At 51.3% G+C, this 124,844-nt stretch overlaps 5 protein-coding genes across 22 annotated transcripts in view; 4 read left to right on the top strand and 1 right to left on the bottom strand.

Annotated features, from left to right (window-relative positions):
• The first annotated feature begins 10,213 nt into the window (after positions 1–10,213).
• GRAMD1A (GRAM domain containing 1A) lies at positions 10,214–32,254 on the top strand. Of its 13 annotated transcripts, none has more exons than XM_036441163.2 (20): positions 10,214–10,497; positions 18,628–18,838; positions 18,926–18,946; positions 19,404–19,488; positions 19,628–19,731; positions 19,809–19,904; positions 20,768–20,848; positions 23,970–24,082; positions 24,195–24,345; positions 24,904–25,102; positions 26,142–26,285; positions 27,416–27,534; positions 27,608–27,750; positions 28,260–28,363; positions 28,448–28,621; positions 28,708–28,795; positions 29,651–29,662; positions 29,906–30,013; positions 30,096–30,216; positions 31,802–32,254. In XM_036441163.2, exons 1-20 carry the CDS (start codon positions 10,229–10,231, stop codon positions 31,892–31,894), a joined length of 2,436 nt encoding a protein of 811 aa, XP_036297056.1. In that variant the 5' UTR covers positions 10,214–10,228; the 3' UTR covers positions 31,895–32,254. The 13 variants fall into 13 exon arrangements, with proteins under 13 accessions (XP_036297056.1, XP_045438515.1, XP_036297053.1 ...); XM_045582559.1 differs by having other exon boundaries at positions 30,078–30,216; XM_036441160.2 differs by having other exon boundaries at positions 24,814–25,102; positions 26,145–26,285.
• Positions 32,255–34,865: 2,611 nt separating this feature from the next.
• On the top strand, positions 34,866–46,558 carry SCN1B (sodium voltage-gated channel beta subunit 1). 3 transcript variants are annotated; one of them, XM_045582557.1, is made up of 6 exons: positions 34,866–35,251; positions 36,864–37,030; positions 37,758–37,998; positions 43,240–43,381; positions 43,873–43,944; positions 44,032–44,631. In XM_045582557.1, the coding sequence occupies exons 1-5, from the start codon at positions 35,212–35,214 to the stop codon at positions 43,937–43,939; spliced, it is 657 nt and encodes a 218-aa protein (XP_045438513.1). In that variant the 5' UTR covers positions 34,866–35,211; the 3' UTR covers positions 43,940–43,944; positions 44,032–44,631. The 3 variants fall into 3 exon arrangements, with proteins under 3 accessions (XP_045438513.1, XP_045438512.1, XP_045438511.1); XM_045582556.1 differs by lacking the exons at positions 34,866–35,251; positions 44,032–44,631 and adding exons at positions 36,635–36,719; positions 46,436–46,558; XM_045582555.1 differs by lacking the exon at positions 34,866–35,251 and adding an exon at positions 36,635–36,719.
• On the top strand, positions 46,442–63,909 carry HPN (hepsin). 3 transcript variants are annotated; one of them, XM_036441176.2, is made up of 13 exons: positions 46,442–46,582; positions 47,116–47,185; positions 52,366–52,467; positions 52,549–52,590; positions 59,239–59,368; positions 59,439–59,561; positions 59,702–59,742; positions 59,983–60,148; positions 60,244–60,434; positions 62,608–62,703; positions 62,893–63,035; positions 63,194–63,358; positions 63,569–63,909. In XM_036441176.2, exons 2-13 carry the CDS (start codon positions 47,170–47,172, stop codon positions 63,605–63,607), a joined length of 1,254 nt encoding a protein of 417 aa, XP_036297069.1. In that variant the 5' UTR covers positions 46,442–46,582; positions 47,116–47,169; the 3' UTR covers positions 63,608–63,909. The 3 variants fall into 3 exon arrangements, with proteins under 3 accessions (XP_036297069.1, XP_045438510.1, XP_045438509.1); XM_045582554.1 differs by lacking the exon at positions 46,442–46,582 and having other exon boundaries at positions 47,098–47,185; positions 60,418–60,434; XM_045582553.1 differs by lacking the exons at positions 46,442–46,582; positions 59,439–59,561 and having other exon boundaries at positions 47,098–47,185.
• Positions 63,910–112,872: 48,963 nt separating this feature from the next.
• Positions 112,873–118,437, top strand: FXYD3 (FXYD domain containing ion transport regulator 3). The gene is made up of 9 exons (XM_036441201.2): positions 112,873–112,945; positions 115,155–115,299; positions 115,413–115,464; positions 116,517–116,549; positions 116,660–116,683; positions 117,529–117,603; positions 117,677–117,713; positions 118,021–118,058; positions 118,229–118,437. The coding sequence occupies exons 2-9, from the start codon at positions 115,273–115,275 to the stop codon at positions 118,246–118,248; spliced, it is 306 nt and encodes a 101-aa protein (XP_036297094.1). The 5' UTR covers positions 112,873–112,945; positions 115,155–115,272; the 3' UTR covers positions 118,249–118,437.
• Positions 118,438–119,157: 720 nt separating this feature from the next.
• LGI4 (leucine rich repeat LGI family member 4) overlaps positions 119,158–124,844 on the bottom strand; it is an 8,787-nt gene continuing 3,100 nt past the window's right edge. Inside the window, exons 4-9 of one of the 2 annotated variants that reach the window (XM_036441172.2) lie at positions 124,565–124,636; positions 124,367–124,438; positions 124,021–124,190; positions 121,540–121,782; positions 120,927–121,432; positions 119,158–120,067 (exon numbers count right to left, since the gene is read on the bottom strand). In XM_036441172.2, coding sequence (XP_036297065.1) covers positions 119,753–120,067; positions 120,927–121,432; positions 121,540–121,782; positions 124,021–124,190; positions 124,367–124,438; positions 124,565–124,636 — 1,378 coding nt within the window. In that variant the 3' untranslated portion in view covers positions 119,158–119,752. The remainder of the gene's footprint in view (positions 120,068–120,926; positions 121,433–121,539; positions 121,783–124,020; positions 124,191–124,366; positions 124,439–124,564; positions 124,637–124,844) is intronic. The other variant, XM_036441173.2, reaches the window with a different exon arrangement.

Genomic DNA, 124,844 nt, shown 5'->3' with positions numbered 1-124,844 from the left:
GAACTGTGACTGAAAGACACAGAGGAAATGCAGGGATTCCTCTTAAAGGGTTCATACACAAACTTACATGGGCCTGCTTCTTCGTGCTCTAGTTCTGGGGAGGACCCAGACACATACGGGGAGGAACCGGATTGTCTGGCATTGGGGCAGGAATTCTGGGCAGCTTTCTTCAAGACAGAGGTGCTCACAAGGGTCATTGTTCCTGTGCTGGAACCTCCTTTGTTACAGAGTTGACTGGCAGCCATATATGAGTCTCCATAAGCCGGGAGCACACTATTTGCTTCACCCAGAGTATTTCCCGAGACCCTGTCCATCTAATTTGCAGCCCCACCCAAGTTGTATGCAGCAACTTTTCCATATGAATGTTCTGTTCCGACTCAGACTTTAGACTTTGATAAAATATCTCAAACAAGCTGCAGCTGGTGTTAGCATGCCCCAAACCTATCAATAAAAGTTCCTAATTCCAGAAATAGCTCCAGTCTGCCTTGCTTCATAGCTACGCATTGCCTCTTGCACAGCAGCTCTCCCACTATAGTTGCAACTGGTCCTCACAGCCAATGGGCTTGGAGGTCAACTCCTCCAGGAGACATCAAGAGCAGTCAAGGCTCAACTATAAGATCATGCTCACAGCCCACACAGGGTCACATATAGAGTGCCTAGCTCAGGTGACTGGAGAGGCTAGGCTATTGGTCCCTACTGGACACCTACTACACAAGGCCACTATACCAATTCCAGGAGACATAGCAGCTCTACCTAATTCAGAGAAACAAACACAGGGGAGAAGCCAAAATTCAGAGACAAAGAAACATGTCACAAATTAAAGAAATGGAAGAAAGAGAACTACAGGATACATTGAGTTCAAAACCATGGTTATAAGGTTTCTCAAAAATCTTCATGAAACTTTCAAGGATCTTAGTGAGAATGTCAAAGACATGAAAAAGGACCAGTCAGAAATTAAGCATACACTAACTGAAATAAAAAAAACAATTTACAACAGTAGAGTAGAGGATTCTTAGAATCAATCAACAGTAGAGTAGAGGATTCTGAAAATCAAATCAACAATTTGGAATATGAGGAAGAAGAGCAAAAAGAAAAAATAATCCAAAAATATGAAGATAGTGTAAGGAGCCTCTGGGAAAACTTCAAGTGTACCAACATTCACATTATGAGGGTGCTAGAAGGGGAAGATAGAGAGTAAGATATTGAAAATCTGTTTGAAGAAAGAACGACAGAAAACTTCCACTACCTGGTGAAAGAAATAGACTTAGAAGTCCACGAAGCACAGAGAGTCCCAAACAAGACGAACCCAAAGAGGCCCACACCAAGACACATCATAATTAAAATGTCAAAGACTAAAGACAAAGAGAGAATCTTAAAATGAGCAAGAGAAAAGCAGTCAGTTACCTACAGGGGGGTGCTCATATGACTATCAGCTGATTTCTAAATAGAAACTTTGTAGGGAGTGGCAAAAATATTAAAAGTGATGAATAGTAAGGACCTATAACTAAGATTACCCAGAAAACCTCTCATTTAGAATTGAGGGTCAGATAAAGAACTTCACAAACAAGAAAAAGCTAAAGGAGCTCATCACCACCAAACCAGTTGATATAAAATGTTGAAGGGTTTTCGAATAAGAAGTAAAAAAATCTATAATAATAATAGAGGAATATGCAAATTGTCCAGAATGCTGTCACAGTAACAATAACAACCAAACAGCAGGCTGCATGGGGCAACAAGGCCAGCAGGTGGGTTGGTGAGAGATGACCAAACAACTGAACAGAAGGCTAAGTGGGTGACCAGGGTGTTAGAGGGGGAAGTTGGGGGCAACGAAGCTGGCAGAGGGGCAGTTGGGGGTGACCAGCCCAGCAGGAGGGGGGTGACCAAGCTGGCAGGGGGGCAGTAAGGGGTTGGTAGGCAGGCAGGAAGGTGAGCAGTTAGGAGCCAGCAGTCTCAGATTGTGAGAGGGTGCAGGTTGGGCTGAAGAGACACCCCCCTGCACAAATTTTGTGTACAGGGTCTCTAGTATGAACAATAATATGGAAACTAATACATATATAATAATAATTGGATATAAAAATCAAAATAAACAAACAAGAAATCTAATGAACAAAATAAACTGGTGAATAAAATAGAATCAGCGGCATGGAGGCACGAAACAGACTGACAATCTCAGAGGGAAGGGGGATTAGGGCTCCAGAAGAGATTGGGGAAGGCCTGGGGTGGGTGGGAACGGAGTGGAGGAGGACAATGGGGGGTTAAAGAGGGACACCTGTAATACTCTCAATAATAACGATTAAAAAGAAAAGAATTTGCTTAGTAAGTGGTGTGTAAAAACACCCAGAGCTAAACCAAACCAACATGGGGACATGACAAGCATTCCAGAATTTTCATGTTTGTCCTAGCTCTATTTTTCCAGCATCTAATTGCCACCATCTTGTACAGTGTGGTTGTTGAAATCATGATCCATGTATACTTATTTAAACACTCTTCCCTGGCCCCTAGAACATGTAATAGCTAAAACAGTAATTGGGCACTCACCGTGCGCCCAAGCCCAGCCTAAGATTTTTACTTCTATTATTGTATCTCAGTAGAGCCTCTCAAAAGCCCTTAAGGTGAGTAATAACATTTTCCACACTTCAAAGATGAGGGCTGTGACTGGGTCCATCTGTCCATGGCTTACCTCCCATTTTCTAGAAGAGCAGCCTACAAGGTGTGTCAGAGGGAGGGGAGACAACCTAGAAAATCACTGCAGTGTCTCAAAAGGCTCTCCACCACCATTGCTGAAATGAAGCCTCCAATATTTTCCTTGACGAGTTCTCAGTCTGGGCAGAATACTTATTGGATGGAAGTTCTCATTGTAAATGCCTCCAAAACAGTTATTTTCTACAGAAAATATTGTATTTGTTTCTGACATCCTTGCAGGAAAAAAAAAAAATGTGATTCTTGAAGTTTTGAAAAGTTGAACAGGCCAGCCTTTCTTAGACTGTGCCCCTCCATGCAGTTTTTAGGGTCAGAATAAAATATATAAAATGAGAAGGCAGCTGAAACCAGTTTGGCTCAGTGGGATAGAGCGTTAGCCTGCAGACCGAAGGGTCCCAGGTTCGATTCTGGTCAAGGGCATGTACACTGATTGCGGGCACATCCCCGGTGGGGGGTGTGCAGGAGGCAGCTGGTCGATGTATCTCTCTCATCGATGTTTCTGGCTCTCTATCTCTCTCCCTTCCTCTCTGTGAAAAATCAATAAAATATATATTTTTAAAAATGAGAAGGCAAAATAGAAAACTAGGTGCTGGGACAAAAGCTGGGGAGAAGGAAAAAACCCTTGGAAGGCCTAGTCTTTAACCCTCTGGTTGGGCAATGCAAATATATCCATCTTTATTTCTCCTGCTCTTGTCAAGGTGCTGAGTCCTTGGGAACTCAAGGTACATGAAAAGTCCTTCCCAGATAGCCCCAGTTTTTAGGAAATGGTCTTGGACAGGATTTCTGCTCTGAGAGCAGCAGCACTAACACTTGGATCCAAGGTGCTGGAGAGGCAAAGCAGAAGAAACAGGCTCCAGCAATACTGTCTGGGTGGGCAAGGCAGAAGGTGACTGAGAGGAAACAGCCAGTTAGTACCTAGAGAGGCATCAGTTATGTAGAAAGGAAGCGAGTCTAGACCAGAGGAAAGATTTTCAGATTGTGTAAACAAGGAACTGAATGGGAGGACTTCAGAACATTTGGGACTTTCCAAAGGTGGAGAGTGTGGGAGGGGATTTGTTAAAATCAGACATACTTGAGTAAGAAACCGTACTTAGAGTGTGGGTGAGATTTGGTAAGAAGTTACCAAACCCACGGGGATACAGAGAAAAAAGCCAGAAGTCACAGTTCAATGGAAACAGATACTACTAGATACAGTCATGACACCATGAAATATCTGGGAAATGCAAATATCACCTTATTGCTTATTACTTGTCATAAGCCTGTACTCTCCTGAGTACCCACGGAGGAGTGGAAAGTGGAAGTTACCATTGACTTTCTACATCAACTCTTCATGGGGAGAATGCTTAGAAATAGTATAAAATCTGGACCCCTCAACCCACTGTGCCAGCTCCGCTGGGAGGAGACTTCAGTGGGCAGTCTCATGCTGCTGCTACTCCCGAATGTGGGGAAGGCAGGAATAATGAAGCAGGAGGGTTTCAGCCCACAGAGCTTTTAGGATAGGAAACATAGGGACCTTCACGTGGAGTTCTTAGTAACCTTGTTCTGTTTTGAGATTTAATTTCCACACTATAGCCCTTCCCCTGTTTCCAAGGACCTTAGTTTCTAATAAGTTTCCTTCTCTCCACAGCCCTAATGTATACTATCACTTTTACTCTAAAATCTGTCTGGAAGGCAGAGATCAGAAAAAGTCAAGCCCTGGTCAGTGGTTAGAGCCTCAGCCCACATACCGAAGGATCTTACATTCGATTCCAGGTCAAGGGCATGTACCTAGGTTGCAGGTTCAATCCCTGGCCCCAGCTGGGGCCAGCAAGAGCCAAGTTTCCTCCTCCTCCTCTTCTTTCTCCTTTATCCCTTTCTTCTACTCTCTTTAAAAAGAGGGGAAAATATATACTCAGGTGAGGAGTAACCAAAAACAACCCACACACAAAAGAAAAAAGAAAAGGTCAAGAAAATACTGACTGCAAGGCCAGGTGCCCATATAACTCAGCCCTTAGAAAGAATCTTGCATTAACCTTGTTTCTGAAAAACACTAATCTTGTTCAGGGAGAGAAGGGTGGGATCTGGGGAAAGATATGTCCTGTGAGGTGAGAGAAATCCTGACAGCTAGACATCTCATTGTCATGCTAAGGATTCCCAGGATCAGCCCTGTTCTGTTTGGCCAGCTGCCTGTTGAACTTCTCCATCTGGAGGTTCCACATGCATCTCCAAGTTTTCCTAAATAGAACTTTTGATGTTTTTCTGCAAAACTTTTCTTATTTCAGTCTTCCACTGCCTCCTCCATTGGTAAACCAAAGGCTGAGCCTCATGCTGGGCCACACTCCTAAATATAAGCTGATAGGCAAGAATCATGCACATATATAGATATATCATAATTAGGTCTACTTAATTAGGACAGTATGCCTTTTGCACAGGAAAAGATGAATGAATGGATGGATACTTGATGTGACAGAGAAACACAAGGAGACATGTAAATGAATAGCAGCACTATTTGTAACATTACAAATTGGGAAGCCTTTGAATGTCCATTAACATAATCAATAAGTATATAGTAGTATTTATCTACAATTTATTTCATAAGTGGAATATTATACAATACTAGTAGCCTTGCACACAAATCTGTGTGCCAGTAGCTCTCTGCAGGGTCTGGCCACTCCGTGCCTGCTGTCCAGAGGTTCTCCACAGCCCAGATGCCCATCAGTGGTCAGGCATGGAACGCTTGCTTCATCGCCAGGGTGATAATGCAAGCATTCTGCATCCTGGACTGGCCAGAGGCCCATTCACAGCCAGGTGCAGAACGCTTGCCTCATCACCTTGGCAACAAAGCAAGCATTCTGCCATGCTGCTCACACTGCCCGCTCTTAGCGGCTGCCCCCTCCACCCTGGGACTGGAGTACTCCGGTGGGGCTAAGAAGACTGGGCACCATCTTGTGGCTATGGGCGCTGCCATCTTCGTGACGGAGTGTCAGTTAATTTACATATTACTTTTATTATATAGGACTAGAGGCCCGGTGCACAAAATTCATGCACTGGGTGGGGGGTGTCCCTCGGCCCAGCCTGTACCCTCTCCAATCTGGGACCCTGTAGGATTGGGCCTAAACTGGCAGTCGGACATCCCTCTTATAATCTGGGACTACTGGCTCCTAACCACTCGCCTGCCTGCCTGTCTGATTGCCCCTAATTGCTTCTTCCTGCCAGCCTGATCACCTCCTAACTGCTCCCCTGCCAGCCTGATTGACACCTAACTGCTCCCCTGCTGGCCCGATGGCCTCCAACTGTCGTCCCCTGCTGACCTGGTCATCCCCAACTGCCCTCCCCTGCTGGCTTAGTGGCCCCCAACTGCCCTCCTCTGCTGTCCTGGTCAACCCCAACTACCCTCCCCTGCAGGCCTGGTTGCCCCCTCTCCTGCTGGCCTGGTTGCCCCTAACTGCCCTCCCCTGCCAGCCATCTTGTGGTAGCCATCTTATGGCAGTCATTTTGTGACAACGTGGGGGCAGCCATCTTGTAACAACATGGGACAGCCATCTTGTGATGACATGAGGGAGTGAGGGCCACTTAGGTTTTTATTATTATAGATTAAAACGAACAGTGTCACCTGTACACATGATTCATAAGCCTAAAGATAAATGGGAAAAGCCAATATAAAAGAAGTAAAAATGTGTTATTCTATTGATATGAAGTTCAGAAATAGGTAAAATTAAACTAGGGTGTTGGGGAACATGCATTCAAGTAGTAAAACTCTAAAGAAAATCAAAGGAAGGGATTATTACAGAAGTCAGGATGTTATCTGGAGGGCTTGTTTGGAAAGGACTTGTGGCATCCAGGGCTGAGGGCAACATGCTGTTTTTAACCAGGATGTTTCCTTTATATTTATAAAGTGAATGGCATTTATACTTTATGTTCTTTCCTGTGTGTATTAGCTATCACAAAAAGGTTTTTTTTTTAAAACAAAATACCAAATGAAAAAAAAAACTAACAAGTTATAAAATAACTTTTCAAGAAACTTTATTTTTAAAAAGTACCTACACATATGATAATGATGGTTGCACAACAATGAGAAAGTGGCTAACACTTCTAAATTATAACCTAAAAATGGTCACAATGGTAACTTTTATGTTGCATTTTATCACAAATTTTAAAAATATCTAAACACACAGAAGTGACATTAAAACATACCTGACTAGCCTAAGTGGTTTAGTGGTTAAAAGTCAACCTATGAACCAAGAGTTCATGGTTCAATTCCTGTCAGGGCACATGCCAGGGTTGCAGGCTCAATCCCCAGTAGGGGGCGTGCAGGAGGCAGCAGATCAATGATATCTCTCTCCCTCTCCCTTTCATTCTGACAATAAAAACACATTTAAAAATGTGAGTGGGGTGGTGGTAGAAGGAACAAAAATAAAATAAAATAAAAAACAACAATAATCCTATGTAATAAAAAGATAATATGCAAATTGACCATCATGCCCTTGCACAAGATGGCCGCCCCCATGTGGTCGTAAGATGGCTACCAAAGATGACCAGCAGGGGAGGGCAGTTGTGAGCAACCAGGCCAGCAGGGGAGGGCAGTTGTGGGCGATCAAACTAGAAGGGAAGGGCAGTTGGGGGTGACCAGGCCATCAGGAGAGGGCAGTTAAGGGTGACCAGGTTGGCAGGGGAGGGCAGTTGGGGGTGATTGGGCCAGCAGGGGAGCAGTTAGGAATTGATCAGGCTGGCAGAGGAGTAGTTAGGAGTGATCAGGTTGGCAGGCAGAAGCGGTTAGGGGCAATCAGGGGCAAGTCAGGTGAGCGGTTGGGAGCCAGCAGTCTTGGATTATTAGAGAGATCCCAGATTGTAGAAGGTGCAAACTGGGCTGAGGAAACCCTCCCCCCTCAGTGCACGAATTTCATGCAGTGGGCCTCTAGTAAATAAATAAAAACAAAATAATGTGGGTGGATGATAGCTGATAAATGAGGACTTCTGGAGGGAGGCAGGGGAGGGGCACACTTCAAGGTGTGCTTGTTTCTCAAATTGGGTGGGTGGGAGTTATGAAGTTCATTTTGCTGTTACACTTTGTAACTCACATCTATGGTACAGACATACGCTAGTATATGGTGATTATATATATAAAAGCCTAAGCAACTGTTGCAACCAAAACAACCAAATGGATGACCGAACAGGCTGTGTAGATGACCAGACTGGCAGGGGGTTTAGTGACGACCAAACAAATGACTGAGCAGAGGGCAGTGAGGGGTGACCAGGTCAGCAGGGGGACAGTGAGGGGTGACCAGGTCAGCAGGGGGACAGTGAGGGGTGACCAGGTCAGCAGGGGCAGGCAGTGAGGGGCAACCAGGCCTGCAGAGGGGGGCAGTTAGGGGCAATCAGGCAGCAGGCAGGTGAACAGTTAGGAGGCAGTGGTCCCGGATTGTGAGAGGGATGTCCTAGTGCTGGTTTAGGCCCAATCCCGATCGGACCTAAACTGGCAGTTGGACATCCCCCACAAGAGGTCCTGGATTGGAGAGGGTGCAGGCCAGGCTGAGGGGACCTCCTGTGCACGAATTTCATACACCAGGCCTCTAGTTATGTAATAAAATGAAAAGTCAGAGAGAAGTGCCCGGGCTTAAACCCTGGGAATAAAAGTGAGATTGGAGGAGAGCCAGGCCCTGTGGCATTTTGGAGGTTTCTGGTAGAACGGTCTCCCAGGTTCTGGCTTCTGAGAGCAGGGCAGGAAGATGAGAAGTGGAAAATGTGTGAGATTTGGATTTGGCCACCTGGGGGGTCTCTAGGTTGGAGGAGCAGTTCTGGGAGAGCAGTGGGGTGAGAAGCTAGGTTGAGGCTGGCTGCTGGCAACAGAAGGACATGTGGAGAAAGGGGCTACAGGCAAACCTGACAAGCTCAGGGAAGGCCTGGATGGTGGTCTTGCAACCTCAAAGACCTAAAGTACCCACAAAGGATGGGGTCTGAAATTAAACTAAAAGCAGTTATAGCGGGTAGTCACCTCCTAGGCCAGTATCTTCACTGACAAGGTCAACCTTCACCTTAACTGTCTTTTTGCACCTATGTTAACATATCCTTGAAATGACTGGGTAACTTGTAACTTCCCTTTTTCTGGACCCCTTGGGCATAACCTAATGTGCCTGGGCACCAAGACAGATACCACAAATTCCTTCATTATCATGTTAATTGTTCCTATACCCATCTCCAACATTTTACTTTTTATCCAATCCCAGGAGTTCATCTCCTCCCTCCCCATTTGTTTTCTCCCACCTCTCTAGTCTATCACCAATGGATTTCATGTAACCCACCTAAGTCCTTTCCCTTTGATTGCAATGTATAAATACAGATGGAACCCGCCATTCTCCAGAGCATTATCAAAATCCATTAAGGTTCTGCTTCCTGACAATTGTTGACAGTTTGGTTCAAATAAATTCACAAAAATTATTTACAGGCTTGAATGCTTTTATGTTAACAGATGGATTAGTAGAGGCCTAGGATGAAGACAGCCCCTTCCTCAGCAGGACAGTCAAGAGGTAAGGGCACTACCTTCAGCCTCTTCTATGGAATGAACTCCCCACCCCCACTTTGTCATTTCTCCTGCTGGCCAGAGGGGAACATGACTCCAGTGGACATGCTATTCCAATTGGCAAGGTCACAACTCTCTGGCTCAGCCAGGACTCCCGGGGAAGGGAAGGGCTGTTCTTTGCCCTTATCCTGGAAGTCCAAACCCCGTGAAGACAGAAGGTAGAAGCCATAAGGTAGGGGTATTGGGGTGCCTGCAAAGGACCCTGGGGTCCAGGCCTGGCCTGTAAGAGTCTTCTGTGAACCAGGGGAACCCTCTCTGGGTCCCACAGTCCTCCTTCCCTATTGCCGGGCAGCTGGGTGCCAAGAAGCCCTTATTGTAAGGACAGACAGACTGATCTGACCTCCCCGGACCCAGGTAGCCTCCAATATCAGAGCAAAACCGCAGGAACTGGCCAGGTTTCCTCTCCTCTGAGGCCGCAGCCCAGCCACCCTCCATTGTTAGTCTTGGGAGGGGCAATTGCTGAGCAAACAGGGAGGGGAAATCCTGGATTCTGCCTCTGGATCAGCCCGTTACCCAGGCCTGAGGCCTCTGGGGCCCTTCAGGCCTGGCTCCTTCCTGGCTCTGTGTGCAGGGGAGCTGGGTGGTGGTTACAGAAAACCCAGGGCTTGGCCTTGGTGAATACTCAAAAAACAAACAAACAGAAACTCCCTGGCCCTGAACAGGTTTTATGAACATTCACTTACTGTGTGCTGGGTCCTCGGCTAGGCCCTCCATATGTAAGAACTTTCTGACACTGCTCAGCCACCCTAGGACCTTCAGTTTCCGGAAGAGGAAATGGAGGCTTGAGGTCATGAAGGGAGGATACCGGCAGAGGTGGGAATCCCACCCAAACCTCTGTGGTCCCCATAGAGTGCTCTGCACCTTTTAGGGAGGAGCAGAGCTTGGACAGGACTTGTCCCCTTTACCTCTTTTTCTCCCCCAGAGACCACACCTGCCGTCCAAGGCCCCAACAAAGCAGACAACACCCTTCCCATGGCTGAGCTCTTGCCCCTGCTCCCTGGGGCGTCCCTGCTGATCCAGGGTGGAGCCCAGGACTCACTTGGCCCCCCAGCCGAGTGGCAGAGCCAGCAGCCACAGGATGGCAGGGCTGAGGACCTGGCCTCAGAGCCCTGGGGACTCCTGGAGGTGCCCTCCATTCAGATAACACCATCCAGTGATGGGGAGTCACCCGACTGCACCCAGGCACCCCAGCGCCTGCAGCTGCTAAGGACCCCCGACCTGGAGAGTATACCCCTGGACAGGTGAGACCTGGGGGGGGGAGGGGGCAGGAAAGGGCTTTTCTCTTTCTGGGGACTCATGCTCAAGAGGGGGTTTGCTGTGGCTGTCTGCCTGCTCATTAGAATTCGGCCTTAGCCTGACTGGAAGGTGTTAAGTAGATGGACAAACAAAAACAGGAAATTGGGAGTACACCTTGGGACAAGCAAATCTGGGCTTAGCTGAGCGCCCAGTGTATTTCAAACTATGGATCATGACCCATTCAAAGACCACGAAACTGATGCTGTGCATGGCAATTGGCACTCCCCTCCGCCCCAATGGAATTAGGATAGAATTGGAAATAACACAGCATATGAGGCAATAGTGAGTAAGTATGGTCCTTACAACTTTTGTGAATTTACATATGTTTCTAAGTGTGTAGGGAAGCCAACATAAAGGTATTGCCTGCTGCAGCTCACAGGAAAAAAAAAAAGTTTAAACAAAATTTTTGCAAAAGAACACTAGTTCTGGCACAAGGAGGCAGGAACTGGGAGGTTCAAGGCTACAGGGGAAAAGAGGAAAGAGCTACCCTGGCCCTGAAGAGAAATATGCACAGTGGTTTCTTCCTACTCATAAGATTAAAGTTTATGAAGTAGAGCTCTGTGTGCCAATGTGGACAAATCCCAGAAACTGATGACGGAGAAAACAGGTTGTAAAATCATACAGTAGGAGCCTAATTGTGTATCTTTTTATAATATGTACAATAGTACATATTACATTGCTGGTAGGTGCATCCCTGTGTGGAAGAAGGATGGAAAGTGCACAGCTCCAGGGTAGTATGTACCTTGAGGGCAGAGGCAGAGAAATAGGGTGGGATCTGGGCCTTTGGCTGTGACTATAATCATTTATTTCTTTAAAAAACAAGAAAGGGTCTAAAGCAAAAATGGCAAAATGTCCACACCGATTATATATGGGTGGTGTGGACACAGATGACTGTTAAATTTTTTCTTGTTTGAAATAAACAGTCCCTAATTAAAAATGTTAAAGTATTTCAAAACAAGGAACAGGCTAAGAGAGAAATGAGACAGAGGGAGACGATGGGGGGCGGGGGTGTCTCTCTGAGATCTGAGGGTGAGAGGGGAGAACTGGGCGGAAGAGCTTCCAAGCACAGGAAACTGCAAGTGCAAAGGCTTGGGGGAGGGAGTGCACGAACCTGTCTGCTGAGTTAGAGGAACAGCAGGGAGGCTGGGGCTACACGGAGTGAGCAGGGGAGACAGGTAACGTCACAGTGGTGTCTTGGGCATCCAGGTGAGGGCTTTGCCTTTAGCTGGAATGAGATGGAGCCCCAGGAGAGCTCAGAGACTGGCAGGGTTCACAGACTGCCTGTGGGGTGGAACAGGAGCAGAGGCTGCAATCTCCCTGAGGGAGGGCGTGAAGGCTGGGCCAGAGTGGGAGGTGGAGGGGAGGAGTTTAGATTCTGGGTAGATTGTGTAGGTGGAGCCCGCAGTTTGCTGAGAGATTGGAGAGCGAGTGAAAAAAAGAGGAGTCAGGAAAGACTGCAGTTTGGAGGCCGCCATCCACCAAAATGGAGATGTGGAGTTGGGCTGTTGGAGGCTGGGAGAGGGATGGGAATGGAGTGTTTCAAGAGGAAGGACAGCCTGTGCTGTAGAGGGGTGGGGAGGAGGACTCCGCGGGGTGTCTCTGGCCAGAGCTGTGGGGGGACCCCCATTTCGTCCGCCCAGGAGTGCAGGGCCGCGGAGGCGCGGGCCATGGCGCAGCGCGGGGCTGGGCCCACCGCGGCCGCGGGCTGGCGTCCTGGCCGCCACTCCGCCTCTGAGGCCGGGCTCCCCCATCTGTGAAAGGCGCTGCTGCTCTCCCCACAGAGCAGGGGGTCCCCGGGACTGGGCCGGCCACTTAAGGTCACGGCTCAGGCCCGCCGGGGAGGCTGGGGTCTGACCTCGGCTGAGCCGCCGGGACGGACAGGGTCCCCACGCCCGGCGCCGCGGTTTCCGGAGGGCGACCTTCCCGCAGCCCCAGGGCCCGCCGCCCCAACTCCGCGGCTCCCCACCTCCTCCCTCCACCCGCAGCTCCGCCCTCCTCTCAGGTTCCTCCCGGGGGAGTGAGGGGGGCCGGCCCGGGGCGCCCGGGGGGCTGAGGACCCCTTTCCGGACGGAGGGAGCACAGCCTGTGCCCAGGCAGCTGCCATGGCGGCGTCCGTTCCAACCACGTCAGCCGCCGCGGTCCCTGCTCCCCGGAGGTTCTTGCTCTCCGTCTCCTTCCTCTCCGGCTTCGGACCTCCGGCGTCCCAGCCGCCCCGCCATTGCTCGGCCTCACTCCTCCTCCCCTGCTGTGCCCCATCCCCGCTCCCAAATCCCTCGGTTTCTGCTTCGCCCTGCGGCCCCAGGCGGCCCGCCGCCCCTCCGCGGCCGGAACCGAACCCCCAGAGTCTCCCGCCCCCCAGCTCTCCGCCTCCTCCTCCGCTCCCGGCCCCCCTCCCTGCCCCCGCGGCCTGATCCCCAGGCCCCGCCCCCGCGGCCCGATCCCCCCCCAGGCCCCACCCCCTGCGGCCTGATCTCCAGGCCCCGCCCCGCCAGGGCCAGCCCCGCCCTCCGGCCCGCGGGCGGGGGGCGGCGCCTTGACGCGAGGCCGGTGGGGGGGGGAGAGGGGGGTGCGTGACGCGGCGGCGGCGGCGGCGGCGGCTGCGGCTGCGGAGCCCTTTTGTGCGGGCGGCGGGCGGCGGCCTCGGAAGGCGCGGCGGCTGTGCTGCCGGGACGCCCAGCTCGGCCCAGCCCGCTCAGCCGCCCGCCCTGCCCGGCCCTGCCCCGCGGCTGGGCGCGCCCGCCCCGCATCCATGTTCGAGTAAGGACCGGCGGGCGGGGGCCGGGCGGGGGCCGGGCGGGGGCGCGGCCGGAGCCCAGGTCCGCAGCCCTGGCCGGGGCGGCCTGGGTGGGGAGGGGCTCGTGGTCCTCGGTGCGCACGGACTGAGCGCCGGCGGCGGGCGCTCCAGCCCGGCTGCCGGCTGCCGGAGCGATGAGCCGGGTTGGCGGGGCCGTGGCTGCGGGGCCGGCTGATTCCGCGGGAGCGCGGCCTGCGGGGGGGCCCGGCCCGGCTCGCTCCGGCCGGGGTGGCGAGGGGGGCGACGCTCGCCCAGGCCTTTGGACGGGGCCGGAGGCGGGGCTGAGCCTCCTCCCACCGTCCTGTCGGGTCTCGTCCGGGTTGGGGGAGGGGGGCGGGTAGGGAGTTCCAGGTAGCGGGTCGACCGCGTGCCTGGCCCCGCGGCGTCCTGCGCACTGGCTGGGCCGGTGTTTCCGAATAATCGTAGGTGTTTGGGAAGCTTGTGTATGGGTGTCAGTGTCCTAGTGTGTAGGCCGCTGTGATCCCCTTTGGCCGTGTGTGTGTGTGTGATTTACCCCGAATTCCGTGTGTTACTGTAAGTTTCCTGCGTGTGTCTGATTGTGACTCTTAGTGTGTCTGGGCCCCAGGTTGTGTGGCTACTGCCTTCGGTGGTTGTATGATGTGTCTCATCCCCTCAAACCTCCGCTGTCAGATTGGACTTGAGAGTATGTGTACCCGTGTCTAGGTTCCTCGGTGCAGACAGCTGTGACCCTCCCTGGCTGTGTGTGTGTGTGTAATTTACATCTGATTCCATCTTTCAAGTGTCACTATAAGTTGACTGTGTGTTACTGTAATGTGTGACCATATGTATATGTGTCTGAGACTCTGTGCTCACTCCTATGACCAACCATATGCTCTGAATGTGCCTATAATTTACCTCTGACCGTATTCACTCTGTGCAAAGTTAGTTATCTGGGTGTCCAAGCATGGCCACATATGTATGACTGAGACTCTGGGGTTGTGCCTATAATGTACCTCAGATTCCATCTTTGTGGGATAGCTCCTGTGTGTGTCCGTTTGTGATTGCTTTATGTGTATGCCTGGCCTGCCATGTGTGCAGCTGGGACCCTTTGGGGCTTTGTGTGTGTGAAGAGCAAGAGAAAGACCCCTTGTGACTTAGTGGGCCTGGGGCCCTCCCTCCTCAGACCTTGCGGGTACCCTTGACTCTTTGGAACAATAATCATAACTGCCGTTGTTCCTGTTACAGTTTGTAAAGCATGTCCCAGGCATTGTATCAAACCTGGCCTCTGTGTTGTTGAGATGGAGCCACACCCCGGGGGCCCTGTTATTCTGGGTCCTTGGCTTCTGTGCGAGGGGCAGGGTTCTCTGTCAGCAACAGCAGCCGACACCTCCATCCCTTGCCTTTGCTTTGTCTTCCCACCACGTGGTGAGCACCCTGGGAGCCGAGCTGACCCTGTGACTTAATTTCCCCAGGCTGTGCATGTGCTAGCTGGGCCCTCTGTGACTGCTCTTTCACTGCATGACTTTCACTGGGAATGTTGTTTGCTTTCAACTCTTCTCTGAGATGTTCTCATGGCTATATGTGTGAATGTGATTTATCTGGGACTTTTTATGGTTTTCTGTAACTCTGCAGCCGTGTGTGTGTGTGTGTGTGCACATGTGTATGTGTGTGTAGCTTCTGGGACTTTGTGGCTGTAGCATACTTTAATGCTGTGCGTAATTATGCTGGGACTCGGGCTCTGTGTGTGACTGTAACATACCTGTGGTGCTATTGCTGGGTGGGGTGTGGGGAAGACTTCTTGCAGCTGTGGAGAACTGCAGTTTGCCTGGAGCTCTGGGCCTGTTTCGCCCCAGGAAGCTGGAGGTTAGGTGTCTTCTGTGGCAAAAACCCATTTTCTTCTTAGTCCCCGCCCCCATAACGGTACTCCAGCCACTTGGGGCTCCTCCCTTCTGTCTGCTGCAGGCTGCTGGTTGGGCAGCCTCAGGGCTGTGTCTGCCCTTGAGCACTTCCTGTTCCTCCTGCTGAGGAGCAACAGCAACGTCTGGGAGCACAGGCCCTGCCCTGTTCTGCCTGTCTGTGTTAGACCTGTCCTCAGGCGCCCTCCCTGACCTGTTTGTGTGAGAGATTGGCAGGTTGAGGAGGGGTTTGCATTCATACCGGAGGGGAGAGGATGAGGTAGGGAGGAATGGTCACCTTTCCTTCAGAGCCAGCCATAGCTCACAAGTGCCCATAGGTTGAAATTCAAACTCCTGCCCAGAGCCCACAGCACCCCTGGGTGGGCCTATGCCTTCCTGTCCTCCTTCCCCACCCCACTGGCCACCTCACTCGTAAGACCTGCTGAGCTCACTGTTCCTGCTCCCTAAACAGTCTTCTCCGTCTCTTTGCTGGATCTCTCTTTATCCTGCGGGCTCAGCCTAAGTGTGCCCTGCACCCCACCCACCCACTTAGCCCTCTTATCACTGTGGTCCTCCAACTTGAACATGCACCAGCCTCCTGGGCCCCATCCCATCTCTGATTCAGTAGGTCCGTAGTGGGTCCCAGAATCTGCATTTCTCAGTTTCCAGGTGTTGCTGGTGCTGTTGGTGTGACCAGTGTCAGTGAGGTTATCACCCTCGTTTACATGTGTCCTGATTGATTGTTCCCCAAACTGAATGTCCAGTCGTGCAGGCAGGGTTTATATCTCGTTTGTTCACTGTGTACAGTGCCTGGTGTGTGGCAGGTGGTCAGTGTGTAGTTAGTGAATGACCACAATTTGGGGTCAGTTGGGCTTGCCATACCTGTCGCAGTCAGCATAGCATCTTCAACACGAGTGGGGCAGTGGCAGTGGCCATGTGCTCCATTTCAGGCTAACAGTCCTTAATGATCAAATCTGAGTGCTTCCATGTGGTGGGCTGTCTGTCTGTCTGTCCTGCAGACAGCCCTGTGAGGTCGATTCTGTTATATTCCCATTTTATGCAAGAAGAAACAGGCACACAAAAATCGTTCAGAAAGCTTTAGACACTTATCCAAGGGCACCCCGGGGAGTGGCCAAACAGATCAGGTTTGGCCTCAGCCCTCAGAGGATTGGGCAAGCCAAGTACCTGGTTGAATCCAAGTTCCGGCAGGATGGGGGAGACGAAGAGGCGGAAAGGAAGGGGGGTTGGGAGGTAGGAAGTGGGTTTTAAATAGAGGGAAGGAAGGTGTCTTGGAGACATGTCCATTGAGCTGAAGGAGACATGTCCATTGAGCCTCGCCTCCTGCAGACTCGGAGAAAGGGCGTCTGAGGGACGAGTGAAGGCAGGAGCTGGGAAGAGTGAGCGAGAGGAGAGGTGATGAGAGCAACCAGCCCTGGGCTTCTAGCTGGAGCGAGGTGCAGCAGGGGAGGGCTTATGAGGAGGGCCCGACCTGCCTGTGGTTCATAGGCTCCCTCTCACTGCATATGGGGGGAGAGGGGTGGACCAGGGAGACCTAGGGAGAAGGTGGCTTTGAAAGCTTAAGAGGAGTGGTGGTAGCTTAGGCACCATCTATTTTATTCATTTATTTATTTCCACAAATCCATTTCACAAGTATAGGGGACATGACTGCCTACCCTGGTCCCTGTCTTGAGCAATCCCAGGGACAGAGCCGTAACCAAGACAACAGGGAGCTTACAGATCTGTAGGGGAAACGGAGTTGTCATTACACATGGAGTGGTCAGGGCTAGGATGAGAGAAGCATGGCAGAGTGGTTAGAGCTGGGGTAGAAGCGATGAGGGCAGTGTCCAGGAGGGAGGAGGTGTGGAGCAAGAGTCCTGAAGGATGCATAAGAATTTGCTAGGCCAAGAAGAGAAAGGAGAGTCTGAACAGGAAAAGAGCATGTGCTCAACCTTGGAGACAGAAGTTTGAGGAGCCCTGGGTGGTTGAGGAACTCCTGCCTCCTTCCCAGAGAGATGGAGTCCCCCATGTTGGAATCCTGCTCTGAATTAAATGGACAAGTGGTTTGCTGCTTTGGGCCTCAGTTTCTTCCTCTGTGAAAAGGGTACGTGTGTGATTAATCGTATCAAATGCACAGCATGCTGTGGGAAGAGTACATTCATCATATGGAGAGCTGGCCATGATATTGGGTCCTGACGAGTCCCTTTACAGTTCCCCAGCTGACCCCACCACCCTTGGCCGGTTGTGTTTATTCTGTCCTGTGAGCATTCTTCTTGTTCTGGGCTGTCTCCCAGCAGCAGTCCAGTCCTCCCAGCTCTAGTGGTATCTGCTGCTCCCAGCTCTAGGCATGTTGGGATTATTCATGTAGTCACCAGTGTGTACTGAGAGTTCACTAGATGCCAGGTTCAGTTTTGGGTGCTGGAGGAGACGATGGACAAACTGAATAAGTGACTAGGAGGAGTTCAGATAGTGTGGGTGGGGCTGGGTCACTTCAGGGGGCCACCAGGGGAAGAGCATTAAGTGGAATAAGACAGCTGTGTATGCTGGGCCTATGGAAGGACATTCAGGCACAGGGAATAGAAGTGCAGAGGCTGGAATGGGGGCTGACAGGGACAATACTAGACCTTGGGTGCCATGGTAAGGACTGCTTTCAGCTGAATTGAGCTGCAGCCTGTGAGAACTCAACCAGAAGGGTCCTGTCCTGACCTGACTCATAGGCCCCCTCTAGCTGGGGGGGAGTAGATTATAGGGACTACTGGTGTGCTGGAGGCAGAGCAGGCGCTGGAGGCAGGGAAGAGGGGTATATAACAGAAATGCCATATTTTCCGGCGTATAAGATGACCCCCTAATTTTACAGCTAAAACATAGGTTTAGGCCTATATTCGCTGTATAAGACTACCCCCCACTTCCGAGGCAACACCAGTTCTTTTTTTAATAGACAGCCTCTCTGACTCTGGCCAATCTGAGCAGGCTTTTTTTCGTTTCAAACGTCGTCTTATACGTCGGAAAATACGGGTAATGGAAATAGATTTTGGAGGCTGGACTTGCTAACAGATTAGAAATGAGGGGGAGCAAGAAAGAAAATGCTCAGGTTTTTAGCTCAAACAACTGAGCGGAAAGTGGCTGCTCAGTCAGTACTGTACGGATGACTAATAAGTTACTTAAAAAATAGCAGCTGTGTGCCAGGCTGTATTAGAAGCACTGTGCGTGTATTGATTCGTTTAATCCTCCAGACAACTAGATGAGAATATGTATTTCTCACCCTTGGGTCACGATGAAGTAACCGAGGTACCGAGAGTTAGGGAGGCTGCTCTGGGCCATGCCGCTGGGAAGTGGAGTAGAATAGATGATGAGGATCAATGGACTGGTGGGCAGGTCTCCATGCCCCGGCTTGTTGTACTCCATAACCCCTTCTTTCCCTTCCCCAGCACCACCCCGCACTCTGGCCGGAGCACGCCAAGCAGCTCCCCGTCTCTCCGAAAGCGGCTGCAGCTCTTGCCCCCCAGCCGACCCCCGCCTGAGGCAGAACCAGGCGCCATGGTGGAGAAGGGCTCAGACAGCTCCTCAGAGAAGGGTGGGGTGCCTGGGACACCCAGCACCCAGAGCCTGGGCAGCCGGAACTTCATTCGCAATAGCAAGGTTGGTGCAGGCCCAGGCCGGGAGGGGAGAGGGGTGGGAGTTGGGGAATTTAGGGGCTCATTCTGATTCCACTCTTTTCTCTTGCAGAAGATGCAGAGCTGGTACAGTGTAAGTGTTGGGCAGAGGGACTTACTGGAGGGGAGGGAGGGAGGAAGGAAAGGAGGGAAGGAGGGTGGGTGGGGATAGTAAGCAGGAAGTGAGTGTTGGAGTCAGTAGACCTCGGGTCATATCTCTGTTGCTACTTATGTGCTGTGTGATCTTGAATGAGTTGCTTAACCTCTCTGGGCCTCTCTCCTTGTGAAACAGTCCCTATCTGAAGGCCAGTATGGGTCAGTGTTGGTGGTGGGTATGTGACATAGAGCCTGGCTTATGTAGAAATCAGTAGATGGGGGCTCTCATCATGGTTACTCTCATGTTACTGGCAGTGGAAGTCAGAATGAGCTAGACTTGAAGCCTCAAAGAGCCTGTCTGGGACAGAGGAGACTGAGGGGCTTCTGGGAGCATAGTGGGGTAGAATTAAGGGTATGAACCCCGTCTGGATTCACACCTCTCAAACTTTCTCCAGATGCTGAGCCCCACGTACAAACAGCGGAATGAGGACTTCCGGAAACTGTTTAGCAAACTCCCTGAAGCTGAACGCCTCATTGTAGGTGAGTCTGATGCCCACCTAGTCTTGGACCTGACCCTGAGCTCCCAGCTCTGCCCTTCTGACCCTCCCTGCCTGGGTGCTAGCCAGGCCAGCCGTGTGACTCGGGTGTCTGTCCGCCCATCTCTCCCTGGCCGCCTCAGATTACTCCTGTGCCTTGCAGCGTGAGATCCTCCTCCAGGGCCGCCTCTATCTTTCCGAGAACTGGATCTGTTTCTACAGCAACATCTTCCGCTGGGAGACCACAGTAAGCCAACGCAGGGATGGGAAGTGGCCTCAGGGCAGGGAGGGCTCTGGCCCCTTCTGACCCACCTGTCCCTCTAGATTTCCATCCAGTTGAAGGAAGTCACTTGTCTGAAGAAGGAAAAGACAGCCAAGCTGATCCCCAATGCCATCCAGATCTGCACAGAGAGCGAGAAGGTGAGTGAGAGGACCTGTTGGTAAGGCCCTGTGGTCACTGATCTTAGCCGGCTCCTCCCTTCTGCCACCACCAAAGCCCTGTATTTTTTGCTCCCTGATCTGTGCTCAGTCTGTGGCTTTCTCTTTATTCTTCCTGCCCCTGCCCTGGCTAAGGCTCCCATCATCTCTGAACTGGATCTCTGCATCAGCTCGTACTTCCTTAGTCCCTGCAGTCTCTCCTTTCCCCCCCGCACACACAGCTGCTGAGACTGGATTAACAGTAAAATTCTTCCCCCCTCGTATCTACAACTCAGATGTCCCCCTCTCCTTGGAAGCCTTCCCTGACACTCCATTCTGTCCTCACAATCTTGCCTCAAGGTCCCAAGATGGCTGCCTCACACCCACGGCCCAGACAGGAAAGGAAAAAGAAATGTGGCTGGGAAACACACACACACACACACACACACACACACACACACACGCACGCACGCACCCCACTTCACAGCAGAATTCCCTTTGTGTTTTATTGGCCAAAAAAGAATCACCTGACCACCCCACTGGGCAAAGGAGGCTGGGAAAGTACCACGGGCTCCTCCCCCTCACAGCCCAGTCACTCTGGACTGATCCCATCTGGAGATGTGCCTGCCTCCTGCCCTGGACTGAGCTCTGGGGGCGGGGGCGGGGTCCGGCTCAGGGTCCATCTCCTCATCATAGTGACTCCAGCGTCCATTGCCGAGTTGGGCACAGGATACACATTCTGTGGCATGAAGGAAGGAATGGTGGGTGGATGTACATCAGGATGGAGATCAGGAACAGAGCTGGATGGGGATGGAGCTTCCCTCCATCCTTTGGTGACTTTCCCACACCCCATCTCTCTCCTGCAGCATTTCTTCACCTCATTCGGGGCCCGGGACCGCTGCTTCCTGCTCATTTTCCGCCTCTGGCAGAATGCACTGCTTGAAAAGGTGGGCCTGGATGAGGCCAGGGTGGGGGGTGGGGGTGCTTACGGGTGGGCCAGGGGACCACAGAGCCAGGGGTGCAAAACTGCAGGACCACTCAGTTCTTCTCTATGAGTATCTGGTCCACGGATCGGCAGCTTCCTCCATAGGCACCATGAGGGGTCACCATGGGCTCGAGCACCAGACCCTGCCCACTAGAAATATGTATCCATGACCCCTTATTCACCATAACAATTTTATATATGTGGCATCACAATCTGATCTGGACTAATAATATGTTGATTATCTTGTGTGTCAGCACTGCATAATCGAACTTCCTGCTAGGATGGAAGTGGTCTCTGTCTGTGCTGTCCAATAGAGTGGCCTCTGGCCAAGAGTCTGTGAACTCTTGAAAAGCAGCTGGTGAGGATCTGCACTTTAATTTCAATTAATTTAAACGTAAATGGTCAAGCATGCCTATTGCCTAGCATAGGTCTAAATCTCACTGTTCATGTGTTTCAGGACAAAAAGTTATTAATGTGCATGACTGGAGTAAAGCTTAGATGTGATCAACATAAAGTTATAGTATCCAATATAGAATATACCATTGATTCTCAAACTTTATAATTTCAGAACCCTTTATACTTGTTAAAATAATTGTAGACTCCAAGAACATTTGTGTAATACCTAGTGATATTTACTATATTAGAAATTGAAACTGGGACATTTTTATTATTATTTATTTTAAAAATATATATTTTATTGATTTTTTTACAGAGAGGAAGGGAGAGGGATAGAGAGTTAGAAACATCGATGAGAGAGAAACATCGACCAGCTGCCTCCTGCACACTAACCACTGGGTATATGCCCGCAACCAAGATACATGCTTTTGACTGGAATCGACCCTGGGACCCTTGAGTTCACAGGCTGACACACTAGCCACTGAGCCAAACCAGTTAGGGTGAAACTGGGACATTTTTAAACACAAGAATACACAAGCTCCACTTGCATTAGCCACTAGAAAAATGACAGGATGGCCTGTTACAGCCTCTGGAAAAGTCCCTTGTATACTCATGTGAAAATAAAAATGAAAAGATCAGTAACATCTTATACTATTAGTAATATTTATTATACTTGTGAAATAATTTTGACCTCATGGACCCCCTGAAAGGGTCCAGGGGACCCCCAGAAATCTTTGGGCCACACTTTGAGAACCTCTGACTTACTATACACCTCACGGATATTAAGTATAGTAGTTATTATCATTGGCAATGTACTATCATTCTTAAATCCCAAATTTTAATTTTGAATCATATCTTTCCCCAAAGGTTAGGGATTTTAGATTTTTACTTACTACAATCTGATGACCCACTGAGTGCTAGCTGAGCCGGCTCTCCTAGAATGTCCGCTGTAGTTGCATAGGTTTACCTAGGATGCATTTGGCTGCAAGAGACTGAAATGCCAACCAAACAATGGCTTAAGAAGCAGATACTGAATTATTTCATAAGGTAATAATAGCTAACACTTCTGGTGCTACTAAAGTGCAAGGCACTGATCTGAGCATTACATGAATTAACTCATTTAACCTTCATAACTACCCTACGAGGCAGTATGGGTTATATTTACCTCACCTGTGGGGCATGGAGGGATAGACTTGCCCCTGGTCACATGAGCTTCTATGTGGCATTCAGGTTCTGAAGTCCACTCATCCATTGCATCACACTGATGCTCATGTAGCAACAGGTCTGGAGGCAGGTGGTCCAGGGTGGGTTTGAAGGCTTCCCTATGTTGTCAAGATCCCAATCTCCTGTCCATTTTTCCAGACTCTCATCCTTTGCATATTAATGTTTTGTTCACATGCTTGTTGCCCATGGTTACAAGGTGGCTGCTACAGCTGCGGGCATCATGCCCTCATATAAGTGTCCCAAACATGAAGGAGAAAGGGGGTGAATAGAAAGTGGAATTTCCTTTATAGGGAGGAAAAGCCTCCTTTAGCAGATTTCTCTTTCTATTTGTTTAGCTAGAACTGGGTCACATGACTGCCTTCGGTTGCAAAGGAAGTTGGGTTTGTGGCAAAGGAAAGATGAATTGGCTGGAGAAGATTTTCACCCCAAACAAATCAGAGTTCTGCTGACAGGGAGGGAGGGTGGCTAGATGTCAGGTTGGCATGGCTCATGGTCTGCTGCTGCTGGCCTGTAGCCCCTCGAAGGCCCAGACCCGCTCCTCCAGCAGTTCCGCACTCACACTGGTCCTCTCGGGGGCAGGCCCAGCCACTAGCGGCAAGAGAGCTGGGGCAGGGGCCCAAACAGGACAGCACAATGTCAAAGTCTGTAAGAAGGGGAGGGCAGAGGATGGTTCCAGATTGTCAGGGTTGGAGTTCCAGCCCCATCACTGAGGAGCTGAGGGACCTGGATAAGTCACTGAACCCCCCATTGGTGAAAGGGATGCTGTCCCTCCTTCACAGCAGCCAGAGCTGGGCGCAGAGTAAGTGCTTGGCAGTGTCAGCTCTTATGGGGCAGGGTTGTTACGTGGTTAGCTCAGGATGCTAGACCAGCCCTGGGTTCACATCTCAGCACTGCCACTTGGGCACCTCTGTGCTTCAGTGGCATTGTCTTAAAACGATGATAAATGCACCAACTTCACAGAATTGTTTTAAAGACTCAGTAAGTTAACTCATCTGAAGGCACTGGAATGCCTGGCATAGGGTAACAGCTCAGTGAGTGTCTGCTCCTTGCTGCTATCAGTATCACTGTTAGTACTGTTTGTCATTGTCATTTACCCCTTCTGGCCGGACCCCTGAGGACGCTGGAGAAATGGGTGGGGGCAGACAGCATGGGGGGTTGGGCAGAGGTTCCAGAGGCTGGCTGGGTTTGAATTCCTGACCTCGTGTGCATGACTTCTCCCCCGGGCCTTGTATTCTCCTCTGTAAACTGGGACCATTGGCCTTAGTGTGTGAGTATTGTGAAAACCTGAGGGGAAAGTCCTGGGCATGCTGACTCCTCCCCGGGGCTGCCGAGGGGCTGAGATTTATTGGGAGACCATGCTGCCCCATGTGGGCACTGGGGGGACTGATGAGGCTGTGGGATGGGTGGGAAGGGCTCTGGCCTGGTGAGGTGGAGGCTAGCCCCCTTACGTCCTGCCTGCCCAGACGCTGAGTCCCCGCGAGCTCTGGCACCTGGTGCATCAGTGCTACGGCTCAGAGCTGGGCCTCACCAGCGAGGACGAGGACTATGTCTGCCCCTTGCAGCTGAATGGTCTGGGGTGAGTCAAAGGTTGACAACTGGTTCCGGGTTTGGGGGAGACAGGAGGGGCTGTGTGCAGAGCTTCTGGACTCAAGGACACGGTGACCTCACCCCCTTCCCTTTCATTGCAGGAGCCCCAAGGAAGTAGGAGATGTGATTGCCCTAAGTGACATCACCCCCTCCGGGGCAGCCGACCACAGCCAGGAGCCAAGCCCCGTGGGTTTGCGCCGTGGCCACATCACCCCCAACCTTTCCCGAGCCAGCAGTGATGCAGACCATGGGGTGAGCAGGAGGGTGAGAGAGAGAGGAGGGTGCTGAGGGGAAGAGACAGGCGAAGGCTAGAGGTGGTGTTGGGGAGAGGGACAGGTTAGGGGAAAAGGAGGGCATGGTCAGAGAGATGGGGAAGTGGATGGAGGGATAAGAGAGGGGGTAGATGGAAGGATAGGATGGGGCTTGGGAGTGGGCAAGGAAACTAGGGTCAGGCAAAGGAGAGACAGACAGATGGAAAGAGTGAGAGACAGCAGAAGCAAGAGAAGAATGGATGGATGAGTTAGGATATAGGCAAGGCATGGACAGGACAGACAGGTGTAAGAATACAGACAAGGATAGGACAGGTATAAGGAAGCTTATGGCCCAGGCATCCAAGATAAGCCTGGAAGGGGCTCTCAGCCCTCACCTCGGTGGCCCTAGGGCCTCTTGTAGCTCTGAATTGGTTTTCTGTAAGAAAACCAATTCCTGGTTTTCTTACAGTCTTCAATTCTAATGGTCGATGTGGGCACACAGGAGGCCCTCAGGCTGGGATGGAGGTGGGACAAGGCTGGATTAAGCCATTCTCTGCAGGCTGAGGAGGACAAAGAGGAGCAGACAGACAAACAGACAGACGCCTCTTCCAGCCAGCCAGTGTTTCCAGTGGCTGAACCCCTGAACGGAGAGCCCACCCCACCTGATGGGCCCACTTCCTTGGGCCCCTTGAAACTGCTGCCCAGTGAGGAGCTGTTGACAGACACGAGTAACTCCTCCTCATCTACCGGAGAGGAAGGTGAGGCAGGTGGTCTGAATCATTTCTTTCAGTCGCATGTGATAGCCTTACTCAGACTGGTATAAACAAGGATTTGCTAGCTCACTGGACTAAGAAATCCAGGGAGTGGGCAGGTAAGGCATTCAAATGGTGTTGTTAGACACCTGGTGTCTTTAGCTCTGCTCTAAAGGCAGTAGGGCAGGGTGGATAGGAGCACAGACGCTAAAGCAGATTGGTAGGGTTCAAATTCTGGCCACAGTGGTTCCTAGCTATGTAACCTGGGCAAATTATTTAACCTTTGTGAGCCTCATTTCCCCCATCTGAAAAGTACCAATAATATTCACTTCATAGGATTGTTATTAAAAGAATTAAATAAGGTAATACAAGTAAAGTTCTTGGGCCAGTTAGTATTACCTATTTTTCTCATCATCATCATCATTTCCATTTCTCTGTACCAACTTCATTTTCAGGCAGCTTCTCCTCTTGTGGGAGCAGAGGGAGCCCCTGCCCTGCTCCAGAGAAGCCAGGCAGAAGGAAAAGATGCTTCCCCAGAGGCTCTGCTAACAGCTTAGGGTTGGCTCTGAGAGGAGAGCGAGCCAGCTCCTGAGCTAATCACTGTGGCTGCCTGGGGTCACACACTCCCTCTGAAGCAGTCACTGTGGCTGTTTGCTCTGGTTGCACACACCCCTCTGAACCAGTCACTGGTGGCCTGGGATCACACACATCCCTGAGCCATCACTGGTCAAATGCCACAGGCCAGTGAGCCTGTGATGCTGGAAACGCAGTTGGCTGTGACTACGTGATTGCTTCACCTTGAACCAATCCTGGTGGCTCTGACTGTCTGGGCCTGGGGAACACGCCACCCTACAGCCACGCCTGGGGCCGAGGGGGCCGAGTAGTGTTCTGTGTCACAGGGTCCACTGCGGTCTAGGAGGATAGGCCTGCCCACCCTCTCCACAAGGCCAGGAGGGGGGAGTGGTCACCACAGGGAATTCTAGGAACCACTCTGAGGAAGGAGGAGCAGGGGGGGCCTCATTCGCTGCCCTTGTGTGTGGCCCAGCAGACCTGGCTGCCCTGCTTCCTGACCTCTCTGGCCGTCTCCTCATCAATTCCGTCTTCCACGTGGGTGCAGAGCGGCTCCAGCAGATGCTCTTCTCAGACTCGCCCTTCCTGCAGGGCTTCCTGGAGCAGTGCAAGTTCACAGGTCAGGAGCTGAGGCCCCCGACACAGGGAGGGGTGGGGAGGACGAGCCCGGGGAGACAGGCCTGGGTGTGGCAGGGTGCGGGGGTTAAAAACAGCATCCATGAGACCAGAGTGGGCTGCCTCTTACTAGCAGGGTTCCAGCCTGACTTGCCTCAGTTTCCTCCTATGCATGATAGAGGTATGATAATGGTTCCTGTCTTATTAGGGCCTCAGGAGAGTTAAGTAAGTTAATACTAAAAAAATGCCTAGAACAGTAACCAATAGTACAGATTTTGTAAATATGATCTAAATGGGCACATTTAGTGCCCATTCTGTGTAGAGACCAGGACAGATGTACCCAGAATCTAGTAAGAATGAGAGGAAATGGATTCTCACAGAGATAAGGGTGAGTGTCAGAGGGGTAGCTGAGATCTGAGAAGTATCAGGAAAGGCTGCTGGAAGGATGTGAAATTGAAACTAAGGCCTGAAGGAGAAACTTTTCCAGGGAAAGAGGAGGAGGCGGGGGAGAGGGACCCAGGAGGCCCTCAGTGTGCCTGCAGAGGCCCTGAGGCTAGAGGCAGGCACTGCGAGACACGCCTTGAGGCTGGGCCCCTGTGGCCTGGTGTGGCGAGGGGAGCCACAGCAGCAGGTAAAGTGCAAGGGTTGACCATGAGACCAGCAGAGGAGTTGAGGAGTCAGATGGGGCGGGAGTGTCCAGGCCCAGGGCTCTGGGGAGAGCTGGAACACAGCTGTACCTCCCCTGAGAGAGGGCTCCAGAGGACGGGCAGGCTTGAAGAGATGCTGAAGCCAATGTGGGGTCCAGGGGGAGAGAGGGGTCCAGGGAACTTTCAGGGGAAGGTGTTCAGGATGTCACAGGATCTTAGGTCTGAAGCTCAGGGGAGAAGCCAGGACTGGGACAGAGAGGGAAGCTGAGGCTGCAGGAGTGGATGAGATGGCCACAGGAGAGGTGAGAAGTGTAGGGAGAGGAAAGGTTCCAGCCATCATCAACATACAAGGTTTTAAATGTCTCAAGGAAGGTGGGGTAGGCACTAAGCTGGGGACGGGGAGAAAAAGCAGGTTTGGGGGCAAGCCTACAGCCTATGGACAAAGGGCTGGAGAGTAGTGTCCTCATTCTGCTCTTCCCTACCCCAGACGTGACCTTGAGCCCCTGGAGTGGGGACAGCAAGTGCCATCAACGCCGAGTGCTGACCTACACCATTCCCATCAGCAACCCGTTGGGTCCCAAAAGCGCCTCGGTGGTAGAGACACAGGTGAGCCGGACATGTGGCCAGCTGGGTTGGGTTGCAGGTGGGGCAGCCCTAACTCCTTCCCTTGTCCCTGCAGACCCTGTTCCGGCGCGGCCCGCAGGCGGGCGGGTGTGTGGTAGACTCGGAGGTGCTGACGCAGGGCATCCCTTACCAGGACTACTTTTACACTGCCCACCGCTACTGCATCCTGGGCCTTGCCCGGAACAAGGCCCGTCTCCGGTGAGCAGCTGCCTTACACCCCACTCTCCCAGCCAAAGTCAGCAGCAGAACGTTGGTTGCTGTCCTAAGAGGCCAGGGACATCCAGAGCTTCTAGAAGGATGGCGCTGCCATTGACCAGGATGGGGAAATGGGGAGAAGTAGGTGCTCGGTGGGGACGTGTTAAGCTAACTTAGACCCCCCATATAGAGGTGCATGCAGCAGCAAGATGGAAGGGGTTCAGGGCTGAAGAGGGTATTAAACCTCAGTTTGGGTGGGCAATGCTGAGGCAGCACTTACAGGAGGGAGACTTGCCAAGGTAGTGGGTATGGACAGAAGGGTTTATGACCTGCCTGGCCAGCACTTCTGGTGAGCGGGGACCAGAGGGAAGCCATGAGTGGGCGGGGGCAGGGTGTTTGATTTGTCTATGGGTGTACATGGCCTCTCTGAATGAGCGGGAAAACACCCCCAGAAATGGGGCAGCAAGGCTAGAGTAAGACCCTGACCCCTGACCTCATTCCTCCACCCCCAGAGTGTCCTCTGAGATCCGCTACCGGAAGCAGCCCTGGAGCCTCGTGAAGTCTCTTATTGAGAAGAACTCGTGGAGTGGCATTGAGGATTATTTCCACCACCTGGGTATGGCACAGAGCCGGACAGGACGGGGATGGAGGGGTGGGGGCCGGTCAGGCTCAGACCTGCAGAGTGCTCTTGTGTCCGCAGAGCGAGAGCTTGCCAAGACCGAGAAGCTATCCCTGGACGAAGGCGGGAAGGACGCCCGGGGGTTGCTGTCAGGCCTGCGGAGGCGGAAGCGGCCCCTGAGCTGGAGGGGTCACGGTGATGGGCCTCAGCACCCAGACCCAGACCCTTGCACCCGGGCTGGCATGCACACCTCGGGTGTGTCCCTCAGGCCTGGGCAGGGCAGGCTGAGGAGTGGGCCCTTGGGGTGGGCTAGTGAATCTGACTTGGAGTTGCTCCCACAGGCTCCCTCAGCTCCCGCTTCTCAGAACCATCCGTGGACCAGGGCCCCGGGACAGGCATCCCCAGTGCCCTGGTGCTCATCAGTGTTGTGTGAGTAGGAGGCTGGGCTTTGGCTCGGACAGCCTGGATCTGCATCTTGTCTGTGTGACCAGGGCCTCACTGGGCCTCAGCTTGAGTGGGAGTGTGTGCAAACCTCAGCAAGGATTGAAGGAGTGCTGTCTGGGATGTGCCTGGCGGAGCTCCGTGCACAGCGTGCTGCTCTGTTCATCGCAGAGAAGTCTTCCTGCTGGGAGAGGGGCGCCCGGGACTCTGGGAGGTTAGAGGGACCTGACCTCACCTGGGGGGCAGGGAGGGCTTTCTGGAGGAGCAGGAACCAAATGAGGTGAAATTAGGTGAGCCAGGAGAGATGCAAAAGAAGCAGTTATACTTGCACATAGTATTCATGTTTTCTGTGCCTAACCCTGAGCTGGTAGTGCTGGGGGCACAGTAGTTACCAACAGCTCTGGGGGGAGACAGTCCTGGCACCAGACCACAGGGATGGCGGAAACACAGGCAGAGGGACAGGGCTGGGATGGGAGAGCCTGGGGGGCCAATGGAGGCTTCCTCCCAGCGGGATCAGAGGGCGGTTAGAGAAGGCTTCCTGGGGCAGAAGACTCCTGAGCTGAGGCCCCAGAGGGTTAGGCAGGGAGACCCGCATGCAAAGGTCTGGAGATGTGGGGGGCAGGACACTGAGGAAATGGAGGTGCGATCCCATGGACAGGTACGCTTGGGGTGAGCGTCAGATGAGCCACGCACTCGCCTGTCTGGGCCAGCCTCAGGTTCCCAGCCGCAATCTAGTGAGAGGCTGTTTGGCATGCTCTGCTGGGACTGGGGTGAGGAGGGTGGGGGAGGGTAGGATGAGCTGGGCAATTCTCATCTCTTTGTCTCCCCTCACTGCCTCCTCAGGATCTGTGTGAGGTAGGGTCTGCCCCTCCCCTCCCCTCTCACCCCTGGCTCTAGGCCTCTCCCAGGGAGGTGATTCGGTGGACAGTTAAGGGTGTGGGTGTCAGACAGGATGAGAACCCTGACTTGGCTGCTTTGTAATGTGTGACCCTCGATATGTCTCCCCGTCTCTGAGCCTTAACTTCCTCCTCTGAAAGGGGGAGCTGTGGTGTCCTTTCAAGTTGTGCCCAGCTCCTGACCTCTGTCCCCTGCTCCCAGCCTCGTCGTCCTCATCGCCCTCAACATCCTCCTCTTCTACCGCCTCTGGTCCCTGGAGAGGACAGCCCACACCTTCGAGTCCTGGCACAGTCTGGCCCTGGCCAAGGAGTGAGTGGGTGTCCCGAGGGGGTTGGGAGTGTGGCAGGTGGGGGGAGGCCAAGACCCCACTCAGGTCCTGTACCCCCCACAGCAAGTTCCCCCAGACGGCGGCGGAGTGGGCGGAGGTGCTGGCTCTGCAGAAGCAGTTCCACAGCGTCGAGGTGCACAAGTGGCGGCAGATCCTGCGGGCCTCGGTGGAGCTCCTGGACGAGGTGCGCCCGGGCTGGGGGACCCTGCACTCACACCCACGAAGCGGCAGGTGCCTTTGGGCCTTCGTTTCCTCCTCCGTAAAACGAGGAGACCGCTCATAGCCCCCAGCTTCTAGAGTTGCCCAAAACAGCAGAATGGAAAAATAGAATGTCTGGCTCTCATCCTGGGCCCCGCCACTAAACGGCAGTAATAATTGGTCTCTGCTACCTTTTTTGACTGCCTCGCCCCCCAGGTTCGGCTTGGTTTGGGGCATCCTCTCCCCCAGCATGACCAGGCGGTGCCTGCAGCTCTAAGCTAACAAAGGAAAGTGCTCATTCTCACTGGCTGTGCCCACCCTGGTCATGTGCCCGCCCCAGAAGCAGCACAGCAGCCAGGGGCAGCCAGGCTTGGTCCCTGAGTCCCTCCCCCACTTGAAGTGACTAAGGGGGCACATAAGGGTGGGAGAAAAGTTCTCCAAAGCATACTGGGGCCTCACCTCTAGAAGGGGTTGCCCCCTATAGTTCAGGGGCAGCATCTATTCAGAAGGCCATGTTTAAATTCCAGTGTGTGACTTGGGGCCGTGGCTTCCTCTGTAAATGGGGTAGTAATTGACGTTGCCTCAAAGACTGTTATGAAGATGTAATGAGTTCAAATTGAAATAGTGCCCAGTTCATAGCGAACATTTTGTGTTTGCTGTTAGTAGTGCAACCCCAGTGCTAGGCACACAGTAGGTGCTCAATAAAGTGGTGGCTTAGCACAAATTCCAGGCACCTAGGGTAAGTGCCCATTGTGGGGAGTGAGTGTGGGAAGTTGGGGATCAGCTGGCATTGGCTGGGCACCCAAGGGTATCTGAGTGTAAGTTGGTGGGTAACAGTGAACATCGTGTCTGGTCACCATGGGCCATAATGCTGAGGCTTATCTAGGGGCCTCATTGCACCCTGGAATTATGCTTAAACAGGTACGCTCCCTCTGGGAAAGGCCATAGGACAGGGAAAAGGGTTTGAAGCTCAGAGAGGGAGGGCAGAGCCTCTCCATCCTCAGCTAAGTGCTTGTTCTTGTGCTCTCACATTGCTATGGGCTCAGAGTTGACTTTTCAAATGTATGCCAGCAGCAGACACTCATCAAGCTGGGCTGCTCTAAGCGTCAGAATGACCAACTGCTTTGCTTGTCATGGCCAGCCTCTGAGGGAGGCGCTCTTAGCCCCCATGTGATAGATAGGGATGCTGAGGCATGGAGCGATTGAACTTGCCCAAGGTTGCATAGCCGGGAATAAGAATGACATGTGTGCCAGGTCCTAGGTGGTCACTCATCAGGAACCTGAAATAACCTGGTGCAGCAGGTATGTATGACCCATCCTTGGCTGAGGCACCTGGGACGGGGAAGGGGCTTGCCCAAGGCTGTTCAGGAAGTAGCAGCGGCTGGGCGTGAGCCCAGGCCATCTGGGCCCCTTTCGTCTGCTGCCTGTAAGAAGTTAAACTGGGTACAGATGGCTCAGCTTGTGTGACACGGTGACCCTGGCAAGGGGATTTGGCCTCTCTGGACCTTCAGTTCCTCAGCTGCAGAGTGGGAAGTGATACCAGCCCTCTCAGCATTCACCTCTCCCCCCAGATGAAGTTCTCGCTGGAGAAGCTGCATCAAGGCATCACTGTGTCAGACCCTCCCTTCGACTCCCAGCCACAGCCCGACGACAGCTTCTCCTGAGGACGCCAGGCCACACAGCCATTCCCCCAGACGGACAGATGGACACAGAACCTCGGTGACCACTGCTGGCACGGTGTGAGCACCAGGAACCTCCTGCCCCGCCATCCCAGTGGCCCAGCTTGGGGCCACGCAGACATGGGGACCACAGAACCAAGATGCACTTTAGACCAGCGTGTGCGAGTCCAGCTGCCATTGCCTGCCCAGCCAGGGAGCTGGCCCGGCCTTCGGCAGGCCCCTGCTAACTTATTTTCCCTGCTGGAGTTGTGGGGGCACCTCCTGGGGTGCCCGATTCCCTCAGCTCTGGGTTTAATGTATTATATTTATTTGGGCTGACAGTCCCAATAAAGGGTTGGAAATGGCTGTGGCTGTGCCTAGGGAATGGGCGGGAGCCTCCTGTTGCACTCGTCCCAGGCGCCAGGGAAGGGGATCTGTCCATTACCTGGGGCGATAGTTCCCACTTGACCTGGAATTCCCTAGCGTCGCACACAAGCTCCGCCTCATCAGGGTCCAGTGTGGGGGCTCCTAGGACAGACTCTAATGTCTGGTGGCCTGGGTTCAGATCCCACCTCTGAATCTTAAGCAGGCGTGTAACCTGGAGCTGGTCAGTCAGGTTTAGTTTTGTCTTCTGTTCACTGGGCGTAAGAATAGCCTCAATGTGTCCCAGTGAGGCTGCAAAGTGAGTTGTTCTTGAACTTAAACTACCTCAGAATCTCCTGGAGGGCAGATTGCCAGACCGCTCGGCAAAGTGTGATTCAGCAGGTCCAGGTGGGCCAACAGCCTGTGCTGTCGGCAAGTTCCCAGGTGATGTTTGTCTGGGGATCCCACTTTGAGAACTGCTTTGTGAGGAGTTAATAAATGTGGCCACTCATGATAGGGTGGGGACTCACTAATGTTACTCATTGCAGAAAAGCTGCAGGGGGAAAAAGTGAGTACCTGTACATGGTCTGATATTCATTTAACACTGTGTGAGCACCAGGAACCTCCTGCCCACCCATCCCAGTGCCTGGCACTGGCTCTGTGAGATGGAGACAGATAGTTACCTGCCTGAGGCCCCTGGTGGCTGCACATTTAGATGCAAGGCCCTGACTTCTTCAGGACCCCACTACGGCCCATCCAGATGAGGCTGTCTGAACCCGTCTTACTGATGAGGAAATGGGCTTACTCAGCCTGGCGCTCAGTGAGGGGGCTGGAGGGAGACAGCGAGGCACTGTCAGTGACTCTCACCCCAGACTAAGGGAAACACAGGACCTTCAATGTGTCCCAGTGAGGCTGCAAGAACTTTTGTAATTGATGGTGTGGGGCAGAGGACCGGAGGAATGGGACAGAGGCAGGATGGACCACAGGCAGGGAAGAGCAGAGCCAGCCTCTTCTATCCTCTGGCTATGTGGTCATGGCAAGTTACCTACTCTGAGCCTCAGTTTCCCATACCTGTAAAGTGGGCACAATGGCAATACCCACCTTGTAGGAAACATTATATTAATTAATGTTAGGAAAGATGCATAGAGCAGCACCAAGCCCATAGCTGGTGCTCAGGGAACATCTGTCAGTAGGTGCCCATGTCCTCATTGTGCCTCTGCCTACCACCCCTGCCAGAGGGAAAGCAAGGTTATTTTCTGTAGGGGAATTTCACAACCCAGGAAGTAAGTGCTGGCACAGAGGTCCAGACCACAGGAGTGTCCGATGTCCCTGGCTTCCTGTCCCTCTGCCACAGGCCTGCCCCACGCCCTGGTTCCTCTTGTTCAGCAGGACTAGGCCAGGGAGTTTCTGGAACTCTTCCCTCCACTACCCCTGAACTGGTGGCCAGGACCTGAACTGGGGGCTAGTGACCCCCCTCCCCCCATCAGAAGTCTCACCCCCACCAGAGTCTGACAGCCTATGTTCTCCATTTGGCAGAACCCACTGACAAGACAGGCCACTTGCCATCACTGGGCAGGATTCCAGATCTACCTGAGGCCAGGGGCACAACTCTAGGTGAGGGAGTGGTCAGCCTCAGTTTCCTCTTTGTGAAATGGGGCTAATAATAGAACTTGCTGCACATGTTAGGAGTTAGAAGTTTATTTAGCATATCACAAGGACTCTGGCATTGGCATTTATTCACAACAAATATTTATCAGGCACCTACAATGTGCCTGGCACAGTTCAGGTCTGGAGACACAGGAGCACAGGACAGTGTCCTCAACCTGGGGGTGTATATTCCAGGATTGGAGGGACAAACGGTGAGCAGAAACTATATGAGGACTAGTACAATGTCTGGTGACAACTGCTGTGGAGGAAAATGTAACAAGTAAAGGAGGTCAAGTAAAGCCGGGGAGGCAGTTTCTCTGGAATGGACAGAACCTGACGAAGGTGACATTGAAGCCAAGAGCTGTAGGAGGAGCTGTGTGAGCCTTTTGGATACTTGGGCGAAGAGTGGTCCAGGCAGGCGGGAGGGCAAGGGCAAGGGCCCTGAGGTGGAATGAGCTTGGTGTGTTGGAAACAGCAGGGACCTGGGCAGCCAGCTTAGCAGTGGGAGCGAGGAATAGAAGATGATGTCAGAGACAAAGGAGGAGGCATCGTCCAGAAAGATAGCACCCCAACCCCCCCTCCCCCCCAGGGCGTCCTCTGGTTTGGATCCAGAGTGTCCTGTTTGGGAGGGGTCTGCATGCCCTGGCCTGCTGCCAGGGATCACTTGGTGGTCCAGCAAAACCCTCTTGATCCCATGAGGATGATCTCTGAAATTTCAATTCTTAAGCCCTGCCCAAAAACTGCCTTCTCAGTCCCCTTGTGATTCTGGGGGGGGTTCCTAGCCTCTGGAGGGGCCAGACACCCAGACCATGCGCCCTTGCCCAGAAGCCGTGATCCTGAGCCATCCGGAGAGGAGAGGCTGGTGGAGCGGGCGCCTCCGGGCCGCTGCGGCAAAGGCTTGGCAGCCGCGCCCTCCCCCCCCCCCCCCCCCGCGGTGATTCATCCCGCCCCCTCCCTCTCCCCCCTCCCTCGCGGGCCGCCGCGGCTGCAGTGCGCAGGAGAGCGGCCCGCACCCCAGCGCCCGAGCCAAGGGGCCTGGGTCCGGGCATCCGGACGCGCCGGGCTGTGCGCGCCAGCGCAGCAGCCTGACCAGCAGCAGCCGCCGCGCGGCGGGGATGCCCGGACGCCGGGCCCGGGGGCCGGGCCCCCGGCGGTAACCGGAGCGGGGGGGGCCGCGCCCCCCCTCCCCCATCTCGCTGGTTCCAGAGCCGCAGCTGCTGCGCCCGCGCGCTCCGGGGACATTCTGTCGGCCGCCGGGCCCGCCGCCTCTCGCCCGCTATTAATACCGGCGCCCGGGAGGGGCGAGCGCGGCCATGGGGACGCTGCTGGCTCTCGTGGTCGGCGCGGCGCTGAGTAAGTGAGCGGGGGGCGCGGCGAGGGCACAGCGGGCACGGCGGCGGCGGCGGCTCGGGCTCCGGACCGCGGAGGGGGCGCGGGGCCGCCCCGCCCCTCCCCCGCCCGGCCGAGTCCCGCAGAAGTTGTGCGCTGGGCGCGGGGCACGGGGCGCGGGGCCGGGTGGAGTTGCGGGTGGGCCAGAGGCGGCGGGGTCCCGCGGGCCCGGCTTCGCGGCTCCGGGCGCCCGGCTGGGGGCGAGGAAACGCGGAGTCAGCTGCTGCCGGAGCCCCGCAAGCTGCAATGTGACACCCACACCGCAGGGGAGGCTGGGGGTGGGGAGGAGGCGGCGCCCGGAGACAGACGGAGAGATGGAGAGGCTCAGAGATGGTGACAGGAGAGGGAGGGGGCGAAGGACGCCGAAGGACCGGCGTGCTCTGGAGCGCTCCACTGGGAGACTGGGGAGATGGAGGTAAACGGGCAGACAAGCGAGAGAGGCAGAGTTCGCCAGAGAAAGTGATTGAGGACAGTTCATCTGAGCTGCAGAGGGAACGAGTTAAAAGAGATGGAGATGGAGACAGGGTAGACACGGGGAGGAATGGAGCTTACAAGGGAAAGGTGGAGAGAGCGCGGGACAGCGTGTCTGAGCCCGGAAAGAGAACACAAAGTTCTTCAGGAAAACCCCCAGGAGAGAAAAAGAGGGGGGTCAGAGAAAGAGTTATTCAGGAAGGTGGAAAGGGACGGCGGAGTAAGGGGACAAGAATAATAGAGGAAGAGTCAAAAAGACCCAGAGCTGGAGCTGGAGGCACAGCATTAGTGACCTTGGGGGGAGGGGGAGGACCCTCTCCCCCCCCCCCCCCCCCCCAGGAAGGAGGCAGCAGGTAAGAATGTGGAGGAGGGACCGAAAGGTCTGGAATCCCATGGAAGTGCAAAGGCCCTGAGGCAGGAAAGAGCTTGGTGAGTTTGGAGAAGCCGATAGGAGGTGGGAGCCTGAGCACAGAGGCAGGAGAAGTTGGGAGCGGGGTCTGGGGGAAGGAGGGGATGACATAGGAACTTGTGGCACGGGGAGTAGGAATGGAGTGTGGGTGTTCCCTACTTCTAGGGCCTACCTCTCCCTTTGAGGCTTTCCCAACCTTCTCTGGAGCTGGTTTTAAAGAGCAATAATGGTGGAAATGACTGCCACCTTGAACTTCTAACACAGCTGGGATTTCAGACCCACCACTTAGATGCTGCAGTACCTCAGACAAGTGGCCTTCTGAAGAAGGGGCACTTGGGTAGCACATACTGCGAATTGCTGAGCACAGTAACAGCCCTATTGATTGGGGGCCTCCGGTGTGCCGGCCCCCTGCTGTGTGCCAGCCCCCCACCTTGGGGAGTTACCTAACTTATGGAATCTCTCTGCAAACTCCAAAAGCAGAGATGATTGCTTCCCTCACCACGCACAGAGGAAAACAGGCTGAGCAGATGGGTGACTTGCCAAGAGCACACAGAACCTGGCCGAGCCAGGCTGTGCCCGGCTCTGTCCACTCGTCTTCGTTACTGAGGGGAAACATGGCTTCCGAGGGGCCTGCAGGCCAACAACCTGCGAGCCGAGTATGGCGCAGGGTGCTAGGTGTCCCTGCTGTCCCCACAGTGTCCTCAGCCTGGGCGGGCTGCGTGGAGGTAGACTCGGAGACGGAGGCTGTGTACGGGGACACCTTCAAAATTCTGTGCATCTCGTGCAAGCGTCGCAGCGAGACCACCGCTGAGACCTTCACCGAGTGGACCTTCCGCCAGAAGGGCACTGAGGAGTTTGTCAAGGTGTGTGGGAGCCCGGCCTGGGGTGTGGGAGGGTGAGCGCAGGTGTCTGAGTGGGGGCAGGACTGAGGGGGCTGATTGTTTGCTCTCAATCATGTGCTATGCTTGATGACCTGAATTCAAGTTTCAGTTCCACCGCTGACCAGCTGGTGACCTTGGGGAAATCACTGAGCTGTCTGAGCCTCAGTTTTCTCCTCTGTGAAGACAGGGTGGTCGTGGGGCCCAGCTCACAGTCTGTGAGGAGTGACTGAGTCGGGGTACCTGGCCCGCGGTTGGCACGGTGGAGTAATGTTGTACCGGCAGAATGTCTGGGGCGGCTGTCACAGAGGAGAGCAGACGTTTTGGCCTCCTTTACACCGTGTGTGCTTTGGATGGCAGCCGAGGAGGCGCCACACACGTGCAGGGCCCGCTGGAGGGTTAGGGTCTACAGCAGCTGGATCAGGCTGCCTCTGTCCGAGAGTGAGGCGGAGGTCGGGAGACCAGGCAGGATTGTAGAGAACGAATAGGGGCTGGGGAGGGAGTGATGGGGGATGCGCGTGAGTGTGTGTCTCAGGATTAGGGGCACCGTCAAGGCCTGAGGCAGACCCAGGCATGACCCTATCCCCACTGTGCCCTCTCCCCTGAGCCCATGCGTGTATCCATATGTCCGTCTGTGTGTCAAGGCAAGGGACAGAATAGAGGTCTAGGTGGGGGAGTGGGCCCAGGCTGCGACCCCCACCGCTGCCTGCAGATCCTGCGCTACGAGAACGAGGTGCTGCAGCTGGAGGAGGACGAGCGCTTTGAGGGCCGGGTGGTGTGGAATGGCAGTCGGGGCACCAAGGACCTGCAGGACCTGTCCATCTTCATCACAAACGTCACCTACAACCACTCGGGTGACTATGAGTGCCATGTCTACCGCCTGCTCTTCTTCGAGAACTATGAGCACAACACCACTGTCGTCAAAAAGATCCACTTGGAGGTAGTGGACAAAGGTGAGTCAGGCCCTGCCGTCTCCCTCCCCTGGCAGATGGGGGGGACAGATGGCAGGTAGGGGACAGGCTGGCTGCATTCTGGGCCAGCCAACTGCCTAGGGCAGCGGGGGAACAGCACCTCTTTCCCCAACCCCACCTCGGGCCGCCATTTCCCTTCCATTCATGGAGATGCCATGGAAAGCCTCTCCCATGCAAGCTCTGGGTGTGAAACCTTTGCTGCCTGTGCTGTGTGACCTCTGGCAGGTGTTTTTCTGTCTCTGAGCTGAAGGGTTTGTCTTGTAGGAAACAGGATGGTAATGGTATCTACCTTTCAGGATGTTGTTTGAAACGTTCCTATGTTGCAGGGAGGCTGTGAGGACTGAGTGATATGCTGGGTGTCAGCTGCCGGCATGCGTGTATGTGGGCGATGGTGGCAGTTCGGCTTGTCAAGTAGCCTGAGCTGAGCTCCGTGTCACCGAGGGGGAGAGATATGAGTGCATCACCTAGGGTAGCGCTCCTCCAGTTCGGCACACAGCCCTCCTGGAATCTTGCCAATGTGTGGGTCTGGGCCCAGCAGACCTGGTGGGCACAGGGTCCATTTCTGAAAAGTGCTCAGGCGAGACTGGTGCTGCAGGTCTGGGGCCACCCTGAGGAGTTTTTGAACCATTTCGTCATTTTGGCTTCAGTTGCCTTGGACTCTTTCTCTGAACCGTATTCTGAAGGATGTGAACTGGAATTTTCCAGGGCCCTATGATGGGATCAGCTTAGAGAGTTGGGGAGATATCCCAGACCTTGGACCACCAAAAAGCTGTGGCAAGGATAGCCTTGGGGACCGTGGCACCCCCCCCCCCCCCCCCCATCATGGGCAATGGGATCGTCCTTCCTTTCCCCGAGACAGGTCTCAGCGCCTCATGTAGATGGAGACCCTCTGGGCTGGGACCCTTACAGGGTGGGGAAGCCCAGGCTCAGGAGGTAAGATTACGTGGCCAAGGTCATGAGGCCAGGACCTGAACTGAAAGCCAACCAAGATTGTGTGTGACTGCCATTTCTGCTTTGGCATGATTCACTGTCTTCAAAGTGATCCAGCAGCCGGGCTGATGTGGTTCAGTAACTGAGCGTCGGCCCATGAACCAGGAGGTCACGGTTTGATTTCTGGTCAGGGCACAGGCCTGGGTTTCAGGCCCAATCCCCCGGAGTGGGGAGCAGGAGGCAGCCAGTCGATGTTTCTGTCCCTATCCATCTCCCTTCCTCGCTAAAATCAATAAATTACATTAAAAAAACACACACCAAAGTGATCTAGCAGAATTCAATGCAGGAGGTGTGTCTGAGCAACTCTTCCGTGTGGGACCCCGTGCTGGGTGGGCAGCCTCTCGCACGGCAGACGGGGCCCGCCTGCGTGAGGGTGGAGAAAGTGCAGTGGCTGTGACAAAGATGCCCAAGTACTGCGGCTTATAATCTGTCAGTCCTGATTCTGAATCAGTGCTGAGATCAGGGGTGGGGGTGGGGAAGAGGAAGGTGCCGTGATCCCGTCAGGCACCACGGCTCTTTCCACCTGTGGTCCTGCCGGGCTCAGGCTGCCACCCTCATCTTTGTGGTGGAGGCTGGGGCTCAAGCACACCGTGGGTCAGTAAGGTCTCTCTTTTTTAACATTATCTACCATATTGCTGTACCCTCAGTCCGTGTTCGTACACATCTATCATATACAGACTCTTTATGCTGTGTTCGCAGAGCCTGCGGTTTCAGCATTACCCGCCTTCTCTGGTGTTTTTATCTACTATATTATAGTATTGCCTTTTAGCATCACTCACTATACTATAGTGTTTTATATTATACTATCTTAATATTACCTAGCATACAACAGTATTTTTTATTATAATCCATCACACTAAAATATTTTTAACATCTACCATATTTTTATCATTACCTACCATACTGTAGTATTTTAAAATATCAATAATATTGTAGTATTTAAAAAATTTACTTGTTGCACTATAATATATTCATCACCCAACATATTGTAGTATTTTTATTTTTTTGTTAATCCTCAGCAGAGGATATTTTCCATTGATTTTTGTTTGTTTTTTTTGAGAGAGTGGAAGGGAGAGAAAGAGACAGAGAGAGAAACATCAATGTGAGACTCATTGACTAGTTGCCTCCTGCATCCTGACCAGCGCCAGGGATTGAGCTTGCAACTGAGGTATGTGCCCTTGATCAGAATCAAACCCAGGACTCTTCTGTCCACAGGCCAACATTCTATCCACTGAGCCAAACCAGCTAGTACTTTTAACCTTACTCACCACATGATAGTATTTTACTACCCATAATGTTATTGTATTATTAGCATTGTTGGCCATGCCGTACTGGTATTCTTCTTCTTTTTTTGTGTGTGTCTGTGTGTAGAAACTGTTGAAAGTTTCATATTAGTTTGGTCTTTTTTAAACATGTATTTTTATTGGTTTTAGAGAGGAAGGGAGAGAGAGAGATAGAAACATCAATGATGAGAGAGAATCATTGATCAGCTGTCTCCTGCACACCCCCTGTTTGGGATCATGTACACAACCTGGGTATGTGCCCTGATTGAGAATCAAACTGTGGCCTTCTGGGTCATAGGTTGATGCTCAACCACTGAGTCACACTGGCTGGGTCATATTTTTTTAATTTTAGTTCGCTCTCTTACTGAGTTTCAACATTACCTATCAGCCTGTGTTGCTTCCCGGTAATAACTGCTAGGGAATGAATTGAGTCATTTCTAAAGGAGGGGCAGTGGTGTGGTGGTGAGACCCTCCCTGGCTTGGCAGAGGTACATAAGATGGTAGGAGACATCTGCGGCCCCCATGGAGTGGGGCTGGCAGATGGGGAGAGAGGGCTAATTCTGTTTTGGATATGTCAGCCAAGTGTAAGTGAATCAGGAGTCTTTGGCTAGAAATAAATGATCAAGTTTATTTAAAAGTCTTAGGATTTGCAAACTGAAAACACGACTAGACAATACCCATAGTGTTCCAAAGAAGAAAGAAAAGCTAAGAGCTCTCACAGTAAGAAGTGCATTCATGAGAAAAACCAGTCTTGCCTCCTGAGCCTCTGGATAACCCGAGGTGTGATTTCCTAGGCGTCTAGTAATCTGGATAATGGACGTCAGCAGGTCTGGACAGGTGAGCATTAGTTCAAAAGTTTACTTTTCGGTCATCATCTCTGCCTCTATCCCTTTGACTTCAGTAATTTAGCAGCTCGAACATAGTGATTTCTTCACTCCTTCCGCAGATGTGCCCCGTATGAGTTGAGAATGTCTTGAGGTGAAGCAGTGTTTGAGGTGGTGAGAAGTCCGGCCTGTGTGGGCATGCAGGGGAAGCTCTTGTAAGATTCGGGTTTTTCATGGAATCAAAGATCTCCCCAGAGAAGATGCCTCTGAGCCTCTCTGTGGCCCCTGTGCCTCACTTTCTCATCTTTCTGAGGGAGAACCATGGCCCTCCATCTGAGATGTCTGCATGGGTCGCTGGGAACCGCACTCTGCACAGCAGCTCTGTCCCAGCCTTTCTCTGGCTGTGGAAGCTTTACAGAGCAGATAGCCGCTCAGACCCTGCAGTCAGTTAAAGTTGAGTCCCGTCCTGGCTGTGCATTTTTGCTCAGCACCTTCCCCTCTCTGGGCCTCAGTGTCCTTGTCTGGAAATGAGCTATAGAGCCGTGTCTGTCACTGTCCTAATCAGATGGAAGAGCGGGAGGTATGGAGTTCCTTAAATCATTTGGGCACTGAGTTCCAGGAGCAGGGTTGTGTGAGCTGTATTGAACATTTATCCATCGACTCAGTGCTTCCTGAGGTCGGTTGGCATGGGAAACCAGAACTGTCTCTACCTTCGAGGTTGTTTTGGAGAGTCGGGATGTTCAGATAAAGACCAAAGCACAGAGCCGGCTGAGAGCACATATTCACTGCATGAATGAATGGATGAAATGGGAAACCCTGTCCCCACCTCCTCCGTGGAGAAGTAGGGGGAAGCATCCAGCGCTGTACCCTCCCTGGCTCTGGCCCAGAAAGCATCACTGCCACCTGCGGGTGAGCAGCGGAAAGTGCGAGCTGACGGAGGAAGGCCACATGGGCACGGTGGGGGAGGTGAGATCCTGGCCGGCCGGAAGGAGGGGCTGGGGATGCAGACACCTGCGGAATCTGCCCGGGTGCCACAGGCTTCAACTCTGGTCCCCTGGCTAGGTGCACTCCTGTCCGTGTAAGTTTAGGCTCCATGAAAGGAGCCGGTGCTGTGGAAGGAGGGGGGGAGCAGCTTCTATCCTCCATGATGAAGGATAGGAGAGCAGCCTCAGCAGCCAGTGCTCAGACAGTGCTGTCTGTGAGTGTGTCCGAGCACCTGAGGAGTGTTAGCTGCCATTTTCTCTTCCCAGCCACCCTGTGAGAAGGCATGAGTATTATCACCCTCATTTTACAGAGGGAATCAAGGCCCAGAATGGGAGGGTCACTTGTCTACGGTCACACAACTTACTAACAGGCAAAGCCCTGACAGTCTGATCCCCCGCTCTTTTTTTTTTTTTTTTTTTTTTTTTTACAGAGAGGAAGGGAGAGGGATAGAGAGCTAGAAACGTCCATGAGAGAGAAAAATCGACCAGCTGCCTCTTGCACACCCCCTACCGGGGATGTGCCCGCAACCAATGTACATGCCCTTGACCGGAATCGAACCTGGGACCTTTCAGTCCGCAGACCGATGCTCTACCACTGAGCCAAACTGGTTTTGGCTGATGCCCTGCTCTTAAGTCCTATGCTGTACTGCTCTAATAACAGTAATAATATTAATAACAGAAAATATTTATTGACATCTATATGTCAAGTTTATGACTTTTTAAAAGCCTTTTTAATTCTTCACTCACTCTTATGAAGGAGATATGATGGGGAAACTGAGGTGCAGAGAGGTTGAGTCACTTGCCCAAGGTCACACAGCTGGCAAGTGGCAGAGCCTGCATTTGAACCCGAGCCTTCTGGTTGCAGAGTATAGCTCTTGGGCACCTCCAGCCACCTGGCTGACACCGATGCACCCTCAAGGCGCACAGGGCGGCAGGATGAGGTGCTCCTGCAGCCCGTCACAGCTGGTGACCGAGACCACAGTCACAGCGATGGCATAGGGAAGCCGCACATCGCCATGTGCGGACCAGGCCCAGGGTGGGCGAGCCACTTGTCCCAGCTGGCACAACCAGCTTGAGGAGCTCGGGCGGTCCTGCCTCCTGAGCCTGGCCTTAGCTGCCCCTTAACCCTGCCTGGCCCTGCAGCCAACAGAGACATGGCGTCCATCGTGTCTGAGATCATGATGTATGTGCTCATCGTGGTGCTGACCATATGGCTCGTGGCAGAGATGGTTTATTGTTACAAGAAGATCGCTGCTGCCACAGAGGCTGCTGCGCAAGAAAATGCGTAAGTGGGGCCAGTGAGGAGGGGGAGGCGACCCAGGACTGCCCGGAGGGGAGCGTGAGTGAAGAGGGGGAGGGGAGGGGAGGGGGGCACTCCCGGGCACCATCTGCCAGTTGTCCCCAGAGGGGGACATTGGCTGTCAGAGATGGGAGAAGGTCCCAGCCCCTCCTCTCTCATACTCTCAGCCCCACTTCTTTAGGGCCTCGGGTTCAGGCCCAGCATACTGTCCCCCTCAGATCTAGGAGTCCGGGTCCCAGCCTCTTTCTTCCAGGGGACCCAGGCGTTTGAGCCCCCAGTCCTCTCTCGCCTCAGACGCAGGACTCCAGACTCCAGCCTGGACTTCTTGTGGGTCACTAGGAGCCTGGCCCGTCGCCCCTCCTCTCTCTAACTCCGGAGCCCTGTGCTCCTGGGGCAGAGACCAAAACCCCCTCAGCCTCCTGGCCGTGGGCCAGCCTGGTGAGGGGGTCACTGTCCACCTGGCTTTGCTCCCACAGTTCGGAATACCTGGCCATCACCTCAGAAAGCAAAGAGAACTGCACGGGAGTCCAGGTGGCTGAATAGCCCTGGTAAGGTGGCTGTGTGGGCAAGGGCTGGTAAGTCCGGGAGGGGGTCAGTGCACTAGGTCCCTGATCCTGTTTCTCCCTCACCTTTAGGCCCTGGGCTCCTCAAGGAAGAGCCAGCCCTAATGGGGAACTTCCGGGCAAAGCCTGCCCCCAATGGGGGTTGGCCATTCCGGGGCCTCCACAGCCTCAGAGTCCTGCCAGCGGAGCTGCTAGGGTGGGGGGGACAGGCGGCTTAGCTCACGCCCTTAATCCAGCTTTCTCCCTCCTGCCCACCTCCCACTCTCGCCATGCATGATGGCTAAAGCAATATGCCGCTGCCGCCACCCCTGCTTCTGCTGCCTGTTTTTTTGGGGGCGGTGAGGTGGGGGCAGCGGCTCTGCACCCCTCCTTCTTGCTGATTTGCACACATGGGCCGCTCAGACACCCGCTGTGGGGCCCGGCCCCTCCCTGCCCAGCGGGGTTGTGAGGGCCAGAACAGTTTTGCGCAGGGGGCGCTGGAGCCCACGTCAGCCCTCACCGACATCCCCCTGCTTCCTCTGGCCGGACCTGGGGCCCTCTCCTGTGATGCTCCCTTGCCAGCCCCCCTCTCTCACCAGCCTTGGATTGTGGCCACTTAGAGAGTGGTCCAGACAGCCTCGTCTCTCTTTACACAAGTAGTTTTGTTCGTGAAATAAAGATTCTTGGACTTGATTTCTAGTCTCTCTCGTGAACCCAGTCGCCCTCTACACCCCACCCCCAAATCCAAGAGCCTCAGTTTCCCCGGGACCTGCCCTTCCTACACGCAGTCAGGGACGAGGATGGGGAAGGAACAGGTGGGTGCAGTGTCTCAGGCTCAGTGCCTGCTGAAAGCCCAGCAATTGCAGCCACTTAGAACTTGATTAACGTGGGATCGGGGTGTCATTAGCTCAGCGGTGACCGGGAGTGGGAGGGAGGCTGGGAGGGAGCCAGCAGGCAGCGCGGGAGGCGCGCTTCCGCGGTGAGAAGAGGCACCACGGCTGGGGCATGGGCTTTTGCGTGGCCGGCCGGGCCGGCGGTGCCCACCAAACCATTCAGCACAAATGTATCGGGAGGCTTCGTTAAAATTGGGGTTTGCAAATAAACACTATCACGTGGTACCCAGGGTGTTCCCAAGAAGAGATAAAGATGGAGAGCTCATACAGTAAAAAGCACATGCACAAGGGAGAAGGCGGTGCTGCGTTCCTGGCTTCTGAACGTGTCTGGAGTTGTGGTCAGACGCCAGGGGTCTGGACACAGGAACGTTCTTCCCCAAGCTCTTCAGAGGGCCATCTATAGGGTTTACGCCTCCAGCCTCTGACGCACGGCTGGAAATCCCAAAAGTTCTAGTTCCAAGTCTAGTCAAAGCAAAAGTAGAATTGTTTTCTCATAGGATAGGAACCTTATCCTAACTGACTTTAGAAATGTAACAGCCGCTATAGTGACTCCATTTCATTTCTTCCCTCCTTCCTCGGCAGTGTGGGTCTCTGGAGTGGTGGGAGTTGGGGAGGGGAGGGAGAGGGGGAGAGAGACAAGGGCTGAGCAGCACCAAGCCCACAGCAGTGTGTCCCGGTGGGACTGCGGCTGAGAGGGGTGAGCGGGTGGGGCTGGCTGTGCCAGGACAGCCTCTCGGGGGAGGAAGGGCTGTGGTCTGTTTATGCGGCTGCCCTCAGTCAGGTGTCTGGTGGTGTCTGGCTGTTTATCTGGACCTGGGCTGTGACGTGGATCACTCTGACCACTAGTGTGACAGTGTGTATTTGCCATTGGTCACTTCCGGCCACTTGGCTTGGGCCCCAGCACGCAGTGCTGCCTTTTCCGGGCCAAGCCCCTTCCCCCCTCCTAGGACTCTGCAGGCTCCAGAGGTCATTGCTGCCGGCAGCAGAGAGGCTGCCAAAGCAAACCAGCCCCCGTGACTTGTAGGAAAGCAGCTGGGGGAGGAGGCTGGGGGGGGGGGGTGCAAAACAGACGGACTGGGCAGGGGACTTGGGAAGGGTCAGAGGCTGGAGCCAGAGTTGGGGTGGGGAGGAGTCTGGGGAGGGGTCTGGGGCAGGGCCTGGAACTGGGGCAGGGACAGGGACTGCCTTGTTCAGGAGCTGGACAGGGGGTGTTGCAAGGGGTCGGGGTGGGCAGGGACAGAGTTAGGCCTGAGCTGGGGAAGGCCGGGGGCTGGGCAGGAGGCAGGAGAAGGAGCAGGGCAGTTGGGGGACTCTGTCCGACTCTCTCTAATTCATACCCCCAGGCTTTAGTCTTCGTAAGCACCCCCAGCCTGCTCTGCTTCCCCAAAGCCATGTCCCCAGACCAAACCGGTCCCTACACCCACCGCCCGACTGGCACACATGGGCCCACCCCTCAGGCTGGAGGGAGGCAGGTGGCTGGGCTCCCCTGGCCCAGCCCCTGCAAACCCTGCCCCATCAGCCAGGTGGCCTCTGGCGCTGCCAATCCCTTTGCCCGCCCCTCCACACCCCTTTCCCCGCCTCCTGCCCAGCCCCCTCCTCCTCAGGTGAGGCAGCCAGGCCTAGCAGGCCCCACGCCGCTGCCTCTGCCTCCTGGCCGCCGCCGTGGGGCCACCATGCTGCTTTCCAGGCCTGGAGACTGACCCTTAACTGGCACCATCTCTCAGCTTCGCCCCCACCGGCCGGACCCCAGGGTAAGGACCGGGGCCCCCTCACTCCCACCCAGCCTGACGCCCCCCTCCCAACTGAGGGAGTCCCAGGGGCCCCAAGAGTGGGTGCTCACACTTCTCTCCAAGGACCTGGGAGCAGCCCCTCCCGCCTTTAGATTCAGGGGGTGGGCCCCAGTCTTCTTCCTCAGAACTGGGTGCCCTGCCCCTCCACCCCTCCAACTGCATACCATGGAGTCCTGGCCCCCAAAACCGTCTTTCCCTGGGGCCCAGGGTTTCAGGCCTGGCGCCCCCTCCCCATCCCCCGCCTGGGATTCAGACCCCAGTCCTCTGTCCTCCAGGCTGGGACAGGGAGCCCCCGCCTGCACATCAGGTGTCTCCCTGGTCCCCGGTCAGACACTGACCCCATCCTTGAACCCAGCCAGTTGTGCGTCCGTGATCACGGCGTGCTCTGGCCGGGGCCCAGGTCCTCCAGCCTCCCTGGATGGGCGCCTGGGCCTGGGGGCACGGGAGCTGGGCCGGGCTCCCCAGGCCCTGCCTTTCCGTCCATCTCCCCACAGGTCCTGCCCCGGCCCAGGAGGTCAGCCGGGGAATCATTAACAAGAGGCTGTGACATGGCGGAGAAGGAGGGTGAGTCCCCCTTTGCGCGAGCCCCAGCTCTGGCCCTGCCCGACGGCCCCCTCCCCCTGTGCTTTCTTCCCAGCCCTCCGCCCCGAGCCCCCTCTCCCTGGCACTCCTCCCGGCCCATCCCTCCTCCTCGGAAGCCTTCTCCGCCCCATTAACTATTGCCACATGTCCTGTGAGTGTGCGCCACCACCTGCCCACCTGCTGCCCCGCAGGACCTTCCAGGCCCCTTGCCTCAGCTTCCCCTCACCTCCCAGCAGTTCCTCAGCTGGCCCTGGGCTCTCCTTCACGTGGGGCTGTGGTGGGGAGACTGGCTGTTTAAGGACACAGACTCTGGAGTTGAACCTTTCGGGCTGAGTTTGAATCTGCGTCTGCCACTTTTTTGTTGTGTGATTTTGTGCAAGTGACATCATTTTCCTGGACTTCAGTTCGCCCCCTGGGTCAAGCACGGATCCTAATGCCACACGAGGTTGTTGGGCGCAGGGACGGCAGCAGGGCAGGTTGGGAGGTTGGGAGCGGGATGGCGGTGGGGACTTGGCCTGTGAGATGTGTGCTGTTAAACAAAGCTCATGACAGAGCTCAGCAGACGTGGAATCTGGGGATCTGAGACCCCCACCAATCCAGACATTCCTCCTGCCGCCTGGCATTGTGGGCAAAAGAGCAGAGGGAGGACTTTGGACCTGGCAGGATGGAAGGAGAGGGGGGAGAGCAGAGAATCCACTCCAGGGCAATGGGAAGAAGCCACTGCCGAGTGGCTGGCACTCGAGGGCTCTTGGCAGCCCCTGCCAGGGCTTCCCACAGCCTGGATACCTGGGCCCTCCCCGACATGGGAGCCAGCTGGGCGCTGGGGGAGCGGCTCTTCCTCCCTGCCCTCCAGCTGGGCCGACTCCCTCTCCTCCTCCTGGAACCGAGCTAGCTGGGTTCGGTCCTAGGTAGCAGTGCTTTCTAGCTTTAAGGCCCTGAGCAAGCAGTGTGCCTACCTCTCCGGGCCTCAGTTTCTTCATCTGTAAAAGGGAGATGGTACTCAATGCACACCTCACAGGGTGGTGCGGGTATTTAATGCAGGAAGTGCTGAGTGTGTTGTCTGCAGTGATCAGTGTGGATCACTGGCTCCTTGGGTCTCAGTACAGTTATCCACGCAGACCCCCAACCATTCAGCGATGGCCAGAGTGTGGCCAACTTCCAGGGGCTCAGGAGAAGGCGCTCCCTGCATTGAAATACTCACACCACTCTGTGAGGTGTGCCTGGGTACCATCTCCATTTTGCAAACGATGGGCAGGATGGACAGAGACAGGTCTGAGCGCAGAGGGAACTGAGGCATAGTGGGCTCCGGTGCGTCCTCAGGCAGCTCAGGCCGGTCTTGGAGGAGAGTATGGCTGGAGGGTGTGGTCAAACCAGGACACAGATGCTGAAAGATTGTGGTGCTGTGCTTACATGCTGGGTGACCTGGGGTCGGTGGCTGCACCTCTCTGGGCCTCTCTTCCTCACCCATAAACCAGGGTGGGGATAACAATGATACCTTCCTCACCAACAGTCGCAAAGACTTGAGGATCTGCAGGTCAGGCCGTGAGCTGGCATGCAGGTTGAGAGCCATCGCTGCTGCATTGGTTGCTCTGCCTTGTCAGGCCCAGCGCGAGGGTCTTGGTGCTCCTCAGCCTTGGAGGAGGTGATGTCTGGGTTGACACTCATGATGAGGAGGGAGTAGGAGGTGTGCCAGGCAGAGGGAACAGCCTAGCTACATGTCAGCAGGTAACAGACTGCTGGAGGCGCAGAGGCACATGGCTAACTGGGTATTCCTGGAAGTAAAGTTGAAATGGAGCTGAGAGGGTGATGAGGTGTGTCAGTGGGACCCAGGTCTGTTCCCACTATTTTTGATGAGGGGCAGGCAGACACCTGGGTGTGCTGGGTCTCTCCACAAGGTGGCGCTGTTTGTTATTCGTTGTTGCTCTTTTATTTATAAGTTCTGTGGTTTCAGTTGTTTTTTGGAAGGGCTCTCAGGTTAAGGGAATATATGTTCAACTCTCAAATCGCTACCAGCCATGCTTATGTGCGAGGGTTGCTGGCGCCACAGGGCTGAGGCCTTGGACTATGTCCTGTGGAACACTGGGGAGTCACGGGGAGTTCTAGGGAAAGTAGGGACAGGTTGGGTTTGATATTTAGCAAAAGCCCCCAAGCTTCCATGTAGAGGCTGGACCAGAGGGGGAGCCTGAGCCAGGAGTTGGATGGAGTGAGGGACAGGGAAGAAGAAGGTAGGCAGGAGACATTCAGGAGGCCTGCAAGCTCTGAAGGGAGGGAGGTGTCCTGCAGAGGAGGGGCAGGCCTGAGGATGAGGGCCTCAGGTGTGACCTGGGGATTTGGGAAGACATGGAGGCCAGTGTGGGACCTGAGGTGTGAAAGACCTAGAAGATTCCAGGAGGGGACATCTAAGAGGCTGCAGGACCCTCATCTGCAGGAAAGTCCTGGCCTGGGTCAGAAAAGGGAAACTGAGGCTGTGGAGACCGGGGAGACCATGGCCCGCTCTGTGAATTCCAGATTTCAGCGATAAATAGGTCAGGAGATGGAGAAGGCACTGTCGGAGAAGTAGAAGGCAAGACTTCTGGGTGACCCAGAGTTGAAGTTGGGTTGAGGGGGACTGAGACATGAAGTTGTCAGCTGAGTAGAATCTCAGAGACAAGAGCCAGAACTGTCTCTTGTGAGGGTTTTATAGACAAATGGTAGGGGCAGAAGGAGGTGCCCTTGCAGGAGTGCAGAGCAGAGCCTCTGGGTGAAGTTGGGGGCACACGGGGGGGACCTGGCTCACTGATCTAAAAGGCCCGGTGGCTCCCATAGAATCACGACAAGGATGGTCTTCTCTCAGAGGAGGGTGCTTCCTGTCCACCAGAGGCACCTGTTGGCGGGTTGCTCGAGGTCCCCTGAACCAGAGGGCATGGAAGGAGGCGCTTCCTCTCGCCCTAGGAGACATGGGTGGCAGAGCTTTCTGCCTTAGCAGGCACAGCAGAGCACAGCTGAAAACAAAGGAACCAGGACCTCCCACTAGAACCAGGAAAGTGGGAGGTACAGAGTTGGGAGTGGGCCCGGGACATAGCGAGGTCTGCCAGCTGGGCCTCTTTGGAGGGAGGGAGTGTTCTCTCGTGCCTGACGAGAATGGCTGGGCTCTCAAATTCTTAAGACACCTGGACAGTGCCATCCCAGGAAGGTCCTGAACCGCTCCCCACTCTGTTCCAGGTGCTTGGCTGGCCCTGTGCCTATCGGCCTGACGACCATGACACAGACGAGAGAATGGGATCTCCTGTAGCCCCCGGAGTGCCTGGCAGATGCCAAGGGCAGTCAGGCACATGCCAGGCCCCGCTGAAGGCTTTCAGCAGCCTTTTCTCTTTGTTCCTTCCGAAGTGCCTAGCCAAGGGGTTGGCTTTTAATCCCCAGGGGCCCTGGTGTACAGGGAGTGAAACCCATCTTCTCCCCAGGTCCCCGGCCTCCCTGGCTGGCCCCAGCTTTGCTTCCACTGTCTCCTCCAAGTGCAGGCCATTCTGGCCATATCAGTGGCCTCTCTTGCCCTCTAACAGATCACGATTATTCTTGCCTTTGACTGTGCTGTTCCCTCTGCCCGCAGTGTTCTTCCTTAAGGCCTTTGCATGGCTGGCCTCGTTTCAAAAGGCACTTACTAGGTTGGGCTTGTGTGGTTGAGCATCTACCCACGAACCAAGAGGTTACTGTTTTGATTCCTGGTTAGGGCACGTGCCTGGGTTGCAGGCTCAATTCTCATCAGGGGGCATGCATGAGGCAGCTGATTAATGAGCTTTCTCTCTCACTGTTGTTTCTATCTCTCTATCCCTCTCTCTTTCAAATCAATAAAAAGAAACCCGTATTTTTTAAACAATCACTTATTAGGGAGGCCCTCCCTGAGCACCCTACAGAAGCTACCTGCTGCCCCCGACATGCATTACTTTCTTTATGATCTTTGCCATAACTGGAAATTATCAAGTTCATTTATTGTCTACTTGTTCACCTCCCCCACACCTCACACACATGAGAATGTGAGCCCTATGGCCAGCATCTCATCCATCTTGTTTTGGGGTGTGTCCCTAGAGCCTAGAATGGTACCCAGTACACAGCAGATGCTCAACGGGACAATGAACGAATGAGATTCCATTTTACCGATGAGAAGACTGAGGCCCAGAGAGGTGAAGGGAGTTGCTAGGACCACACTGCTTTAATGATTGAAAGGCACTTTTTGAGAACTTGCTATATGCCAGGGACTGTGTACAGGGAGAGGTAGCATGGCTTAGTGGTTATACATTTGAGCACCAGCTCCAATTCTTCCAGGGTTCAGGACCCAACACTGCCTCTTGCTAGCTGAGTCACTTCAGGCATGTGATTCTCCTCTGGGCCTCAGTTTCCCCTATATGAAAAATGGGACTCATATTGAGATAAGGACTGAATAAATTAATGCATTGAGAGCAATACCTAGAGCATAATAAGCATCTGATAAGAGTTCGGCTATTATTTAAAAGAACTTTATTATTTAAAAGTATTATTTTTAGAGGTGAGTACTAGGTGGGTGCCCATTAAATAGGTGAGGAAACTGAGGCTCAAAGAGGTGGTGTCACCTGTCCCAAGGTCTCAGCTAAGAGTGGGGAAGGTCAGTATTTAGAAGTGAGGCTGGCAAGTTTTTAAACTTAAGTTCTTAACCTCCAGGGGCAAACTTGACCTTGAAGCTGGGTGGTGTGGGAAAAGTCTGGTACCCAGGGACAGAGGGTCTGGAACATTAGAGAGAAGTGAGGCAGTGAGGGAATGCCAAACAGCAGGGAGGAGAGCTGCTAAGAGGGCAAAGGTCAGGAGTCACAGCCCCCAAGAGGCTCCAAGAACGTCTGGGAAAGTTAGCAGAAATGAGAGGTCCAGGAAGAGATGTCCCAACGTGATGACGGGGCTACAGAGCAGCGTCACTGGGGAGGAGAAATGCCAGGAGTGCAGGCAGCGAGCGTGGCAGCTGTCCCGGCCCCTCCCCTTCCCAGCAGAAACCCTTGAGGAGCTGGACACCTGGCTGTCCTCACTGCAAGGGAGAGGCAGCCCTGCCCACTGGGCCTGGTAGGCTCCGACATGTGGGGGCAGACAGAGCTGACCCTGTGCCCAGCCCCACCCTGAGGGGGACAGGCCTGCCTGTGGCCCCAGCGTGGTCTCTGTTGCAGGCGGCCGGACTGTGCCATGTTGTTCCGGATCCAAGGTAGCAGCTCTCACTGCAGGGACACTGCTGCTGCTGACAGGAATCGGGGCAGCATCCTGGGCCATCGGTGAGAGTGGCCCCCGCACCTCTACCCTCCCCTGCCCCTGCAGCCCCAGCCTGCCTGCCCTCACCTCTGCCTTCTCTGCAGTGACCGTTCTGCTCAGGAGTGATCAGAAGCCACTGTATCCAGGTGAGTGAAGCAGGCGGGGACCCTCCGGGGCGCCCTGAAGGAAACCTGGGCCTGGTGGGAGCTCAGCGGAAGGACTTTAGAATGAATGCACTCGTGCCGAGTGCTTGTCTGGACCAGGTGCTGCTGTAAGCAGTTCATTTGTCTAACCCCGTGCTTTCCAGACTCTAAATGTGTTACCCATTAATGTATCATAAAATTAAATTAGTGAGCTGAAAATCGGATGTTAAAAAGTATGAAATAGATGAGACTAGAAAATATTTGAAGGAATCTCTCTCAGTAAGAGAACCTCTTGTTAATCTTTTATTTTGGTTTTATGAGGGTGGGACTGTTATTCTCTCCATTTTAAAGATGGGAAACTGAGGCTCAGAGCCACGGGATGGTTTGCCTCAGAAAACATAAGTTCAAGGCCTCATCATGATAGAAAACTGTTTTTGGTTTTATTGTTACTGCAGAGCGTAGACAAAACATGTCTGAGAGGCACTGTGTGAAACCAGAACTCTCTAGCTCCCTTAGAAGGTAGCTGCTGTCGCCCCTTCACAGATGTGGAAAGTGAGGAGCAGAGAGAACACGCAGCTGGCCAGTGAGGGAACAGGCCCTTAGACATGCCCGATGGAGCTGTGTCTGCAGAGGCAAGGGAGAATGGCCGCCCTGATAAGCAGGCACAGAAGCTCATTGTGGAATGAATGAATGAGTCGCCCAGAATGCTAGCTGCACGCTGCCTTTTCGTGGTCCAGACAGCAGGAAGGAAGGGGAAGCTGGGGGATGGGATATCTTTTTCACTCCCATGCGCCTCACCTACTTCCACAAAGGACTCAGCTCACATTAAGAGAAGAAACGAAAACCCAGACAGGGGAAGACAACATCAGCGCCAGTGGTCAGACCAGCACTTAATGTGCCAGGCCCAGGCCTTGGCTCTACAGCTGTCAGTTCGTTAAGTCCTCACAACAGCCATTTTAATATGGGGAGGCCGAGGCACACAAAGGCCAGGCGATGTGCTGCAGGTCACAGAGCGAGTAAGCTCTGGGGCTGGAACCGGCAGCTGGGCTCAGCTCTTGTGCAGAACCCGCACGTGCTGTGGCCCCTCAAGAAACGGGAGCTGCCGTAGCGAGGGCTCCCCTGTGCCAGGCCCCGGCTGTGGCCAGGCTCATATTGTCATCACCCCAGACGGGGAAATTGAGGCCACTGAAGTGCACTCACTGGCCCAAGAGCACATGTCACACCAGGGGCAGGCAGAGGGATCATGCCCCTGCCACGTCCGTCCGTGCTCCCACCACCTTTGGGCTCCCAGCCAGCGAGGGCCTTCTTCGCCCTCACTTCACACTTGCTCCTGGCACTCTCTCACCCTTGAAGGACGCTCCTGGCACCATAGCCTTTGTTCACCCACTTTTTCCCAGCTCGTACCTAGAGGCAGGTTTCGGGGTTCTGCAGTGTCACTGCCAAGTGGGGGTCCTGGCAGAGTCCCCATGTTCCCCATGTTCTCACCGGTAAGCTTGGGGTGAGAATTAGAGGACATATGATCCAGGCAGGGCTTGGCTGTGAGCCAACTTGGTAAACATTGGCTTTAACTTCCCTGAGCTAGGCCTTCGGCACTCCCAGACTGCATGTTCCCCAAGCCATGGCCATCTGGCTGCGTGGGCAAAACCCTCCTCACCCTCACAGTGGATTGCTTACTCCTGAAGAATTTCAGTAGCGCAGGGGCATTATTATTATTATTATTATTATTATTATTATTATTATTTTATTATTTTTATTGCCCCAGACAGTGTCCTGAACATGGTGGGTGCTCAGGAATTTATTTATTTTTAATTTTTACTGGAGGATATTTTTCCATTGATTTTTAGAGAGAGTAGAAGAGAGTGGGAGAGTTTGCCAGGGCCTGGGCCGGGGAGGAGCCTGAAACCTAGGGAGAAACCCGCAACTTAGATACATGCCCTGGACCAGAATCGAACCCAGGAGCCTTTGGCCTGCAGTCCGACACTCTGTCCATTGAGCCATACTGGCTAGGGCAGGAGATCTTTGGTTAACGAATGAGCACAAATACAAACCGCTAAGACGGAGTAACTTGTCCTGGGCTTCACTGGGCGGAAGGTAACAGGCCACAGTTTTGACCAGCTCAAGCCGGTGCCACACCCTTGCTCTTCAGCTATACTTGGGTCTTCAAAAAGCGTTGGGAAATTATGAAAACAAAAAAACAAAAAATTCCCACAAAAAATAAAACTATATCTTGCCTCATTTTTCTGGGGTTGTCACACTTCTAAATATATCAGACAATTTGGTAAGCAAGCCAGGTGAGCCAGAACACACTTTGCATTGATTAAAATAATACAAATGAGAATAAAGTGTTTAAAAGTGAGAAACAGTGGCTCAAAATAGGGCTTTAAAAATAGCTAGAGGAGGCATTTTACATTCCCCTCCACCTTCCCTAAAACACAATCATAAAGTGATAATGGTTTCCTAAAACCTCATACTTTTTGGAAATCACATTTCTGGAGCACTTATTTCAAAATAAGAATTTACTCCACCTCACTTGGTATTTCAAATCCAAGTCTTGGTCTTGGTCTTGGTGCCACCCAACAGAGGTGCCAGGAAGCCCCTGCCCAACCCCAGAGTAAGGGACCATGATTAAAGCAAGCAAGCAAGCCAGGAAACGCCTTTTTAAAATTAAATATATTGGGATGACAAGTGTACATTTCTATGAAAAATGATTTGTATATTGCATCATGTATTTGTTACCCAAAGTCAGATCATCTTCTGTTTCCAGATATTTGACCCGTTTTACCCTTTACTTACCCCCCAATCTCCTTCCTCCGATAACCACCATATTGTCCGTGTCTGCTTTTGTTTGTTTATCTTGTCTGTTCATTTGTTGCTTTTACTTTTATATCCCATATATGAGTGAAATCATATAGTTCTTGACTCTTTACGTCTGACTTATTTCAGGCAGCATGATAGTCTCAAGATCCATACATGTTGCAAATGGCAGTATTTCATCTTTTCTTACTAGCCAGGAAGCTCTTAGCTGGGCTGTGGGTGAGTGTATTTGGGATGGGGATAAGTAAGGAGACCCACAGAAGGAGCAGGGAGTATGCAGTCAGCAGGCCTGGTTTCACAACCTGGCTTTGCCCGATTTTAGGCCCCTGGAAAAATACATCCTTTCTGAGGCTATTAATTTTCTTTCTTTTTTAAAAAAATTATTTATTTGCTTTTATTACTAGAGGCCTGATGCATGAAATTTGTGCATGGTGGGGGGAGGGGTATACCTCAGCCCAGCCTGTATTTTCTCCAATCTGGGACCCCCTGAGGGATGTCTGACTGCCTGTTTGAACGGGCAGTCGGGCATCCCTCTCACAATCCAGGGCTGCTGGCTCCCAACCTCTTGCCTGCCTGCCTTCCTGATCGCCCCTAACTGCTTCTGCCTGCCAGCCTGATCAGCCCCTAACCACTTCCCTGCCAGCCTGATCATTGTCTAACTGCTCCCCTGCTGACCTGATTGCCCCCAATTGCCCTCCTCTGCCAGCCTGGTTGTCCCTAACTGCCCTTCCTTGCAGGCCTGGTCCCCCAACTGCCCTCCCCTGCAGTCCATCTTGTGGTGGCCATCTTGTGTCTACATGGGGGTGGCCATCTTTGATCACATGGGGCAGGCATCTTGTGTTAGAGTGATGGTCAATTTGCATATTACCTCTTTATTATATAGGATTCTTAAATCTTTTTTTGTTGAAAGTATTATATGTCCCTTCACCCCCCCATTAACCCCTTCCAGCCTGCCCCTGCCCCCCACCCCAGGCTTTCAGAGGCTCAGTTTCTTCTTCTGTAAGATGGGCATAGAAATGGTCTCTACTTCCTGGGACGGTATGGGAGAGAATAAGACACATAGCATGGGGCTAGCCCATGTACATCACCAGGAAATGTAGTCAGTATGATTATTTCTTCACTGTTATTGTTTCACCCTTATGAGGGGAAGTTGCCTAAGAGGCTGTGTAGGGCAACTTTAAAAGCTTGGGGTTTGGAGTCACTGGGGCCTGAGTACATATCCTCTCTGCCTTGTTTGGTGATGTGGGGCAAGTCACCCCACCTCCCCAAGCTTCCACTCACCCATCTGGAAAATGGGGATGACCTTTGTGGCCTTGGGGTACAGTGACAGAGCATGTAGCATAGCGCTGGTGCACAGTAGGTCCTCAGCAGGACAGGGTTCTCCCTGGAAGTCCTCGCCCAGATCTGTGGGGCTTGGGGAAGACTGCTCGGCTTGGTGTGGTCTTACTGGGTTTTCCCTGAGAGGATGCGAAAGTGATTCTCACCAGAATCAGGGTCCTAGAACTCTCAGAAAAGGAAAGGCTCACAGCCTATCTTCCTTCAAACCTACCTTCCCAATTTCCCCAACCCTGTCAGTGGCAGCTTAGTCCTTCAAGTGGCTCAGGCCGAACACCTAACCCTTGACCCCTCTCTTTCCATAATGCAATTGTCCCCAAACCCTGCCGGCTCCACCTACAGAATCTGTCCAAAACCTAAACTCTTCTCCCCTCCAGTGCTCCACCCTGGCTCAGCCTCCATCCTCTCCCTCCTGGACATACAGCCAACTCTCTCTCTCCTGCTTCCAGTCCCCCCTCCCCCACACCCTGTTCTCCAACCTCCTGGCTCAGATCCTCCCCAGGAACACCTCACTCCTGGTAAAAGCAAAGTCCTGGCGTTGATCCAGGCTGTCTCCTGCTTCCCCTTCCCCTCGCTCACTGCTCCAGCCTTCTTGCTATTTCTCAGCCCCCACCCCAGCCTGAGGATCTTTGCAATTGCATTCCCTCCCCTTGGCCTAGTTTTCTGTCCCCTCACTTTTCTTCACAACTCTCTTTCTCACTTCCTTCAGGTCTTCTTTCCCTTACCACTTCTCGGGAAGCTTTCCTTCCCAGCTATTGAAAATCGCAGCCTCACCCCAACCTCACCACTCACACCAGCACCCTGACTCTGTCAAAGCTTGATTTGTCTCCCTGACCCCTTCTTTGGTGACACATGATCTATTTTCCTTATCTGCACCTTTCCTTATCCATCTCACCTATTGGCCTTTGAATGCCACAGAGCAGGGGTTTTGTCTGATCTGTTCACTGTCTACACTAGAGCCGGCGTGTACTGAGTGGGGAATGTGAATAACGATGGCTAAGGGCTGTGGCCTGGCTTAGGGGTGAGCAAGGTCCTCTGGAAGACCTAGTGTGGGGAGCAGCCTGGGAGGAGCTGACATCAGCTTTTTTTAAATTTTATTAATATATTTTATTGATTTTTTACAGAGAGGAAGGGAGAGAGATAGAGAGCTAGAAATGTCGATGAGAGAGAAACACCGACCAGCTGTCTCCTGCACACCCCCTACTGGGGTTGTGCCCGCAACCAATGTACATGCCCTTGACCGGAATCAAACCTGGGACCCTTCAGTCCGCAGACCGATGCTCTATCCACTGAGCCAAACCGGTTTCGGCTGACATCAGCTTTTAATACCACCAGCGCCAGGCAGGAGGAATCCCTCTCAGGCGCTGTTCCACCCTCCTGTGTGTCCCTGCCCCACTCGTCTCTGTGTGAGGATGTGCCTTGTTGGGTGACATTTATTGTTATTTCCCTCACCTCAGACTTGGGCTTGGTGAGGCCTGTCTTAGTCATCTGTGTGAACCTAGCATCACCCCTCATAGGACTAAACATGAGGTATGTGTCTATTAAAGCTTAGTGAGTTTGGTGAATGAATGAGTGAATGAATGAACACTACCTCATCTGCTTGGGGAATTATCATGCACTTTAATATACCCAAGGCTCTGACAAGTCCTACAGGAAAGCTACCTATCCTTTCCTCTTATTTTAATTTAAGACTATAAGCTGTCTATTTAAATATTTTGGCAATCTGATGTATTAGTCAAGGGTCCTCAGATGGCAAAAGATGGAAGAAAAAAACCCAAACTGGCTAAACGAAAAAGGGAATGATTAACTCAACCACTCTGGGAGTTCTTCAAGCCTGGCTCCATCAAGAAGCTTAAAACTATCAGCAGAGCCAAGACCGGTTTGGCTCAATGGATAAAGTGTTGGCTTGGGGACTGAAGGGTCCCAGGTTTGATTCTGGTCAAGGGCATGTACCTTGGTTGCGGGCATATCCCCAGTAGGGGGTGTGTAAGAGGCAGCTGATCGATGACTCTCTCTCTCATTGATGTTTCTATCTCTCTATCTCTCTCCCTTCTTCTCTATACAAAATCAATAAAATATATTAAAAAACAAAACAAAACAAAAAACTGTCAGCAGAAACCTCTTGGCTTTCCTCTGTGCTGGCTTATTTGTCCCCTCCCATGGGCGAAGGGCCTCAGCACATGCAGCCTCACACCATTTTCTGGGGGAACTGGTTGAAGCAGTTTCCCTCTTCCCAACGTCCCACAAGGTCGCAGACGGACACACGTGAGCAGCCGCTTAGGAAGTGCTGTGGGAGGAGGCACTTCCCCGGCCCAGCAGGGCCAGCCAGGCCCCCGGGCGGGCGGCTGTGCCTCGGTCTGACTTGTCACGTGCCCTGTGGACACGGTCAGGAGTGGGGGCACGGGGCACTCTGGTCAGCCCTGCGGCACTCAGACTGGAGGCACGGGGCGCGCAGCCAGGCGGCGGGGCGGGAGGGAGCGCGTGGCGTCTGTCTCCCTGCAGTGCAGGTCAGCCCCGCGGACACGCGGCTCACAGTCTTCGACGAGACGGAGGGGACGTGGCGGCTGCTGTGCTCCTCGCGCTCCAATGCCAGGGTGGCGGGACTCAGCTGCGAGGAGATGGGCTTCCTCAGGTACTGGGGTGCCCTCGGAGGGTGGCCGCGGGAGGGCGGGAGGAGCAGGCCTGACCCCTGCCCTGCCCAGGGCACTGGCCCACTCGGAGCTGGATGTGCGGACGGCGGGTGCCAACGGCACGTCAGGCTTCTTCTGCGTGGACGAGGGGAGGCTGCCCTACGCCCGGAGGCTGCTCGAGGTCATCTCCGTGTGGTGAGGAGGGCCGTGGGCGGATGGGGGCGCACACTCCGCCCCGCAGCCCCCAGGGTGCCCCGGCTCTTCCTCAGTTTCCTTCTCCGTCTGAACTGGCCTCTTTCTCTTTCTCTCTGTCCCCGTCCCTGTCTTTCTTACAGTGACTGTCCCAGGGGCCGCTTCCTGGCTACCATCTGCCAAGGTGAGACCCTGACACCCAGAACCCTCTTTCTGAGACCAGGGTGGGACCTTGTGCCCTTCAGATCTCCCAGGGCAGGGCCTTGTCCCGTCAGACAACCCCAAGCCGGCCGTACCCTAGGCCCTCCAAGGACCAGGTCGTGTCCTCTCAGACTCCTCCACGGGGAGCCCCCTCACACTCCCGTAGTGGGGCGCGTCCTCTCAGACCCCCTGGGGCCCGCTCCCCTGACTCCCTCTCTGGCAGACTGCGGCCGGAGGAAGCTGCCCGTAGACCGCATAGTGGGAGGCCAGGACACCAGCCTGGGCAAGTGGCCGTGGCAAGTCAGTCTTCGCTACGACGGAGCGCACCTCTGTGGCGGGTCCCTGCTCTCCGGGGACTGGGTGCTGACGGCCGCCCACTGCTTCCCTGAGTAAGTGGCCCCCACGGCGCTAAGGGGGCAGCGGGGCAGCGAGGAGGAAGGCTGCTTCCAGGCAGGCTGCCACCTCCCCTCCTGTTCCCTGGCAGGCGGAACCGGGTGCTGTCACGGTGGCGTGTGTTTGCCGGTGCTGTTGCCCAGGCCTCACCCCACGGCCTGCAGATGGGGGTTCAGGCAGTAGTCTACCACGGGGGCTATCTCCCCTTTCGGGATCCCAGCAGTGAGGAGAACAGTAACGACATCGCTCTGGTCCACCTCTCCAGCCCCCTGCCCCTCACAGGTAAGTCTGGGGGCTGAGCCCTGGCCTGGGGACTCCTGAGACCGGGGGTCCGAGGAGAGACCATGGCGATAAGGGAAATGCTCTTGAGGGACACAGGGTTGGCCGCCAAGTGGGGATGATTAGTGCGGCCGCTTTGTGAAGTCTGGCAGTTCCTCAGGAAGTGAAACATGGAGTTGCCATGTGACCAGCGCTTCCACTCCGGGGGACGCCCCAAAGAAATGAAAACACGTGTCCACGCAGGAGCTTGTGCAGCAGCATGCATGGCGGCACTGTTCGCAGTGTCAACAGGTAGAAACGGCATGTCTGTGCTCTGACAAATGGATAAAAACATGGCCAATCCGTACAGTAGGATACTATCTGGCCGTAGGGAAGAACAACCATTTCTGTGCTACGCAGTGGCCAACCCCTGAAAACATCCTGCTGAGAAAGAAGTCGGACACAAAAGGGCGCTCTATGGTTCCTTCCATATGGACTGTCCAGAGTAAACACATCTGTGGAGGAAGCAAGCAGATTCGTGGTGGCCAGGGGTGGGGATGGGAGGTTGAAGGGAGAGCTAAGGACACAGGTTTCTCTGGGGGTGATGCAAATGTCCTAAAATTGATTGCGGGGCTGGATGTACCTTCCTAGTGCTCCGCATGCCACCCAACATCTGTGAGCCCACTAAGACCACTGACTTGTGCATCCTAAGCAGGTGAATTGTGTGGTGTATGGATTATACCACACAAATAAATTTTTTTATTTTTATTTTATTTTATTTTATTTTTTTACCACAAAACCCCAAATGAAATGAAATGAAGACGGTGCTTTAAATATATGGATGAATCAGGCAGTGAAGAGTCACCCCCCTGCAGCTCTCGGGGGCATTCCCTTGCTCCCAATGAGGAAGACACTTCTCCGGGCCTGCCTGGCGGGCTGAGGGCAGGCCTTGGCTGCCGCTGCAGATGCCACGGGTGTGATAATAACAGAAACCGTGTGGTGGAGACGGGCTGAGATAGCAGTGACAGAGCACGACAGAGGGATGAGGGGGTGAGAGGAATGAGCACGAACACTGTGTCAGGCCCTGTCCCAGGGTCCGTGCACACGTCCTTCGTTCTCTCCGCAGCCTGGGAGGGGGTCCTTTTGTCACCCTATTTTCCACCTGGGAGAGGTCCGGACAGAGAGGAGGTGAATGTCTGACTCCCACGGCTGGCAGATGGCAGAGATTTGAGCCCAGGCCTCCTGGCACTGGGATCAGCCTGCAACCCCGAGGCTGTGCGCCAGGGAAGCCAGGACCATTTTGTGGTTTGCATTATACTTATTTTTATGGTTATTTTCTTTTTAATGATTCATGATTCTGGTTTTCCATTTAAGTGAGTGATACATATTCTTTTCCCCCTTAAAACAAAATAAAGTCTCCTCTTCAGTGAAAAGAGGGAGGGGTTGGCAGCACTGAAGCAAGGAAGTGTCCATGCGGCACAGAGGGTGGGGTAAGAGTGGCTTGGGTTCAAAAAACACGGCTGAGGGGGTAACAGCTTCACCGTCAGACGCAGGTCCTTGCCAGCTGTGTGATCTGGGCATGTGGCTTTACCTTTCTGTGCTGTAGTTGCCCTCATCTGTAAAAAGAACTTCCTAGGTTATTGACATGATTAAAAAGGTGAATATGAGTCCCGACTGGTAAGTTCGAGGGTTCGATTCCCAGTCAGGGCACGTGCCCAGGTTGCAGTCTCGATCCGCAGTAGGGGGTGTGCAAGAGGCAGCCAATCAATGTTTCTCTATCATCATTGATGTTTCTGTCTCTCTTTCCCTTCGTCTTTCTCTAAAAATGAATAAATAAATAAATAAATGAATAAATAAATAAAAGCATATTTAAAAATAAAGAAAAGAACACGGCCTGGGAATTGGGCAATCTGGGTTCACATTCCGGCTTTGCCATTGACTCATCGTGAGACTGAACAAGTGCCTTGGCCTCGCCCCCCTTCTGTGAAATGGGGTAACGGTCCTCTTCTTCCCTGGGCTGGTGGAGGTAGAAGGAACTGACCAGGAAGGGGCCAGATTCCGAGTGGGCGCTCAGTAGATGGCAACTGCTGCTGTAGCTGCTTTAAAGGACAGAGGACCAGGTGTGGCAGGGGCACTGGAGGCAGCTGGACAGACCTTGGCTCCAGGTAGGGCTGGACCAGCGTGGTCTCTCTCGCAGAATACATCCAGCCCGTGTGCCTCCCAGCTGCTGGCCAGGCCCTGGTGGATGGCAAGATTTGTACAGTGACTGGCTGGGGCAACACGCAGTACTACGGTGAGTCCCTCCCTCTGCCTGGGAAGCCGCCATGCGGGAGGCTGACCTGGGCCAGAGAAGAGCAGTCTGGCAGGTTTGGTGCCTCCTGGCCCTAGGCCACAGGGACACTGAGGAGCCTGGGGTGGGCACCAGGAGGGGAGGGGGTGTGCATGCTCACCAGCTCTCCCCAGCCTTGCCCCACACCCCCAGGCCAACAGGCTGGGGTACTCCAGGAGGCCCGAGTCCCCATAATCAGCAACGATGTCTGCAACGGTCCTGATTTCTACGGGAACCAGATCAAGCCCAAGATGTTCTGTGCTGGCTACCTCGAGGGTGGCATCGATGCCTGCCAGGTGAGGGGTTGCGGGGCATAGCCCCTGACCCTGCCACTCTGGAGGTGGAGGCACAGGGCAGTGGGTGGCCGGGCTCCCTGCCTCAGGGCCAGATGGTGTGACCACAGCCCGTGGCCATCCGGAAGCACCGCCAGCCTTGCCTCCCCTTCCCCTGCCAGGGCGACAGTGGTGGCCCCTTCGTGTGTGAGGACAGCATCTCTCGGACCCCACGCTGGCGGCTCTGTGGCATTGTGAGCTGGGGCACCGGCTGTGCCCTGGCCCAGAAACCAGGCGTTTACACCAAAGTCAGTGACTTCCGGGAGTGGATCTTCCAGGCCATAAAGGTGAAAGTGGGGCCCACATGGAGCCAGAGGACGCAAAAGTCTGGGACTCTCACTGGGGAAAGGCAGACAGGGTTTTCTGGAGACTTTGCTCGGGCCTAGAAGAGGCACCTGGAGCAGAGGCATTTCAAAGGGCTCCTTGGAAGAGGAGGCTAGTTGTGGGACTTTGAGGGAAGCCTCTCAGACCTCACAAGGCCCCAATTGTCTCCCCAGACTCACTCCGAAGCCAGCGGCATGCTGACTCAGCTCTGACCTGACGCTTCTCCTGCTGCAGACGCCTCCGGGCCCGAGCTGATGTAGGTGGCCTCAGCCCACATGGTGGGACCCACCGTGGGCTGGGATGGAACTGTTTTCTTCTGGGGCCCAGCCCACAAGTCCAAGGTTACCCTCCCTCCAGGGTCCTTCTTCCACAGTGGCGGGCCCACTCAGCCCTGGGACTACCTGAGACTCACCTTCCTGACCCGCGTGTAAATATTGTTTGCCATCTGGGGATCCCCATCTAGGTATCCCCGATGAAAAGCTGTTCTTTAAATAATAAAATCGGTTTTGATTAATGTGGCCTCTGAGTTTGCAAACATAAGAAGCAATGAGGAAGAAGACAAGGAATTAGGGCCTGGAACAAACCAGGCAGGGACCATGACCTCTAATTCCCACTGCTCAGGAGAAAAGAATTGATTCATAACTGGAGGTGCCCTGAAGCATCTGGCTGCAGGTACTGTTGGATCCAGCTTCATATATATATATATATATTTATATATTTTTAATTTTTTTTTTTTTTTTTTTTTTTTTTTTTTTTTTTTTTTTTTTTTTTTACCAGAACTGTGCCTGCTTTCCTCGAAAATCTGCTTTTCTCTGGGTCAGCTTCACATCCAAGCAACCTTCCCTACAAGCAGAGACAGAGATGCCCCGCCCCCCCCCCCCCAAAAAAAAAATCACTACCCACCTCTGGGGTTACACACCATGAACCACTTAGTGCCAGAGGGAAGGGAATGCTTCTTCCCCAACAGTCATAGCAAAAAAGCCCCAGGTCTGCTCTCATTGGACAGATTGGGCCATATGCTCATCTCTTATCAAATCACTGTACATCTGACACATGAGGTGGGAGGGAGGTTTGACCCTCAAGAACTGCATGAATGTGGGAGTTCTCCAAAGGAACATGGGTTGCTATTTCCAGAAATAATGAATGTAGATACCCAATAAGAAAAAAAGACATCCACCTTTGGTCAACACAGGAAAAGGCCCTACGTAGGATGGAGACAGGGGCACCAGCCCTGTGAGCACAGCCTGAGACCCCACCTCTTCATCACCTCTTCCTTCATGGAGGCTGGAAGTTGGGTCCCAGCTTCGGACACCCACTGTGTTTCCTAAAGCACCTGCCGCCCTTGTGGGGGCCCAATGGCCACAAGGGGGCACTGCTGCCTCTAAACGAGAAATTAAGGCCCTTTTGGCTAGTCTTGCCCACTGTTGCTGAAAAGGAGATATACTCTGCAGGACAATGCTGATCGAGTGAAGGTTTCCCAACACTTTCAACGGCAACAATTATAATGTTTTTCCCATCAACTACAAGCCCCCAAACAATTTTCTAATCTAGAACATTAATAGACACAGGAAAGCACCTCTGAATAATGCATTATCTTGGAAAATGCTCCAAGCATCACTCCCTGCACACCAAACTATGCATGGTTGATCCCCACCCTGCTTAGTCCATCATAGCATCCAGGTTCCAACCCACATCTGGTTGGCAGAGCTCCACGCAGTTTTCCCAGGCGCCTGCCTGTGGCTGGCAGTCCTGGCCATCCTGTTTTGGTGTAATCGAAGACCTGACTCACGTGGCTGTGTTAGAAGTGCATTGACTTACAGGTCTGTGATATACCCTCTCCTTTGTAACTGTCAGCTGGAAATTGTACTGAACCTGTGTTTCATGAAGTTCTGGGACTCGGAGAATACAGCCCACCCGCGGGTTCTGAGCAGATCACGTCCTGGAGCATCTGAGAGGGCACAGCTCAGCCTGGCCAGGAAGGAGCGGTCTAGGAGGAGAGGCTCCTGCTCTGTGGGGACTGAAGGGGCCATGGCCCTGCTCTGGAGGAGCTGAGGAATGTGGCCCTATTCCAGGGTATCTGTCTGAAATTTGGGCATTAAAAGTCCGTAGGCAGCCTACTGGGAAAATGTCAATCGGGGCCCCTGCCAGTATCATTGCTGCCGTGGAGGGAAAGTGGGATGGGGAGATTATCATTCACTCAACAGCCATTCACCAGTTTCCTTTGTATGCTAGGGGTCAGGGAGCCCCAGTTTCTACTCCTGTTCCCACCAACCTGCCACCCATCCCCGAGAAAGTCCCAAAGAGATTGGAAAAATAATAAGCGCAGGGCTGCTTTGAAGAAGCCCTGGAATTTTGATCTTCAGAATAACTGCCTATCAGAACTCTCACTTCCATGTAATTGCTGTGCATCTCTGAGCCAGAGCATTTGGCTCCTCTTATCTGATTACTGTAACCACATCAGGAGCAGCAGCAAGGCTCTGCACTCATTGTTATGTTTATAGCTGACTATTCACTTTCAAATATAGAAAAGCCTCCTGGGTGTAACTTGGAACTGAAAGCTCCGTATGCGGTTTATAAATTGGCATTCTCCAGTCAAATTGAAGGAGAAATGTACAATTATCCTTTCACAACAGTTATTCTGAAAGTAAAATGGCACCATGATTAACAATGATTGTGATGGGCATTCATTTAATATTCAGAAATAATTATTGTGAATGTTCAGATAGTGGTGTAAGTATGGAATGGATTTTTGTTTCTGCAGAAAAGGAATACTGCTTAAATCCTGCCGTTATTAAGTGAGCAGGTGTTCCAGTTCTGCTGCTGTGTAACAAACCGCCCAGACTCAGTGGTGTAAAATAGCAACCATTTATTATTCTCAAGATTATGTGGCTCAAAGTCAGACTGAGAGCAGCAGGGACCGCTTGCCTCTGTTTCATGATGTCCAGCTCCTCATCTAGGAGACCTACAGGGCAGAGTGGCTCAGTGAGCAGGGCCTGGGTTGTGAGCTTCCTTACAAGCCTGGTGTCTGGGCTGGAAGGCTCAAAGGCTGGGCTCAGTTCGGACTTCCAATTTAGTGTCTGTCCAAGTGGCTTGCACATCCTGCCAGCATGGCTGTCCTAAGGCATTTGAATTCCTTACATGGTTCAGGGCTCCCGAGTGAACATTCCAGCAAATGCTGCCTTTTGCACCCAGTCTCACTTCTGCTTTACTCTGTGGATGAAGCAGCACACACCTGCCCAGACCCAATGAGAGGAAACAGAGACAGACTCCAATTTTCTATCTGTTGAAAAAATTTTGGCCACCTTTTAGAACTGCTACAGGAACTATTGACTATGGAAGCATGTTGGCTGCTGACAGAAGAGGAATTATACTAAATTATTATTGAAGTGCTCAGTCTGGAAGATTCACCTGCTGTAGTCCTATATAATAAAAGCTTAATATGCAAATCGACCAAATGGTGGAACCACTGGTGGAACAACCGGCTGCTATGATGCACACTGACCACCAGGGGGCAGACGCTCAACACAGGAGCTACCCCTAGCCTGCAGGCTCCAGGCCAGTCAAGGTGGGTGCCAGCGGGTGTCCCCTAGTCACCCCTTGGGTTGTACCACAGAGGGAGGTGACCAGTGGCAATGGGGGCGGGGATGGGGTGGGGCTGGCCAGCAAGTGGGCTGCTGCCACCCCTCAATCACCCCATGGGTCGCCCTGCAGATCGGCCCTGATTGCCTGCCAGGCCTAGGAACCCTACCCGTGCACGAATTTCATGTATCAGGCCTCTAGTGTGGATAATAAAATTCTGATAGTAATACATGACTAATACATTTTCTGATTTGTTTATAAATCTTAGTAATTCATTCTTAGATAGTGATATTCATTTAGCTTTGGCCATATCTCTTTAAGTTAAACATTTTTTTAAGTACAGTTGATATTCAATATTATATTGGTTTCAGGTGTGCAGTATAGTACATTTATATAACTTACAAAGTGATCCCCTTGATAAGTCCTGCAACCACCTGACATGATATAGTTATTACAATATTATTGACAACATTCCCTGTGCTTCATTTTACATCCCCATGACTAATTTGTAACTATCAATCTTAAAGGTCCCAAGCACAGGCCCACTTATGTTGGAAGCCGCCCATTGTTCTCACTAGCAGAGAGGTGTTGACAAGAAACCCAGAAAGCTGGAGACCCTGAGCTCTGAAAGGTCAGAGCCAACCACCCACTATCTGGTTGAGACAACGGTAGCTGAAGCAACCTCCACCTTTGAGTCTTATGTAAATCCTTGCTGATGGGCTCTCATCCAGCTGTTACTGGAAATTGCCTGCCTAAGGGCTGTAGGTGGATCACAAACCTGAATAAAAGGGATTGCTAGGCCAGAGCAAAGTGGAGTCCTCTCTTGGGCTTCCGCCCGTCCCCCAATTCCCAAATTAGTATTTTATTGTCTCTTTAGTTTGTGGGAAGCCTCCTCCGGAGCCCGAACTCTGAACCTGAACCCTAAACCCCATGTGGGACATGGGAGATACACTCGCAACTGGCAGCCCAACATGGGGCATTTGCACACTTATTCACAAACACTCACCCTGAGCTCCAGGGAAGTAACAGCAGCTAGACAAGCTGCAGGGACATCAGGGGAGAAAGAATGATCTGGCATCAGAGCAGCTCTTCTGGGACAGAGTGTTACCAGGCACCATCGTTCCTTTGTGGACATCTCCCGACACAGCTCACAGGCGCCAAAACTGAGTCTCCATGAACCTAACACTGCTCTTGCCCCACCTGGTGATTCTCTGAGACCCCATACTACCCAATTCAAGTGCACACCAGGGATTCTTCTGAAGGTAATCCACACAAATGCTGTCCTGGCCCCATACCGCAAACTTTCCTAAAATCTCTCAACTGTCCACAGATCCCAAACAAGCACCGGCTGGCCTCAGGATACCTTGCATCTCTTGCCAAATGGCCTCAAGCTCAGCACTAGTGCAACTAATCTCCATTCACAACATAACCACCTCAAGGCACCTTCAAGCCCAGCACAGGCACCTACCACCAAATTGCAGATCCTTTGTAACTCCTATCAAGTGGCCCTCGGTCAGATAAAGGTAGCAGCTGACCTTGGCCTGCACCGGAGCCCCTCCCAAGAGGCCCCTAAACCACCATACCTGGTGGCCAGCTTCAGACCACACTTGAGCACTACCCAATTAGTGCCACAAAAACAAAACAAAACAAAACAAAACACACACACACACACACACACACACACACACACACACCTAAAGGGTGGACTCAGCAGGCACCAGAACACTGCTAAAGCAAGGTGCAAGCCTCCACACAACAGCTTGTCCTCTGTAGTCACAACCACTCAGCCCACCCACTGATGTGCCAATAGCAATCAAGGCACCATCACAACAGGAGAGCACACACAACCCACACAAGGAACACCCCTGGAGCACCCGTCTCAGGTAAACAGGAAGACTGTGCCATTGGGCCCCACAGTACACCTACTACATGAGGATGCCGGCCAAATATGGGAGATGTAGCAGATCTATCTAATATGTAGAAACAAACACAGGGAAACAGCCAAAATGAGGAGACAAAGAAACATGTCCCAAATGAAAGAACAAGACATCTCCAGGGAAGGAACTGTACAAAATGGAGACAAGCAATCTATCAGATGTAGAGTTTAAAACACTGGTTATAAGAATGCTCAATGAGAGACTCGGAGAAAAAAAAAAAAAAAAGAAAAGCTCAATGTCTTAGGGGAAGAATAGATGACCCCAGTGAGAACTTCAACAAAGAGATACAAAATATTAAAAAAGAAGGCAGAATACATAAAAAAAAAGGACATCAGAAATAAAAAATACAATAACTGAAATGAAAGATACATTAGATCAGTGGTTCTCAACCTTCCTAATGCCGCAACCTTTCATACAGTTCCTCATGTTGTCATGACCCCCAACCATAAAATTATTTTCGTTGCTACTTCATAACTAATTTTGCTACTGTTAATGAATCGTAATGTAAACATCTGTGTTTTCCAATGGTCTTAGGCCACCCTGCTAGTGGTTCTCAACCTGTGGGAACAGGAGATGTCCACAGGTTGAGAACTGCTGCTGCTGTAGAGCCTAACAACATTAGGAATTGTATTAAAGGGTCGAGGCATTAGAAAGGTTGAGAACTAGTGCATTAGATGGAATCAAAAGCAGATTAGATGAAACACAGGAACAAATCAGCAATTTGGAATACAAGTTAACAGAAAACACCTAATAAGAATGGTAGAAGGAAAAACAAATTTTTACATGAGGATAGTTTAAAGGGCCTCTGGGACAACATCAAGTGTATCAACATGCCCATCATAGGGATACCAGAAGAAGAAGAGAGAGAGCAAGGGACTAAGAACCTATTTGAAGAAATAATGGCTGGAAACTTTCCTAACCTGGTGAAGAAAATAGACATACAAATTTAGGAAGCACAGACAGTCACAAACAAGATGGACCCTAAGAGGCCCACTCTAAATCACAGCATAATTAAAATGCCTAAGGTTAAAGAGAAAAAAAAGAGATTTTTATTTATTTATTTTAAAATATATTTTTAATTCACTTCAGAGAGGAAGCAAGAGGGGAAGAAAGATAGAAACATCAACAACAAGAGAGAATCATTGATTGGCTGCCTCCTGCATGCCCCCTACAGGGTTTCAAGCCCACAAACTGGCATGTACCTTTGACCAGAATCAAACCCAGGATCCTTTAGTCTGCTGGCTGATACTCTATTCATTGAGCCAAATCAGCTAGAAAAAAAAAAAAAAAAAAAAAATTTGAGGGAGAATTTTAAAAGCAGCAAGAGAAAAGCAATTAGTTACCAACAAAGGAGCTCTCATAAGACTGTCAGCTGATTTCTCAATAGAAACATTGCAGGCCAGAAGGGATTGACATGAAATATTTAAATGACCTATAACCAGTTCTACTCAGCAAAGCTATAATTTAGATTCAAATGAGAGAGATAAAGACTTTTCCAGACAAGAAAAAGCTAAAGGACTCAATCATTGCCAAACCAAGAAATGTTAAAAGGACCTTTTAAAGAAAAGAATGAAAAAAAAGGAACATAAATATGAATAATAAAATGGCAATAACTATGTATATATCAATAATCAATATTTAAATATAAATAGATTAAATCTCCAGTCAAAAGATATAGAATAGGATGTCAGAGGAATGGCAGTGTGATAGGTTACCCTGGTCTCTTTCCTTGAAGTTACAACTATTTCAACAGCTATAATTCAACAAAGGATTCCCTGCACAACACATAAAGACATCTGAGGATCCACATATTGAAACATCTTAAGTCAGAATAAGTAGGGGAGGAGGAAAGGAAAAAGAGCAGAGATATGTACTATGGAAGCAGTCCAAAGCTCACTGTGAGTCTCAGGAGAGGAGAGGAATCAAGATGCTGCCTGTACTCCCTGTCGCCTAGAGTAGCAGAGATAGAGTATTCCCGCCTGTGTGGTTGGTAGATGCTGTGGCTAAACCCAGTGACTCAGGGAGAGACAAAGTGCAGAGGGGCAGCTGTGGTGGTCCAGTGACTGCCGCTGCCAGGCAGGAAAACAAAGCCAGCAAGCTTGGCTGCCGTCCCTCACGCTCCCCGCACTCCCCTCCCCCATTCTTCCAGAGCTAGCAGCGGGCACCCAAAGAAGCTGCAGAAGTGTGCCAGGCTCAGAGCACATTACCTACAACCTTCAAACTGGAGAAAAAGAAGCATTTTTCCCTGAGTGACAGTAGCATGCTGCAACTCATCCCAGCTATGGGGTGGAGATGCAGAGGGGAAGCAGCTGAGGCCTGGCAGTCCCCATTAGCAGGAGTAGAAAGCCACAAAGGCACCAGTTGGGCTCTCCCATCTCATCCTCCCCCTACTAATTGTGGTTACACTGCCCATATCATCTGCTGCAGGGAATATCCCTGGGATTTCACAAGCTTGGAACTCCATCACCAACTGCCCTGCCCCACTGGGTATTCCCTGAGACAAGGCAATCTGATCACAAAGATGCCGGCCTCTCCATGGAATACAGGGGATTTCCCACAACCCTACAGAGATCTGAGAGGCTAGAGAAGTGAGAGGAAAAAAAAGAAAGAAAAAAATTCGCACTTCAGCCCCTCTTTCTGGAATTAAAGAAAGAGCAGATTTCCTTTCGTAAATACTTTGTCAGAAAATAATTCATCAAATACCATGAATAACCAAAGTAAAAGGCAGCTAAGAAATTATTTCTTTTAATTTATAGAAAATAAATGTAAACGCATGGAAAGATGGGATTTAAATGACAGGAAAAAAAGATGATTGCACTTCTGAAAATATTCAATGAGATATAAGAAAACACAGATAGGCAGTTTAATGAACCCAGAAATAAAATCAACAAAGGGAATACTTTACCAAAGAGATTGAATCTAAAAAAAAAAAAAAAAAATTCTGTAGCTAAAGAACTTAATAGAAGAGATGAAGAATGAACTAGCAAGCTTATGAAATAGAGCTGACCAGCTGGAGGAAAGAATTAGTGATATTGAAGATAGAAATCTAAAAGTGATACAGAAGAAATACTTGAGAGTAAAAATAAATAAATAATTCAATAAGAACTCTCTGACTCCACCAGGAAGAGCAATCCTATGTAATAAAAGCCTAGTATGCAAAGACTGGTGAAACGACCCATCACTAAGATATGCACTGACCACCAGGGTTCAGGTGCTCAACACAGGAGCTGCCCCCATCTCGCAGGCCCCAGACCAGCCAAAACAGGTGCAACCAGGGGACCCCCCCAGTGACCGCACCAGTTGCCCTGCAGAGGGAGGTGACTGGCAGTGGTAGAGAGGGTGGGGGTGGGGCCAGTGAGTGGGCAGTGCCAGGCTGGCCAAGGTAGGTGCCAGTGGGGAACCCTGATCACCCTGCTGGACACCCCACAGATCAGCCCTGATTGCTGGCCAGGTCTAAGGACCCTATTCATGCATGAATTTCATGCATTGAGCCTCTAGTATAAGGACAATGCATATACCAAAGGACAGGAGAGAGAGATTGGCACAGAGAGCCTATTCAAGCAAATAATTGACAAAGCTTCCCAAACCTATAGAAAAAAGCTAGATCCTCAAATCTAGGAAGCAAACAGAACACCTAATTATCTCAAATAAAAAAGCCTTCTCCAAGGCACATTATATTAAAAACTAGAGGCCTGGTGCATGAAATTTGTGCACGGTGTGTGTGTGTGGGGTGGTCCCTCAGCCCAGCCTGCACCCTCTCCAATCTGGGACTCCTCAAGGGATGTCCGACTGCCCAGTAGGACAGTGGTATTGGGCCTAAATGGGCAGTCAGACATCCCTCTCACAATCCAGGACTGCTGGCTCCCAACTGCTCATCTGCCTGCTTCCTGATTGCCCCTAACCATGTCTGCCTGCCAGCCTGAACACCTCCTAACCATTCTCCTGCCAGCTTGATTGATGCCTAACTGCTCCCCTGCCAGCCTGTTTTCCCCTAACTGCCCTCCCCTGCTTGCCTGATCACCCACAACTGCCCTCCCTTGCAGGCCTGGTCCCTCCCAACTGCCCTCTCCTGCTGGCCATCTTGTGGTGGCCATCTTGTGTCCACATGGGGGCAGGATCTTTGACCTCTTGGGGGCAGCCATCTTGTGTGTTGGAGTGATGGTCAACCTGCATCTTGCTCTTTTATTAGATAAGATAGAGGCTTGGTGCACGGGTGCGAGCCGGCTGGTTTGCCCCGAAAAATGTCCCAGATCAGGGTGGGGATTCCTTTGGGGCAGGGGTCAGTCTGGGTGAGGGGCCTTTGACAGTTTGCAGGCTGGCTGAGCCCCCAGGTGACCCAAGCAGAGACCCTGGTATCTGGAATTTATTTACCTTCTACAATACAATTGAAACTTTGTAGCCTGAAGTGGAGCCAAGCCTCCTGCTTGCTCTGTGGTGGCAGCCCTTTCTGTTGGGATTTAGGTATCTTCTATAATTGAAACTTTGTAGCCTTAAGCAGAGGCCTGGGCCTGCCAAGGTGTGGGGAAAGCTTGGCTTCCTCAGTCACTGGGAGCAATCCTAGCCTCCTGCTCTTTCCAGCTCCGTGGCTGCCACCATTTCTGTTTGGATTTAAGTATCTTATATAATTGAAACTTTGTAGCCTTGAGTGGAGGCAAGGGCAGGCGGAAAGCTTGGCTTCCTCCATTGCCTGGGAAATCCAAGCCTCCTTCCTGCTCTCTGTGGCCGTAGCCATCTTGGATGGGTTAATTTGCATACTCACTCCTGCACACTTGGCTGGTGTGCATGGCTTATGGGTGTATCGGGGTGATGGTTAATTTGCATATTACTCTTTTATTAGATAGGATTGCCAAAAATTAATGAGGGAGATCCAAGTGGACAGTGGATTAGGTGGAAGCTCACTCAAACTGGAATTACAACTAAAGTATTAGGAAATCAACCTTAATTAACCAACTGAAGACTATCTGGAGAGAAGCCTTATAACCAAGGACTTGCAGAGGAGACCACATCGAGACTGGTAGGAGATACAGAAGTATGAGAGGGCTGGCTGGGCCCTCATGGCTGACAGCTGAAGTTCTGGAGGGATTTATCAGCTGTGGGTGATTCCTTTTGAGAAGTGTGGGGTCCAAACCCCATGCTGTATTCCCCAGCCCAGACGCCCAGAGTCAGTAATGGTAACCATATAACATCTGGCTGTGAAAAGCAGTGGGGTTTCTGTCCACCAGGGAGAGAAATGCAGGCACCCCCTTAAAATGCCAATGCACAACACTTCATTCTCAGCCACTCATCTTGGGTACCAGTAAAAGGAGGGCAGATCTGACTAGAGCTCCATGAGGAGAGTATAGGGTTGGTGGCTCTGGGGAGAGAACTGAGAGGGCAGCCGCCAGGATCCCTATGCCAAGTCATTCCTCCATACTGCTTAAGCTAGCTTTCTCGGGCAGAGCATTCCCCTCCATGCAGCATCAGCCTGAGGGGAAGCAATAGTCCCATCCATTGGAATCCCTCTTACCCCTCTCTGTGGAGCTTACACCCTTTTGAGGAGTATAGCCAGGGACTCTTTTTTTTTTTAAATACTGATTAAAAAAAAAAAAAAAAAGAAATATATATATATATATATATATATATATTATTGATTTTGTACAGAGAAGAAGGGAGAGAGATAGAGAGCTAGAAACATCGATGAGAGAGAGTCATCAATCAGCTGCCTCTTGCACACCTCCAACTGGGGATATGCCCGCAACCAAGGTACATGCCCTTGACCGGTATCGAACCAGGGACCCTTCAGTCCCCAAGTCGACACTCTATAAATATTGAGCCAAACCAGTTTCGGCAGCCAGGGACTCTTTAAGAGACTAAGCCTATCAGACAGCCTGCAGGCAGAGGCAGATCTCTGAATGCTTTGAGACTTTTGCAGATTTAACTCTGGACCCAGTGCTAGTAAAAGCTGGCCTAAAGGAGCCACAAGCTTTGATAGCTCTAAACAGGTTACCCAGGGCCATTCACAGACAGCATCTGACATTGGCCTACACAGGAGTTCTTCAGAAGAGGCACAGAACCAATACATCCAGTGGCCAGCTCTATACAACAATAGAGCAGAATCTAAAAAGCTTCATAAACAACATATCCACAGGGAGATCTCAGTAGACACCAAACCCTGCTGAGGCGAATTCTGCTTCATATGATCAGTACCTGCACAGCAGTTTACATGCTGTGTTGGAGGTTGAGCCTCACTGTCAGCCAGACTGAGGGTCAATCTTATCCACAACTGGGTAAATAGCAATCAAGACTCAATCCTATATAATAATAGAGTAATATGCAAATTGACCATCACTCCAAATACAAGATGGCTGCCCCCATGTGGACACAAGATGGCCACCACAAGATGGCCAGCAGGGAAGGACAGTTGGGAGGAACCAAGACTGTAAGGGAGGGCAGTTGGGGGCAATCAAGCCTGCAGAGGAGGGCAACAGGGATGACCAGGCCTGCAGAGGAGGGCAGTTAGGGGTGACCTGGTTTGGAGTGGTGAGCAGTTAGGGGTGACCAGGCCTGTAGGGGAGGGCAGTTAGGGGCAATGAGGCTGGCAGACATCAAACAGGCTGGCAGGGGAGTGGTTAGGGGGTGATCAGGCTGGCAGGCAGAAGTGGTTAGGGGCAATCAGGAAGGCAGGCAGAAGTGGTTAGGGGCAATCAGGAAGGCAGGCAGGCAGGCAAGCAATTAGTTTAGAGCCAGCAGTCCTGGATTATGAGAGGGATCCCTGATTCGAGAGGGTGCAGGCTGGGCTGAGGGACACACACCCCCGTTCACGAATTTCATGCATCAGGTCTCTAGTTACAATGTAAGAGCCGACACCCTGCACATGGAACATTCTTACAGCATCCAGCTCAGGAGATCAGAAAGACTGCATTACTGGGTCCAACAGATCACCTACTACATAAGGCTACCCTACCAAGACTGGAAATTGTAGTAGATCTATCTAATACATAGAAACAAACACAAAGTGGTAGTCAAAATGGGGAAACAAAGAAACAGGCCGCAGATTAAAGAACGATATAAATTTCTAGAAGAAGAGCTAAATGAAATGGAGGTGAGCAATTTATCAGATAGAAAGTTCAGAGTAATAATTATAAGAATGCTCAACAGCATGAAAACAACAACAACAACAAAGAAACTATAAAAAAGAACCAGTCAGAAATGAAGAATGCCATATCTATACTAATAAAATGGTAATATGCTAATTAGGCCAGATAGACTGGATGTCTTCTGGATGTCCTTCTGGACAAAGCTGTGGCTGTGAGGGCCGAGGCAAGCTGCCATGGCTGGGAGGACCCGTCGCAGAGCCCCAGCCAGTGGGCAGGGCCTCCCTCTGTGCAGCATTGGTCACAGCGCCCTGGCAGGGTGGGCAGGGCCCCCAGGATCACAAAGCGGGCAGGGTGGGTATTAGCCTCCCTCTGTGGTGGCTGCCACCAATCACAGAGCTCCGGCATGGTGGGCAGGGACTCGCCCTCTGGGGCATGGATCTGTGGGCTCCCAGACTGCCAGAGGCGCAGGCTTCACTGAGGGACTCCCCTGAATGCATGAATTTCATGTACTGGACCTCTAGTCAGAAATAAAGAATCACTGGAAGGAGTACACATTTAGCTTGAAGAAGGAGAGGACTGAATCAGTGATTTGAAAGACAAAGTAGAAAAAAAACACCCAGTCAGAGCAGTCAAAGGAAAAATGAATTTGACCTCAAAAACAAGAGAAAAAAAAAGAATGATACTATAGCAAATGAAAAAGTTCCTGCACAGCAAAAGAATCCACCACAAAACAAAAAGGCAACCAATCAAATAGGAGAAGTCATTTGCAAGCAACACATCTGATAATGGGAAAATATTCAAAATGTATGAAGAACTCATATAGCTCAACAATGATGACCAAAAAATTCAATTAAAAATAGGCAGACAACACTATAATAATAGCACCTCATACCTGTTAGAATGGCTACTATAAATACCGTATTTTTCGGACCATAAGACATACTTTTTTTCCCCCAGAAGTGGGGGGGGGAAAAGTCCCTGCGTCTTATGGTCCAAATATAGCCTACACATATACTTTAAAAAAAAAGTTTTTTTACTTGCCCGGCTCTGTGTGGTCTCTGTGTGCTTGCCCGGCTCTAAAATGGTTCTAAATGCTGCTGTTTACTTTACAGGGTTGATTACATGTGTTTATGACTGTAATGTTGGGTTTTAATGCACATAAAATATTTTAGGACACTATTTGTTTCAGAATCTTTTTTTCTTCTTTTCCCTTCTCTAAAAACTGGTGTGTCTTATGGTCCGGAGCGTCTTATGGTCCGAAAAATACGGTAAGACAAATAATAACAAGTGTTGAAGAGGTTGTGGAAAAAAGAAATCATGAGCCCTGGACAGTGTTTCTCCATGGTTAGAGCACTTCCCCACACACTGAAGGGTCACCTGTTCGATTCCAGATTCCGGGTCAAATTCAATCCCCAGCCCCATTTGGGGTGTGTTTGAGAGGCAACCAATCCGATGTGTTTCTCTTTCTCTGCTTCTCTCTCTTACTCTACCTCTCTCTCCCCCCCTCCCTTTCACTCTTGCTAAAACTTGAAAAAACGTCCTTGGGTGAGGATTAACAAAAGAAAAGAAAAAACAAAACAAATAAAGAAACCTTAATTCACTGCTGGTGAAAATGTAAAGTTGTACAGCCTCTATAAAAAACAGTATGGAGGTTCCTCAAAAAATTAAGAAGAGAGTTAACATATGACCAGTTACCTCTCTTTGGGAATCTCTACTGGAATAAATCTGTATTTATTTGTAAAGTTATATGTGCTCCTATGTTCATTGCAGCACTATTCATTAGCCACGACATGGAAATAACCAAACGGTCCTTCCATAGATAAGAAAAAATGAAGTACTGTCGTTTGTAACAACCTGGATGGATCTTGAGAAAATCATGCTAAATGAAATAATTCAGGTGAAAAAGTTAAGAGCCATGTTATTTCACTTAGATGTGGGTTATAAAACTGAGAGTGATAAATGAACTAAACAAACAAACAAAAACTCATAGACAACAGTATGGTGGTTACCAGAGTAAAAGGTGGGTGGGCGAGTAGTAAGGGGTAAATGTGTGTCAACAAAAGGAGATCTGACTCTGAGTAATAAGCATACAATGCAATATTCAGATGATATAATACAGTTGAGATTTATATAATTTTATTAACCAATGTCACCCAATAAAATTAATTTAAAAAAATATTTAAATGACACAGGGTATCTGAATGAGAAAACAAGGCCCATGCATATGCTGAATACAAAAGATCCACCTCAGATCAAAAGACTCATAGATTGAAAGTAAAGGGATGGAAAAAGATATTTCATGCAAATGGAAAAAAAAAAAAAACACCTGGGGTAGGAATACTTATATAAGACAAAATAGACTTTAAAACAAAGGCTATAGCAAGTGACAAAAACAATTTATAATGATAAAGGGATTAATCCAACAAAAGATATAATCCTTGTGAACATTTACATACCCAAGGTAAGAGACCTACCTTGGGTGCATAAACCAAATATTGGCAGACTTGAGAGAGAGATGGACAGTAATATAGCAATTGTAGGATATGCCCACACATCTTCAACATCTTTCAGACAGAAAATTAACAAGAAAGCAGCGGTCTTAAATGAAACACTAGACCAGACATTAAAATTACCTGAAAGTAACTGATACTTTCAGATAATTTTACCCCAAAGCAGCAGAATATACATTCTTTTCAAGCACACGTGGAACATTTTCCAAGACAGACCACATGGTAGGCCACAACACAAGTCTCAATAAATTTAAGACAATTAAAATCATATTAAGCATTTTCTCTGACCACAATGGGATGAAACTAGGAATCAATTACAAGAAAAAAACTGGAAATACATGGATGCTGAATAACATGCTTTAAATAATGAATAGGTTAACAACGAGGAAGAAATAAAGGAAGAAAAAAGAAGATATCTTGAAACAAATGAAAATGAAAACACAACCCAAAATTTATGGGACTGACAAAAGCAGTTGTAAGAGGAAAATTCATGGTAATATAGGCCAAACTCAAGAAATAAGAAAAATCTTAAATAAGCAATATAACCTTATACCTCAGGGAACTAGAAAAAAACAACCACAAAGCCCAAAGTGAGTAGAAAAAAGGAAATAATAAAGATCAAAGCAGAAATAAAATAGAATCTAAAAATTAATACAAATTATCAATGAAACCAAGAAAAGATTCTTTGAAAAGATAAGCAAGATGAATAACCCTTTAACTAGACTCATCAAGAAAAACAAAAGAGAGAGAGAGAGAGGACCCAGATAAATAAAACCAGAAATGAAAGAGAAGTAACAACTGACACTCCAGAAATGCAAAGGATTATAAGAAAATACTATAAACAACTATATACCAACAAATTGAACAATCTTGGAAAAATTGATAAATTCCTAGAAACATACAGTCTTCCAAGACTAAATCAAGAAGAAACAGAAAATCTGAACAGACTGATTATTACTAATGAGACTGAAACAGTAATTTAACAAAAACCTCCCAACAAACAAGTCCTGGACTGGATGGTTTCGCAGGTGAGTATTACCAAATATTCAAAGAAGAGTTAACACCTATTCTCAAACTGTGCCAAAAATTTAAGAGGAGGAAAGTTTCCCAAGCCTGTTGTACTAGGTCAGCATTACCCTGACTCCAAAACCAAACACATTATTTTAAAAAATTAAAAATTATAGGCCAATATCCCAGATAAACATAGATGCAAAAAATCCTCAACAAAATAATAGCAAACTGAATTCAGCAATACATTAAAAAGATCATTCATGATGATTAAGTGGGACTTATTCCTGGGAGGAAAGGTTGGTTCGATATCCACAAATAAATTAATGTGATAGCCAAAACTGGTTTGGCTCAGTGGATAGAGCGTCGGCCTGCGGACTAAAAGATCCCAGGTTCGATTCTGGTCAAGGGCATGTACCTTTGTTGCGGGCCTGGGGTCTGGGTACCTGGCCACCAGTGTGGCTTCCAGGGCAACTTCAGTGGTGACCCCAACACTGAAGTTGACAAGGTGCTGCCCAGCAGGATGCCAGCCCCCAGAGATGTTGACTTTGGCAACCCAGGACAGCTGGCCTTGGTTAGTGGCCACACTGGGCCAGGGAGGCCTGGGCTGGCGGAAAGGTTAGGCTGAGGAGAGACAGCAGGCAAGCAGTCAGAGTCCAAGGACAGGCAGGATGAAAAAGGCCACCAGTAGCAAGCATATGGGCTTCTTAGTACAGATGAGGAAACCAAGGCACAGAAGGATTTGCCCCATTTCCCACAATAAGAAATGGTAGAATGGGGATTGGAACCCAGGCAGCCTAACTCCAGAGCAGTTGATCTCAAATACTCCACTCTATCACATCTCACAGAGGAGGCAGGAAACCCCCACCCTCACCAAAACTTTAGTCTGGAGATGACCAGTGCAGCAGCCATTAACATCATGTGCTATTTAAATGTAAATTAATTTAAATCAAATATCTCATTCCTAAATCACACTAGCTGCCTTTTGAGTGCTCAATAGCCACAGGTGGCTGGACAGCACAGATTTAGAGATTTACCCAATTTGCAAAGGTGGGATTGGAATCCAACAAGGTTGATTCCAGAATCCATGTTCTGACAACTGCTCTGCTGAATGATGGTATGAAAGTTACCTGTTACTGTGGTTTGGGGTTTTTATATGTTTACTAGAGGCCAAGTGCATGAAATTCATGAACGAGGGGGAGGGAAGGGTCCCTCAGCCTGGCCTGCACCCTCTCCAATCCAGAACCCCTGTGGGATGGGGCCTAAACTTGCGGTTGGACATCCCTCTTGCAATCTGGGACTGCTGGCTCCTAACTGCTCACCTGCCTGCCTGATTGTCCCTAACCACTCTAGCTCCCTGCCTGAGCACTCCTAACTGCCTCTGCTTGCTGGCCTGGTTGTCCCCTAACTGCCCCTCTGCCAGCCTAGTCGCCCCCTAACTGCCCCTCTGCAGGCCTGGCTGCCTCCTAACTGCCTCCCTGCTGGCCTAGCCACCCCCTAACTCCTCCCCTGCCAGCCTATCTGATCACCCCTAACCTCTCTACCTGCCTGCCTGACCGCCCCTAACAGCTTCTGCTTGCCAGTCTGATCATCCTTAATTGTCTCTGCTTGCTGGCCTGATTGGCCCCTAACTTCCCCCTGCTGGCCTGGCCATCCCCTAACTGCTCCTCTGCTGGCCTGATTGCTCCCTAACTCCTCCCCAGCACTTGATCTCGAGTTGTCCTAATGGTTCCATATGTTCCAGAATTTTTAAGTGATCCATGGACATGACAGTAATAAACCACAAGGAGGAAAAGCATTACTGAGGCACAATGGCAGTTTGGGAAGGGTCTGTTCTTCCTTGAGCCACTCCGCTCTTACAATAAGTGTAAAGGCCCAGAGGTTGGCATGGTGCCCTGTAAACCTGGAGCATATACCCCTTCCTCCCGAGGACCTGGGCAGAAGTGTAGGACCCTAAGGGGAATCTTCAAGTGCCACCCACTTTTCCCTGGCAGCGAGCAGGCATCTGGGCACTCACACATCACCACCTTTGATGGGAAGACTGCCCAGGCACTTATTGTATAATACAATCGGAGTCGCTCAAGGAATTAGGCAGACGCAGTGAGCAAGAAGGAGGGGAGTTTATTAGTGGGAGTGAGGGATGGAGCCACAGCCGGGGAGGTCAGGACTCAGCCTCCGCTGTCCTGGCGGTTGAATTTTCTGTGTCAAACCGCAAGGGGCGGAGGCCGGGGATGCAGGTGCTCCGGTCTGATCAGATGGAATTCATTGTCCTTCCGCCGAGGAGGGCTGCTGGCCCTTGGGGCTGCGGTTGTAGGTGCCTTGTTATCTGGGCCTGCTGTCTCGCCCTCAGTGCCGCTGCCTCCTGTTGAGCCGGTCAGGGGGACTGCAGGCCGCTCCACAAAAGGAGGCTGGGGCCACCTTCTCGTTCAGGACTTCCTAGTCCGCCTGAGCCACAGTCCTCTGCTGGCCTGCACTTACGCTTCTGTCTCTACCAAGTCCTTGACTCCCTCGGCTCGTTGGCCCTTTTCAAGGTGGAAGTTGGGAAGGAGAACAGGTCCATTTCAAAGACGTCTGTCCAGACAAGCGGGACCCAGACTGTCCGCAGAGAGAGCCGTGACCTGACTGAGGTAAGCACTCATTGGCCTCTAGAGACTCTTGGTTTGGTTGAAGCTAAAGGACATGCTCAAGCTAAGTAAAACCATGTGACACACATCCCAGTGCCATGATTCTGGGTCAATGGAATTTCTTCGTATAACAGTTTAGCTTTTCTTGGTCATAAATAACAAAACACACATTAAAACTCACTCAAACAAGTCAGATTTCGTTATCCCATAACTAAAAATTCCATAGTGAACCTGAGCGTGGTTTGAACTGGGTGCTGACTCTGTTTCTCAGCTTTCTCTTGGTCTGTGGCCTCTACAGCTTTAGCTCTGTCATCAGGCTGCCTTTCTCATGGTGGCAAAGTACTGAAATTTCCACGTCTCCAGTGTGCATTCCCCATTGTCCAAAGCAAACCCAAAATCTTTCCTTTCAGTTACTAAACAAGATCCCCATGCTGCACTTTGATTGGACCCCCTGAACCAGTGTTGTGGCCCAGAGGTTGTCTTAAAGGAATCCAGTGTTAGCTTCGGAAGCTGCAGGTGGGAGAGATCCCCCAACCCACACAGCTGCCCACAGCAAGGACAAGGATTTCCCAACCAGTATTTCTTGTTGCAGAAATCCTGCGAATTTACATTTATTTACAAAGAATGTGAATGCCCAGGAAGACGTGCCCTCTGAGACCTGAGGCTTTTATCTGGAATCCTCTGGGGTGTATGTAATTTTCACGCCTGAGTTCCCCTGCCTACAAGCATTCCATTGTTAACTGTTGGCATTCACAAACCGTGCCCCTCCCACCTCACCCCTTCCAGGAAGGGGACAGCTTTCAGAATTAGTCATGCTGTCAGCTTCCCACACAAAGGGCAGCCTGTAGCATGAGTGCTATTTTTATCCCCATTGCACAGATGGGGAAACCGAGGCCAGGAAGGGAGACTTGCTTACCCAAGATCACATAGTGAGAAAGTGATGGAGCTAGGATCTGAATCTAGGCTTTCTGGTTCTGACTTCCTTCCCTCTCCATCTGTGGACCTCACAGGTTCCCTCAAAGTGTGATCTACTTAAGGAGAATTGGGTACCAGGTTCATCTGTTATAAGGCCTGGGATATAGTGACTCTCAAGAATGGTTTTCATTTATTCACTCAACAAGTATTTCCTGAGCATGTACCATGGATCAGACAGACCCTGTGCTCAGTGCTGGGGACACAGAGGGAATAGAACGACCAAGTCCCATGCGCTCCAAGCTGGCATTCCAAAGGGGGAGAGAGAGAGAGACAGTAAACATAACCAGTATGTGTATAATCGTATATTATGTCAGGAGGTGATAGATGCCAGTGCTATGAGAAAAATAAAGGACAGAACAGGATGGGGGGGTATATTATAGGTGGAAACTATGGTTAAATAGAGTGAACAAGGAAAACTTCATCAGGAAAGTGATGTTTGAGCAAAGCCCTGAAGAAAGGAGATGAGATGGGATATAGGTACATCTGTGGGAAGAGGAAGTCCCTAGAGGAGGGGTAAGAGCAGAATCAGGAGGCTGGAAGGTAGCTGAGCGGTTGGAGGAACAGCGAGGGGCCAGTGTAGCTGGTGCTGAATGAGCAAGTGAGTGAGAGGCTGAGGGAGATAAGATGAGCCCAGGGAGGTGACAGGCAACCAGCTGGAGGGGACTTATGGGTCGTGGTGAGGACTTTGGCTTTTTACCAGGAATGAGGCACAGCGAAGAGAGCTGAACCAGGAAGGCCCTGACCTGACCCAGCGGTTCACGGGCTACCTCTGGCTGTGTGTGGGGAGCAGATTGCAGGGCAGGACAGGAGCAGGGGACCAAGGAGGAGGTGGCTGTAATGTTCAGGAGGCAGGGGATGGAGACTGGCCCAGGTTGGGGCAGTGGAGGGGGGTGGCAGTGGTTGGTTCTGAAAATATTCTTTGGGGTCTTATTCCCTCTTCCCACCCTGCTGTCTGTTCTTCAAAGTTATGTGGGGCCCTGTTGTCCTTTGTCACCCCCACTCCATTCCTCCCCAACCCTCTCCGCCCCCCCCCCCCCCCCCCCCCACACCCGATATGAAGGCAGCTTGGAATTCCAACTTTGACCCTTAATTAACTGTATGACTGCGGCTAAGTGACTGACTCCTATGTGCCACAGCTTCCTCCACGGAGAGAATAATTGCTGCCTAGCAGGCAGTGTGTCCAGCAGTTGCACCCACCAGGATTGTCCTTTGAAAATGAGAGAGAGACTGTGGGCAAATGACTCAGGGATGTGCAGGCCTGTGAGCTGGCTCTCAATGGCACAGCACCTCCTTCTTGGACACTGAGGTATGGGAAGGGGGAGTGGGGATGTTAAGATGTCAGAGGTCTGGCTGCCAGCAGGCTGCTGGGTCAGTGCCTCCCATGGCCACAGAGCCAAGCTCTCAAAACTGCAGACTCATCTCACTGCCTCTGCAGCCAGGCAGGAGCCTGCCAACTCTAGGGCCAGCCACAGAGCCAGGGGCCCCTCAGGCCAGGGCTGAGCAGCCAGGAGTGGGAGGCACCCACCACTAGGAAGATGCATAAGGGATCAGGGACTGGCAATTGACCCAAGAAGAGAAAAAGGAAGACATTTTGGGAGGGCAAAAAAGAATACAGGCTTTTGTCTAAAAGGATATATATATCCTTGGGGTGTGGGGCGGCCTGGGAGAGAGACCTGTGGTGATTTGCAGGCTAAGGGTGTCCCGGATCAGGGTGGGGATTCCCTTGGGGTGTGGGGCAGCCTGGGAGAGAGACCTGTGGTGATTTGCAGGCTGGCTACGCCTCCTGGCAACCCAAGGGGAGGCCCTGGGATCTGGGATTTATTTATCTTCTACAATTGAAACTTTGTATTCTTGAGTGGAGGCCTAGGCCCCGAAAGGGTGTTTGAAGAGCTTGGCTTTCTCTATTGCTGGGGAATCCCAAGCCTCTCAACTTCCCTCTGTGGCTGCAGCCATCTTGGTTGGGTTGATTTGCATATTCATTCTGATCAGTTGGTGGGCGTGAGTGGTGCGCGTGGGTGGTGGGTGTGGCTTGAGCAGAGTGATGATTAATTTGCAAATTACTCTTTTATAAGGTAATATATATATATATATATACACACATATATATATACACACACACATATATATATACACACACACAGACATACAATAGGAAATATATAATACATACTATATGCATAAACACATTGCCTAAGTTCAATTAAATTGTTCAACTTTTAAAATAATAATTTATTCATTTTTAAAGAGAAAGAAAAGGAGAGAGAAGAGAAACATTGCTCTACGTTGATCAATTGGCTGCCCCCTGCATGTCCTCACCAGCGGTCAGACCAGGAATCAAATCAGCAACTCTTTAGTGCCCAGGACAACACCCAAGCAACTGAGCCACACTGGCCACAGCTCTTTATTTAACTTTAAGTTACCCGATCCTAAATTTACTTTTCCTCTAATCTTTTATTGTCGTTTTTATCTTATGGCTTATTATTGATTTTCCCAACTTTCCTTTTAAATGTTTTGAACAACAGAGAAGTTGCATAAAGAGTACAATGAACCCAAATCCCCTGGGCAGAGATTTAGCAGCTCTTCATGTTTTGCCTCATTTGCTTTATGTCTGTCTGTCTCTATCTGTTTATTACTTCTTCTGAATCTTGCATCTCAGAAATCTCCTGTTCCTCTTTGTGCAGGCATTTCCAAAGACAGTCTTCTCTGTTGTTTGCCTGTCAAAGTCTTTCCAGAGGGAGTCACAAAGCATGACCAATCTATTTCTTAACTGTGCCTTTTCCCCTGACTGAAACCAGACAATGAATGGGTCCAAGCTGCCTGTTACTATTTGAACCAATTAAGCAGAGACAGGGTTGAATCATATATGAGCATTTTATTTTCTAACTAGAGGCCTGATGCATAAAAATTCAAGCACTGGAGGTGGGTGGGGGAGGGGACACATCTCTTAGTTGAGTCTCTCACAGTCTGGGAGCCCTCAGGGATGGGAAGCAACCTGGCAATCAGGAGAAGGTTATGCCTCATCACACCTCTGCTGCTGCCACTGCTGGCAGCGCAAGCCTCAGCTGCTCTGGTTACCTGAGTCTCGGGTGGTCCTAGGTGGCTGGGCAGCCGCCATCTGAGGCTTGCCTGTGCCTCAGGCTGGCCCTGGGTGGTTGGGGGGTTGAGGAGATTAGTGAACTTCAGAGGCAGGCATGAGGCAAGGTTGGGCCTGCTTGGGAGTAGGCCTGGCCTTGCTGTGTGCCTGCCACCCCACTGGGGCTGAGGGGACTGGGCGGCACCATCTGTGGCTGTGGGCACTGCCATCTTTGAGGGCAGGCAGTCAATTAGCATATTCTCTCCTTATTGGCTGTGGGTGCCAACATCTTTGTGATTGCATGAGGGTCAATTAGCATATTCCATCTTTATTAGGTAGGATATTGCAGGCATGGGAGAGCAGCAGGTCATCCAAAAAAATTTGCTCTAGCCCCCTCCCCCCATAAACCAGCTATTTATATTGGTTAAAAGGACAAAGGTAACTTAGGTAAAATGGTTACAGGTTACAGGGGATGTGGGCTGGGGGTTGCAAAGGGCAGGCACCTCCGGGACTCCATTGTTTTGGCAACAAGGTTGCTAATCTTTCCATGAAGATAGGCAGTTCTCAGACAAGGAGAATGGACTGCATTTTGAGGTTAACTCCCAGCCAGGTTAGAATGCCCTTTCTTTAATCAGAACAAAACAACCACAGTTAACAGTATGATTAATATTTCTCATAACTATAGCTAGTCCTCACTATTCTATTTCTCCCTCCTGCCCCTAACATGACCATGGGCAGACTTGATGACAGTCCTGGAAATCTTTCCTACACAGACTCCACCCTGATCAACTCTCCGGTGTCTGGTGGCCACATGGGTGGAAGGTGGGTCTGAGGTGACGGACCAGGCCTGAGGCCACTGCCACTGTGAGTCTCCCGCTTCCTCTCAAGAAGCCTCAAACCAGGGCAAGATGGGGCCTTGGTCATCCCAGGGAGACAGACCTACCCCTCCTAAAACTTCCCCCAAAAGGGGATGGGGTCCAGTTAGGAGAGGTCTTCTAAGAGAAGCTGGGGATGCAGCCTGTTTTGTTGAAATATCCCAATGTTTAAATGTTAGCAACCATTAACTTTCAACACTTTGTGAACTAAAGGAAACATGTAAAATAGTTGGGTTTGGTACTGGAGCTACTAGTTGGAGATCCTTGTCTTAGTGAATGAGGCAGGCTGGAAGGGGCTACAGGTCTGCCCCTTGACCCCCAACCCAGGTATGCAGCCTTCCCCCTCCTCCTTCCCTGTAATTCCCACTCATACCCAAGACTCCAAGCCATCTCTCCTTTAGTGATGACAAAACTAGTCCAGGCCTGTCAGCACCTGCCCTCACCATCCCACCTCAGCTCCTGCAAGGCCACCATGGTGGTTTGTGGATGGATAAGAGCTCTTTCATTATTTAACAACTACTTCATGAGCACCTGCTATGTGCCAGGCATGGTTCTATAATTTAGATGAAATTCCTTTGGAGCGTTAAGGCCTAAGGTTCATGTTTAAAGCAAAATGTGGGGTTTGAGTCTGAGTTGGTTGTCTCACAAAATCAAAGAATGAAGTTATGGACAAAAACAGCAGAACCAAAGTTTTTTTGAGAGAAGCCAGTCCTTGGAAAAGTGCAGCTGGGGGTCAGGCAGTGTCCAGAGCTTCCGTTCCATGTTGTAGCTGGGTGTAGCTCAGCATCCATGCGAATGAAAGTCTGTTAGTCCATGTGTGGACTAATAAGCCACCTGGGTGCAGGGAGCACGCCCCACCTCCCCTCGCTTCACATCAGAGAGAAGAGAGAGGAGCACGTGCTTTTTCGCTAGCTTCTGATTGTTTCTTGCAAAGAATTTTGCCTTAGTAACATTCTTAGAAGCTGTTACTGCAAGCTGCCTGTCTTAGTAACATTCATACATTCTGCCAGCTGGGTTCTCCGGTTTTACTTCCTCCCATCATAGTCCCTGTTTCTGTCTACCTAGCTTCTATCTATCTCCTCAGTGTAACCAATGCTTCAAAATGTCACTGGAAAGGAACTGGGACTGAGACGGGTCTGCCCAGCACAGTCTAGAATGTGTGGGTTCTTTTTTTTTTTTTTTAAATATATTTTTATTGATTTTTTACAGAGAGGAAAGGAGAGAGATAGAGAGCTAGAAATGTCGATGAGAGAGAAACACCAACCAGCCACCTCCTGCACACCCCCCACCGGGGATGTGCCCACAACCAACGTACATGCCCCGGACCGGAATCGAATCTGGGACTTTTCAGTCCGCAGACTGATGCTCTACCACTGAGCCAAACCAGTTTTGGCATAGAATGTGTGGGTTCTTGACTTTGTTCAGGAAAGATTTCAAGATACAACTCCAGGTGATTTTGAGAGTATGTTTATTAAAGCTGGGACAGTGAAATAAAGGAAGATCTTAGGATGGAGAAAGCAAGAGCACAGCAACTGGAGTAAGCCCAGGCAGAGCTGCTTTTTGACTCACTAAAAGGTTAGGCAGGAGGGTCCTTGGAGATAGGATCAGAGAGTCAGCTAGGGACAAGCTGCTGCTGCCCTCTGCTCCTCTTGTTGCAACTTTAATCGGCACCCTTAGAGCTTCGGAGAAAGAAGGCAAAGGTACACCCTGAGGAAGGATGGGGAGGGTGGCTCAAGGGGAAGCAAGCACTGGCATCCTTTGTCTTAAGAGTTTTTTGTTGTTGTTTTCTGTTTTCTAATGGTAGGAATTTTAGGGAGGTTTCAGGTTTTAGGTGAGGGTCTCAACAGAATATTCATCAGCTTTCTAGGTGTGTCCTCTGATATACTGGTGAATAAAAATGAGGGTCTTTCTTTGGTCAGTTTTATCTTCAAAGAATGCCACTTGAAAGGAACCAGAAATAGGGTGGGTCTGCCCCACATGGTCTTGAATGTGTAAACCATTTGTTTCTAAGTGTCTTTGGTTAGGAAAGATATTGCGATTTATTATCTGGCTGTAAACTGTGCAGCCATTTTTAAACTATCCGTCACAGTTTTCCTCATTCCACTTGCCAAGGAATTTTTTTTTAGCTCCTTACTAATCTCAAAAAGAAAGGCCAATATTCAATAGGTCAGAGTTTGGAGCAAGGAAAGGTTTATTGATTAAGAAGGCCTAGCTCAGGAGGATAGGAGAAATGATTCTTAAATGCATCTTCAGAGTCTGCACTCCAGGCATCTTCTATTGTTGAGGGAAGGGAGGAGGGGATAGGCAAAGGGTGGGTGCTCGCCTTACACTGTTAGACAGGGAGGTGTCAAAAGGAATCCAAGGAATAGTGAGACATTCCTCAATCCCTTTGGTCCTTTGATCCCCCTCATTCTCTCTCCTCCACACACACACACCAAGACACCTCCTCCCACTCACATACACACACACACAGAGCCCCTCTAATTATCATGTGAAATGTTTGCTGTATGGAAACGCCCAATACTCTGTAACTTCCAAAACTAATGAACACCCCAATATCTTGATGTAAAAGCTCTGAGTCCTTAAAGTGTAAACGCCCTGCTCCCAGCATAAGGCACACCGTGTGGCCCACAATGATAAGGATACAACTTGTTTTCGGCAGTCTATATAACCCCGGGACCGTCTTCAGTTGTGGTCTCCTGCCTGATAAGAGGAGAACTCCATGTTGCAAAGAGAGATAAGCCCCTGATTGCTCTGCTGTGTGAGCCAGAGCCAACTGCAGCTCCCTGCCTGTCTCTGTTTTCATCATCTGTCCTTCAGTGTGCACTGCCGGGTGGCCTTTGCTGGAGCCTAGGACCCACTAGGAAACCTACCTAATATAAAAGTAATATGCAAATCAGCCCTTACTCCACTACACCCACCAGTCACGCCCACCAGCCAGAATGCAAATAAACCTAACCAAGATGGCTACAGCCACACAGAGGAGGAGGGAGGCTTGGGTTCCACAGGCAACAAAAGAAGCCAAGCGTTCCGCCTGCCTTTCAAGGCTACAAAGTTTCAATTATAGAAGGTAAACAAATCCAAACAGAAACAAATCCAAACAAATCCAAGCAAGCAGGAGGCTTGGCTCTGCTCCAGGCTACAAAGTTTCAATTGTTGAAGGTAAATAAATCCCAGACAAGGGCCTTCGCTTGGGTCGCCAGGGGTCGTGGCTGGCCTGAAAATAGCCAAAGGCCCCTCACCCAGGCCACTGTATGCCCCAAGGGAACCCCCACCCTGATCCAGGACACCATTCTGGGCAAACCAGCTGGTCCCCGGAAAAACCAAGATGGCGGCATAGGTAAACAACTAATCTCCCACCCCATACAACAATTTCAAAACTACAACTAAAAGACAAAATGTCTATCACCCAGAACGATGGGAAAGCTGGCCAAAAGAGAAAGGAGCACAAGCACCGAAAAGCTTAAAAGCCTAGGTACGGAGGCACATGAATCGGGCTGGTGGCGGATGAGTGGGCACACGGCTTTTTTTCAACCCAAAGGGAAACAAGCTCCCGATCACTTTGAAATCCAGTTTCTGGGGTCACTCAGGGGAGAGGCTGGTTTGTTGACCATTGGGTCCAAAAGTGAGGGTGACTTTTTTGCAGAGGTGCGTGCAGCAATCATTGTTTACTACACTGGAGCGCAGGGACTTGGAAACACAGAAAGGCAGAGATGGCAGACAGCAGCCATCGCTGTTTGCCACACCCTAGCCTAGTGATGTTCTGGGACCCCGCCCCACCCTGAGGCCCCGCCCTGCACACTCTACAAACCTGCCCAGACCCCACACAGCTGCTTTTGCATATAAATGGCCTATATTGTGGCAGCTTAACAAAATAAACTGCAGCTCCAGCTCCAAAACTGCCAAATACCAAGCAAAGAGGAGAAAACTGTAGTTCTAGTGGTAGCTCCTGCTGGGTGGCCTCAGACAGTAGCTGACCTACACCCCATTGGAGATCCAGAAACTAGTGTATATAGTGGTTGGTGTGAGACAACACCAGATTTCAACTACTCTCATAAGGGACACATTCAAAAGATAGACTCAGTGAGCACCAAAGCCCTACGGGAACAAGTCCTCTCCCATAAACGTGTCTCCAGCACAGCAATTCTTCTGTTATAGACACAGTTGGTCCTCACAGCCAATTGGCCTGGAGGTCAATTCCTCCCAGTGACACCAACAACAATCAAGACTTAACTACAACAAGAGTGTACACACAGTCCACAAAGGGGTAAGAGTGTCTACCTCAGGTAATTGGGAAGGCTGACCCATTGAACCATATAGGACACCCAGGCCCACAAGCTACCCTATCACCTCAAGGAAGCAGTGGAAATGCTGAGAAAAGGAAGGAGATCTCAAACAAAAGAAATGGAGGAGAACAAAAGACTGGATATAGAGTTCAAAACCACGGTTATAAGGTTTTTCAATAATTTCCTAGAAAAGGCCGATAAATTTAATGAGACCCTTGAGGATATGAAAAAAAACTAAACCAAATAGAAATTAAATATACACTGACTGAAATAAAAAAATATTATGTAGAGACCCAACAGCAGACTAGAAGAACGCAAAAATCAAGTAAAAGATTTGGAATACAAAGAGGCAAAGGACACTCCTCTGAAGAAGTAAGAAGAGAAGAGAATCCAGAAAGTTGAAGATAGTGTAAGAAGCCTCTGGAACAACTTCAAGCATACCAACATCAGAATTATGGGGGTGCCAGAAGAAGAGAGCAAGAGAGTGAAAACCTATTTGAAGAAATAATGATTGAAAACTTTCCCCACCAGGTGAAAGAAATAGACTTACAAGTCCAGGAAGCACACAGAACCCCAAACAAAAGGAATCCAAAGGGGACCACACCAAGTCACATCATAATTAAAATGCCAAGAGCAAAAGACAAAGAGAGAATCTTACAAGCAACAAGAGAAAAAACAGTTAGTTACCTACAAGAGAGCACCCATATGATTTTCAGCTGATTTCTCAACAGAAACTATTCAGGCCAGATGGGAGTGGCAAGAAATATTCAAAGTGATGAATAGCAAGAACCTACAACCAAGCTTACTCTACCCAATTCTTAAAGTTATCATTAAGAATTGAAGAGTAGATAAAAAGCTTCACAGATCAGAAAAAGCTAAAGGAGTTCACCACCATCAAACCAGTATTATATAAAATGCTAAAAGGTGTTCTTTAAAAAGAGGAAAAAGAAGAAAAAAGTAAAGATAAAAATTATGAACAAATACACATCTATCAACAAGTGAATCTAAAAGTCAAGTGAATTAAAATTCCGAGGAACAGAATAAACTGGTGAATATAATAGAATCAGGGGCATAGAATGGGGGGGATTGATAATCCTCAGGAGGAAAGGGGTGTCTGTGTGGAGGGTACGGGAAGAGACTGGACAAAAATCATATACCTATGGATGAGGACAGTGGGGGGGGCAGAGGTGGAGTGGGGACCAGGTGAAGAGGAGATATGGGGGTGGGGCGGGGGGGGGGGGAGGAGAAACAATTGTAATAATCTGAACAATAAAGATTTAGTTAAAAACAAAAACAAAAACAGCTGGCCCCCACCCATGCACCAGGCTTCAATCCTATCCTATCTAATAAAAGAGTAATATACAGATTGACCATCACTCCAATACACAATAACTGCCTCCATGTGGTCAAAGATGGCTGCCCCCATGTGGACACAAGATGGCCACCACAAGATGGCCAACAGGGAAGGGCAGTTGGGAGGCACCAGGCCTGCAAGGGAGGGCAGTTGGAGGCTATCAACCCTGCAGGGGAGGGCAGTTACGGGTGACCAGGCTGCAGAGGAGGGAAGTTGGGGGCAAACATGTTGGCAGGCGAGCAGTTAGGCATCAATCAGGCTGGCATGGGAGTGGTTAGGGATTGATCAGGCTGGCAGGCAGAAGTGGTTAGGGGCAATCAGGAAGGCAGACAGGTGAGCAGTTGGGAGCCAGCAGTCCTGGATTGTGAGAGGGATGTCTGACTGCCAGTTTAGGCCTGATCCCAAATGGGCAGGTGGATATCCCTCTAGGGGTCCCAGATTGAAGAGGGAGTAGGCTGGGCTGAGGGACACCCCCCCCCCCTCCATGCATGAATTTCGTGCACGGGGCCTCTCGTAGGTAAATAAACCCTGTGTGATTGCATACTAATTCTGTCTTTTGTGTCATGTGTTCTGGTTTGGTTCAGTTGTCTAGACATTGAAGAACGAGGGGATTGGCCGTTACTGCTGACTCCTGGTCACCTGCGTTTGTCCCACTAAGTCTACACAGATAATCAATTATTTGGGGCTTAATTGTAACAATCTCTCTTAAGGAGACTCCTATGAAGTCATTACTTCTGCCTCCCTCCGGGTGACCACGAAAATGGGCAGCACCATCACCTGGGGGCGAATTGGGGCGCAACTGCAGCCCTCTGGGGAGCAGGGCGGCAGAGCGGCCCCGGTCCACCCGGCCGGCGCCGGGCTGAGGTCTCCCTTTGGCCGCAGGGACAGTGGTGCCCGACAGGCCTGTGGAAGGTCCTTCCCTCGACCGAGCACTGGTGGGAAGGAGTGCGGTGGGTGCTGTAACCAAGGAGGCATTTGCTTCCAGGAAAATCTCCAGGAAAAGAATTGTGAGCATCATGGTCGCTGTTGGATCGGGCTCCGAGGAAAGGGTTGAGAGATTCAACAAGTCAGCATGAGAGTTGGAGATAAAGTTCCTCCAGAATACCGAGGCAGCAAAGTGGTTCAAGAACGATTTATTTGGAATGTGACATTCTAGGAAGTATGTAGACAGAATAAATCACCATTGAAGCGGCATCATGTGACGCTGCCATTCCACTGAAGTTCTGAAACCTTTCATCACGTGAATAATTTGTGTCTCTCTTATAATAAATGGATGATATCCACACTAATGACATCCAGTGTCTCTTAAAATTTAGTTTCACTGTGCTTACAAACAAAAAAGAAAAAAGAGAAGAGAAAAGAAAACCGTCATTACTTGGTGCATATTTCCCCACCCCTTTGCTGACGTGTGCCCAAGCCTCCAGCGGAATTCTCCTCTTAGCAGATCAGCAGTGGGCATAGCCCCGGGCCATCAGAGGAAGCCAGCAGGGAAGCAGAAAGTTAAAAAGCAAAGAAGTTTCCTCGAATATGTTTTAAAGATAGAAATAATGAACAACATAAACAGACCCAGAGAAAGAGAAACAGCGATCAGGTTCTCAAACCTCAGAGGCAAAGTAAGGGAGGATAGGGGTAAGGGGAAGAGATCAACCAAAGGACTTGTGTGCATACATGTGGGCCTAGCCAGTGGCCATGGACAACGGGGGTTGGGGGGGGTCATATCTAGGGAGGGGTTTGGGATGGGAATGAAATATAGTGGCAACCATACTTTGGTAAAAACTGCTGTTTGACTTTTAACCCTGCTAAGTCTGGCTCCTGCCTGATTAAACATGGAATACTTACCTCAGCTTCCAGGTGGAAACCTGGAGACTAAGGCAATTTTCCCTTGCCTCGTACCAGGACCACAGGAGATGGATTCCCACTGACTCAGTAGCTTCAGGAATAGGAACTGTAGATAACCGCCGAAACCGGTTTGGCTCAGCGATAGAGCGTCGGTCTGCGGACTGAAAGGTCCCAGGTTTGATTCCGGTTAAGGGCATGTACATTGGTTGCGGGCACATCCCCGGTAGGGGGTGTGCAAGAGGCAGCTGGTCAATGTTCCTCTCTCATCGACGTTTCTAGCTCTCTCTCTCCCTTCCTCTCTGTAAGAAAAATCAATAAAATATATTAAAAAAAAAAAAGAAGAAACTGTAGATAACCTTTAGAGTCTAACTGCTGAGCTCTGCTTCTGTGTTATCACTATCGCAAGATAGGGCCATATTCCAATGTCCAGCAGGATGTGACTGGGAACCAACCCTACGGGCTGTCCCCAGCATTTAGAATTTAGTCTTTAGGATTTAGGAACAAAAGGAAAATTCTTGCGATTTAAACCTTTAAAAGGAATTGCCTACCCCTGAAACGGTGCAGTCATTTGGAGTCCACCTGCGTGTGGTGCTCTTGTGGCTGTCCTGGGCAGTTCAATAAATCCTTGCCTGCTTTTTAAAAAATTAATTAATCAGCCTCCAGTGGTCTTATTTTGAACCCAGAGTTCAACCCCACAACAGGGAATGGGGGAATAAGGACAATTATGTGAGACCATAATCAATAATATATATATATATTATATAAGGAATGGAAAAGGCCAAGGGCGGGTATGGTTTTAAATAGGGTGATTGTAGGAAACAGGCCTCTGTGACCTATCTCCAGCACAGTCAACTTTTCATGGAACCGGTAACTGACAGGGCAGACCGGATGTAGGGAGGAGGGAAGAGGACACAGGAACAAAGAACTGTGTATGTGAACCAGCACCTGGGTGGGAACTCCCCAGAACCCAGGATGAAACACCTGCTTCAGCTGGAGCAGGAAGGGAGGGGTGGGGAGTGGCGGGTGGGGGTGGGGGTGGAGACAACTAGAAAAGGCCTCAGGCCCCCCACCCCTTTTTTAATGGCCCAGTCGGAGACAATCAGACATAGTCCAAGTGTGAGGAAAACTATTAACCCCACAGTGCTCAGCCAATGAGGAATGGAGGAGGAACTCACACCCTAGGGATAAATAGCCTGTGATCGCAGCTCTGTGTGTGCCTGTTCAACCAGACAGATGCCCGCTCTCGCAAGAATGTTTTAAAAGTCTCGTTTTCACCATATTGTGTCTCTGAATTTGGACAGGTGAGCATTTCTCACAGTGACCAGGGAAGGCCACACGAGAAGGTGGCATTTGAGTCAGGACTTGAAGAAAATAAGGGAATAACCCTGGTGACATGTGGAAAGAGGATTCCAGATGAGGAGCAACTGCTGCAAAAGCCCAGAGGCAGAAACATGCCTGGAGTGTCCCAGGAATAGAAAAAGCCTGGGACAGAGTGACAGTGGTGTTCATTTCAAGGCACTATGTCCTGGAATGGCGTCCAAGTTGAGGCATCTCCACCCTCAGCTTGCCTAGTCTCTAAGATGGAGAACACAAACCAGTAAGCCCCAGGGCCTGATCCTACCATTGGACATGTTTTATTTGGTCTTCAAAGTGTTAAACTTTAAAAGTCAGTTGCCAGTACTTAAAAACCAGGAGATAACATCATAAAAATTAACATTTCCAGCTTCTCTTGGTGGGTGATGCAGTTAGACAGACATGAGCAGAGCAAGAACGATGGGCCAGATACAGAAGGTCACCAGAGTGGAAAGCCCTGGGTGACCAGCGAAGGACAGTTGTAGGGTGGGACCTCACCCTCAAGGTGACCCAGCATATCACTGGTCATTGGGTTTGGCTCCCCTGACCTTTCCTCCATAGAGATAACTTCTAGGTCTCAATTGTATTCCAGCTCCAGGCCCAGCAAAGCAGCAAAACCAGCCACAGCTGGCCTTAGGACCAGCTGCATTGGATAATGAACCCCTGATCTAGCGTAGGCCAATCAATCAGTAGCCACCTACCACATGTGTCAAACACAAGGCCCGCGGGCCAAATCCGTCCCGCCAGGCCTTGCAATGTGGCCCGCACCGCGCTGTCATCACTGCACTCCGCTGCGTTTCCATCACAATGACAGTTTATGACTGTTCAGTAAACCATTCGGCCCGCGATTTAGGCTGGATTTTAGATTTTGGCCCCTTCTCTGATTGAGTTCGACACCCCTAACCTAGACCCTGAAAGGACACACCGGGAAAGCTGATGTCTATTAAGATTTTCCCCTGGGACTGCCCTAAAAATCTCCATCCTCCAGGCGTCTTCAAACTACGGCCCGCGGGCCACATGCGGCCCGCAGAGGAGTCTGATCCGGCCCGCCAGGTTTTTTGGGCAGTGAGCACAGCCGAGGTGTTACAGTAGGAATTAGTAGTTCATATAGTCCGGCCCTCCAGCTCTCTGAGGGACCGTAATCTGGCCCCCACTTTAAAAAGTTTGAGGACCCCTGAACCCTGGACCCAGCATGCTCCTCCTCCAGGAGCAAGCTCACATGCACCTTTTCCTTCCCCCCCCCCCCACCAGCCCTTAGGCGCATTACCATTATCTTCTTCACTCCCAAGCTTCAAGGGCCCTTCCTTTGCCCCATAACTTGGTTCCTCAGTCCAGTTCTTCCACAAATTACTTATTCTACCTCTGTGATTTTATAAATAAACTAGAGGCCCATTGCACAAATTCATTTACTAGTGGGGTCCCTTGGGATTGGGTCAAAACCGGCTCTCCGACATCCCCTGAGGGGTCCTAGATTGTGAGAGGGCACAGGCCAGGCCGAGGGATCCTACTAGTGCATGATCAGGGCTGGGGAGAGATAGCGGAGGTTGGACAGTTGGGGAGGGACCATAAGAGGGCATGTTCAGCCCATCTCACCCAGTCCAAATCGGCCAGACCCCAGCAGCAAGCTAACCTACTGGTCAGTGCATCTACCCTCTGGTGGTTAGTGCATGTTATAGTGAGTGGCTGAGCAGTCTTAGCATAGCATTAGAGTATTATGCTTTGATTGGTTGAATGGACAACCGGATGACCAGAACTTAGCATATTAGGCTTTTTCGTATTATATAAATAGGATTAGAGGCCTAGTGCATGCATGGGTAGGATTCCTTGGCCTGGCCAATGATCAGGGCTGATAAGGGCCATCTCGCTCAGTCCTGATCGGGGTTGATCAGGGATGACCGGCTTGGGGGAGGGACTGCAGGAGATTGGCTGTGGGAGTGCACTGACCACCAAGGAGCAACTCCTGCAATGAATATCTGCCCCCTGATGGTCAGTGTGCATCATAGCTGCTGGCTGATTGTCTGGTCATAATGGTTGCTTAGGCTCTTATATATATAGACCATATATATATATATATATATATATATATATATATATATAGTCCCTTGGCATAGCTGCAGGGATCAGGCTGAAACCGGCTCTCTGACATCCCAAAGGGGTCCCAGGTTGCAAAAGGCACAGGCTAGGCTGAGGGACCCCACCGGTATATGATCAAGGCCGGGGAGAGACTGGGGGAGGGCTACAAGAGTGTGACTGGCCTATCTCACCCAGTCCCAATCAGGGCCAATCAGGGCCAGCTGGCTGGAAATGGACTATGGGAGGTTGGCTGGCCAGGGAGGGACTGCAAGAGGGCTCCAGGGCATGTCTTGCCCGTCTTGCCCAGTCCTGATCAACCAGACCCCAGAAGCAAGGTAAATACGGGTCGGAGCCTCTGCTCCCTGGTGGTTAGTGTGTGTCATAGTGACTGGTTGAGTAATTGAATGGTTGGAGGGACAATTAGCATATTAGGTGTGTGTGTGTGTGTGTGTGTGTGTATATATATATATATATATATATATATATATATATATATATATATATATATATAATATATCCACTAGAGACCTAGTGCATGAATTCATGCATGGGTGGGGCCCACTGACCTGTCTCCATGGGGGGCATTGGGCCAGGTCGGCTGGGGGGAGAAGCCGTGGGAGGTCAGCTGGCCCTGCCCCCCAATGGGGAGCCAATCGGGAGTGATGCTGGCTGGGGGAGGTTGGCCAGCTGGCCCCAATCCCAATTGGGATGAGGGGGTGTGATCAGGGGTGGGGTTGGCCAGGGGGAGGGGGTGCAGACAGTTGGTGTACATTCCACCAGGTCCCCCAAGACCAGGATCTACACATGCGCCCCCAGAGCACCAGTGAGGTGTGTTCTTTCCTGCCCTCCCTCAGTCTCCTCCATGAGCATCAGGGTCACAGGAGTTGAAGTGTGCTTCTTCCACAGAGGGCCCTCTTGTAGACTGGGCTCTGGGTTTCTGAGAACTAGGCCTCTGGGCATACCCCGAGCCAGGTCGGCCTTATCTGTCAGCACAGAGTGGGTGACCCAGGAAGCTGGCTGCAACAGAAGGCGGGAATGTGCTTGTGCACTGGGCCAGCCTGTCCTGTTAGTCCCAATCATTGTAAACAGGCAGAGGCAGGGCGGGGTAAGAATGAAGTGCCTGAGGCCCGCCAGGGGCACAGCGCAGGAGGAGGCTGTGGCAGCAGTGTGAGTGCAAGGAGGCGGTGGCTGTGGCACAGGTGGGTGGTCTCGCCATGGGCATGCAAGAGGTGAAGTGCATCCCCCTCATGTGCCCGGGGAGCTCTCTCCACACCCACCTCACAGTAGCATTTGTCAGACTGCCTGTGGGGCTGGGCTGGAGTTGGGGGTGAGGGGCATGGCTGCCCCCAGTGTGGGTTCTTCCAGGTAGGTTTTTCCTCAGTTCTTACCCTCTTTGCTGTGCATTCCTTTCACTTCCTGGCCAGCCCTCCCTTGTGGCAGCTGCATTTGTAACTTGGTGCTCTTGAGGTCTGGAGGAGCACAGAGAGGAACTGAGCCCCTCCCCGCTGGGGCTTTAGGCCTCAGGGCAGCTCTTGGGCACCTCAGAATGGGAGAGAGGGGTAGGGGGAACTAATCAGGGGCAGGGCCAGCTGCGGGGAGGGGGCTCAGTGGGTTGGGGGGCGTGGCAATGGGGGCCTGGATCACACTGGTTGGCTGCTGCAGTGTGCATCATAGCCACCTGTTATTCCAGTCGTTCTGGCCATTCTGTAGTAATGGTCACTGGGCTTTTATATATAGAGAGATAGATGTTCTCTTATAGTTGAAGTCTTGGCTCTGAATTCTTTCCAAGGCAGAATTAAATCACCGAATTCAAGCACCGAGTGTTAGGATCACAGAAGGAGGGTTACAGAGGTGGAAAGTGGTAAAGAATTGTGAATTTACTAGAAGCCTGTTGCACGATATTCATGGGAGAATCTTCCTTCCCCTGGCTTCACTCCCAGCTGCCCGGGAGCTGGCATGTCCCTGCACTCTGGCCACCCAAGAGCTGGCACGTCCCCGCCCCTAGGCAGCCCGAAGCCAGCAGGTCCTCACTTCTGTCTGGAGCATCACTCCAGTAGCTCTCTCATCTGCCCCTTTCCTCTCATAGCAGGCTTTACACTGCTCTGTGCCTGCATATGCAAATTAACCTCCATCTTTGTGTTAATTTGCATACTCGTTCTGATTGGCTGTGGGCATAGCAGAGTGATGGTTAATTTGCATGTTACTCTTTTATCAGGTAAGATTAGATCATCTGGAAAACCAGAAGGGCTGAGCTACAAAATAGTGTCGGCAGCCAGGATCAGGAATCAGAGATTTTAAAGGACTCTAGATGGATTTTTCTGGGCAGAGAATTCTCTGGGCAAGTACAGATCCTGGGAAAATCCCAAGGGAAACGATAATGGTCTTAGCAAGTGGAATGTGGTCTTACTGAAAAGGAGTGTAATGGAATGCCAGTTGTGAAGTGATCTAAAGTTCAGTTCCCAGGGGAGAGGGTATCCATTCAATTATTTAATCCAACCTGTTATAAATAAGGTGAGCCCACAAACCAAGGGTCCTGGTAGGTCACAAAGGTTAGTCAGGACAATAAGGCTCCTGCAGGAGGATGTGTAGCCAATAAGAGTCTGGTAGCATGCACACTGAGTGGGCGATCTGCTTGGGTTTTATCTCTGACACAGGCAATCTGTCCCTCTCTTGATTGGTCAGAGCTTAGATTCACATTCCTTTGTGATTGGCTAACTTAAGGAAAAAAGGGAGTAGTTGACCTTTGCCATTTCAAAATGGTGGTTGCCTACACTCCCTTCTTTGACAGAAAAGATTACTTGTTTATTCTCACAGTTCCCCCCTTTTCTTAGGATGTAACTCTTTTCTTCAAACTCGGCAGCATTAGCTGTCTTCATGCTCTGCAGTATTTAGAAGAAGGAGATCATCTTGTTGTTTGGTCAGTGTGGTTTCAATTAACCTTTGGATAAGACTCCTCATACATGAGATGATATAACACCCCATTACTGCAACTCCTAACCCAATTATCAAAGAGATGAATATAGACACCATCATCCCCTTCCATTTTCCAAACCATTGCTCTAGATCAGAGAAAGAACCCTCAATTCCAGGATTCTCAGCGAACTCATTAGCTAAAGTTGCCAATCCCTGTGGGGCCTTAGTAATGGTTTTGTCTGGAGCTGTGTTGTTAGGGATGAGTGTACAACACTGGTCCCCCAACATTATATATACTCCTCCTTTTTCTGCCAGAATCATATCCAAGGCCAACCTATTCTCCCACATCATCCTGCTGGTGGCATCTGGTTGTTTGGCTATACCTCTAACTGCATCTGAGTATAGTTAACAAACCTTTGCTGGTTATAGTAATTAATTAATTAATTAATCCAATCCACATTTTTGTTGATGGTTGACCACCAGAACAGGACAGATTCAAATCCTGCAGCAATCTAATTTTTAACCTTAAACTCCTTGACACTCCTCCTGAACCCAAAGGAATCTCTGTAAATATGGGAGTTAAAGGAGCCTCCTGGACTCTCTTCTTCCTAGTCTGTTTGTCCATCGTAAAAGGTTATGATATGCCAAAGTGAAAAGGATAGTCAACTGTATTAGAGCACAAGTTCTGCTCCAATTGCTGGGCAAGACCGAACATAATGGTCCCCGACAATACCACCAGACATCAGCATGGGTATCGACAGTGCAGAATAATACACTTCTGAGGATACAGCCATTTAAGCATCTGGATAAATTTTTCATAAACTCTGAGTACAATCCGCCCTTCCCCCACAAACACCTTGAGAGGCAGGAGATATAGTTCACATCGGGGGCTAGATTGTTTTGGGGGACCCTTGCTCTTTACCTCTTTTGGAAACAACAGGGAGAGAGTCTAACAGGAAGTGTTTCCCCAGGTGGTTTTCTCCTGATCCAGGGCAAACACATATTCCATTCCGTTACTGTCTGAGGTCCATCCGAATGGGAATGGGATCACTTGGCCTCTAGCCTTCCTGCTGCACAAGTGTAACAGTCGCTTTTATTTAGGGTGTGTACAGAATATTCAATCCATTTCACCCAAGGATTCGTTTCCTTATATCCTACTTCTGTTTGTATGCTGGTGGCAGCGGTCTAGGGGATCTTTTCCTATGACATCTACTCCTAAATGTAATCCTAGCCAATCTCTTGGCCTAAAGGCTGAAATATCTAAGTCATTTAAGTTACCTATAATCAGTAACTTAACTAGGTAAGCATGATCCTGATGCTTACCTAGTTAAATTATACAAATTTCCCCTGCAATTTGTCAGAGCCCCAAAGCGAATACACAGTTTACAGTTTCTTTGGTGTTCATTTCAAGGGGCTATATCCTGGAATGGCCATCCAAGGTGAGTTATCTCCACCCAGGGAGGCTGGTGGTACACCCCCAAACCGAGTGGGGTGGGTCCAACCTAATTCTGCAGTCCAAACAGCAGTCTCAGTGGTAACGTAGTCTCCTGGGAACTTAAGAAGAGGGCATTGAGCCAGGAGGCCTTCTAATCTGAGAGACATTAAATTAGAAGAGATATCTAGTACATAGTTCTGTACTGTAAATTGTCCTTAGTCTCCATTGAAGGGAGATCTTGAGTCATGCCAGGGCCTATTGGAATCACCTAAAGCCAATTCTAGGTCAAGAAAAAGGTTAACTTCGTTTGTCCTTGGGTGTGGTCAGCAAATGACACTAATTGGATTTTTGCTATCAGTCTCTCTAAGTACATTCATATAAACTTTTTACCCTCTTGTTAGAGAGGCAAAATGTAAATCATTTACTCTTAAGTGTCCTTAGTTTATGGAAGATGGGATTTGCTAGATAGCTCCAAATTGCTGCTTAACCATCTCAGTTTCCTCATTCTACTTGACCTGGCTTACTAGCCTGTATCATTTATATAACTTCTTTTCAAGAGTTCTCCTTACAAACTTTCCTCAACTTTTATAAACCCTTCCTCACAAATCTTACAACTTTCAGAACCCACTTTCTTTTTCCTTTAAAATGACACCAAAACCATAATTTATTTCCAATTAGTTAGAACTCTTAACCCTTAGAAACCTTAAATTTTAGGTGGCATGTAAGTAATTAACATGCCTCAGATTAGCAATACATTCACAATTTTAAGAGATATTTTAAATAAAATACAAGAATTATTATTCATCAACAAATTCAAATCCATCCTCTAGATCAGTGGTTCTCAACCTTCTTAATGCCTCAACCCTTTAATACAGTTCCTCATGTTATGGTGACCCCCAACCATAACATGATATTCATTGCTACTTCATAACTGTAATTTTTCTACTGTTAAAAACCATAATGTAAATATCTGTGTTTTCCAATGATCTTAGGCAACCCCTGTGAAAGGGTCATTTGACCCCCAAATGGGTTGTCACCGATAGGTTGAGAACCGTTGCTCTAGATTCTCAATATGAGGCAAACTGAGATTAATATTTCAGTATTCTGATATTTCAAAATACTTGGATATTTAATTTTTTTTTCAGGTGATAAAGATTATTTTATTTTTCCCCCATTTTTTTTTTATTGATTATGATATCACATAATTGTCCTCATCCCCCCAAACCCATCCCAAACCCCTCCCTACATATGCCCTCCGTCCCCCCTCTCCCCCGTTGTCCATGGCCACTAGCCAGGCCCATATGCATGCACACAAGTCCTTTGGTTGATCTCTTCCCTAATATATATATATATAACCATTTAACCAAGCAAACTCAAAATTTTAAGTTACTAAAACTTTGGAAGTTACTGAAAGTTTTTGGAAAACTATGTTTAGGCATATATAACTATTATCATGTACACTTAATTTTTTTATATTTATAAAAACTTTGAGATTTTAAAGTTAACCATTATTATCCAAGGCATTTTATTGGCAATTTTGTAACATGGACAACTTACCAGCCTTCTGTGGCTTTAATGTGAAAGGATTATTTTATTTTATTTTATTTTATTTTATTTTTCTTTATAAAAATGGGAGTGACCCTGCCTCCCCCTCTCCCTCCCTCCATTGCTATCTCTCCAACTTGCTAGAGGGTACTTCTGTAGAACTGCTTCTCCCGGTGTTAGAGGCAAAAATCTGGAAATTGTATGCCCCCCAAACCTGGTAGTCAACTTTGGACCTGGGAATCAACCTTGGAATGTGGTCCATTCATGGAAAGATTAACAATGTTGTTGCCCAAATAATGGAGTCCCACCCAGCCCACATCACTTACTTCCCAGGCCTATAGTCCCTACTTCGTCATGTAATCTTTGTCCCTATGTTCATAAACCAGTGAAGAGTAAACTAAGTCCCCAAAAGATAAAAAGCAAGCAAAGTAAATTAGTAACCTAAATTATATTACAGATAAGAACTCTCACTAGCTAAGAATTTCAGGTGGCTGATGCCCTGAGAGGGAAAGAAATAGGAGTCCTCAAGATTAAGAATTCTTGGCAGCTGCTAGGATGTTCCTGTAATCTCTGCCACATGTTTAGCCTTGCCACAAATAGCTGGGCTCCCTCAAAGCGGGACATGCCCCACCTTCAAACAAATTAAACCCAAAAACAAAGAGATACAAAACATCAACGAAACACTCTTATATACAACATTTACAGGTGTACACAACACACAGATAAGGCTTTTCTTGCTCCTTGTCTGTCCAGTCAGGCACCGCAGAATGCCCTGTATAAAGCACCCTCAAAGCAGAGCACTCTTTCTTGTCCCTGCTTTGGAGATTGTCCCCCTTCTCCCTGATCCTCAGCATTCTCCTCAATGGACTGTCTGAGGAATGTATTCCCTAGGCCTAGAATTTTTGTTTCCCATCCTCAGAAAGTCCCTTGTGGCTATTCTATGTGTCCTGAGTGCTTAGTACTCCATACCGGAGATTTCTTGCACTCCCCAAAATTTGCTTAATCCCTCTCTGGACATTGCCCTTGTGGGAGAATAGAACTGCAGATTAGAACTCCACACTCACTTTTTGTCCCAGACACAACCCAGTCACATATATTTGACCTCTGAGGATACCTAACCACCAAGGCAGGACTTATAGTCTCGTTTCCAACCTTGGCTCATGCATGAGGTTATCTGGTTGCACAGTGCTTGCTTGGCCCTTCCCACATTGCTGGCTGACTCTCGATCCAGAGCTTGTAGTTGGACCAGGGAATAATGGTCATCCTTCCTCACTGAGGCTGCTGCAACTTGGCAGTGGGACGAGTCTCCTCAGGAGAGGGGTCCAATGGCCTCCTATAATGACCAATGGAATCCCAGGTGGACCCCCCAAATTGTTAGAAAGGTGAGCCCAAAACCAGGGATCCTGGTTTTGTATCTCAACACAAGGGATACCTGGGAGCCCGACAGGAAGGCAAATATCTTTACTTCTGGGGAAGGGTACACACTAGCCCAGGGTCTGGCAGCATGCACACTGAGCAGGCAGTCCGCTCGGGGTTTTATTCTTGATGCACGCTGTCTGTCCCTTACTCTTGATTGGTCAGAGTTTAGGCCCACATTCTTGCAGGGAGGAGTTGACCTTTGCCTAAACTCCCTTCTTTGACAGAGAAGAATTCTTGTTTATCCTCACAGACTGAGCATCAAGGTTGCTGAACCCAGGACCAGTGTGACCCCACCTGGTGCCGTTCAGACCACCACCTACAACAAAAGCAGCACAGAGGGCAGGTTTTAAGGCTGTCCTGTGTGGCACATCACATGGCTCTGGGAAGTCCACAGCCACCCCTCCCCGAAGTGGCAGGACTGGGCCACCTGCCAGCTCCCACTCTTCTCCCACAGGTCTGCAATACAGAGGCCACAGGGGGCAGTTCCAGAGCCCAGGAGGCCATATTTAACTGCCCAGGGGTCTCTCTGTCCGCATCTTGCCCAGATGAGGAGCTTGGAATATTGCTGCAACCTTACCTCCCCAACCTGAGACAGGCCAGTAAGCCATTAGGGCAAGGGGAACAGGGAAACTGAGACAGACAGCTGAACAAACTGCAGAGCGATTTCCAGCAGGTACAGAAGGTTACCTCCCTAGACATAGCATCTAGACCTCAGTTGTATTTCAGCTCCAGGCCCAGAAAAGCAGCAAAACCAGGGGGTGACACCAGGACCAGCTACAATGACCCCCTGCCCTGACACTGACTAATGGTTAGAGACCACCGTCCTGGAGGTGCACACCTAGAAAACTGATGGTTTGCCGAAGCCGGTTTGGCTCAGTGGTAGAGCGTCGGTCTGTGGACTGAAGGGTCCCGGGTTCGATTCCGGTCAAGGGCATGTACATTGGTTGCGGGCACATACCCGGTGGGGGGTGTGCAGGAGGCAGCTGGTCGATGTTTCTCTCTCACCGATGTTTCTAGCTCTCTATCTCTCTCCCTTCCGCTCTGTAAAAAATCAATAAAATATATTTAAAGGAAAAAAAACGAAAAAAAACTGATGGTTATTTTACTGAAACCTTCCCTAAAAGAAACAAAGCCAGTGAGAAAGGAATAAAGCCTCAAGACAAAGGACCTTGCACATGCTCTCCCTCTGGGGAGCAGTTCTCATCATTTCCTTTCTCCCTTTCCCCCCAACTTTTACTCACACCATGCATCTCCTAAACTCTAAGAAACCCCACAAAACTTGCTACCAGAGGAACAATGGGTAGCAAAAGCTCATCCCAGGTTAACCCTGAACCTGATCCCAAGGCCCCCTTTTCTCTGACTTTCCAGAGAGCTAGGGCAGCCGACTCTAGACTCTCCTCCTGTGCTACACCCTTTCATGTTTTACTGTCCTCAGCTTTAATAAATGTTTCCTCACAGTCACCTGGACTCAGGTTTGAAATTTCCCCTGCATGAAGTCAAGAACTCACACACTACCGGCTGTTCCCAGACAGACCTGCAGGTCTCCTTTCCAGTATAAACCCATCATCCTGGCCTCTCAGTTTGCACCCAGAAAAGTGGGAACTGGCCCAACAAGAACCCCTTCTGAGTCGGGTGCCTCTGGTTCCCACACCCCAGGCTGCCCATCTGGGGCCTATAAGTGTGTCAGGAGCCTATGGAAACATTCACAGACTTAAATGAAGAGCAATACAATTATTGACCCTGAATATTAAAACCAAAATTAATAAAACAAAATAGATGACCATGGTCTTGCTCTTGTATTTTTATTCAGCATTCCTGAAAAGTTTGTGATATTCAGAAACTATCTGTAGGTTTGGTTTTTCTGATTTTGCAAGGATTCCCTGGATACTGAGAAATCGCAGCCAATCACAACTTCAACAGGTTCTTCAGGGCCAAGGGATTTCAAAAGCAAAATGAAGGAGAACTATTTCAAATGACATTATTCTCTATACAATATATATAGTAAACTGTAAAGTTAAGAAACATTCAAACCTATAGAGAATTTTTGTGAGTTTATTTGAGCCAAACTTTTGACAATTTCTGGAAAGCAAAATCTCAATGAATTGAGATAATGTTCCAGTGAATGGCAATTTTGCACCTTATCCTATCTAATAAAGAGGAAATGTGCTAATTGACCATCACTCCATCACAAAGATGGCTGCACCCACAGCTGAGGCCAAGTTCCCATAAGGAGCCTCAATGAGCAATCAGCAGGGACCTGAGGCTGTGCCCTCCCCTGCCCCATGGGGTTTTGACAGGGGACCTCAAGGTGCACTTCCTGTCCTGGTGCTGGGCTAGCGCAGTGGTTGGCAAACTGCAGCTCTCCAGCCACGTGACTGAAACTTCATGGCCCATGTGCAGAAGTTGGTTTTCGGCCTGGGCGAGTCTATTTTGAAGAAGTGATTCTAATGCTGAGCCACACTCAAGGGGCCAAAGAGCCGCATATGGCTCGAGAGCCGCAGTTTGCCAACCACTGGGCTAGGGGACCTCAGGCTGCTACCCCTGCCCCAGTGCCAGGCCGGGGGGCCTCAGACTGCACACCCCACCAGGTGGGGCTTGATGGGACCTCAGGCCACGCCACCTGCCCCAGCACTGGGCCAGGGGACCTGAGGCTGTGCCCCTCTACCTGGCTGGACTTGATGGGGGACCTCAAGGTGCACCTCCAGTGCTGGGGGAACTCAGGCTGCACCCCCTGCCCAGTGGGGCTTGATGGGGGACCTGAGGCTGCGCCCCCTCCTGATGCTGGGCCAGGGGATCTGAGGGAATGCCCCCACCCCCACCCCCTGCCCAGCAGGGCTTGACGAGGGATCTCAGGCCAGGTCCCCCACCTGGTGGGGCTTGACGGGGGACCTCAAGGCATGTCCCCTACCCCAGGCTGGGTTGAGGGACCTCAGGCCACGTCCCCTGTCCTGGTGCCAGACCAGGGGACCTGAGCTATACCCCCTGCTGCTGTAGAGCCTAAGACCATCGGAAACACAGATATTTACATGACAATTTATTAACAGTAGCAAAATGACAGTTATTAAGTAGCAACAAAAATAATTTTATGGTCGGGGGTCACCACAACACGAGGAACTGTATTAAAGCATTGCAGCATTAGAAAGGTAGAGAACCACTGGCCTAGGACATAACTATCTCCCATCAATTGCTTTTAGTTAAAAAGTTTTAATTTCATACCATTCTTTGTGATTATTTTAGGTCTCTGAATTTGGAAGGCCACCATGCAGGCCTCCCTGAACTTCCCAGGTTAGCATGTGTCTTCTTTTATCCACAAAATATCTATCTATCTATCTATCTATCTATCTATCTATCTATCTATCTATCTATCCATATCTATCTATCTATCTATCTATCGGCTAATATGCAAAGTGTCCCCTTAGGAGTTCAACCAGGAGACTGAAAGTTCGATTGATAGTTATGACGTGTGCTGACCACCAGGGGGCGGCATGGAATGAAGGAAGTCCCTGGCTGCAGCTGGGGAAGGAAGGCCCTGGCCAGCAGCCAGAAGGCCCTGATTGGCCCTGATCACTGGCCAGGCCTAGGGACCCTACCTGTGCATGAATTTCATCCACTGGGCCTCTAGTGTATCTATACTAATAAAAGCCTGGGTGGTCCTCATGCCCTTGCATGCAACGTCATCACAAGATGGCCACCACAAGATGGCTACATGCACAGTGGAGGTGGGGCTTCCTGGCTGCTCTATGTAATGAAGTCTGGGGGTCCCGTAGCTCTGCACGATGTGGTGGAGGAGGCTGGTCCTGGTATCTCTATTGCCTCACATGGAGGAGGCAGGTCTCAGTGGAGGAGGTGGGTCACGGCAGGGGAGGGTAGTTGTGGGCGATCAGGTTGGCAGGAGAGGGCAGCTGGAAGCAATCGGACCAACAGGGGAGGGCAGTTGGGGGTGATCAGGCTGGCAGAAAGAAGTGGGTAGGGACAGTCAGGAGCGGTTAGGAGCCAGGGGTTTCAGATTATAAGAGGGATGCTTGACTGCTGGTTTAGGCCCGATCCCAGTCGGACATCCCCTGAGGGGTCCTAGATTGGAAAGGTTCAGGCCCAGCTGAGGGACAACCCCCCATGCATGAATTTCATGCATAAATGGACACACTTTAATACTGTTACCAGATGTACCTCCGCCCAGCCTGGAGGGTGTGGGTTCTTGATTTCATATGAGTCCAAGTGATTTTGAGGGTATGTTTATTTTGAGGGTATTTTGGGGACAGTGAAACAAAGGAAGGGCTTAAAGTAGAAGAAGCAATAGGAGACAGAGCCTATATGGGGTGGCTTTGTCTCACTGGAACGTCAGAGAAAAAGGGGGCCTTGGAGATAAGATGGTTGGGGGGTAGCCTGGGACAAGCTGCCATTGCTCATTGCTCCCCTGGTTGCAAGTCTTGTGAAACCCTTAGAGCACATGTGTCAAACACAAGGCCCGCGGGCCAAATCCGTCCCGCCAGGCCTTGCAATGTGGCCCGCACCGCACTGTCATCACTGCACTCCGCTGCGTTTCCATCACAATGACAGTTTATGACTGTTCAGTAAACCATTTGGCCCACGATTTAGGCTGGATTTTAGATTTTGGCCCCTTCTCTGATTGAGTTCGACACCCCTAGTCTAGAATATGGAAACCATTTGCTCCCTAGTGTCCTAGGGTAAGGAAGATAAAATCTTGTGATTCATTAGCTGGCTGTCAATTGCTCAAATTGTTTGGCCTTGTTTAGTTACTTTGTTTCCTTTATTCTACTTGTCAAAGAAATTCCCTCCCTTCTTAGGATCCTGCCTCAAAGTGACTAAAGTCAAATTGGTCTGGAAGACTCACCAAGAGGATGCAAGAGACTGCACTACCTCACTCCTTGCAAACTCTCCCCAGGGTCCTAGTGTGCACACTTTCACCCGTCCACAGGGGGTCTCTAGTCCTACCCTCCCAGCCAAAAGCCCCAGCCCCAGTCCAGCTCACTCTTGGGTATGGCATGTTCCAGTCCAGCCTTGGGAGGAAGCTATGGTTGGCCTGAGTTGGGTACAAGCTTCATAAACATTTGGGTATCCAAATGCAAAATCACAGTGACTAAAGATTCTTGAAATGAAGTTGGCAGAAATCTCTAAATGGTGGTCTTCCCAGGCTAAAACCAGCCCTCAAATGTGTTCTGTTTAACCTGAATAATTAAAAAAATATATATATGTGACCCAACTTTTAATATTAGAACTTCCACATAAAAATTCAGATTTCTGATACCTATTAAAAATAATAGCAATTGGCTAGAACCAGGTACAGCATATCCCTTACTTTATTTTTAATTAAACTTTTTTTCAAGGTAGCACATTTTTAGGATATATAAGTGAGTGTCTCCTCCCACCCTATCCTGCAGCCTCCTAATCCCCTTCCCCAGAAGCAACAATATTTTATTAATATACAAGTATTCTATCTAATAAAGAGGAATATGCTAATTGACTCCCCCTCCCTCAAAGATGGCAGCACCCACAGCCACAAGATTGTAGTGTCCAGTCTCCTCAGCCCCGCAGGAGTGGCAGGCACGTGGCTGCCTCCAGAGAGTCCCCCAGTTCCCTCAGACTCCCAGCTGCCCAGGGCCAGCCCGAGGTGCAGGCAAGCCTCGGATGATGCTGCCCAGCCACCAGGGCTGCCCGAGGCTCAGGTAACCAGGGCTGGCTGAGGCTTGCACTGCTGGCAGTGGCAGCAGCAGCCCTTCCCCTAATCACCAGTCGCCTTCTGCCCCAGAGGGCTCCCGAACTGTGAGAGGGGGCAGGCCAGGCCGAGGAACTCCCCTCCCCCTCCAGTGCATGATTTTTATGCGCTGGGCCTCTAGTTTACATATAAATGATTTTCCCCTCACAAATGGCAGCATACTTCGATACATCTTGCTTTTTCCCCAAGGTATCTGGGAAGTATTTCTCTATCTGTCCATGTGGGCTTGCTCCAGTCTTTTTGGCAGCTGCCTGTTAGACAGAACAATAGTTCTCCTGTTTGCTGAATTGTCCCCATACTTTATAATCTCATGCCTGTCCTCCTGTACTCATTCACGATTCTTGCCTGGCCCCTTTGGCATCTGAGTTTGCAGATGGTGGCATAGATGAAGGACAGAGCATACATCCTCCACCACAGTGCACTCAGGCCTTCTCACTCTCACATGCCTGTAGTTTCCAGATTTCCCAGCAGGGGGAACACCACTCCACTCCCAAGACCACCAAAGGGGTCTTCCCAGGGATGTTACCATCTTCAACTGTCTATGCAGGAGATGCTGTCTGCCCAGACACAAAGACCCCTTAGCTGGACTGGAATCCCCCTCAGGCCTCCCCTTCCTCCGTTTCTGTCTCCACCCACCCCGATTTCCCACTGTGGCTGAGCCCCGCCCTTCCTGAGTGTCCCCTCCACTTCTTGCAGGCACTGGCCCCCCCTGAATGGGAGTGGGAAGAGGACCTGTCCTAGTCTAGGGCCTGGGACTGAGAAATGGCCTGAGGGAACCACATAAAGAGACCATATAGCTGGGTGAACATTGCTGCCTCCCTGTCCCTCCCTGCTGAGAAGTGGGGGGTCTGTTCTCCCTGTCCCCAGCAGAGCCTTGACCTCCAAACCCCTTTTCCCTGGCCTGCTCTCCACCCTCTCCCTGGCCTGGCTCCTGCGCCCCTCCGCCCCACCCCTGTGCTGGTATTGGGGGTCGCCTGGAGTCCAGCTGGTGGCCAGCACAGAGCCACCCCTTTTCTGGCCCTGCCCCTCCCCATGACCCCAATCCTCTACCAGCCACTCAAAGGAGCCTTGTTCTCTATCCAGCCCCCAGACAAAAGTCTCTCTGTCTAAAAAGGCGGAATTGGGGGGAGGGGACCCCCCAACGGGGACCAAGTGGGGGCATGCACAGACCCCAGCCGGAAGGAATGCCATGAGGAGGGGCGGGAGAGGGGGAGGGTAAAGGAGCCGAGCACGGTGCAGTTGGGCCTTATCCGGAATGGCAGGCAGCCCCCCACTCCGAGGCCGCTGTGTAGCCCAGGCTCTCGGTGCCCTTAGGAAGAGCCTGGGCTTCGGAGGTTTGGACCTGGTGGGGCTCAGGAGCCAGTTCCCAGTCTCCCTGGGGCACAATGGACACACAGAGGAGGGGTCATGGTTTAGGGCCAAGCAGCCCCACCACTCCTTGGCCCTACCAGCATCTTCTGTTGACCCTCAAACTAAGTCAACAGCAGCAAGTGGCCTGGAAGAGGACATCAGCTCTCCCATGACTGCGGCCAATGCCTCCTCCAAGCACAGCACACAATCTCAGCAAAAACAACTGGGCTATTACCTCTGCAGAGCCCTCCCCCAGCCCTCCCCGACCCCAGGCCAGCGCTCTGCTGTTGAAGACCCTGCTGCTCTCCCTTCCAGGTCCCTTTCTGAGGGGCAGGAGATGGGAGAAAGCCCCCTCCTCTAACGTCAGGGCTCGGGACGAGTTCCAGCCCAGGGAGCTCCTGCCAGTGGTGGGGTGGTGGCTGGAGCTGTCTCTTTAAGAGCAGGAATGGGATGAGAGTCCCAGTGCTTAAGGCAGTCTGACTTGTTCCCTACCTGCCCAGCCTTGCCCAGGTTTGCCTAGGGCGTGGCAGCTGCAGATAAAGGCAGGACTCAGGCGGAAGTGACCGTCCACACTGCCTGGGGAGCCACGCTGGTGAGAGATGGGGCCCCCTCCCTCCACTGCTCTCTATTACAGACCCTAGAACCTACCCCCTTCCCGGTCCTTTTCTGGGGCAGGAGCAGGAGATTAGAGAAAGCCCTAGAGCCGTGGTCAGCAAACTGGGGCTCACGAGCCACATGCAGCTCTTTGGCCCCTTGAGTGTGGCTCTTCCACAAAATACCATGGCCTGGGCGAGTCTATTTTGAAGAAGTGCCGTTAGAAGAAGTTTAAGTTTAAAAAATTTGGCTCTCCAAAGAAATTTCAGCCGTTGTACTGTTGCTATTTGGCTCTGTTGACTAATGAGTTTGCTGACGACTGGCCTAGAGCGATCCTCCGATTCTCCCCTGGGGCGGTGAGGAGATAAGGAGATAAGGCCTGCAGGTGTGGTGGGTGTCTAGGTAGATCAGGGGCACCTGGGTGGACCAGCACAGGATTGGGGGCATCTGGGCGAACAGGGGGCGGGGGTACCTGAGCAAATGGAGGGATCTAAGTGGTCATGGGTGGTTGGTGGCATCAGAGCAGAGAGGGTAACTGGCTAAACCCGAACGTCTAGGGAGTGGGGTCCTGTGGATGGAGACAAAGGAGCTGGAGGCTCCCGAGGAGATGTAAGATGGGGGGTTGGGCAGGACATTTCAGGGCCCCAGAGTCATTCCTCATGCCGGGAGGCCTGGCCTCCCCCTTAGAGGAGCAGAGGAGAGCGAGGGCAGATGGCGGAGACAGGAGCTCTGTGCCGGGAGGAGCGGGAAGGGGTGAGCAGGGCCTCCATGGGCAAAGCCGCTTCCTGTCCAAGCCTCACACCAGTAACAGGCAGTTCAGGAGCAGCTCAGGCCTCCTCCAAGGACGCCCGAGGAAAGGGGGGCAGACCCCCAGGCACCATGGGAGCGCCAAGCACAGCGGAGACCACGCCCGGCTCCCTGAGCTGAGGCGCCAGAGATGCTGGAGGGAGAGTAATGGAGACTTCGCAGAGGGCGGAGGCGGAGGATCCCATGGAAAAGGCTAAAGAGCTGAGCCTCAGCATTGCCGCTGACGGCGTAGTTCACACAGGTTACAGGGCTGCAACAGCAAAGCGGGCTAATCCCAGTGCCGTTTCGTCAAGCTGCGAAGGTGACATGCAGAGAGAACAGCGTGCCCACTGCCCGCCGTGAGCCGGGCTCTTACCAGTGCTCGTTAGTCCGGAGGCAGCAAAGCCTCCCAGGTCGCTTCCAACAGCAGCAGACTTTCCACAGGCCTGTGCTGCCCACACACGCTCTCCACATCCCCCCAAAACGTTTTGGGTTCCTAGATGCATTAGTAATGCTCCCTAAACTACAGGCCCTCCTCCTGAAATAGAAAGCAGCTCAGGTGGGGCTGCCATGGAGGGACCGAGAAGGAGCGAGACGGGGTGCTCTCTCCGGTCATATGGGCTTTCACCAGGGTGGGAGGACATATGTGTTCCCACCATGACATGCGGAAGGTGACAGATGGCCCCCGCGGTGGTCAGGATTATGCGAGTGAAAACCCAGCAGGGCTGTTGGCAGGGCTGGGCGCAGGTGGGTCAGAGGAAGTGTAAGCTCTTGCTGTCAGAGTTATGGCAACAGATGCTTTCGCTGTGGGGCAGGGGCAGGGGCAGGGCAGGGGATGCACAGAGATCGGGTGCTTACCGCAGGCACAGAGGAGGAGGGAGGGTGGACTAACCCTAGACCCAGAGGGGACAGAGGCAGCCTCTTCGTGCTGAGCAGGTCTCCCTGTGGAGGGAGATTTTGCTGCCAGGAGGAGCTTGGCAGGGTGGAGTAGGAGCAGGGGCTGGGACTGGGGTAGAGGCAGAACCAGGGACGGGGGTGGGATGGGCAGGGGTGGGGCACAAATGGGGGTCAATGGTCAGGATGGCACAAGAGATGGAGCTGGGGCTGCAGCCAGCCAGTTTTGCGCTCTCCCCACCACACCCAGCCCTGAGCAGCTTGAGTCTATAAAGTCCGGGCAAGCCGGGCAGGTTCCAAGCTGTCTATGGGAGACACTCCTAGGAACTGGCCTCTGGCCACTTGGCTTCTAACACCCCATTTCCCAAAACACCCTGAGGCCCTGAGAATCCTGAGTTAGGGACAGCTGCTGCAAAGCCAACCCTGGTTTAAATCCCACTTCTGACAAGGCACCTATCAGAGCCTCGGTTTCCCAATCTATAAAATGGGGTTAACCACAGGCAGTTTCTCTCTTATTTGGTTGCCAGGGTGATTCACTTCAAGCCTCAAGTCTGTGTCCAGTGAGTGATTATTGCTGCTGCCCATCAGGTCTGAGATCTCACCTAGCCCCCACTTCACTCCCCAGCTCTTGTCTCTCAGCCTTCAATGCCAGCCTTCCCACCCTGGGGTGAGGTGTGTGCCCTGGGCGGAGTGGGGAGTAGGAGGGGATTGGGAACCAGAGGCCCTGGTGGCATCCCCGCAGCCCTGCAGCCCTGCTAATGCTGGGCTGCCCCTTCCCCTTCCAGGCCAGCTCCATCATGCAGCAAGTGGCCCTGAGCCTGCTCCTCCTCCTCGCAGGTGAGTGCTGCTCCTGGACAGGTCTTCCCCCGAGCCCCTCTGCTGAGCAGCAGGCAAGCCTCACAGACCCCCCTGTGGGGTGGGACTGTCAGGACAGCATCTCCTTGAGGGAAGAAGTGCTGTACTGTGATTTTAAGAGAACACAAAACAGGACCTCTTGTAGCAGCAGCTCAACCAGCTAGGAAGTGTCTCATGGATGACTTCAAGGAATGCTCAGCCTCGGGCTGTGTCTTTATGCCTCCCCGACACTTCACTATGCGGGGTAACTAGGAGCTGAGAGGTAATGGAGCAAGTTACCAACAGTGCCTCAGTTTCCCTATCTGTAAAATGAGGACAACAATAGCGCTTTGTACAGAGTCAGTGTGAGGATGAAAAGAGTTGGCATTTGGAAAGCACTTAAAACAGTGCTTGCACAGAGTAAGCATGAGGTATTTGTACTTGAAATATAATTTAAAATTATTTATCTCCCTTTAACAAAGGAAGAATAGAGCTTAGGCGCTGAGCTCAGGCAGCCGCTGCTTCTAGCCAGAATTTAATCCTCGTCCTTTGCTTTCATTGTGTTTGTTTTTCTGGCAAGACTGTATTCCATTTAGGATGGTGATGGAAAGATGATTTTTAAATAAAGTGTATGACGTTTATAATTAGCAAGTTGCCTTAAAGAGGAGTGGTGAGCAAACATCAGAAGAGGTGGGTGGGATGTGGCAGAATAGGGAGATGGGCTCTGAGGATGCCATCTGTCCTGTGGACAAGAACATCGCTTCGTTTCTGGAGGAGGCGTGGAGTAGCTAGGGGCCGGAAACATCAGGCCAAAGGGTGGCCGAGAGCTACTCAGATTAAAACCTATTACAGGAGGCAAAATGCTGGCCTGGCTCACAGGTGAGGGGCTGAGTGAGGGTCCACACCTCCGAGATGGGACGTGCCAGTTTGGGGCTGGACCCCTGCACCCTCGGGAGGCAGGGACTGTCCATCAGGGGGCCTTTCTCCAAGCCCTTGGCCCTGCCAACTTCCTGAGACCAGCACCCATGTCCTCTCCTTCCTGCTTCTCCCACCAGGCCTGCCTGCCCTGGATGCCAACGACCCGGAAGGTAAGTCAGGCTGTGCTCTTCTATCAGCCCTCCACCGCCGCCCCAATTCCCCCGGGAGCCCTGTACCCCAGCTCTGCTCCTGGATTTATGTTCTCTTTCTTTCCTTTCAGATAAAGACAGTCCTTTTTACTACGGTAAGAGCTGGTGCCCCTCCCTTCGCTCCTCCTACCCCACCCCTCAGACTGTTTTGTGCCGTGACTCCCACACAGTGCTGGGTGAGGGTCTGATGTGGGTGGAAAGGGGGCAAGGATAGGGTTGGACTGGGACATTGGCCAGTAGCCACAGTGGATTCGGGGAACAAGACAGGCCAGCGTGGTCCTCGGGAAGATGCGTGGCTGTCCAGCAAGGACAGTTACGAGAAGCAGGGACAGTTCACTGGACACCATTGTTATGTTCAAATCAAGTCTGGGTGGGTTTGACTTGAGAAAGCTTCCTAGAGGAGCTGTGCCATTTGATCCAAATCCTCCGTGGCCTCCAGATTCCACATGATCTGCTCCGAGTCCCCCCTCTGTCCTCCCTCCCTGTCACTGCTTCCGCTCAGGCCACAGTGGCCTCTGCTGGGGCTCAGACTCAGCAGGTGCACTCCCTACCTGCAGATCTTTGTCCCTTCTAATCCCTCTGCCTGGAATACTTCCTCCCACACGCCACATGCTCCCGCCCACATCCCCCCACATCTCCGCTCCAGGGGCCCCCAGAGGCCTTCCCTGACACGGTCCCTGAAGAGCTGCTCTCTGGCTTCCTGCTCCCTGGCTCTGCTCACTTGTCTTCAGACCACGTCTGTCCATCCAGCTCTCCGTTAAGTCTTGTGTCGCTTGCCTGCGTGCTAATAGATATGAGCAGGGGAGGCTGGGCATGTTTGCCGCACAACTGTACCCAGCGCCAGAGCGGCATCGGTGCCCAGGCGACTTTGTTACGTGGACGGGGACTAGGATGAGGAGGACGCTGGCTGACACCGAGGCTCCCTCTGGGTTTCTCCTAGACTGGCACAGCCTCCGAGTCGGAGGGCTCATCTGTGCAGGGGTCCTGTGCGCCATGGGCATCATCGTCGTTCTGAGTAAGTGAGGAGCCGCTGGAGGAGTGGGGAAGGGCAAGGTCCCCTCTCCTGACCATGCCCCTCTCCCCAACAGGTGGGAAATGCAAATGCAAGTTTGGCCAGAAGCCCAGGTGAGTGGATTCCCAGGGTGCACCTCTCTTAGACATCTTCCAGGGTGAAAGAGTTAAGCCTTGCAGAAAGGCCCGGCCGCCAGGCTTGGCCCTGGTGGTTTCCTGCCACTAAGACTTCCCAGGCTTATTCTTCGGAGCTGAAAATCCCCAAAGGGCCCCAAATCTTGAAATGCTTGGGACCCTGGGGTGGTACAACTCTATGACGGAAAAGTAGCCAGGAAGCTAGGTTAAGGAAAGCTGAGAGTCTTCTAGTCTTGAGGGGGAGGACAGAAGGCAAATACAGATCTCACCACTTTTCTTTTCTTAGCCACCGACCGGGGGACGCCCCACCACTAGTCACTCCAGGTAAGACAGGAACAGATGGGGCTAAGGGGTACACAGAATGTGAGAAGCGTGTGTGTGTGTGTGTGTGTGTGTGTGTGTGTGTGTGTGTGAGAGAGAGTGCGCGCGCACACTCTGGGGAGAAAAACTGCATCTGGCCTGATCTCACAAGCTGACCTTATCACCTCTCCCAGGCTCTGCCCATAACTGTTGAGGATGGATCCACGAAAGAACACAGAGGGCCTCTCTCTGTCTCCACGTCCTGGTCTGCATAGGAACCTAACTCCAGGATGGAATTCCCCTCCTGTCCTCAAGACTGCCTTTCCAGACCCCACCTCACTGTCACTGTAAGGTCCTTTTGTTCACAGTTTGATCTAAAGTGGTCTTGCCTCCAGCCCAAGCAGCCGAGACTCTGTGTGTCCTGGGGTAGGATTTGTGGCGGGCACGCTCGGGAAGCTGCCACAGGAGCTGGCGGCGGAATCTCTTTGTTGGGAAAAGTCCAAAGGCCTAATCCCTCCGGCGAGTGGCATGGGGTTTGTCCTCTATTGCCATGGCCAAAGTGGCCGCATCTGCAATTTAACACCAGAGGAAATGCTGGGACACTCAGCTGGACACTGGGATTACCCTACCAGAATGTGAGTGCCCAGATAGTAAGACCCCTTACGGCTCACTCACTGCTGTGACTCTAATTCCTAATACCTGGATGTCTCCGTGAGACTTTTAAGTAATTGGCCATGATAACCCTAATAATATATGATGGCCATCTGGTATGAGAGCCTCCAATGAGCCTCAAACTCCCTTGAGGCTCCCCAGAACCCAATAAGACCTCAAAATGCTATCAAGAGGCACCCCTAAGGTGCATAAAAACCTTCAAAATGCCCAAAAAGAGACCCCCCAGAAAGAGACCCATAATAAACTTGTGCCTAATAATGCCCTTATATCCCTTGAACATCCCCCATAATCATGAACCCACACTCCTTAGACAACTCCAGAAGCTTACCAGAGTACGCCAACATGCTCCCCTGGGACCTCCCCCTCTGTAGCACTGCGCCTGGGCCCCTGGGCCCTTCCCCCATGTCAGTCAGTGTACACCCTCTCCCCTGATCCCACAACAACAGCTGGGGCGGGTGCACCACATTTATTGAGCTCACACACCTTCGCCTTCACCTCTGTCACTCACTGGAAAGGAGTACCCTGGGCCCCTGAAAAAACTCTCGCTTTTCCTCCCATTTCACTCGCACCAGCAGGGACTGTGTTGGGCTTCCGCCTCGGCGGCAGGCATGCGCACAAGCAACAGAGGAAGTTAGCAAGCCTGGCAAGAAAACCTGCCCAGCAACTGATAACGTCATGGAGGCAAGCACTAAAAGCGATTGGCCAGATTGAGTTTAGTGGGAGAGGAAAGCCATCTCCTCCTGGGTACTTTCACAGGAAGCTGGAGTAGGAGGGGTGGGTGGAGGGGAGGGGGGTGCTCCCAGACCTCATGGAGCTCTGCACATTACTCCACCACGACTTCTGGAATCCGGTTTTGTGTCCCAGTCTGAGCGCCCAGCATTTGCCCCAGCCAAGATTGGAGGGCAGTTCTTGCCTTGAACTTGGCCTGTGGCTAGTATCTCACAGGACCAGTCATAAAACCCCAAGTGGGGCCAAGAAGGTGTCCAGAAGCCTAAGACTCCCCATGCCAGCCCCCTCACCAACCATGTTCAGGATCCCGTCCAGTGTCAGGCACTGAGGTCTAACTCGTGAAGCTGGTAGATCTGTGTGGGGCCCTTGAAGCAAGCAGCGAAGAGGAAGCGTCTGCCAGCCATGGCGATATGAGCAAAGGCCCGGGGGGCCACCAAGGCTGGGGGCCCCAGCTCCTGCAATGGTTCCAGGAGCCCCTTGTCAGGCACCAGGCGGAAGACCTGGCTGAAGGCGAAGTCACTGCCCAGGATAGCCAGCTGGTCCCTGCCTATGAGCAGTGGCTGGAAGACGTGGGCACCACGTGAAGGAAGCTGCTGCAGCAGGCGGAACATGGAACCATCCCAGCGCATGACCTGTGGAGTGTGGCGGCTGGTTAGGACTGGGATCCAAGAGGGCCCGGCCTGTTGGTAGTCCTCTGGGCTTCAGAGGACGTGAAATGGCTTATAAGTAGATGCCTGCAGGTCCCTAAACTCTCATAACTTTCTTTATAAATGTCATCACCCAGCTGCTCAGGCCACATTCTTGGCCCTTCTTTCTCCTCCCCCCACCTCCCCAACATAGAACCCATCAGTAGTGGAGTCTGTCAGCTTTACTACTATGCTATATATTGCCCCAATCTCCTCTGGCTGCACTCCACCCAGCCAAGATCACCTTTTCCCGGGTCACCTACTCCCATCCTTGTGCCCTCAGTTTGCTCCCCACAGAGGCACTCTGAACTGAGTCAGAGCAGTGACTTATAAGCTCAGACTCTCCCCGAGTCCACCTTTCTCTAAAAGAGAGTGCTGGAGGGTGTGGGCATCAGCCTCGGGGATTCAGAGTGTGCTGCTGTGGTTAAATGTAAGTCCTGGAGGGAGTCAGAGCTACAGAGCCAGAGTGTGGGGTTAGAATCAGAATCTTGGGGCCAGTGTCTATGTTGTGAAATGGCAGTAGTTCAGGGTTAGCAATGCCTTGAGGTGTCACAGGCTTGAAGTCATTGTTGGGGTGGGGTCAGAATTCAAGGATCAACACATTAGATGGGGTTGGAGTTTGAAGATTAGCCTGTGAGCTTGGGGCAGAGTTAGAGGCCAGTGTGCAAAGTGGGGTCAATGCTGAAAGGCCAGCCCATGTTGGGTGGTACCCATGGCAAAGACAGCCCTGAGTAGGAGTCAACTGCAGGTCAGAGGTGGCTTGTGGCCTTTGCTGCCACCTCCACCTGGTTGGGCCAAGGCTTACCAGGGAGTCCCCGATGTAGCGAGTCAGGCACAGGAACACATCCCCACTGGCCCGGAAGTGGCGTGTGGCATAGACGTCCTCAGCCTCGGGGATGTCCGTGCGCCTCTCAAAGCGGCCCCCAGACCAGTGGAAGAGCACGGGCCGCTGTGAGGCTGATGCCAGCAGCAGGTGAGGCCGGCCGTCCAGCTCAAAGGCCTCCGCATCCGTGTCCCGGTGCCAGGCGTGGAGGCTCTGGCGTGGGTAAAAGCCAGGCCCGTCGCGGCACAGCAGGGTGGTGCTGCCAGCCTTGGAGGCATCGGCCACCACGAAGCAGGGCTGCCCATCTAGCCACAGGAGCTCAGCGTCATTAGGCCTCAGCAGACGCTTTGGGGCCAGGGCCTGAGTCGGGGCCAGGCGCAGGCCAGGCCCGGGCCGCACCCACAGCTGTGAGCCTCCCCACAGGCGGGCCGCCAGCATGAAGAGGCGCAGGCCCAGCACCAGGGGCTTGCAGGACACCACCGAGGGAGCTGTGGGGGAGCCAGGGAGCAAGAGGCAGATCAGGCCAGGTGGGCAGGGCATCCCCACTCTCCACCACCCACCCCCACAGGCAGGAAGATGGGATGGGGGCGCTCACCAGATAGCTCTTCCTCAAGCCGGAAGCGCTGCAGGCTATAGTCCCAGGAAAGAATCAGGCAGCGACCAGCAAAGGGCTGTGCCAGGACCATGTGGGGTTCCCCCTGGTAGGAGAAAGTTTCCACGCCCAGCGCCGACTCCCCAACCGTCTGGAACCGGGACAGCTCTGGGGATGGAAGGAGAAAGTCAGGCAGGCTCGGGAGACCCCAAAAGTCTTCATAGCTGAGCCTCGGTTTGCACATTTCTGAAATGTGCAAATATGATCTCCATCTCATAGGGACATAGAGTGGGATCTTTTTAATCTCTAATTAAATCTAAATGTGCAAATATGATCTCCATCTCATAGGGACATAGAGTGGGATCTTTTTAATCTATAGCGTACTAATTCAAAACAACATGGGAATGCTTTCTAAGCTTCATAGCATCATCAAACAACTTCTTAGAAACAGCATGTTTATTAATTCATTTAACTTCACAAAATCCCCATAAGGTACATTCCATTGGTATATCCACCTTACAGATGGGATGTGGAAACTAAGAGACATAGGCAGCCAGTTGTCCAGCAAAATCCATCTTCCCATTTTCCATGAAATAGGATTGGAGGTGGGCACAGTCTGCCCAGCTCGAGGACACAGCACCCAGTGCTCCCTCAGGACCCCTCCTGAAGTAGGTGTGACCATGTCCAAACCACGTTTCCATGGAACGAGAGCAGAGTGGTGGCCTCAATGCTTGTCTTAAGTGTATGAAGGTGGCTCACCCGGACCCAGTCTTCTTTCCTTACTCCCAGGAACTGGCAGATGGACCTGCTACAAGTCAGTGCCAACCATGAAAACCAAGACCAGCCAGATGTGCTTGGAGTGCACACTGCAGGCCCTCTGTCTTCTTAAACTCAGGGCGTTTTGAACCTCTGCTACTACTTAGCTTTTATGGTCACAGTGCACCCAGGTTGCCCCACAGAGTGGTGGTGGAGCTGAGCAGTTGACTCTGGGTTATAATACTTCACTCGATATGCCAGGCCTGTTTCTAAGTGCTAGGCTTGCAGCAATGACCAAAACTAACAAGGATGCCAACCCAAAGAGGGATCTTTTAAAATGTCCATCAAATTATCACTCTCTGCTCAAGACCCAGCATGCTTCCCACAGCCTCAGGGTGAAATCCTTCTGCTCAGTTGCTCTCAGTGTCCTATGCAATGAGACTCCTGCACCTTTGACTTCACATGTCCTTACTTTCACTCACTCTTCCACACCAAACCTGCCTTCCTTTGATCCTCAAGCAGGACAGGCTCTGTGCTGCCTCAGGGCCATTGCACATGCACCCCCCGCTCTGCAATGTCCTTCCCTCTAATCTCATGTAGCCACATCCAGATCTAATGCCATCTCTTTAGAAACCCTTATAGATGCCCATGTAAGGCAGAACCCCCTGTGTTTATGCAATATGTATTATAACATACATCTCTTTGTGCAATGTTTTATTTAATGTTTGTCTCTCCCTTTCTCCCCCTCAGAATTCGAGGCCAAGGCCCAGGGTTATCTGGGTTAGCACAGTGTGCCCATTGCCTTTCATAGGGCCGGGCACAGAGTGGACCTCGGTGAATGTTTGTTAAATAACTTAGTAAAAAATGACCTTGCCCTAGCCTGTTTGGCTCAGTGGATAAAGTGTTGGCCTGTGGGCTGAAGGGTCCCAGGTTTGATTGCCGTCAAGGGCACATGCCCAGGTTGCAGGCTTAATCCCCAGTAGGGGCATGCAGGAGGCAGCCAATCAATGATTCTCTCTCATCACTGTTGTTTCTATCTCCCTCTCCCCTTCCCTTCCTTTCTTAAATTCTTTTGTTATGAGTCCGGCAAACCCAAAACACATTCACATTTAGCTATGATGATGATAATAGTAGTTATTATTATATGAATAGCCTTCAGATTTGAACTCAAATCCCATTCCTTCAGGAGTATCTGACTCTGACTCTGGCTCTGGGCTCCCATAGCCCAGCCCTTACCCCTCTGTGCTTCCCCTCCCCTGGCCCAGACCCTGATCATTCAGGCTGTCGTTCTCTGCTTTCCTCTGGACTGTGGGCTCTATGGAGACAAGGCCCAGGGCCATTTCACCACTGCTGTGCTCTCTGCATTGCCCAGTACCCATAACGGCACCAACATATGTTTATGGAAAAGCAAAATGATCATAGGAAGAATTTTAGAAATGGCCGTTTTTATAATAACAGTAATAAGGGCCTCCCACCCCAGGCTCTGTGCCAAATGTTATACAGGCGTGGATACATCACTGAATTCTCACAGCAATCCTGTCACTGTTTATCACCTCCATTTCACAGATGAGGAAACTGAGGCTCAGGGAGGAGATGCTGCTTGCTCAGAGTGTCACAGCCAGGAAACGGCAGGAAGCAGGAAGTGAGGTGCACTCCTCAGCCCAGGGCTCTGACCCCTTCCTCTGGGAACCCCTGCTGTCCCTCCCACCCCTCAGGGAAAGCCCCCACCTATGGTCCTGCACTTGAACGTCTTGGGGTCGAGATGGCCGAGCTGCATGTAGGCCAGGGCGGTGGGCCCGGCACAGGCCCCGGTCCCCACGCTGGCGTTCACACTGGGGATCCACTGCAGCAGCCAGAGGACACGGCAGTCACACTGGAACGGGTTTCCACGGAGGTCCCTGGGGCAAGAGGCCAGGGAGGGGCTGCGACCGGGCTTCCACCACCTGGAGGTCACCCCCCACCCCCTCCCAGGTCAGAGTTCAGGATGGAACCCACGTGCCTACCAAAAGCGGGCACAGATATCCGCTCCCTCCTCACACATTGCCCCTCCCTGCCCAGCCCCCTTGAGCCTCACACATGAGTCAGGGTCTCCAGGCCTCGGAACAGGAATCTGGGAAGGGTCTCAAGATGGTTATTGGCCAGGCTCCTGGTGGAAGGAGAGAAAGAGGAGGAGCCCTCAGCAGCTACGAGGACAGCCTGTGCTCGGGATAATGGAGTGAGGGTGCCTGCCAGGTGGGCTGGGGCAGGGGAGGGAGGCCATGGAGGCACATACAGATGTGTGAGTGAGCGAAGTCCTCGGAGAGCGTTCTTAGAGATGGAGCCAATCTCATTGTCCTCGATGAAGCTGTGGAGGGGAAGGGCGGTAAGGGGGAGACCCTCCTTTTTTGCTGTGACCCCACAGTTTTTAGGGAAACTCACCCCATGGAAGCCAGACACCACTGGAATGTGCTGAGTTCTCCCCAACACTTGGCATAATCCTGGGGGAAGCCTCCTCAGAAGCCTCTTCTCACCGAGGCCCCAGCCTACAGTCCTGGGAGCCAAGAACCTGACCG

This window comes from Pipistrellus kuhlii, unplaced genomic scaffold (assembly GCF_014108245.1).
Source record: "Pipistrellus kuhlii isolate mPipKuh1 unplaced genomic scaffold, mPipKuh1.p scaffold_m20_p_17, whole genome shotgun sequence".
NCBI lineage: Eukaryota > Metazoa > Chordata > Mammalia > Chiroptera > Vespertilionidae > Pipistrellus > Pipistrellus kuhlii.
The sequence above is the reverse complement of the archived record's forward strand: the minus strand, read 5'-3'. Positions and strand labels throughout refer to the sequence as shown.

Excerpts from the sequence above, each read along its gene's own strand:
- GRAMD1A (XM_045582558.1), top strand. The coding sequence starts at position 10,229 with ATGGCTGAGCTCTTGCCCCTGCTCCCTGGGGCGTCCCTGCTGATCCAG. Across the intron at positions 20,849-23,969 it reads AGAATGCACTGCTTGAAAAG|ACGCTGAGTCCCCGCGAGCT; the intron begins GTGGGCCTGGAT and ends CTGCCTGCCCAG. Across the intron at positions 28,364-28,447 it reads GGATTATTTCCACCACCTGG|AGCGAGAGCTTGCCAAGACC; the intron begins GTATGGCACAGA and ends TTGTGTCCGCAG.
- SCN1B (XM_045582556.1), top strand. The coding sequence starts at position 36,650 with ATGATTGCTTCCCTCACCACGCACAGAGGAAAACAGGCTGAGCAGATG. Across the intron at positions 36,720-36,863 it reads TGACTTGCCAAGAGCACACA|TGTCCTCAGCCTGGGCGGGC; the intron begins GAACCTGGCCGA and ends CTGTCCCCACAG. Across the intron at positions 37,999-43,239 it reads CTTGGAGGTAGTGGACAAAG|CCAACAGAGACATGGCGTCC; the intron begins GTGAGTCAGGCC and ends CTGGCCCTGCAG.
- HPN (XM_036441176.2), top strand. Across the intron at positions 59,369-59,438 it reads GAGGAGATGGGCTTCCTCAG|GGCACTGGCCCACTCGGAGC; the intron begins GTACTGGGGTGC and ends TGCCCTGCCCAG. Across the intron at positions 60,149-60,243 it reads GCCGCCCACTGCTTCCCTGA|GCGGAACCGGGTGCTGTCAC; the intron begins GTAAGTGGCCCC and ends GTTCCCTGGCAG.
- FXYD3 (XM_036441201.2), top strand. The coding sequence starts at position 115,273 with ATGCCAGCCTTCCCACCCTGGGGTGAG. Across the intron at positions 117,714-118,020 it reads AAGTTTGGCCAGAAGCCCAG|CCACCGACCGGGGGACGCCC; the intron begins GTGAGTGGATTC and ends TTCTTTTCTTAG. Across the intron at positions 118,059-118,228 it reads CCCACCACTAGTCACTCCAG|GCTCTGCCCATAACTGTTGA; the intron begins GTAAGACAGGAA and ends CACCTCTCCCAG.